Below are 121,896 nucleotides of genomic sequence, written 5' to 3' on the forward strand. Positions count from 1 at the left end.
GAATGAAGTATAGACTGCATGTATTTTAGTGCTTCCCAGTTACGTAGTTCATAGTCTGTTTGTTGAGACATGTTAGTTACCAGCTTTCAAATATTTTATGGCTAAAGCTCTTTAATTCTTAAAAATGTAAAAACTAAAAGCTTATATAAACATTTATAAAGGCTTGTTATAATTACCAAATGGGAAGATTTGAAAGTCTTAATTGGATTTATTGATACATGGGAAGTTTTATTTCTCTTTTAATCTAGGAGTGTTAATGTGATCTACATCTGATTGCTACATCTTGAGAAAAATGAGTCACATAGGGAGTTGGCATAAACAGGTTATTTAACTGGAATTTCAGTCACAACAAAAATATACTTTTGTTATTCAACTCAGTGATCTCTTACCTTTACACTTCGCGACCCTACACCCTTTCTCTTCCTTTGATCCCTGTCTTGTTTCTTCTACATTACTTTTCTAATTGAGTACAATTTCCCCAAACAACTCATTCATTGGAATCTTCAAACCAGATTGTTGTAACAGGGAGTCTTCGTTGCCAGGGATTTCACAACTCTGTTATCGCACCTACCTCCATTGGCTGTGACATTCCCTGCTTCCAAAGATGAGTTGCATATGATAATCAGGATTAAAACTGACAATAACAGTAAAATATATAAAATATATACGTTTTGGTTTTATGGTTTTTCATTTATTGTCTCCTTTAAAGTGTAGAACATTCCAAGAACCATCTCAATAGTGGGTGAATCTAAGCAGAGCTATCCTCTTGCTAGTGAATGCACCTATTTCCTATAATCTACCACCCTGTTCTATCTTGAAGCATTGTACAAATTCACGTTATTTTTGTTAAAATTTCCTAGTCAATGGATCTCTGGATGAATCAAGCTTGTCTATCCATTCTCTCTGAAAATCATCATGACATCCAAATGTATGCCTTGCTAGCCTTCATAATTCCTACACTTTAATTTTTTATATATCTATTCCCAAGTAATAATCCCTGTTGACTTCAGCAATGCATATATGGTTACAGTTTCAATTGTAATTTTGAGGAAGGTAGAAGCTTAGCAGCCTTTGCAAAAGACTGCACTTCTTCTTCAGGGATAGAAAAAGTCTCTTATTTCATCAATCTCATTTTTAATGCTTCTAGAAACCTTCCTGTAGTCTCACTGTGCCCCTTCTCATTCCATCTGGAGGGAAAGACAGCCAAAAACAGAGAAAGGTCTTATGCTTGAACATTCTGTTTTTAGCTTCCAGCAGGCATCAATGGCTCTCCACCATAGGAAACAACAACTCCAAAAATACACACAAAAATGTGATAGTAGAATGTAAGAACGGGCCAAAGTGAGAAGAACCAGGAGAAGCTGTTGCTTCTAAACAAAAACTGAAGTAAAGTTGTGAGTAGAAAAGAAGTTGCTATACTTTGCTTTACCCATTCCTGAGAGAGGTCTTTCCAGTCCATGTATTTTAAACCCTAAGTTCTATAGGGTTGGCATTCCTCTATGTTAATGTCTCCCATCTCTTTCTCATGAGAACCACCACTCCTCTTAATGTTGCACCAGCAACAGCAAGAGCATCCCTCTGGCAGCTAAATAGATGCCCTTCCCCCACGAGGGTCTGTCTCCAGGGCAAACCAAAGAATGGGCAACTTAGAAGCCCCCGTATAGACTCAGAAGTGGTGTTGGGAGATCAAAAGACAACCTGGTAAAATGGCACTACCTCTAAGAATCCTCCACCTTGTTTGACTGTGGAGCAGAACAAACAACTCAGCATCTGTATGCTTGTCCACAATGCCCTTCCTCATGCACAGAGGAAGAACTGTTTAAAGCTACAGATAGTGTGGTTGCTGTTGCCCGTTTTTGGTCTAAAATTATTAAGCTGCTTGTGTCTATTTTATCAGTTTTATACTTGTTTATTTATACATTCCTTTTGACATGAAGTAAAATAATCTTTCTCCAATCCACACCAGAAATCTCTATAATAGAAGCATACCTTGGTGCAGTCAGATTGATTATTACACTTATATTTCTTTTATATTGAAGAATAGTACCTCAAAGCTCTATCCCAAAAAGGAGACTCAGAAGGCTGTCGTGGTCAATAGTATTGTAAACTTCTGAAAGGTCCAGAAGAACAAACAGGGACTCACGAGCCCTGTCCATTTCTCTGCGTAGTTCATCCACCAAGGTGATCAAAGCTGCCTCTGTCCAGTAACCAGGCCTGAAACAAAACTGAAATGGATATAGATAATCCTCTTCATCCAGGAACCCTTGGAGTTGCAAAACCACCACACGCTTCGGTACCTTGCCTAAAAATGGGAGATTGGAGTCTAGTCTGTAGTTATCTAGTACAGTGGGGTCTAGGAAAGATTTTTTAAGTTGTCTTACCACAGCCTCCTCCATGCTCACAGGGGCCCTGCCCTAATGTAAGGAGGCATTAATAACTTCCCTGACCCACTCCATCACTCCCCCTCTGGCCTATTTTATGAGCCAGGAAGGGTGAGGGTATAGAGTGCACGTGGTAGCTCTCACCTCTCCAAGAATCCTCTCCACATATTCAGACTGCACAAATAGAAAAGTATCCATCAACATAAGACAAGTAGGAGCCAAAGTTACATCCAACAGAGCTGTATTAACCGTGGCAACTGAGTCCGAGTGAATCCAAGCAATCTGATCTGCAAAATGGTAGGCAGGTTCTTCACAGCATACTGTTGTATGAACAACACTCTGTTTTGGGCCAGGTTGGATTAGGCCTCTCACTACCTGGACCTTGCAGCAATAGTGTTTGTACAAAATGCTCTTTTTCTGCTTTTGTGTTGCCCCACCATAATTTTTTTTATTGCCACCATAGATTTTCAGATACATTTTGCTTGTTTTTGGTTGGGATCACTCAGAGTTCTCTGCTACTGTTGCTCTAGTCCTTGTCTCATGCATTCATTGCTGGCAGCTCCTTTGTGAACCAAGAAGCTGGTTTAGCTCAACTTCTTGAGAAGGGACACTTCGGAGCAATCATGTCTTGCCACCCTGGTCATTTCCCTATTCCAGAGATTTACCAGCGTGTCAACAGGATCACCTACCAGGGCAGCGGGATAATCCCCAAGAGCCATCAGGAATCCATCCGGATCCGTAAGCCTCCACCTGATTAGATAGTGATCTGTCTATGACAACGAAATCACAGAGAGCTCCTCCATTCCCGGATCATAATTGTCCCCATCCTCCATACAAAAATAAGTCTACAGTGTTTCCAGCAACATATATGGGGCCAGATACCAATTGGGCCAGACCCATGGTTGTTATGGCAGGCATGAAGTTCTGACCCACTTCTGATGGCTGCCTCGGCATGGCAGAGACCTAACCAATAGAGAATGTGTGACAGTTACAGTAATCCCTCTTCTTTGTGAGGCTAGGGGTGCAGGACCCTGCAAAAGTAAAAAAATGAACCACAAGGTCGTACATGCTAATATAATTTGCCCATGTTGCTATGTCATAACTGCAGTGTACTTCCACTGGGAAAATTAAATGAAGTAGCAAATTCAACAGAAGAAGAAAAAAAAATCTCAGGCATCAGTTGCTTCTAGATAACTATTCCCTGCCTCTATCTACATAACCTATTTTGCAGTCTTCTGGCATTGTAACATAACAAAATATGCCATGTAGCCTTCACAGTGTCATCTTGTTCCATTGGAAGAACCTCCTCAGCATCAGCTAACAATCTGTCCTGTTGCCAGCGCCAGTCTGGATCATCTGAAGTTCCTAAACATTCTTCAAGGGTAACCCCACGTAACTAAAAAGTAACTAAAACATGTGTCACCATGGCCAGAGCTAATGACTCCACAATCTTTGATGGTTCAAATGTACTCCTAGCCACAATGGAAACATGAACATCCAGGCTGGAAATTGAATTGAGGAGCACATCCAAACTGCAAATGTATGATCCAGCACAGACTGAATCCCTATGCCCTGATCTTCCTTTCTGCTGACCAGGAGCACTTTGTTTTGTGTGCATTAAGTTTAGATTCATTTGCCCTACAACATATCACTGATTACTGGTTTTGGAGCAAAAACGTTTCCTTCTAAACAGTTGGGGGCGGGGGGTCATTGTAGTCCTGATGGCACTGAACCTCCCCTAGCAGTTTCATGTAGCATGGAGATAGAATCAAGCTGTAAGGAACCCACAGACAAATGGCCAAGGAATCGAGTAGGAGTCCTCCAGCACTACCTTTTATATTTACTCCCTTAGGAAGGTATGAAGCCACTAAAACAGTCTCCCCAGGTCCCATCCAAGCAAGGCAACCCAGAAGGACATTATTGTCAATAATATTGATAATTGCTGAGAATCCAGCAGAATCAACAGAAACATCTGTTTAGCACAGTGGTTCTCAACCTGTGGGTCCCCAGGTGTTTTGGCCTACAACTCCCAGAAGTCCCAGCCAGTTTACCAGCTGCTTCTGGGAGTTGGAGGCCAAAACATCTGGGGACCCATAGGTTGAGAACCACTGGTCTAGCACTTGATGTAGGTCTTCCATTAAGGTGACCAAAGGTATTTTTGTTCTGTAACCATGTTTGAAAACAGAGGGAAATGGATCTTGATAATTTGTCTCATCCAAAGCCATCAGGCATCCTACTGTGGCAGACTGTTTTAATAAGTTCTCTATTCCTGCAGAGGTTCTATTTCCCAGCAAATCTGAAGCTCATCAGCTAGTTATCTTTCCATGACGGTGGGAGTATTAACAATTCTTTCATTCCCAGATAACATTTCACCCCACCCAGGGCTATAGCCAGGGAGGGGTAGGGGTACAATCCCCCTCCCAAATTTTTCAGGTTAAAAAAAAAACCCCAGTTTACTCATGACTTTTAACGGGTTAACCAAATTCCTATGCTAAATCTACGAGAAGTCTATATAAGTCTATATAAAATATAGAAATAACCATACTATTTAAATTATTTTGTGTTATGGAACTACTCTTCATGATTTGCTAAAACAAATTCTACCCCCCCCCTCATTTTTTGTGGCTATGGCCCTGATCCACACCCATATTACAAAAGACAAAGTCCAGAGTATACTCAGTTGGGTTGTTATAGGTTTTTCAGGTTGTATGGCCATGTTCTAGAAGCATTCTCTCCTGATGTTTCACCTGCATCTGTGGCAAGCATCCTCAGAGGTATGCTCAGTCACATGAGTAGAGCCAGATACTGCTTGGGTCAGGCCCATGGTTGTCATGGCAGGGATGAAGCCTTGAGCTGCTCCTGAAAGGCCAGTCTCATCATGGATGTTGAAATAACGGTTCGAGAAAGGGAAACTCCCAACAGCAACCCCGAGACCACCCTGCTAGCTCAAGAAGGGAGTTCAGCAGCAGGGTGAATGGAATATCAACAGAATACCTAATATGTCCTGGCTGCTCAGCTTCAAATAAACACACTAAAATGTGCCAAAAAGGATGCAGTTTCAATAAACTACTGCAACTCCAACTCCCAGAAGAACTCCCTCCAGGTTGCCTGTTGCTGAACAGAGAGCCCTGGAGTACAAACCTGAGAGAAGTTATTCTACACAGCCTCATCCAGTCAGGTCTCTGTGATAACATGCCAGGCTGACATAGTCATCGAAGATGAAGTCTTGACTAGTAGCAGTCTTCCCATCCACCCACCTGGCATTTATCAGCAGCATTTTCAACCCTGACTATAGTTTGGGGGAAAAAATCAAGGAATTCCTGTTTGCACTGCACATATCTTAATTGTAGTGGAGGGAAAATATGAAAAAACAATACAATATTTCAAATGGAGAACAATTTTAACCAATTCAAACCTATTAGTATTTCTTTTTTCAAAAGACGGAACTCAAAAACACGACTTTAGTTTTATTGGGAGCCGTTAAAAAGTAGATTAAAAAGCTACTGTTACAAGTCTCAAGGAAGTAAGTAGGATTGCAGTTCACTGTTTAAGTAAATATTACCAGCAACAATATTTCTGGCCTTGCAGGAATAGAACATAGTCAAAGGGGGAAATTTAAAGCTAGTTTTTTAAAAAAACAAACAGTAAGGCAATTTTGTGATCATAAAAAGATTCACAGTACAGTAGAGTCTTGCTTATCCAATATAAATGAGCTGGCAGAATGTTGGATAAGCAAAAATGTTGGATAATGAGGAGGGTTTAAGGAAAAGCCTATTAAACGTCAAATTATGTTATGATTACGTTGTGGTTTTACAAATTAAATTTAATACAGTATTAATTACTGTATTTACGAATTTTAGCACCAAAACAGACAAAGGTCCTTTCTTTCTCTCACCTTGGACTGCGCTGGATAATACAGAACGTTGGATAAGTGAGACTCTACTGTAGTTTAGTATGTGACATGACATATCGGCTTCTCCTTTTGGTGATCTTATTAATGGGAAACCTCCAAGAGATCTTGTTATTAATACTTTGCTCATTCTTGGAAACTTGTTGTCCCTTTGAGTTTGTTGACATGTAATATGGCCTTTCTACAATTTTGCCATGCACTGGTTTTTATTAATACCCTATAGAGAAGAAAGAAGGAAAAGATAAATTCCATTTTGCATAGAAGCAGCATTATACAGCTTCTGTATTTCTTATACACTAATACTTAAAAAAAGAGGCACTATCTGAAGCAAGGCAATAAACATTTTAAGCTTCTGGTCATAATCTATATTAAATGCTATTAAATATTATGAAAAACTACAAATAGAAGTTAGATTAAATCACGCCATAATGCATAACATTTATCTGCCTTTATCCTAATATTTATCAAAGCAAAATAAAACCTTAGCTGTAATCAGGAAACTTACAAGCTATGAAATCATAACAATGGACAAAAGACAAAGGAAAGAACTATAGTAAAAAAAGCCCAACGACTTTAATTGCTTTGTAATTTTAGAAATAGTGCTGATGAGTTTCAAGAATAAATGAGAGAGGACTTTGCAATATTAGTTAACATTCTCATTTAGAAATGAAATGTTTCAGAATATCACAATGCCTGCAGAGAAAATGAATTGAAAATAATCCATAGATGGTATGGACCAAAATAATTGAATTTTTTTCCCTAGAATCAAATATAATATGCTACTACTGTAGTAATGTGGTAGCAGCAAAGTACTGCCAGTGAAACATCTGACACATAACAGAATCTATTGCTTTATGATATACCCTTGGAACTGTATGTTTTCTTAGTGAGTTTACTAAATCCATATGTACTATTAGAACACCGTAGTTATAGCAACAAAAATTCAATAAATTAAAATTTTAAAAATCCATAATTCTAGGGTGGAAAAGAATTGACCACTGTGGATTTATGTTTCTATAGCTGTTTTGCATGCAATATTCATGTATAAACGGATATTGTAATATTTGAATGGGTGAGGGAAAATCTTGATTAAGGTATTTAAAGAAGCATTCTTCAGTCTTAGCATTCTAGAAAACCAAATGCCAAACAATTTTGTTGTATGCATTTTTGAGATGTGTTATGGATGGGAATAGGAATGATCCATAGCTCAAACCATTACACCACACTGGCTCACTAAAGTATTTCCATACCAGGATAAAAATATTCAATTTTTCTATGCATTTACAATTGCGTTTTATTTGCTTGTTTGATAGGGTGTCTTTTAGTAGAGTTGTTTGATGTATGTATTTTGCAGAGTGTGGTTTTGCATAATATATAAAAATATTTAATGTGACATCAAAAACCAAATGATGCCAGCGATCAAATTACTTTTCAAGGGTGAGAAGAAACTGAGTTATTAGATAGGATAGCATCGAGCATCTATTTTTACAGTTTAATTCAGACAGTGTTGTTACAATTATGACACCCAAACTGCTACCTGACGTGCTTCCCCCCCCCCCCCCCCCCCAAGATTTGGGATAGCATAGAATACCTGCCCTAGAAAGCAGGATAGATGCTTTTAACAATATGATATTAAGAAAAATGCATTTAAAAAGATGATTGTACCAGTAATACAATGCACATACATTGATAATTGAAAGCAGATAGAGCTGATGCAAAACAAATAGATCCTTAGTACTATTTATATTAATAATCTGTTCATTTTACTCTTTCCAGGGATATTATGATAACCTATTTTGAACCTTCCATCTCCTTTGAGGGACTGTGTAATGAAGTTCGAGATATGTGCGCCTTTGATAACGAGCAGCTCTTCACCATGAAATGGATAGATGAAGAAGGCAAGTTAATACAAGATGAAACTATTACATCAATTACTGGCGCCCTATACCCATGCACCTCCTTTCAGAGTAGAAATGAGTATTTTCTTTTCTGTTGTCCATATTTGCCAGTTTTTAAATGAATAATGGACCTGATACATTTGTTAGAACTGCTTTATGGTCAGCCATGTCCTTTTCTAGAAAACTGAAACTATAAACATGAAAAAGCTTGCGATATTTTGGTTGAAAGTTAGAACTGTTATAGTTTTTTTCTTTAAAAGGAATTCAGCAAGTTTTTTTTAAAAAAATGGGATAAATAAACCTCAGAAGATACCTTTCCTAAGCCTCATGGAAATGCTGATTTTGTTGTTTCTATGGTTATTTTTTTATAGTGAATTATTTATTTATTTATTTATTTCTTGCATTTATTAACCGCCGCTCTCAGCCCTAGGGCGACTCGTGGCGGTGTACAATACAAAAAAGACACTTTACAAAGAATCCGGACAACAAACTAACATCACTAATACATAACATCTAAATTAAACTAAAAATCCGCTCCGTCATATTATGGAATCATAGTCAAACTCGTAGTCGTAATTCATTCCGGTTGTCATTTCCAGTAGCATAGCACTCAGTTGAAAGCCTGCTCGAAGAGCCACGTCTTCAGGCCCTTACGAAAGGCCATGAGGGAGGGCGCCTGTCTGATGTCAGCAGGGAGGGAGTTCCACAGCCGGGGGGCCACCACCGAGAAGGCCCTCTCTCTCGTCCCCGCCAGACGAGCCTGTGAGGCAGGCGGGATCGAGAGAAGGGCCTCCCCAGATGATCTCAATTATATTGTATTTTGAACAAACAAAATGCCTTATGAAGTCATAGGTCATCTCTGCTTGTAACATGGAAATTTTGTAACTTTTTATCTCTAGAGTAGGAATGAGAACCCTGTGGCCTTCCAACTATTGTTGGATTCAAATTCCCACCAATGTAACCGGTTGTCTGGGATTATGGAAGTCAGGGTCCAACAATATCAGAGAGCAAAAGTTTAACATCAGTGCTGTAGAGAAAAAGTTGTTAGCTGGCCAGTAAGTCACATAAGGTAATTAACCCATACTGTTTCAGTATGTACCACAGTTACGTTTGAGCCAGCAAAAGTTATATAAGAATGAAATGGTGAACATAGATACAATTAAAGTTATTGGACTGGAAAGCAGTACGACAAGTTTCTCCTAGCGTGTCACTATAAATGACTCACAATGCAAACTTCCTGGAATTTAATCTCCTTTCACAGTTCTTGGTTTGGTAGGCAAATTATGTGACTTGAAAGTTCAGGGTGATGTTTTGCCTTCCTGAAGCAGGTATTCAGGGATGTGACTGAGACTCTACCAAGACTCATTGAATCAGCTGATTACAATTCTTTCTTGCTGATTCATGGGAACAAATGATGCAGTCATGGAAATGTTCATTGGATCTCCAAAGAGTATAAATGATAATGAGAGAATGTATAAAGACTACAAAGGTTAGTGGGTGAATAAATGATCTGTCCTATCTGTCAAAGGCAAGGCATTCATAGGGAAAGGATAATGTATGTAAAATTTGTGTAGCTGCTTATAAGTGGTCCTCAATGAAGGTTTGGTTTGATAGACCATGATGCAAATATGATGTACTCTTTGTAGATTAAGGATTGCATGTAATGGAATTGGAAAGAATATTTTAGCAGTAGTCTGATCATTATTTCCTTGGGTTGGAATGGTAAAACCCCAAGTTAACTACTGAATCCGACATGTGACACAAGAACACAAAGAAGCAAGAGTAAACATGGAGCCCAGTAACTTACAGGAAATTTTGTTGGACAACTCACACCAAATACAACAGGAATACAGCTTGAGGGGCAACCATTGGCCCACAGAAGGCCTCAGTTAATCCCACTCTACTCTGTCACATCCTCTGGCGTGAAGTGATTCCAATCTGTGATTTGTCTACCATTTAGGAGAATCAAAGGTATTCAGAGAATCCTGTTACCTTTTTTTTACCAACTATAGATCTCAATTACTCCCACACACCCTGTGTCATTTCTTCCCATCTGGGAAGGCCAGAGGCATGCAGGTGCATCACCACAATTATCAGAGATGATCTTAGATATACTTTGTGTGCTCTAAAATCTCCCTAAAGGGAGGAGTGGTGTGAATAAAACCATCCCAAATGAGGCACTTATAAATCTCCAACTTAAAGAGGAGAAAAATGGGAAACTACAGACCAGTTAGGTCACTATGACATAAAGATTGAATGAAATTATAGACCAAGTTATTAAGCAGTCGCTCTGTCAGCATCTGGAAAATAATTCATTACTTCCTCAGAGTGAACATAGATTTTTCAGGAAGAAATTAGACTAGCTACCCACATCTCTTTGGTAGAGTTACTGGTTTGATTCAGAATGAAAATGAGTCACCTCTGATTTGGGCAGAAAAAAAATTGACCAGGTTTCCCATGATGTTCTTCTTGACAAGATGGCAAAATGTGAAAATGTGCATGAACACTTCTTTAAGCAAATGTGTAGCAGGTTCAGCAATTGTACAGTGGGCTGTTTGGTAACTCGCTGTTCCTCTGTGTGAAGCCTTGCATGCAGTGCCTCAAAGCTATGTCTTAAGTCTTCCGTCCCTCAACATTTTTATAAATGTACTGGATCAGAGTGTAGAAATATTCACATCTGTGAAAGGAGAAGTAACTTACACTGTAGAACATGGGATCAAAGTCCCAAAGGAACTTGACATCATATTTATCAGTTTCGTGGCATCTTAAAGATTAAGTTTTATTTGGCATAATGCCGGAAAAAAATGGTAGTCTTTAAGATAGCTCCCACGCCCTTAGAAAGGTAAAATTAACAAGAATAAATGTTAAGGACAACAACCAAATAAGAACTAGTTTGAAAGCTGTATTTGAGTTGGATTGCTGCCATGCAAAAAAGTGGAACTATTTTAAAGTTAATCATGCAAAAAGTGGAATAGTCTTGTTATCTGTTGCTTCCAAGCACAGGACTATAAGCAATTTGTTTAAATTTCAGGTGGGCAGTAGTTGAAACTTCACAATTTAAAAAAATTGTCCTGTATTTGGATAGTTCTCAATCATTGGAGATATTTAAGCAAAGACTGGATGCTATCTTACATTCCAGAGCTTTCATTGGACAGGGTCTTGGTGTAGATCAGAGGTTCTCAAACTTTTAAAGCTGCAGAGCCCTTTTTATCATGGAGCTCCAAGAAACTTTTGGACTCATTGCATTTCAAATTTGACAGATAGGCCAGGCAAGTGGCAGATGGATGGAGAATGTTTGTGAGAATTGAAAAAGAATGAACAAATTCCTAAGCACACAGCACATATCTTGTTTGTAGTGCAAAAAGAAAGAAAGAACAATACAATATTTAATTCTGTGATTCTATATTTAAAATGAAGAACAATTTTAACCAACATAAACTTAACAGTATTTCAGTGGAAGACTCCAAGGGCCATTCAGTCCAACCCCCTTCCGCCATGCAAGAAAAGCACAGACAAAGCACCCCAAATAGGTGGTCATCCAGCCTTTGCAATAATAGGAGGAGGGGGAGGAAGAGGAGCAACCCAGGGGCCACCCAGTTCAACCTATTTCTGCCTTGCAGTAAAAGCACATTCAAAGCGGCAATGAGGAAACCTTGCAGGCCATGGCGGCGGCAGCTGGGAGACTTTGCAGGCCATGGCAGCAGAATGCTAGTCCAGGCCTGTAATTGTGACTGGGGCAGGGAAGAAGTATCTCCAGTAGTTACCAAGAAAAGTATACTTGAGTCCACTTTTGGTCCTATATGCATATTGCATATTGATGACTGTAAAATGAACCTATTGTGGGGTTTTCTCTCTGTATAATTTATGCAGAGAGAATTTACTGTTGCCTTCCTCTGAATCTGAGGGAGTTTGAGTTATCTAAGGTCACTCAGTGGGTTTCCATGGCCAAATGGAGATGTGAACCCTAACTCCCAGAGTTGTAGTCTAGTTCTCAAACCAGTACACCATGCAAGCTCTTCCTATATGCAAACAACGGGTACAATAATTTTATCCATGTTTTCAGATGCATGAACCAAAATTTTTAGTGTTTTAAAAAGCACAGCTTGGGTTATAGATCTGAAGAATCATAGTTTGTTAGACCTGCATTAGAAATGTCTTGGAGGCTCCATGCTGGATATTGTATATATTCCTACTGCATTTATGTAATATGTTTATAAATCCTGGTTTGTTATTGATATTTTCACATAGCATGAAGTATCCGATTTCAGCCTCTTTAACATCTTAGTACTCTCTCTGCTTTCTGTGTTCTGAAAGAAAGAGTTTTGTGGAGAGGATGGAATAAAGGAAATAGCTTATTAACTCTGGCACACCTAGAAGCATTGTTATAAAAACAAAACATGAATTCTTGTGCTTTTAATAGGGAAGAGGATTATAGACATTAAATTGCCTTCAGCACATTCAAGAGCACCTGCCCATGTTCATTTTGTCTTTTTGAAAAATGTCCTTCAATTGTTTTTGTGCTTGGATGAAGAAAAACTGGTTTGGTCTTTCAGCGTGGTTAAATGGTAGCATTCTTATTTAATGTCTGTGTGTTTTTTGCCCATTTTACCTGATCTTATTTAATATGTAAGTATATACGCACACAAACTAAAACCCTTGAACTTTAGGTGACAAATATGCTCAAATGGCCAAGATCAATACATTCCTAAGTAAATGGCGGGATGATGAGAAACAATTTTAAATGTAAAAATATTGTGAAACATTTCCACAGATAAGTAGGATCTTAACCTCAAAATGGTGTTTTCAAGTGTTGTGCAAACATAAGCCTGGTTTACTGCATAGTGTGCACTCAGTAAGAAGATGCAACTAATTCTAGCACTTTGACAAATATGTCCATTAAGTTTGTTTGATATTTTATATACATGTACACATTACACACACGTAAAATTACTGGAAAGAAGCTAGTAAGTCTCTGTTGGGTTATAGGAATTGATGATGATGTAGGAGGAATTATTCTGATTGATGATGATGTTTGGAGGTGTGTGTTTGCAGGCAACAACTGTTTTAGTAATTAAAGTAATGTAAATAAATTGTTTTAGTCACTAAGGGAATGGACATGAAGAGATTGCAATATTGCAGCCCCACATTCTTTGGCTGCCATTATTCTTTTAAGTTTGATGCCATTCATTGTACATAGTCTCCCCCATCTCCAAAGAAAACCCCCATGTATGTCTTGCATAATCTTAACAAAATCCCGCTTGGAATATCTTGTGTGCTACTCCTTTGCCAAAGAGCATGAGCTGAAATATCCAGATCCTGGTAACTATTCTGAATGTGTATTCAAAGAACCAGCACATTGGGTGAAAAAGGGAAGGTCCTCTATTTTCTCTTTGCTGCTAAATACCCAGTAGCTGTCCTGTTTTCCAAGAATGACTCCCTTCTTGGAATGTGTTGACTCAGGACAAAGTTGAAGGGATGAAACCTGATGTTGGGAGGTAGCTACAGTTGTCTATCAGCAAAGCCTCCCAGGTGATAAGAGACTGTAAGCTCTGGTAGAGGAGCTTTGTGGAATGCTGAAGGATGAGAGGGCATCCTATAATCATTGGCAGAGAGAGGTGTTTTATTGTTTTAGGTACAGTGACACTTCTTAATAAAACAAATATCTTCATAGGATTTTCAACATTCAAATCTGACATGATAACATGTAAATTTAGAGGCAAACTTGCTAACATTTAGTTCATTCAGTGTATGTCTGGGTGTTAATGCTCTAAAAGATTTTGTGTGCCGGACTTAAGTGAAAATACATTTCTGTGTATAGTTTGAAAAAGCAGTAAATAATCTCTTTCATCCAAAATCAAGAGCCATGAAGAGAATATTGTTTGTTAGAGAAGCATCTTAGCTTAGGCATAATCATTCACTCTGAATTAATTTGTTATTTCTTTTTAGGGGATCCGTGTACTGTTTCTTCTCAGCTGGAATTGGAAGAGGCCTTTCGTTTATATGAACTAAATAAGGATTCTGAACTTCTAATACATGGTAACCTGGTGTAATAGATGATAGTGTGTGTATGGGTCATTGTGTGGAGCAAAGGGTGTAAATTATTATAGTGAGATCTTGAGCCCAAGAGACAGAATACACATTTCAGAGCATTCATTCATAATCATTTGAAAAAGTCCCTGAAGGACCATTGGAAGCAGCCTAAAAGGAAAAGAGATGCTTTTGACTCCTGTCCCATCAGAACAGCAAGGTAGCCCTTATGGTGAACTGCATAGCTTTGGAGAAAAGCACCGGTGACAGACAACTCCTATGTTAAGACTCTGATGGTTCCTAGTATGAAGAAAATAATGTGTCCCTTTCCACTAGCTCATAAATACTTCATTAAAATAGGAAATGCCACTAGGTTGGCCATAAGAAAAATGGCATAATCTATCAGACTGAATCTGTAATAGATTTAACCCAGTCTGTAGGTTGCAAAATGAGGTGCAAGTTTCCCATTTCTATAGAACTTTTATTAAGCTAGATAGTTTTTAAAACAAGGAAATAAGAAAGGATACCGGAGAGAAAAAGGTTCAAGTCCTCAAACAGCCATGAAATTCACTGCTAGTCAAGCCCTACTCTCAGTAAATGTACCTCACAAGGTTATGATAGGGATACATTGAACTAGTTAGAAGGTAGGATCTAACTGTAGTAGTTAGTTAATAAGATTATTCTTCATGGTCTCTGTAACTCCCAGAAACATGCAGCCCACCTGTCAACTGCTTTGAAAATGATAAAATATTTGAATGTACTTATAAGAAAGAATATTCCACTGGATGTCTTTGCAAATGCAAGCATCATTTTAGTATACTTAAAGAACATTTCTATTTTGTTTTAATGTCTTTGTCAGCTAAATTTTAATAGATCTTCATATCAAAAATGGATTGGAAAGAGAAATATCATCTATATTTTGATTTTATTAGAATTGTCAATTACCTCTTTGTAGCCACTATATGATAATTCTTAGCTCAGAAATCTTTCCTGGCTGCTTAATTTATGGCCTAGTGCAGAAGATAGGTTTGTGTAGATCATATTGTATCAAAAACCTTACATTACATAAATACCTCAAATTACTATGTAACCAAGCTGTTTGATACTTTTTTCAAAACTATATCTAGAACTCTAAGACCCTAAGATCTTCGGGAGAGGCCCTTCTCTCTATCCCGCCTGCTTCACAGGTGCGGCTCGCGGGAACGAGAGACAGGGCCTTTTCTGTGGTGGCCCCGCGGCTTTGGAACGCCCTCCCTATAGAGATAAGATCAGCCACTTCGCTGATGGCATTTCGGAAAAAACTGAAAACATGGATGTTTGAGCAAGCATTCGGCTAATCCGATGCGATGAAGTTTTTGGATCACGGACTGGCAATCACAAACAACGAAATTGGATTATGATTTTAACTAAGAGATGCATTGGTCTGTATTGGTGGCCCAATACTGTGTACTGTACATGTATGTGTTTTATATTTTTAATCGGAATTATTGTTGTTTTTAAATGTTGTAAACCGCAATGAGTCGCCGTTTTAGGCTGAGATATTAGCGGTATACAAGTGTACCAAATAAATAAACTCTTCCATGTTGTTTCTTCTCATCTATCCTTGAAATAATATCTAATTTAGTATTATTGGTCCCCTCCCCAGTGTTTCCTTGTGTACCTGAGAGGCCTGGAATGCCCTGTCCTGGGGAAGACAGTAAGTGCAGTAACTTGAACGTTATATACACTGTAATTTAAATTGATGCTGTGATGAGTCTTTTGATTCTGAATTACAATTTGTATTTAAATAATGAATCTAAAAAAAGTTTTGTTTTTTTTTGTTTTGAATATCTGTGAATTTTTTCTTGACTTAATTCTACAATTAAAATTGTATGTATTGGCTTTAGGTACCATAAAATTATAAGGCACTTGTATTCAGTTAAAAAAGGTACCTGAATTTGTAGGCACTGATGTGGAATAAAACTCAAATCAACACAGTCAGAAGTTGATAAGGACTTAGTTTTGCAATTCCTGAAGTAATTTTTTGCTTGGCCTTTGAGATGTTTGGTTTGCCCTTTGTGTACAGTACTAAGAAGGTATCCAATGATTGAATCAGGATATGTTAAGATAAAAACTTTATCTGCCCTATACCTGTATGGCATTAATCTGGAATAAATATGTCCACATTTTCAGAGTGTTCACACTCTTTTCTCTCATCATTAAAACCTCTGTTTTGAAAGCTCCATGTTAATTTAACAAATACGTTGCAGGTTAAAATGGTTAGTAAAGATACAATGGGAGGGTACTTTAAAATAATAGGGTTTGCTAGCTTAAGATAATATTAAGATAATACCTGAATTAAAAGTATGTGCAGTGTTCAGGATTTAGGATTGGTGGACTACATTGTAATATACAACCTTTGATTCTCTCATGCTTTGACTTCCAGTTGTAGAAGCCTCAGCCATCATGACCAGTGATAAGGAATTATGAGACTTGTAGTCTCAAATATTCAGAGAGCCAGAGATTCCCTACCTTTGTAGTTATTGCCTGAATGAATTGTAGCCCAAATGAAGTTTTGGAGATAAAAAAGTGGGATATTATTATTAATAATAATAACAACTCCATCTTGAGGCAAGTAGTCATTGTCTTAACACATAAATATGCCTTCACTCCAGATATTTATAGTGTGGAGTTAAAAATACTAACTCATCTTTCCAAGGTAGTCCTTAAAGCTTATGTGAAAAGGAGGGTGGGGTTGTCTATATAAAGGCAGAGTACATGCTTGAAATTTGAATACCTCTCCATTTGAGATGTTTTATCTTTTATAGTATTTGATGCACATTACTCTTTTACATTGTCAACCTTTACCAAAATAAATGTATTTGGATATGCCAGATCTGTATAATCGTGAACTCAACGATTGCTAGGAATAAAGCATTCAGCATGCAGCTCTTCTATTACATACATGTTTGTTTAATATTTCTTTAGAGTCTATATATCGTCGGGGTGCGCGACGGTGGCGAAAGCTCTATTGTGCAAATGGTCATACTTTTCAAGCCAAGAGATTTAACAGAGTAAGATTTTAACCTGACTATTCTTTCATCTGTACTTACCCTCTAATATATGTCACTTTAACTTTTATTAATGTACCTTATCCTTTTGCTTTGTTCCTTTTATTTATGTTGCGATACTGACAAATAGGTATTTTACTTATCTACTTCCACTTCAATTAACATTTATTTACTTTTTAATGCAGTAAAACTTTGTAGAATGTGTTCTCACTGATAAGGCTTGTTTTCAACTGACTGCCTTTCAGAGATTATGCAAAAGACCTTAAAAAGCAGACAAAAACTTTATAAACGCTTATGTAGAATCAAAGAGTTGAGTACATATTAGATAAAAATGATGTCTTTAGTGGTTTGGCCATACAAGTGAGCCCCACAATAATAACAAATGAAGTTTTATGTCAAACAATGAATTGTTTGTGTTATGCTGTGGGGTGTTCACTTCAGATCCTGTGACTGCATTAAGATGAAAATATCTTGTCTTAATAAGGTGAGAAATGAACAAGGTGTTTGCCTTCTCTTTGCAGCTTAAGCAATCAAAGAAGGAACACTACAGTTTACAGTATAGTTAATTTCCTGAATTATTGGAACCAGGAAGCAGTAGTTAGCCATCTATTGGAGAATCCAAAATATTAGAACAGGATCAGACTGTTTAGAACTTATTTTTTAAAAAACCTTTAAATGGCCTCCATAAAAGTTTATGCCATAATACAGTTCTTGTTTTTAAGATACTTGTTTTTAAGGCAGCAGAATAACAGAGCAGCCCCTTTAGAAATTAAAATGATATATTTCTTATATATAATTAGGGGAGGTTGTAATGACACTGCAGAGGGACCAGTCAGTACTTTCCCCCAGTGATACATCCAATGTTCTGGATTTTCTCCAGTACTGGGCTGTCAAAGTTGGCAGATGGGTCATCTTTACCTTATGCTAAGCCGGCTTTACTAGCTGTAACCAATACAGTTGTAACTTTCCAAATTTCATACGTTCAACTGTAGTTCTTTATATTCAGAGTCATGCTCAGCTCTATCTTGCTGCTAGGGAGACAAATGATGCTTTGTAAAAAAAAAAAAAAAAAACCCTCACAATTTTTATTGTGTACTAAACAACTTCTGAACTTGCTGACCAAAACGTTGGCGGTTCGAATCCAGGGAGCAGGGTGAATTTCTGCTGTTAGCCCCAGCTTCTGCCAACCTAACAGTTTGAAAAGATGCAAATGTGAGTAGATCAATAGGTACTGCTTCTGTGGGAAGGTAATGACCCTCCATGCAGTCATGCTGACCACATGACCTTGGAGGTGTCTATGGACATCACCAGCTCTTTGGCCTAGAAATGGAGATGAGCACTACCTCCAGAGTTGGACACAACTAAACTTAGGGCCCTTCTACACAGCCAGAATATCAAGGGATAAAATCCCACAATATCTGTTTTGAACTGTGTTATCTGAGTCCACACCACCATATATTCCAGTTTAAAGCAGATCACGTGGGATTTAGTTCAGCTGTGTGGAAGAGGCCTAAATGTCAGGGGAAACCTTTACCTAGTAAACATTTGGATTTTTCCTTTTAGAGTATCAACAGCAAAGTGGAGAAGATGAGCTAGATGGAGCTACTTGGGTATATTACTTTTAGTATGAGATCTAGCTACTAATGCTCTCATCATTTCTCTGTCTGCTTTTCAGAGAGCTCACTGTGCCATTTGTACTGACCGAATATGGGGATTAGGACGTCAAGGATATAAATGTATCAACTGTAAACTTCTGGTTCACAAGAAGTGCCACAAACTTGTCAGCAGAGAATGTGGCCGACATGCACTACCACCAGTAAGTGATATTGAGAGCTTTAATTCTCTGAAAAGTGTCAGTGAGAATGTACCTGTATATGCATGCATAATCATATTATTACACTGTTGGAAACTCACCTGTCATTCATTTAATTAATATTTTTGCAGTCTGATTTTGTTGTTTACCTTTTAAAAAGAAGTATTCTATCACTGTTCTGTGTTGAAATCATCTGTAATGTTGAATAAACTATAAGAGAACCAGAACTTTTAAATTTCTCAAAAAGCTTACATTTCTAATCAGAGAACTCTTCAGTTTGATACTATTCATGCTTACCTGAAAGAAAACCTTATTAAGTTCAGTGGGATTGACACTGTTAAATGTATGGAGAATTGCAACCTTAGTCTGCCTCTTTCTGAGTGGTTTTCAACCCGTGGGTCCCCAGGTATTTTGACCTTCAAATCCCTGAATTCCTAACAACTGGTAAACTGGCTGGGATTTCTGGGAATTATAGGCCAAAAACCTGGGCACCCACAAGTTGAGAATTATTTCTGTATCTGCTTTGAAGGTTGAATCAATGTCATGATTCCTTGTGGAAAACTGAAAAGTTGTGATCTTATTCTTTAACTTTTTGTAGGAGTCTATGGATCATTCATCAGTACATCCTGATAACATAGAACCAGGTAAAAGCAGTTCTTTATTGATATTGCAAGGATCAGATGTGAAGCTGCAGCTCATGAAAGCACGAGACTTGTTTGTCCTTACTCTGTTAGGAAATCTACACGTATATATTCGGTTTCGTCTGTTGGGAAAAATAAAAGAATTCTAATATTTGCCACTAAACGAAACAACATCAAAATATGCCTGATCCTTTTTAAATTGTAGGATTGTTTATATCCATTGTCATCAATCTTCTTCCAGTCAAAGAATCATGCCCAGTGGACCTTCACATCTATTGCTACAGAATTATTTGGACTCCTTATATTTTTAATAATGAGTTAATTTATAGTTAGATGTTAGTGTTTAGTTATTACGATTTTTTTCTGTCCACATGTATGTTGGCATTGAATTTTTGCCATTAGTACGTTGTAAACTGCCTTGAGTCCCCACCTGGGGTGAGAAAAGCAGCATATGAATATAGGAAATAAATAAATAATATCAAATACAGAAATATATTTGTTTTTATTTGTGTTGACATTGTTTCCTTTACCACCATATTTTTGTAGCTCAGTGTAAGCGAGAAGTTAAAACGTATGCTCTTACTGCTTAAAGTAAGGAATTATTTGTACCCTCTGTACATAGTTATACATATTGTTGGGAAGAATAGCTCACTAGGATTTGATAGAGCCATATATTCACATTTGTAATCTGATGTAATCTACTGTTTAGTTCTTTATGAATGTGGAAAGATAACTTCATAGCATGTCCAGGTCAAATATAACCCAATGAAATTGCTTTATTTTCCTTTAAGAGAGGAAAACAGGATATAAATAAGTATAAAAATGATAATAGTAATAGTTATTTTATTCTTGCTTTCTTTACTTTAGTGATTCCATATCATCCTTCCAGTCATGAAAGCTTAGATCATGTTGGTGAAGAAAAAGAGGTATACTAACTCTATTCTGCTATGTGTTTTTCTAAGTTATTTGTGCATTTTGGGTTTTTAAAAACCTAAACTATACCTTCAATACCTTTAGTCTCATATTTTTCTTCATAATTGTTGGTAGTAGGAAAAATTCAAAGTTCTAACCATACTTTCAAGGATGAATTACTTAAATATTTTCATCTGTCTACAGGCAACAAGTATTAGAGAAAGTGGCAAAGTATCTTCCAGTCTCGGTCTCCAAGATTTTGATCTACTTCGAGTTATAGGGAGAGGAAGTTATGCAAAAGTACTTTTGGTTCGTTTAAAGAAGACAGAGCGCATATATGCAATGAAAGTTGTGAAAAAAGAACTAGTCAATGATGATGAGGTAAGCAGCATTTATTCTAACTTACTAATTTTTGAAATTCTGTATCTATTGCTTTATTCCATGTTAGGTGTTTTTTTTTTCTGTCTGACCTGCCCTCTATATTCTTTGTGACTGGGCTCCAGCCAGCCATTATGGAGCCATTTGTCCCATTGTCCAATTCCTTCTTGTCAGGCCTTTCATGCTTTCCAGACCAGGAGGCTGGAGAGTACTAGATGCATGCAATATTACATGTACTATTACTAATAATATTACAGTATAATGGTATAGTACAATATAGTAATATATAATACTAATATTGTACTAGGGTAATAATGTAATACATTGTATTTACATATTACTTGTAAGTCGCTCTGAGTCCCCCTCGGGGTGAGAAGGACAGCATATAAATGTCATAAATAAAATAAAATAAAAATGCTGTGGGGCTCCCAGCCTTTATGCCATCAGATGGGATCTGTTGCATTTACGATATTTATGCAGCTTCAATAATTAGGCACTAATCCATACACTGAGTCTTTGGGTTGCTAACCATTTTTGCTTACCAAGAGCCAAGAATGGAAGCTATTTGGCTGGTTAGCAGTTATATTTTGTAGTCAATTCAGTTCTTAAGGATCTTTGTGCACTCTTATCAAAGTATCTATGTGAAACACTTGGAACCTCCAAGTCACAGAGACCATGGAAAAAATAAAATTTAAAAACTGTGAACCATGAATGCTGTTCAATACTGGAATTCTCTGCCTTGGAGTGTGATGGAAGATCCTTCTTTGAAGGCTTTTAAGAAGAGACTGGATAGCTATCTTCACTTCACTTTATTTCTTTATTATATCTGTAGGGGATGCTTTGGTTATGTTTTTCCTGCATGGCAGAGAATTGAACTGGATGGTCCATATGGTCTCTTCCAACTCTATGATGGTCATCTACACTTTCCAAACTGTGTGTTGTGACATATTTGTGTGTTGGATGAAGTGTGTCAGTGTGTTGCATGAACATAAAAAGAAACCTCTGAAATAAGCAATAAATCACATATTTTTAGTAATATAAAGAAAAGATTTCCATGAGATACGTTGTGCCCCCACACATTTCATTATTACAATTTATGTATACAGTATGTCTGTATCTCTTATATGAGAAAGTCTAACCTCTGGTTTGCTAGTAGATCTGAAATACTGTGCCATGAAATAATGATTGTCTAAAAAGTTTGTCACTAATATTAAATGTTTGGGAAGCTCCGTTATTTGGCTCCTTTTACAAATTGTTACAGTTACCAAAAAGTATGAAGAGAGTACTATTTTTACTATGTATGTTCTCTTTTAGGATATTGATTGGGTTCAGACAGAAAAACATGTTTTTGAACAGGCGTCTAATCATCCCTTCCTTGTTGGTCTTCACTCCTGTTTCCAGACCGAAAGCAGGTAATTGTGCAGTAAGAGCTTTTCTTGTTATTCTTTTGAGTCTTTCATGGCAAATTGGGCGTGAGGCTGGGGCACATTGTAAATTATAATTAGTAAAATGCAGCACAAATGTATGCATCTTCTGGAAAATATTTTAATGGTTGGTTGGTTGGTTCCTTCCTGCCCTTGAAAAGATGCTCAAGATGAAATTTAATTGAAAACATAATTTTCAGAAGAAAAGCAATACTGAAAAAGGAAATAATCTGTGAATGTGGAAGGATGGGAGCAAAGTGTTGCGAAATCAGATCTTCAAGAGTTTTGAAAAATTGAATGCTAGAATGTACATGTTATTAAATAATTGAAAGTTAAGACATGCAAGAATTATTGTTTGACTGCTTGTTTATCATTTGTCTGGCAGTAAAGTTGTTTTACCCCAATAAGAATAAAAAAGGTGGAAAATATTTAAGGAGCAGTGATTTAAATGCCATTATTTTGTTGGTCACATGTCTTTTTGAAAACAAAATTTCAAGTATGAGGGAGATGAGGTATTTGATTTTAGATTAAGAACTTGATATAACTGATGGAAATGCTCGTAGGGAAGGAAAAGAAAATGATAAGCTTACTTTGAAGAATTTTCACAGGAATATAGCATTTGTTTAGTTCATTTTAGTACCATTGCTTGCCAGCCTCCTATGCAGTGTTTCTCAACCTGAGGGTCGAAACTCCTGGAGGGGGCGGTCGCGAGAAGATGTCAGAGGGGTCACCAAAGACAATCAGAAAACACAGTATTTTTGTTGGCCCTAGGGGTACTGTGTGGGAGGTTTGGCCCAATTCTATCATTAGTGGGGTTCAGAGTGCTTTTTGATTGTAGGTGAACTATAAATTCCAGCAGCTACTACTCCCAAATGTCAAGGCCTATTTTCCCTAAACCCCACCAGTGTTCACATTTGGGCATATTGTATTGTTGTAGTCCCCTTTTTCTCTCCCCATCTGGAATAAGTGAAAACATAATGAACAGAACATGATCACATAGAGAAGGTTTGCAAGGTTGGGACCAGTAAGCACATGTGAATATTGTTTGGGGTGGAGGCAGTAATTTTTGAAATAAAACAGGCAATAATAAAGTGGACCATGATTATAATTGGTTGTAACTTAAATCATTATATAATTTACTTTTATGTTTCAGGTTATTTTTTGTCATTGAATATGTAAATGGAGGGGATCTCATGTTTCATATGCAGCGCCAAAGAAAATTGCCAGAAGAACACTCTAGGTATGTTTTTCTCTAGTGTGGGTTTTATGTGCAGTAGTAGCTATGGAACTGTATGCAATGACTTTTGAAATGGCCCCAGATTACGATTGTGGATGGTGTGATTTTTAATAGTGATTGTAATGTTTTCTACGTTTTTAATGTGCATTTAATTTTAATTTTAAATCTTTAACTTAATTTATTTTAACTGTTTGTTGATCAAAGGCATTGAATAGTTGCCATATGTAAAGCCACCTTGAGTCCCCTTCAGGGTAGAGAAAGATGGGATACAAATAGAGTAAATAAATAATACAATAAAATGTGCAACTGTGAGTTCACAAAGGCAAAAGATGTCTCATTAGATGGAATATGTCCAACTTGTTTCATAGACGGAATATTACCTTGCTCACATAATTAAACTGATTTTTTCCTGTCTCTGAAAGTTAACATAACAAGAAATAGAGTAGTTTTGTTTTGGTTTTTCAAATCATCCATTTTAGAGATGTTAAAAATATGTTATAATTCATTTTTCTTACTTTTACACGCAAAAATGTATAATTTTCCCCACTGTTCACATGATGCTCATTTAGTCATTCCTTTCCAGAATGGCTGAGAAAGATAGATCTCTTCTATATTTGCGCATATGTTTATTTTCTAGATTCATTTCCCCTCCACCAACATTTCTAGGAATTGCCCTGCAGTTTGATATCTTTGGCATATATTTAAAATTTCCTGTCTGAATGTATAGGGCACAAATATCCTGCTGCTGTTTCTCATATATATATTTTGGCCTGACAATACTTGGAATTCCAGACTGAAGTTTGGGGGCATCAGGTTGTTGTCATTGAATATACTCTCTTAGCCGAGTGTATGTCCAAATTTAGTTGCTTAAGTTTTTATTGAGAGAATGCATATCTGAAAAGAGAATACAGAAGCTTAACATAGGAAAGTAACATGATGAATGGTAGAAATAACTCCTGAACAAAAGGTAGAAGGACCTAGCTTCTAGACTTCGGTTTGAGGCTTGAGATGGCTAGTAAGCTTAGAAGGGGGGCAAAATTTCATTTTGGTATATGTTGCTAGTTGGTACCATGATATTACTGAACATTTTAAATAAGATATTCAAATTTCATTCTAGGTTTTATTCTGCAGAAATCAGTTTAGCACTAAATTATCTTCATGAACGAGGAATAATTTATAGGGACCTGAAGCTGGACAATGTGCTCCTGGATTCTGAGGGACATATCAAACTGACTGACTATGGCATGTGTAAGGTGAGAGCCGAAAAACAAAAACAAGATTTATAGGCTTGGTATTCCTAACTGGATGTCTTTTTTAAAATGTGTGTGTTGGCTATATTATCATAGACTTTAGTTAACAGCTCTAAATTTGTTTTCTAGAAATAGCTCTGGCTTCTTCGTATTCTAGGTATACCAGATACATGTGCCTTGAAGGCAGGTTTGAGAAAGGACTTTTGTAAAATACTTAAGAAAAAAATAAATCAGGAAAATACTTCAAATTTTTCAAATCAAAGGAAATTGCTTCATGTGTAAAACCTCAATAGCCAAACCCATGCTGAAAAAAAAATCTATGGAAATAATTAGATCTTTAGTAGAGTAAGTAAATCAACAAAGGATGCTATGTTTCCCCTACACATCCGTAACTCCCTCTAGTGACGTTACTGCTAGACAGGAAGTGCTGTTTTGTACCTTCTAATTGTTTCCAACTTAGACTAAATTTAGGGTTACACTAACATGGGGTTTTCTTGCCAAGATTTGCTCAGAGTGCAGTTTATCTTTGCCATCCACTGAGGCTTGAGAGAGTATGATTTGCCCAAAATCAACCAGTGGAATTCCATGGCCAAGCTAATCTCAAACTGCAGCTATATTATACTGGCTCTGACAAGAAAGAGATATTGCATAATAGTGGCTGAACAAACTATGGAATGTATTTAGTGGTACATTTGGAGCCAGCTCTTGTCTTCTCTTTTCCTTCACAAACCAGGAAAATAACCTATGGTTTGTTGCAGGTTTACTTCTTTGGCTTCTTGGTGGTGAGGCTAGCCAGACAGGTCCTGACAGATTTGGCCACTTCTAGTAAAAGTGATCAGGCAAGTGGAGCCCAGCTTGTTGTAACAGGCAAATCCAACCAGTTTTAGTAAGTCAGATAGAGTTACTACTCATTTTAAGATGTTTTCCTCGTTCTGCCAGCTGTAATCGATTGAGCATTAAAAAACCCGTGTTTCTTATATATTGGGTGAAGCAGAACGGTGATGCTATCTATATAAGGTTTGTGCATTGCTTAAAATTGAAAATTTCTGTTCCTGGCTATCCTTTCAGTGGATAGTTTGATGCAAGAACAAGACCCTTCATGTGTCAGTATATCAGATGATACTTATGCTTTGCATCCAGCCCAGAATTAATAATCTTATGTTCCTCATCTAAACTACTCTGATATTTGTTGGAAAGCAAACTTTGCCAAGAGTATACAATCCAACAAATTCGTCACTTGCCTTGCAGACAGTTTTATTGTCCAGAAGGTAGAAAAGTCAATAAGGGAATCAGCAATTTTGGATTTGATCCTAACCAACACTGAGAACCTGGTTAATGGAGTGGAAGAGATAGGATCCTTAGGTGGAAGTGATCCTGTGCTCCTGGAGTTTGTGAAACAAAGGAAGGGTGAAACTAAGAGACGTCAAACATGCATTCTAGACTTTAGGAGAACTGACCTCAGGAAATTTAGGGAAATACTGATCATGATTCCATGGGCAGGAATATTAAAAGAAAGGGGAGTTAATGATGGATGGGAGTTTCTTGAAAGTGAGATACTGAAGGCACAATTACAAACAGTGCCAGCAAGGAGAAAAATAAGAGAAGTGTAAAGCAACAAGAATGGATGCCCAAAGAAGTTTTAACTGAGCTAAGATTTAAAAGAGGCATGCACAAGAAATGGAAGTTGGAGGAAATCACCAAAGAGGAATTCAAAAAAATAACCAACATGTTTCAGGAAAACGTTTGTAAGACTAAAGAACAAAATGAGCTTAGGCTTGCCAGAGAGATTAAAACCAATAAAAGGGGGTTATTTGGTTATGTCAGTAGAAAAAGGAAGAAAAGGGAACAGTAGGGCTTCTGTGTGAATAAGGTGGTGAAATGCTAACAGTGGATATGGAAAAGGCAGAGCTGCTCAATATCTACTGTGCCTCAGTCTCTCAAAAGAAGATTGGTGTTCAACCTGAGCAGTATGGAGCAGACAAGGTAATGGGGAAATGCAGCCCAAAAAAGGTAAAGAAGTAGTCTGGGGATACCTGGCTACTCTAAATGAATTCAAGTCTCCAGGGCCAGATGAACTACATCCAAGAGTATTGAAGGAACTAGCAGAAGCCATTTCAGAACCACTGATAATAATCTTTGAGAATTCTTGGAGAACAGAAGTCCCAGCAGACTAGAGGAGGGCAAATGTTATCCTTATCTTCAAGAAGGGGAAAAAGAGGACCCAAACAATTACCATCTGGGCAGCCTGACATTAATACCCGGAAAGATTCTGGAGCACATCATTAAAGAGGCAGTCTGCAGTCATTTAGAAAAGGAATATTGTGATTACTAAAAGTCAATATGGATTTCATAAAAACAAGTCATGCCAGACTAATCTTACCTCTTTTTTCGATAGAGTTGCAAGCGTGGTAGATGCAGGAAATGCTGTGAACGTAGCATATCTTGATTTCAGTAAGACCTTTTTGCAAACAAACTAGTCATATAATTTGTTAAAAGACCAAACTCAAGGGTGCTCACCAATGTTTTTTCTTCAACCTGGAAAGAAGTGACTAGTAGAGTGCTGCAGGGTTCGATCTGGGCCCAGTACTATTCAAAAACTTTATTAATAATTGGATGAAGGTTTAGAGGCATGCTGATCAAGTTTGCAGATGACATCAAATTAGAAGGGATGGCTAATACTCCAGAGGACAGAATCAGAATTCAAAACGACCTCAACAGATTAGAGAGCTGGGCCAAAACTAACAAAATGAATTTCAACAAGGACAAATGTAAGATACTACAGAAAAAATGAAATGAAATGATACAGAATTGGTGATGCCTGGCCTGACAGCAGTCCATGTGAGAAAGATCTTGGAGCTTTAGTGGACAACAAGTAGAAAATTAACCAACAATGTGATGCAGCAGCTTAAAAAGCCAGTGGGATTTTGGGCTGCATCAAAAGGGGTATAGTGTCTAGATCGAGGGAAGTCATAGTACCCTTCTGTTCTCCTTTGGTTAGACCTCATCTATATTGACAAGCTGGAAGGTGACCAGAGGAGGGCAACTAAAATGATGAAAGGTCCGGAGACCATGCCCTATAATGAGTCTCTTTAAAAACTGGTTATGTTTAGCTTTCAGAAAAGAAGGTTGGAAGGAGATATGATATCCATGTATAAATATGTGAAAGGGCGTTATAAGGAGGAGGCAGCAGGCTTGTTTTCTGCTGCCATGGAAACTAGGAGTCAGAGCAATGGGTTCAAATTACAGGAGAGGAGATTCCATATGAACATTAGAAAGAACTTCCTGATTGTGAGAGTTGTTTAGCAGTAGAACTCTCTGTCTTGGCGTGTGGTAGAAGCTCCTTCCTTGGAGACTTTTAAATAGAGCCTTGGATGCTTTTAAACAGGGGCTGAATGGCCATCTGTCGGGGGTGCTTTGATTGTGCGACCATATGCATCAAACAAGAAAGTACATTTTAATATCAGCTGTAACAACGAAAAGCAGAATAAATCTATGAATAGTATAAGGCATGCTTCTCTCTTTCTGTCCAATTCAAAAAGGAAGGACTAAGGCCTGGAGACACAACCAGCACTTTCTGTGGCACTCCCAATTACATTGCTCCAGAGATCTTACGTGGAGAAGATTATGGTAAGTAACAGTCATTGCAATGCCGTGTTGTAAAGACAACTTGGAATTCAACTTTGTGTTACTTCTTGTCATTGATGATCCCTGAGTAGAATTATTTCTAAATTTGAAGTGATATGCTAGTGATAAACCAAGCAAAATAATTTGTGAATAAAAACGTTTAGGGCTAGCCATCACTTGTCGGTATTCAGTCCTACCAGCACAAGGGTTTAACCCATTGCACCACCTTAGTACCAGTGATTGATATTATAATATGACCCTGACTGTTTTAAATGAGTATTTTTGCTCATGTGTGTCTTTTCAAAATGCTTTTACCACTAACAGAGAACATGTCATTCTGGTTAAAGTTCACAAACTCCAAATAATCACTATGGATTCCCCTTAATGATATTCTTTAGCATTTTTATGCTACTTACAAATGCCTGGAATTGGAGCGTAGTGTAAAATAGTTTATAGTGACCGATTCTTAATGTGATATCACAAGCCTACATGCCCCCGGATTGGTCGGAGTTTGCACTCAGATCTTTGTTTGATTCAGTTGAAGCAGATTTAGGAGCCTTATGCTGGGATATGTAAATACTTGGGGATCATTTGGCACTGAATTCCCACAACACTATTGCTCAGGCAAACATATACTCATACACAGTGACTCACAAAGGGTCTCAGATGTAGGCCGAGTTTTTACAGTATCAAGTGAGATAATAAAATGTTTTTCTTCCATTGCATTAGTTTAGATTGGAGGTGCCACATATGAAACACTTCAATACAAAAATAATAATTCCTGAAAACCAGTGTGTTTGGGAACGGGTTAGGCTTGATGAACCCTCATCACACCATCAATATATGTTAGATTTACATCTGCAAATCTTTTTCTTTGAAGGAGAAACAGCTTTAACATTGCATACATTGCTTCAACACAAATAGGCCGTAATGGTGATTTTTTTGTTCATGCAGATTAAGTTTAAATCTGTGCGTTTGTGATTGTTTTAAGTACTGTTTGTCTTCACGCTATATTTGTTTACATGCTAAATGTTTTATCATATCTAGAGGCTGATGGTATCAAATTCTGTAAGTGTTGTCCTGTCTTGTTCAAAATCATAGGGTTTAGTGTGGACTGGTGGGCTTTGGGTGTGCTGATGTTTGAAATGATGGCAGGAAGATCACCTTTTGATATTGTTGGAAGTTCCGATAATCCTGATCAAAACACAGAAGACTATCTTTTCCAAGGTAAGTAAATTTAAATTTTCACATTTTGATCATGTTCATTTGTATCAGGACTCAAGATAATTAAATAGCAAGACAGCGAGTAAATGCTGGAACATATAAAAAAAGCAAAAGTTACCTCCTGTCCTAACAAAAATATCCAATTAGATTCATGTTTGTTTGAGCAATTATTGTACAGAACTAGCCTAAGGACAGGCTTCTGTTGGGCTAATTTAATGCTGCCTTTAAGCAACAGAAAGCATCCTTGAGTCTCAATTTTTGGGGCATATGTTATGATCACATAAGCAATAAATGAGGAATATGCAGTCACTTCCTTACTTTAAATGTTTTGTAAGTTTTTTTAATGGCAGCTACCTAAAGCACCCAACAAGATGCAAATTAGAACAAAGGCTTTCTAGAAGAGTATATGTCATAGGGGCTTGCAGGAAATTTCTGAGAAAGCAATAGAAAAGTAGGATAAAAAATAAATAGATCCATTATTTACCCAGACATTTATTCTAGTATCTATGTGTCTTTAGATTTCTAAATCAAGATCTACCAAATGTGAATGCCGATTCTCATTTTTTTCTAGTTATTCTGGAGAAGCAAATCCGTATCCCACGATCCCTTTCTGTGAAGGCAGCAAGTGTTCTAAAAAGTTTTCTCAATAAGGTAAGAGCCTAAGCTTCAAACTTATTTTATTTCTGTATTCTGTTTATATTTTTCTGCTTCCCGGCATGGAACCCACAGTTGGTTACAGCAGTTTGAAACAAAGTGCAATTATCTTAATTTTAAAAAGATGAAATAAACATTTCTATTTTAAAAGTACATGATTTAAACTATTATTTATAAATATTTTAAAACTTAATTTAAAATATTTTTTCCATGTCAGGAGCGACTTGAGAAACTGCAAATTGCTTCTGGTATGAGAGAATTGGCTGTCTGCAAGGACATTGCCCAGGGGACACCTGGATATTTTACCATCCGCATGAGAAGCTGGAGCAGACAGACAGGAGCTCACCCTGTTTCCTGGATTTGAACCACCAACCTTTTGGTTGGCAGTCCTGCTGGCACAAGGGTTTAACCCATTGCACCATAGGGGGCTCCTAATTTAAAAGATAATAGCACACACATCACTTTCAGAACATTCATTTGCCACCTGATTTAAGAATTAAATGCCTGCCTAAATAGAAAAGCATTTGTCTGATTTTGAAAAGAGAGCAGAACACCAAGTCAAAACATTTTTTTAATTCTTTTAAAATTATTGCTATTTATTTTCTAAAATGTATTGTATATTTCTCAGAGATCTTCATATGTATGACATAAAAGTTTTAATAAATAAATATGAATATGGTCAAGAAGTGAAATGATTAAAACTGCAATAGGGCAATATTGATTTTGGATCTAACAATAGCCAAGCAAATAGGTCTTTTATCAACAATTGTTATTATTTATTTGGACATTTCTATGTCATGTTTATCTTCGTGAGTTCCATTAGAAAATAATACATAATACAAGTGTTTGTTCTTACACTAGTTTAGTGTGGTGGGCAACTCTGGAGGGGCCATTCCCCTCAAATCAGTTGCTCTTTGCTTGCCCCTGTTTTTCATAACAGTATGAAAAATAGATATATGACTAGCCCATTTACTATGTGACTCAATATCAACATTACTCTACATTAATAAAATCAATACTTTTTTTCTCCTAAAGGATCCAAAAGAACGTTTAGGGTGCCATCCGCAAACAGGATTTGCGGACATTCAGGGACATCCATTTTTCCGTAATGTTGATTGGGATCTGGTAAGTGTACATTGTTTTAAGATTTTTGTGTAGAATGTATTTCTGTAGTCTTGCCAGGATTAGCTAGCTTTTACCATTGCAAATAAAGCTAATACTTTTGAGTTTTCCCTAAAGACTCCCATATTTTTATGTGTGCCACTTATGAAATAGTAAGAATGTACACAAATCTTTTGGTTCAGGAAGATGTGCTTTTAAAGAAGTGCTACTTAAGTTATCGGATGTGGTGGGCTCGTATTTTCTCCCCCCCCCCCCCCAACATGTGCCAGGGACTAGCATCATATTTGTGTTGTATTATCATAAGTTGCAATGTCTTCAGGGCAGTCTACTTGTGACTCATTATGTTTTAATGTTTTACTCCTAGATGGAACAAAAACAAGTGGTTCCTCCATTTAAACCAAACATATCTGGAGAATTTGGTCTGGACAACTTTGATTCCCAGTTCACCAATGAACCTGTTCAACTCACTCCTGATGATGAGTAAGTCGAAGATATTTGAGTGGTATTAAATCGGGCAGTAGCTGTGGCGCCTGCTAACGTAATCTCTCTAAATAACAATATGCTAGAAGTGGAGATAAACAGCAAATGCTTTTGGCATGATGTTTTCTTAATAGGAAAACTTGGTAGAAACAAGATGCAAAGCTAAAATGGTCCTTTGTTTGATTGGTTTGAGTTCCTATGAAACCAGAAATAACTGCCACATTATGATGAGCAGTAGAACATTTGGTGGATTGCCCAGCAAGCTGTGGTTAATTTGGCTTCCAAGATTGTTTAAAAATATCCTTGGGGTGATGCTTGTGACTCCTTAGCCAGGATACTATAGGAGTTTCTTTTATACCTAAGTCAGTTTCCATTCTTCTAATCCACATTACATAGAAGCATTTCTTCATGGTCTCTGGCACATATCTTTTCTATTTGATCTAACTGGAGATAACCATAATTTGAATCTGGAGCCATGTTGCAGAAGTATCTGGCAGGAAAATGTGTCAAATCATGCAATATAGAATGGACAGGTTGTATCATTTGTTTCACTGTATTAGAGCCCTGTTATTGATAGTATTTTGGCATTTGTTGTTGTTAGTAGCGACTTCGTTTATCCAGAATTAGCTATGTTGGTCAAGCAGCAATAAATAACAAAATCCAAAATATATATGACAGTGATATTAAGGAAAGGTAAAGGTTTTGCCTTGGTATTAAGTCTAGTTGTGTCTGACTCTGGAGGGGGTTGGTGCTCATCTACATTTCTAAGCCAAAGAGGCAGTGTTGTCTGTAGACACCTCCAAGGTCATGTGGCCGGCATGACTACGTGGAGCGCCATTACCTTCTCATCGGAGTGGTACCTATTGATCTACTCACATTTGCATGTTTTTGAACTGCTAGGTTGGCAGAAGCTGGGGCTAACAATGGGAGCTCACCCCGCTCCCTGGATTCTAACCACAAACTTTCGGTCAGCAAATTCAGCAGCTCAGGGGTTTAACCCACTGCACCACGGGGGGGGGGGGGGGGGGGGGGGGCAAACAATGACATTAAACCAACCAAAAACTCTAAAAACATTATGCAAGCTTTCCAATATTATAGTTTTCTTTATCAGGAGAAAATGAATAAAAAAGGTTCTTGGCATGTGTATTTTTTGTAACTATGGCTGTGCATTTTTGTACCATTCATTTTATAATTACACTGTTCCTTTTATTTTCAGTGATATTGTGAAGAAGATCGATCAGTCTGAATTTGAAGGATTTGAATACATCAATCCCCTTCTGATGTCTGCTGAGGAGTGTGTCTGATCTCTCACATCTGAACTGTGCCACTTGTTACTGATGTTTTTTTAATGGATAAACAGTTTGCTGTTGGGATGCATTTTTAAATACATATGTGCTTTCATTATTTGCCATCTATATAAAATACTAATCTGCTATACGATGGATGCATTTCAGGAAATATAAGAAAATCCAAAACATTAAACCAATCTTGCCAAAATTAGAATAGAACACTGAGGCAACTATTTATTGGATGCCTAATGCTTTTGTCAACTAGTTTTGCTTGAAATTCAGTGCAGCTATATTGTCTTTCTGAAAGGACAATGGGCCTTCTGGATCCTTGGGCTTCCAATCCACAATTTCCACTGAGCACATATTGTCACGCCCCCATCTTATTAAATGGTGGAAACATGGACATGGAAACACTGAAGCCCAGTGTGTTCATGTTGGTGCCATTTAATAGCCTGAGCTATGATCATCCACTTTTTTTTGTATCCACTCGGGGTCCCAGACCCAAACCCTCGATACGGCAGGCCCACTGTATTCCTGATAGACTTTGGTGCGTTAAGTGAAGTTCAGCAAGCCATACATAAGCCCTAGTTTACAATTAAAGGCATAAAACAAGATTTAGGATTGAATCACTGGGTCATGCATGTCTTTCTTCCTCCTCGTTTTTGTTTCCTTACATATGATTGTCACCAGCACAGTTGAAAAAATGATCTCAAATTCTCAGGCCAGATCTGAGTGTGAACTTGAAATAATGACACTAACGTTATGTTGAAACCAGTTGAAAGGTGACAGAGGAAGTGCGTGCAAGACTGTGATACACCCCTAGTCTAAAAATCTTGGTTAAGCATTTGATGTGGACTGGACTTAAATTGTGATCCTCCACATTACAATATTTAGGTATCAATCCTTTGCATACTTGGAAGTGAGTCTCATTGAATTTAGTGATACTTCTGAATAAACATGCATAGGATTATGCTTGCAATTTCTGAATTTCACCTTCAAGCCTGCTTTTATGGATCTCTTCAGGATAACAGCTGGGTCTTTGTTATGTCCTGTGACTTGATGAAAGTAGTACAGCGTTCGCTTTAACCTTGATAGAGGCAAGGACAGCAGAAGGTTTCTTGGAAATGGGGATCATTGTTATTTTTTAAAAAGATTTTGCTATCAAGCACTGTATAGAAGACCTAACTTCAAACGTTCCATTGTTAACACATTGTTCACATCCTGACTATGTAAATTGAGTGCCTTCCTGAGTAGAAGGGGGAAGTATAGTTTGAGGTATAGTGACATGTTAAATTAAATACTTGGTGAGGGGATAAACTTATATTTAGCACAAATAGGCAGCTAATGTTCACACACAAGACCTCATGCCATCTTTTTTTTATACCGTATCTTCTGTTGAGGTGGATGAGAAATTATTTCTACAATAAATTTTAAAGGCTAGTAGTCTCATACTGCAGGTCAAAAATTGGACAGTATTACACTGCAAAAGCATCTTTAGTAATGTGGCTGGAGATGCGTGGCTACCACTTGAGATTGCGTGATGGTCCTAGACATTCAGCTGTAAGATGAATGCGAAGATTTTCATCCATTTACTATAGGGCAGAAATGAATAAAAACATCAACTGAAGATGCACATTTTAAATGTTCGCATAAGATGTAACATTTTTTATTGCTTTTGAAAAAGAACTGCTGGTTGGAGATACCAAATGTGTATTTTGCTTGTTTCTTCAAAGTGTTCTGCACAGTGTAGAAAAGATTGGTACAAAACTTTTTGTCCAAAACAAAGCACATCAGAGCTACCCTTCTATGATGTGAATGTCTGCTGTGGAGAATTTTATGGTACTCTTGTATATTATGACAAAAAAGGTTTATTGGAATAGTATGAATTGTCTTCGTTGTATTGTTTCCAAAATAAGGACATGTTGAAGAGGGGAAATTAATCTACCTTTTTTTATTTGCCTTTGTACTTGACCAATCTCCATGTCAGTTATGATGTACATTTGAAACACTAACTCTCCTGCTGTTACTAACTGATTAGTAATCTTTGAGTTCATATTCTTCAAAGATGGACAAAGATATTGAAGTGAAATAACTTAAATGCTTATCCTCGGCCCTTTAGACTGCTTTTCTAAAGTGAAATGAGACTCCAAACAGTGGTTTCATTTCCTAATATGCATGGTACAAAACAGCATTGTTAGAGGTACATTTTCTAAATCTCACAGCTGTAAGTGAATGGCATTCTGAATTTAAGATTTCCCTTCTTCCAAGCACAAAAACAATGAATGTACAGATATTACAATTATGTTCCTGGTCCCTGCCCTGTATATGTGTGTTATATATATTTCATGTGGTGGTGTCACCTTTAACATAGATTTCAGTGAGAAATTTAAAGCAGATGGCAAATTTTTGTGTTCTTTTCCATATTTGTTTCAGAGAAGTGCCATATAATTCATTTTAGAACATTTTGTTAAATGTGTAAAGGCTGTTTTAAAATATGGAACAGAGAATTCCGACATGGATAGCTAAAACAGCATGATGAGAAATATTTTTTTTCATATAAATAATGGACTGATGGGTACTGTTATCTGTATCTTGTAAGGTGTGTTTCCTTCATTTTGCAGTCTTGAGTATTAAATTGTATCGTCATCTCTTGTATTGCTAAACACTTTTTTAACTGTCCATTTTACGTTTTAAAATAAAACAGGGCTTTTTGTTTAAATCTCATGTTGTGCTTACTCCTTTATATTTTTTGTTTAAGTATTAAGGAAGTGGTCTGTAAACACTTAGAAACGAATAATAATAGTCAACATGGATTTATCAAAAACAAGTCATGCCAGACTAATCTGATACTTTTTTCGATACAGTTACAAGCTGGGTAGATGAAGTGGATACCATGGATGTAGCGTATCTGGATTTCAGTAAGGCCTTTGACAAGGTCCCCCATGACCACCTAGCAAACACACTAGTCAGATGTGGACTGGGCAAAACTACGGTTAGGTGGATCCGTAATTGGTTAAGTGAACAAACCCAATGAGCACTCACCAATGCTTCCTCTTCATCCTGGAAAGAAGTGACGAGTGGAGTGTCGCAGGGTTCCATCCTGGTCATTTTCAACATCTTTTTTATTGACTTAGATGAAGGGTTAGAAGGCATGATCATCCAGTTTGCAGACAACACCAAATTAGAAAGGATACCCCAGAAGAGAGGAGCAGAATTCAAAACTATCTTAACAGATTAGAGATGTGCCAAAACTAACAAAATGAAGTTTAACAGGGACAAATGCAAGATACTCCAATTCTTTGCCAACACTGGAAGCATATAGACCAGTGGTTCTCAACCTGGGGTCCCCAGATGTTTTTGGCCTACAACTCCCAGAAACCCCAGCCAGTTTACCAGCTGTTAGGATTTCTGGGAGTTGTAGGCCAAAAACATCTGGGGACCCCAGGTTGAGAACCACTGATATAGACTATTTGACCAATTAACACAGAATGGACTGTCTCTGAAGACAAATTTCAAAATCCCAATCCATCTTCTAAAGAGAAGATAGTCAATAGTATTTCACAAGAGGCATCATGTGTATCTCATTTCCTCTTCACAGCTTTCAAACTTTTTGAAAACAAAATATCTGTGCTGTTTGCCATCTTATCAGTATAAGACTGGTGGAAGTGAATCACTCCATTGTACCCAAACCAAACTTGTGCTGTACTTAACAGATTACTTCCCACTTAACAGATAAATTGGTAATGAAGGAGGGTCCTTTTTGGAAACACATTGTTGGCAAAAAATTATGTTGCTTAGACAGCAATATATTTATGTGGGTGGTGAATTGTGTTTCTTGTACAGTATCACATAATTCCATGTCTCCTAATTGCAAGGGGACAATACAAATTTATATTCATCCTGAACACAATGTGTTTCCTTCATTTTGCTGGGTACTTAATGTCTGGACACTTGAGATCCTGTTCTCTTGTCTTTTCTTGATATCTCTGCTATCTTTGTATATATGTAATTTAAAACCCGTGAAAGATAGGATGAATAGAGCACTGACCTTTGTACCTAATATCAGAAACTATGACACACAGGGCTAAATCCAACATTCCTCTAGCATTCCTGGAGAGGCAACAGAAAGATACTCAATGCAAATAACTAATTCAGAACTCCAGCAATGGTTCCCTGTGACATTGGCCCTAAAAAAGCATGAGAAAAAATTAGATTAATGATAAGAGTGAAGTGTGTGAATAAATGATAGCAACCTTATGTGAATGAGAGAAAAATAAGAGATCACTGCCTACATACAGGAGCAGATTGTATGGGGTGGGACAGGTTTGTTCCTTGTCCAAAGTCAACAGTTACAGCCTTTTTGCTCCAAAGACCCTATTCAGTTTGATTTGGAGTTGTATATTGTGGTATGTTGCACTGTGATTGAGTCTATTTTAATGCTACTCACCCCATCCTCTGCTTCATATCTGAACAAACAGACCTTCACTTCCACCTAGATTAAATTCCTCGAGGGCTAGCTGTGATTAGTTTGTAGCAATAACAATTGTCTTATGAAAACAAATAAGATAATTATAAAATAAGCAGCCATGGTTTGGAATCAACTGTTCATTATTTTGTTCAAATTAGTACATTGGAACTGGAGATTATTAGTCTTAGTTTATCTTGAGTTAATAATAACTAATATTAATGGGGGGGGGGGGAATTGCAATAGTATGCTTCAAGACAAACCCTCCATATTGGTTGTAGCAACTATGCGACTTGCTTAGTATTTTGTGGAAGTTTTCATGGAACTGTATGAGAAATTGCATAGTTTTTTTAATAGTGTGAACCTTCTTAAACGATTCACTGATTGACAATATTTGAGCCAAAACTAACAAAATGAAGTTCAGCAATGACAAATGCAAGATACTCCACTTAGGCAGAAAAAAATCCAAAATGCAAAGATACAGAAGGGATGCCTGGCGCAACGTGTAAAAATATCTTGGAGTCTTTGTTGTTGTTCATTCGTTCAGTCGTCTCCGACTCTTCATGACCTCATGGACCAGCCCACGCCAGAGCTCCCTGTCGGCCGTCACCACCCCCAGCTCCTTCAAGGTCAGTCCAGTCACTTCAAGGATGCCATCCATCCATCTTGCCCTTGGTCGGCCCCTCTTCCTTTTGCCTTCCACTTTCCCCAGCATAATTGTCTTCTCCAGGCTTTGCTGTCTCCTCATGATGTGGCCAAAGTACTTCAACTTTGTCTCTAGTATCCTTCCCTCCAATGAGTCTTAGTGGACAACAACTTGAACATGAGCCAACAGTGTGATGCAGCAGCAAAAAAAGCCAATGGGATTTTGGACTGCATCAAAAAGGAGTATAGAATCTAAATTGAGGGAAGTCATGATACCCCTCTGTTCTGCTTTGGTTAGACCTCCTCTGAGATATTTACTATCTGGAAGGTGCATAAATAGGAGTATAGTGTCTAGGTTCCGGGAAGTCATGCTAGCCCTTTATTCTGCCTTGGTCAGACCACACCTGGAATACTGTGTCCAATTCTGGGCACTGCAATTGAAGGGAGATGTTGACAAGCTGGATTGTGTCCAGAGGAGGGTGACTAAAATGATCAAGGTTCTTAAGAACAAGCCCTATGAGGAGTGGCTTAAAGAGCTGGGCATGTTAAGCCTGAAGAAGAAAAGGCTGAGATGGGACATGTTGGCCATGTATAAATATGTGAAGGGGAGTCGGGGAGGGGTGAGCAAGCTTGTTTTCTGCTGCCCTGGAGATTAGGACATAGAACAGTTTCAAACTACAGGAAAGGAGATTCCACCTGAACATTAGGAATAACTTCCTGACTATGAGAGCTGTTCAGCAGTAGAACTCTCTGCCCTGGAGTGTGTTGGAGGCTCATTTCTTGGAGGCTTTTAAACAGGCTGGATGACCGTCTGTCAGGGGTGCTTTGAACGTGATTTTCCTGCTTCTTGACAGGGGGTTAGACTGGGTGGTCCACAAGGTCTTTTCCAAATGTATGATTCTGTGATTTTATGATTTTGCCTGAATATAGGAGAAGATCACAGAGCATGGCTGGGATTGATCAAAGATCAGATACTTTAGCTGTGTTCTCATTTCACATTTCTACGACCAAAACTGTATAATAGAAAAGGCTAATTTTAATATACTTTACTCTGAAGGAATGTCATACATTTCTTGCTCTTATTATAATAATGCATTACAAGCATACCTTTATTGCTTTCTTTAAAAATCAATACAAAAACGGCTTCTGGTCTCACACAAATTATCTCCTCAAAACAACATTTAATAAGAACACAGAAATGTGACTCGTTTTACTTTTTAAAATAATGTCTCTACTAGCTATTACACTACTCAAAAGTAACAGTAGATGTAAAAAAAAACACCATGCAACAGGTCTTACCATTTAAAGTAAGGGGTTCTATTATTCAAATATGATGGACTCTGTATCAAACTGTTATATGAGTATTTGTCCATACCTGGGCTGGATAAATCCTATACCTTACCTGCCCTCAATGTTTGTCTTTGGGTCCTTCGTCCCTCCTGACTCACCAGTGGGCTTTTCTAGCACAAAAATAAAATGTGTATAGCACCGCCTCCATATCAGTGGATGATACATTCCTGAACTTACTGTGGAAACAGGAAACCATGAATAATACAGAACCCTATTGAAATGAACGACTGCCGATGGAAATCACCATAGATCAGTGGTTCTCAACCTATGGGTCCGCAGATGTCTTGGCCTTCAACTCCCAGAAATTCTAATAGCTGGTAAACTGGCTGGGATTTCTGGGAGTTGTATGCCAACACGTGCCAACCCACAGGTTAAGAACCACTGTCATAGATGTTAAATGGAGGACTTTGAAAACTTCTAGGAAGGACACATTTTGTTGGATGTGAGAAGATAAAACCACTGCTACTTCTCCTATGGGCATTACTGTATTGCCTCTCCTAGACACAGCAATTCACATTTTCAATGAGTTGCATCCCACTTCTGCACTTTTGAATTTCCAAACAGCAACAGTAACTTTTTTTCCAAAACAAATAGCCTTCAGTCACATGGGGTTTCTGACATTCTTGACAAGCAGAAATCTAGACCTATCATAGTTGTCCAACTGTAATCTATATGATCCAATTTTGAGGAAAGATTTTAGTTTCTGAAAGTTAAAATAAGTTCTTAGTAGAGGGAACAAGACTTGGGCATCTTCCTTGGCATTTTAAAAGCGTTGTACTTGTGTTAACATTTTTGGCTTGCTCTCAGTATGTGTTCCCTATAGAAAGCATTAATTTCAGTGTTCAAGCATATGGTTCAACTTAATATCTAAATGAGAGATGCAGGGTTCAACTTATCTTTCAGCATATGGTTAAAGACAGAATGCATGTCTAAGAGTATCTATGAACATATGTTTAAAGACAGAATTTATCTTTAAGCTTATCCCAGGAAGCTATGTCCCTGCTCCCTCACATGGAAGCACTCCCTCATCCCCCCCCCCCCTTTTTTAAGTTGCTTCTCAGAGGGGAGATTATGGCATTCCACAGATACAAAAAGACATTCAAGATGCTGATGTAAAACCAATCAACTCAATTATTAGTTGCCATTACCAGGAAAAACTGTTACTCTTTAGACGCCAAGAAATAGAATTGAATGGATTAGATCAGGTATGGGCAAACCCAGGGCCGGGGGCCGGATGCGGCCCCTTGGACTCTTTTCAGGTCCTCCCCTCTCTCACCATCATATCCTTCCTTCCTTCCTTCCTTCCTTCCTTCCTTCCTTCCTTCCTTCCTTCCTTCCTTCCTTCATCTCTTTCCTTCCTCCTTCCCTCCCTCCTTATCTTTCCCATCCACAATTTCATCTTTCTTCCTCTTTCCTTCCTCCTTCCCTCCCTCCCTTACTTCCCTTTTTCTTCCTCCCTCCTTCCTTCCCTTCCACCCTTTCATCCTTCCTTCTCTCTTCCTTTTCTCCTTCCATCCATCCATCCATTCTTCCCTCCCACCCTTTTGTCCTTCCTTCTCTCTTTCCACCCTCTCTCCCTTTTTCTCCTTCCTTCCCTTCCTTCCCTCCTTCCTTCCTTCCCTTTTGTCTTTCCTTCCTTCTCTTTCCTTTATCCTTCCTTTCCTTCGTCTCTCCCTTCCTTCCTTCTCTTTCCTTTATTTTCTTCCTTCCTTCCTCTTTCCCTTCCCTTCCCCCCTTTCATTCTTCCTTCTCTTTTGTCTTTGCTTCCTTCCCTCTTTCCTCTCTCCTTTCCTCTATCCCTCTTTGCTTCCTTCCCTCTATCCCTCTCCTTCCATCCTTCCCTTCCTCTCTTTCATCCATCCTTCCTTCCTTCTCTCTTTCCTTCCTTCCATCACCGAGCATTCCAGGGAGGACTAGCATGCAGCCCCTAATTAGAAAGTTTGCCCATGCCTGGATTAGATGGACTACAAGGGCCATCTAATACAATCCCTACCCTACAGAAACACACAAAGCACTCCTGACAGATAAGTATTCAGCCACTGTTTAAAAAGTTCCAGAGAAGGGTATTCCACTGCACTTCAAGAGAAAATATTCTACTGTTGTAAAATTTTAGAATCATAGAGTTGGAAGAGAAGAAGAGGCCACAATGGCCATCCAGTCCAACTCAATTCTGCCATGTAGCAACACACAATCAAAACACCTCTCAACAGATGGCCATCCACCTCTGCTTAAAAACCCTCAGAGAAGAAGACTCCACCACAGTCCCAGGTGGCATATTCCACTTCCAAACAGCTCTTACCACTAGGAAATTATTCTTAATGTTTACGTAGAATCTCTTTTCCTGAAATTTGAATCATTTGCTCTGCATTCTAGTCTTCAGAGCAGCAGACGCAGTCTTGCTTGCTGCCTCGTTGATATGACAGTCCTTCAAATCTTCAAAAATGGTTATCACATCCCCTCTCAGCTTTCTCTTCTGCAAGATAAACATAGCCAACTCCCTATGAGGAGCCAAGCTACTCCTCATAGGGCTTGGCTTCCAGATCTTTGATAATTTTGGTCACTCTTCTCTGGACACATTTTAGGTTGCCAATATCCTTCATGAATTGTACCCAAAACTGGACATAATAGTGTTCCAGGTGGGGTCTGATCAAGGCAGAATAGAGGGACTATGACTTCCCTCCCTCTCAACACTATACACCTATTGATATAGGCTAGAATTGCATTGGCTCTTTTAGCTGCTGCACCTCACTGTGGACCATGTTCAGCCTGTGGTCCACTAAAATGTCTAGTTCCTTTTCCGTGTACTGTTTTCAAGCCAGGTGTCTCCCATCCTATGAGCGTTACTCCTAAATGTAATGCATAACAACAAAAAATAACAAAAATTTAGTCGACATTTGTGCTATTTGCTGAGGGCTATTTCCTGGTTCTACTCCAATTTAAATTCAACCCACTCATTGTTATAGCACTCCAAGATGGCTTCTGTTTTAGGTAGCCATCAGAAGTATATCTATGCATTTCATTTGTATTGCCTAAGTGTAGTGCCTTACATTTCTCTCGGCTGAAATTAATTTTCTTAGTTTTGGCCCAGCTTTCTAATCTGTTAAAGTCATTTTGGATTCTGATATCATCCTCTGGAGTATTAGCTATCCCTCCCAATTTGTCATCATCTGCAGATTTGATAAGTGTGCTCTCCATTCCATCATCCAAATAAGTAGAATTGGAAAGCTTTTGTTCTACAGATTAGAAGGGGGAAAGTCTTGCAGAGACTGAAGCAAATACGTTTCAATTTCTTTTTTTAAAGTAACATTTCTACTGAGATACTACCTGTCGTTTCCAGTTCTTCATGACCTCATGGACCAGCCCATGCCAGAGCTTCCTGTTAGCCATTGCTACCCCCAGATCCTTCAAGGTCAAGCCTGTCACTTCAAGGATAACATCCATCCATCTTGCCCTTGGTCAGCCCCTCTTCCTTTTCCCTTCCATTTTCCCCAGCATCATTATCTTCTCCAAGCTTTCCTGTCTTCTCATTATGTGGCCAAAGCACTTCAGCTTTGCCTCTAATATCCTTCCTTCCAATGAGCAGTTGGGCTTTATTTCCTGGAGTATGGAATGGTTGGATCTTCTCGCAGTCCAAGGCACTCTCAGAATTTTCCTCCAACGCCACAGTTCAAAAGCATCTATCTTCCTTCACTCAGCCTTCCCTAAGGTCCAGCTCTCACATCCATAGGTTACTACGGGGAATACCATTGCTTTAACTATGCGGATCTTGGTTGCCAGTGCAATGAATCTACTCTTCACTGTTTTATCGAGATTGGTCATTGCTCTCCTCTCAAGAAGTAAACATTTTCTGATTTCCTGGCTGCAGTCTGCATCTGCAGTCATCTTCGTGTCTAGAAATAAAAGGTCTGTCACTGCCTCCATGTTTTCTCCCTCTATACTACCTATACTGGATGGTAATTGCCAGATGAAAATTACTGGGTGGAAGTTAGCTGAATGTGTGTCCTTCTTACCCTGAGACAAGTGAAACTGTTTCCTAGTAACCATGCTGTTATTAAATGCAAAATACCTTCCCCCTTCTTGTTGTAAACTATATTTTAGTTTTTATGGTATCTTGTCTAGCATTGCAAACAAAACAGAACACCTGGTATCAGACGGTCATCACAGATTTTGCAAGACAGTCAACTAAGCACTAACATCATGAGGGCATTCATATCTCAGAGTTTACGATCGTCAGGAGAGGCCCTGCTATTGATCCTGCCACTCTCGGAAGCGCAACCGGGTGGGATGAGGGACAGGGCCTTCTGGGTGGTGGCCCCCCATCTATGGAACACACTCCCTGTGAAATCAGGGTGATTCCCTTCTCTCCTTTAGAAAAAAGCTGAAACCATGGCTTTTAGAGCAAGCATTCAGGCAGCTGACTGAGCAGTAACTGCAATTGACCTGTGAGAACTAACAATGGATAGATTTTGAACTGGAACTCTGATTTGGATTTGGGACTTGGACCTGGTGCTGTCTTAATTTTTCAATATTTCAAGGTTTTAATTTTTAATGTATTCCTGTACTCTTGTGTTTATCTAATATTGATTTGCTTTGTAAGGTGGTTATTGTTTGTTGTTGCCATTTGTCAGCCACCCTGAATCCCCCCTCGGGGTTTGAGAAGGACAGGATATAAATGCTTGAAAATAAATAAATAAATAAATAAATAAATAAATAAATACACTTGCCATACAGCCATAAACAGCCACACAGGTACCAGCATGTTGTTGGACCACTATTCTTACAATATACTTACCACAATCACTTCAGCTTTTTAAATGCTTATTACATCAGAGCCACTTAACTCATTTGAATCAGTGTTTGGTTTGGTTGACTCCAAGTGATTCATACGTTGCTGAGATTAGTAAGAGCAACTGATGTAAATATTTTTTCCAAAGAGATAGTCTGTTTTGGTAAAAAAAAAGTAGGAAAGGAAAAGGGAGAAAAAGTGTCCTTTGACACTTTTAAAACACGTTTATTTTGTCATGAGTTTTGTGCATTACCTCCTACTTACTCAGATGTGTATAAATACGCAATTACAGAGATTTGGAGCAGAAATTTTTAATAGTTTTGCTTAAAATGGTAGCTTAATTCTATGGACAGTTTAATTGCCACTTTTAAAATAACATTTGAGTGCTTTACTTTCTGTCTCTATAGTCCTTTTATCTTTGTTTTAGGTTTTGTAAGCTGCCTGATTATGGATTTTGCAGAATAGATGGCACATAAATGAACGAATCACCATCATTTTCATAATCAAAGTGAAATGAGGAACAGAAATGGTATATTGTCAAATTGATCAAAAATCTTCAAAGAACCTAACAGTTCTGGCATCCATAGACAAATATACACATTTGCTAGCTACTTCAATATTAATTCCTTTCTGAGGTGGGAAAACAATACAGTCTGCTTTCAGGAGACGTGTTTCGTTTGAAGGTAGGGTCTTATCTCAAAACCCCTTTTATTATACACACTATTATAATAAACACTCACCTTTCACTGTATTTAGGTGTCAGAAATCCATTATCCTTGTTCAAACCTGTGCAAATAGGGCAGAATTTGTGAAGGTTTTTCATCTCATCTGGCATCCTTTCCAGTCTTGACATTCCTTTGTTCTATTGCAGTCATTTTGAGGTCGGTTGTTGAATGCTCTGTTGGATTGTTCATCCTCTTGCATGGAGAGTGTCCTTTTAAATATATTATATTCATAAATGCATGCATAACTGATAATACCAAAAACATACAACCACACATCAAAGCATGGGAAGACATAAAAAATGAAAATCAGAAAAGATATAAATAGTCCTGTCTATCAGAAAAGATGTAAATAGTTCTAACACAAGCCTAACCTCCCACTCCATTACAAAAATGACACTATTAAGCAGATCCCCCTGTATCTCTCCTTAACCCGCCTCCACCTAAATGAATACCAATTCCCCACCTTAAAAGGTTGACTTCTTATTTGTTCAGAAAACATATAATTTTGTCATTCATTTCATACCTTAGATCAGGGGTCCTCCAACTTTTTAAACAGAGGGCCAGGTCACAATCCCTCAAACTGTTGAAGGGCCGGATTATAATTTGAAAAAAAAAAACATGAATGAATTCCTATGCACACTGCACATATCTTATTTGTAGTGCATTTGTATGTGTGTGTGTGTATATATATATATAGCATTTAGGACTTTTTGCATTGATATATATACCGTATTTTCTGGTGTATAAGATGACTGGGCATATAAGATGACTCCCCCCCCCCAATTTTTCCAGTTAAAATATAATTTGGGATATACTCATTGTATAAGACTACCCCTCTTCCAATGTGCACCAAATTTTTAAAAAATCAGATTTGATTTCAATCTGGTAATTTTCCTATTACTGTACCTCCTTCTCTGCTTCTCAGATCTCGCACATGGGTGCCTGCGCCACTGCAGTCTTCAGGAGCGAGGTCTGAGAGGCAGAGATGGAGGTACGGTAGTAGTACACAAGGGCGGGCCAGACAGGCCACTCTATCTCTTTTTTCCATGTTCCGGGCATCCCAGACTCCTGCAGCTTGCTCCACTCTTCACTTACACCTTCCTGGTGAGGCGCCCCCTCACCTCGTCATCAGGACCGTGTTAAATCACTTCTTTCCACGAATCCTGGAAAGTGCTACCCTTGCTGCTTTCATATGGTAGCCGCATACGGCAGGGATGTGGCCGCTGCTATTTTTGAGCCCCCCCCCCCACCATATGCAGTGACCGCACATTCTCCAGTCTGGCTCGGAAATTTCCCACCCTGTAAGACGACACCTGGCATATAGGACAAACCCCTACTTTTGAGAAGATTTTCCTGTGTTTAAAAGTAGTCTTATATGCCAAAAATTACAGTGTATATGTGTGTGTATGGCTTTTTTCATTGATATATATTTCCATGCAAAAAGTCCTAGGCTCAGTCACTGGCATCTCCTGATACCAATAGAACAAACCCCAGTAATTAATTGCCTCGATAGTTAAAATAGAAATCAGTAGTTTTGAACAAGTGTTGGCCATTCCTGTGAATAAAATCAAACTATCCTTTCATAGCTCTAGCTTAAGTAATTATTATATGACTTTTTTCTCATTTCTGTTCTAATGCTTTAATTAGATTTTCAGCTAACATAAGAAATCACATTGTCTGCATGTGTTAAATATAATGAGAGATGCTCACAAACTGGAAAGAAAAATGTGAATTAATTCACAAAACAGTGTGACAAAATTCCATATACATATTAACAGTTTGAGAAACAGGTTTGGTGTGTATGCTAACCAGCTTGACAGGGAAGGTTATTTTTAATTTTTTTTACAATGCTAGTCAACACCTCTCTTTTAACGTGAAGCAGTTTGGAACAGCAATTTTCACTTGTGCATGAAAAATGCAGATCTGTTGTCTCACTTTTCTTTTCATGTGTGGGTGAGAGAGGCATCACCTTTCAGAAACTACATTAAAAGATGTGAAAGGTGAGCTATAACCAGATCTTAAAATTGCTTTTTGGAGTTGTTTTTTACACCATGCCACATACAAAGCTCTTTAAATGAACTTGCTGTCTTTATTTCATCTTACGTAGCAACAGAGAACTCTGATCTTTGTATCTTTGCTGAAGACACTGATGGTCATGTCTGCATCTTGTTAAATAAAAGCTTGGAAGTCAAGCATAGCTTTACTTAATATGCACATTTAAATGTGAATAAGCTGCTTTTCTGCTCAAAGTGTCTCAATGACTTGTACAATCACATTAAGCAGGAAAAGAGGCACTTGTTTTAACGTGATTTAAGTCACACGTTTTAAAACTGGCTTTAAGAACCGTGTCAATAGAAATAGAGGTTGAGCATTGCTTATCCAAAATTTTGAAATTTAAAATATACAGTACTCCAAAATCCAAACTTTTCCAATTGGGTTGCTGAGATAATAACACTTTTCCTTTGTGATGGTTTGGTTTACAAAAAGTTTGTTTGATGTACAAAATAATTAAAATATATATTTTGCATAACCTAGTTTAACTCAAGGATTGAAGTTTTAGGGCTTTCCTCATATTGCTCTTGATGTTTTCACCATTTGTTATGCTGATAGGGATGCTGGGAATTGCAGTTCAACAACATCTAGAGGTCTGGATTATTCCTATTTGTGGTCTTATCCATTAATACAGAGCTTTCCAAACATTTCATGTTGGTGAGACATTTTTTAGACATGCATCGTTTCGTGACACAGTTTTACATGTCATGACACACAGTTTTGAAAGCTCTGGTCTAACCTGTTAATCCTTGCTTCAGCTAACATATAAATGTCCCTCTCCTGTACAGTTACCAAGCCATGTGCAGATGCAGTAGGTTAGGACACTCTCTATAGCACAGTAGAAAGTCACCAGCAGTTTTTCATTCAGTTGTTGTTCTTTAGAAGTCTTGGGTAGTACAGTCTCTGCTGGGCCCTCTTAACCAATGCTGCCATATGGGTGCCACACGTCAGATCCTCCTTAACAATGACATCCAGGAACTTAAAATTGGCCACCTGCTTCACTTGCTCCCCGTTTATGACCAAGGGCTGGATTTCTGGTCTGTTCTTTTTATAGTCCACTATGAACTGCTTGGTCTTATTGATACTAAGAACCAGATTATTGTCCTTGCACCACAAGAACAATCAATTCACTTCATCCTGATAGGCAGACTCATCACCTTCAGACATAAGCCCCATCATGGTTGCATCATCTACACATTTGGCAATGACATTGCTATGGTGGATGGGGGTACAATTATGTGTGAACAAAGTGTAAAGTACTCAACACACAGCCCTGTGGTGTTCCAGTGTTGAAAGTGAGAGCTGTTGAGGTATGATCTAATCATCTGGGAACGTCCAGACAAGAAGTCAATAATCCAGGAACAGAATGAATATGACAGTCCAAGATCCATAAATTTAGACACCAGTCTATGTAGGAGGATTGAGTTAAGTGCAGAACTAAAGGCTGCAAAAAGCAGTCTTACATAGTTCCCCCATCGTTCCACATGAGTCAAAGAAGTGTGAAGCATGACGGCTATGGCCTCTTCTGTCCATTTGTTGGCTCTATATGCAAACTGATGTTTATCCAGCATATGTGGAAGGCAAGAAATGATATGCCTACAGACCAGTTTTTCAAGGCACTTCATGATGATGGAAGTGAGTGCCACTGGTCTGTAGTCCTGAAAACTACCAGTAAGGAACTTCGTTGGCACCAGAACAATGACTGAGGCTTTCAAACAAGAGGTTAACAATCACAGTAAAAACACCAGCCAGTTGGTCAACACAGTCTTTAAGCGCCCAGCCAGAAATGCCATCTGGTTCAGCAGACTTCCTAGGATTTGCAGCCCACAAAACACACCTTGCTTTATGTTCCTCCATAGTGAGGTAGGAACTGCAACTGCCCAGTGGCTGAATTCCTGTTACCACTTGTAAAGAAGCGTTAATCCCACCGCTTGTCACCAAAAATGTAAAGAAGCGTTAATCCCACCGCTTGTCAACAAAAATGTAAAGAAGCAGCGCTAATCTCACTAGATGCCACCCAAAATTATGTGAGGAAGTATTAATCTTCTTTAATGCCACCAATATTCTGTGAGGAACCTTCTTTTAAATATCAATTAAGCTGCCACCAATATGTTTAGAGACGCTGGTTTATGTCTCTGTTTATCTTTAGATGTGTTGTGAGGTGACTTTGGTAGTGTGGAATGCACCAAGCATAAAAGCAATGGAGGAGGCAGGTTTGAAATACAAAGAGAACAAGTTTTATTGTTAACAGAACGTAATTGTTGCAGTTTTGAGAATTTGAACTTGGCACAAGGCTTGATGTTACAAAATGGCTGGTTTGAGATACATGCTTCTGATGATACAATTCTACAAACTTCTTCTTTAGTGAAGTGCTTATACTACTTCAGAGTTCCCTATTGTGAATGTCCACACTGTTTGCCCTATACTCGGAACAAACCACTGATCACCAGTCTTTCCTTACTGGCAATCCTGAAAACCCCCTCTGTTAGATTCTTTTAACCTAAGCAATCTAACAAGGTAACACCTTCAGCTCTCTTGCTGAAGAAATATTCACAAATTCTAGGAACTACTGAATTCTCACAGCTTCACAACAGAGCCCTAACTGGCTCTGCTCTTCTCCGGGTCCCTTCCACCGGACTAAACTACTTTCCCCAGAGTCCTTTCTTGACTCTGCTATTTCCCAGAGCCCTTAACTGGCTCTGCTCTTCTCCGGGTCTCCTCCACCGGACTGGAGCTTAACTGCCACTTTCAAACCTTTTTCTCCTTAAGCTCCGCCCACCTCCTCTTCTGCCTTGTCTTGTCACCATGGCAACCTATCCCTCACAGCTAGGCCATGGCAATAAATGTAATACATAAATACAGATTCAACACAGTACATTAAACACTCTATAATAAACATTATAAATACAGTTTAAACACATTATAAATAACACTTTATAATGAACACATCTCTACACCACTGATGGGCTTTTTTCAAAGTGGGTGAAAAGTGATTCAACTCCTCTGCCAATGAGGTGTCCTCATCAGCAGGAATGTCATTGCTTGATTTACAGTTAGTAATTTGTTGGATCACCTGCCTCGTGTTGTTACTGTGGAAATAATCCTCAACCTTCCTCTTATATGCCATCTTGGCCTGCTGGATGCCTTTCCTGAGACTTTCTCTGGCAGCCCTGTATTTCACCTCATCACCAGACCTGAAAGCATTGTTTCTGTCATGCAAAAGTTACTGGACTTCCTTAGACATCCAGGGTTTTTGGTTAGGATAAATCTGGATGCATTTGTCCACAATGACATTATCTGTGGAGCATTTGCAGCTCAGAACAGCTGCCGTATGCCCTTCCAAGTCTGGATGATTAAAAAATGTCCCAGTTCGTCCTCTCAAAGAAATCCTGATGTTGTTGGGAAGCATCTTTAGGCCAGGATTTCACAGACTTTGTTTTAGGCAGGGCCTGTTTCCTGAGAGGAATATATGCTGGTGTCAAGAACAATGACAAATGATCTGATTGCCCCAAGTGTGGTAATTTTATGATCCTGTAGCTTTGTTTAATGTTGGTATACACTTTATCCAGCATGTTAGCTCCCCTGGTGCCACACTTAACATGCTGATAAAACTTAGGGAGCACTGCTTTCAAATCAGCATGGTTAAAATCCCCTGCTATAATGTGCACAGCATCAGGATACTTGTTCTGCTGTTTTTCATCAACATTATACAAAAATCCCAGTGCTGTGTTACTATTAGCATCAGGTGGAATATATACGGAAGTTATCATGACCATATTAAACTCTCATGGGAGATATAAGGGTCTGCATTTGACAGTCAAGTACTTCAGATCTCGAGAGCAATGAGAATCTTTAGTCCTTGAATTACAACACCAGCTTTGGTTCACATAACGACGAACTCTCCCCTCCCTTAGTCTTTACTTCTATCCTGCTGTTAGACTATGTATCCTTCCAGTTCAACAACTGCATCTGGAATGTGTTGGTTGAGCCAGGTTTCTGTAATTAGCAAAACACAGCAGTCCTTGAGAAACTTACTCTTTGCACTCCATAGCCTTAATTCATCCATTTTGTCAACAAGAGATTTTGCATTAGTAAGACAGAAACTTGGAATGGCAGGCTTGTATGGTGAATTTCTCAATCTTGTAAGAGTGCCGGTTCGGCTGGACAACCCCTCTTTCTTCTTCTGTCTCTCCATTTGCCTCCGCCTCCTACCTCCAGCAGGAATAGTAATCCAAGGCTCCCATGGAATCCTAGCAGCCTCCAATGGTATGTTATACAAATATATAAAATTGTCTGTAATAGCTTTTTCACATTCCAGTCCAATTTGTATCAGAACTCGCTGACTGTAGAAACTCCTTGCTTCACAAGAGTGCTCAAAAGAAGCAGGAACACACACAAAAAGACAGGAACACATACAAGACAAGGGGAGCAGCACCCAATTGCAGAAGCCACCAGTGCAGCTATTTTAAAAACAGCTCTCATGGTCAGGATGTTCTGCCTAATGATCAGGTGGAATCTCATTTCCTGACATTTGAACCCATTGCTCCGAGTCCTAGTTTCCAGGACAAAAAACAAGCTTGCTCCCTCTTCCTTATGCCATCCTTAGATGTCATTATCAGTGGTGCAACTGGAGCAAATGTTCTACGTCTCTGTGTCTGCGGGGTTGTAAGCTACTGCTGGTACAACATGTACACACACATATACATCTTGTATCATGATGCTGTGTGATCAAATCCATGCATAATCAAACCTGCAAATGTTGAGGAACAACTCTACTCTCAGGTTTGGCCCCATTTCTTGGCTGCAGAGCAAAACACAGCTGCCATGTTCAATGGCACATTAGTTGGAAAATGGTGAGGAAAGAATGTAAGTAACCACTTTCTCTTTGGTCCAGAGCAGGACTGGCTGTGGTTTACCTTTCCGCATTGGAAATCCAGAACTACAGAAGCAGAGATTGCAAACTGGCACACAGCAAGACCTGTTTTGGGAACTGAACTCGTGCCACCCTAATCTAATCTCAACCCTTATATTTAATTACGGGTATTTACTGCAAACCATGAAAGTGTATACCTTCAGCTACCTTCATGTAATAAACAAATGCAAAGCTACTGGTTGTATTACTCTATCAGTAAAAGAGTGAGCTTTGTATTTATTTATTTCATGTCAAAAGCATTGCATTAATAAACCAGTATAAAACTGATAAAGGGAGCATAAGCAGCTAAATAATTTTAGACCAAAGACAGGCAACTGTGACCGTATTGTATATAGCTAGAAACTTTTCTTCCTCTGTGCATGAGGCAGGGCATTGTGGGCAAGCATACAGATGCTGAGTTGTTTGTTCTGCTCCACAGTTGCACAGGGTGGAGGATTCTTTTAATTAGTATCATTTTGCCAGGTTGTCTTTTGATCTGCCCACTCCGCTTCCGAATCTGTTCAGGGACTTCCAAGTTTCCCATTCTTGGTTTGCCCCTGGAGGCAGACCATCGTGGGAGGCCATCCACTTGGGATTTCCTGGTTTAGCTGCCCAGAGGGATACTCTTGCTATTGCTGGGGGAACATTAAGAGAAGTGGTGGTCCTCATCAGGCCCGTAGCCAGGATTTTGATTCAGGGGGTGCTGAGTTTAATTCAGGGGGTGCTGAGGATCTACCCTAACAAACTTTTTGTATCATTATCCCAATACCCCCATGCATATGGGATATATTGAGCATGGTGATCAGATCATGATATGAATAAACACAACAGTTTAAATAATGTACCAATAAGGCCTTCTTGCGGACCACTCTGAGAATTTGGGGGGGGGGGGGCTGAAGCCCCCTGGCTACATGCCTGGTCCACCATTTTCCTTGACTTGAGTCTATTGGGAGGAGACTGATAGCCACACAGTGAGTGGCTTTAACATTGTTTAGCCTTATTCCTTTAGTGATTGGCAGCAACTTCTCCTTGCACATCGGGGGGTGGGTAATGCTAGCAAGCTTATACAGTCTATCAGCAGATGTAGGTCTAAGACACCCTGTGATTATTCTACATGTTTCATTCAGTGCTATATTCACCTGCAAGTACATGTAGGCAGTTAGGTTGTAAAAAAAGGAAAGGGTGAGAGGTATAACTGAATAAGGAACTGTTCTACCTTTAAGGAGCATGTATCACAGGTAGTTAAAGCGAGGTGAGAGGTAAGTAAGTACAAGTGGGTTAAGTGCTCAACTCAGTATGTGGCAAACTTCGGCCCACCAAGTGTTTTGGATTTGAACTCCCACAATTCCTAACTGCTGTAGTCCATCCCAATAGTCTCTGGTGTGACAATCAGAAGCAGAATCCCAATTTCTCTTCATCCTAGGACATTTTCCCACCTGCGTTACAGAACGGAGGCTGAACTCTGGGAAATGTAATTTAGGGAAGCTGAAGACCGCTCTGGCTGAGAATTCGAAAGGCTCTGCCCTGAACTACATTTCCCAGAAGTCTGTAGTAACAACTCCAATAACTGCCTCCATTCTATAACACTGGTGGTAAAACGTCCCTGGAGATTGCTGGAGGGAAAGGAGTAGAAATATCAGTATGCTACACCCCAGATCTCTATCCTTCACAGCAGTTGTACAACCAAGGGCTTGAATTATTGTGGCAATGATCCCACAAACACAGATTCATAGAGACTGTGGATATTACAGACATATAATTCTAGGTAATTCTAGGACTCCATAACTGAGATAGCGAACTCCAGCTTTTGTATGGCATTACTTACATGCTCTGAATTTCACCATCTAGTTATCTCTGAAGTCCATGCCAAGGGGATGTGCTTCTGACCACAACATACAAATCAACTTTCCTTCCTTCCTTCTGCCCCTCCTTGATACATACCTTCTTTTCATGCTCAGAAACACCTGTCCTTATGATAATATCAGAATCCACATCTTTCTCACAAGCCACTTTACGCCTCCCCCCATGCTCCCCTCCAGCTCTGAGCCAATAGTCCCAAGACTGGTGATTCATAGAGACTGTGCATATTATGGATGTGTTATGACTCCTTAACGGAGATGGTAAATTCTATTCTTTGAATGGTAGTACTCCTTACATGCCCTGAATTTCACCTAGTGGTCTCTGAAGTCCATGCCAAGGTGATGTGCTTCTGCCCACAACATATCTTCCTATTTATGTATCTATCTTCCTATCTATCTGTCTATCTTCCTATTTATCTATGTATCTATCTTCCTATGCATGCATGCATGCATGCATGCATCTATCTATCTATCTATCTATCTATCTATCTATCCTATGTATCTATCTATCTATGTATCTATCTTCCTATCTGCCTTCCTATTTATGTAACTATCTTCCTATCTGTCTACCTTCCTATGTATCTATCTTCCTATGTATCTGTCTTCCTATCTATATTCCTATTTGTTTTCCTATCTATCTGTCTTCCTATCTTCCTATCTACCTTCCTTTCTATTGATCTTAATATCTACCTTCTTATCTATCTGTCTGTCTATCTATCGATCTTCCTATCTATCTATTTATCGGTCTGTCGATCTTCCTTTCTATCTACCTTCCTATCTATCTATCTGTCAATCGATCTTCCTATCTATCTGTGTATCTTCCTATCTACCTTCTTATCTATTTATCTGTCTGTCGATCTTCCTTTCTATCTTCCTATCTACCTTCCTATCTATCTGTCTGTCTATCTATCAATCTTCCTATCTGTATTTTCCTATCTACCTACCTATATACCTTCCTATCTATCTTCATATCTACCTTCCTATCTATCTATCTATCTATATCTCTCTCTATCTATCGATCTTCCTATCTATCTGTGTATCTTCCTATCTACCTTCCTATCTATCGATCCGTCAATCTTCCTTTCTATCTTCCTATCTACCTTCCTTCCTATCTCTCTCTCTATCGATCTTCCTATCTTCCTAACTACCTTACTATCTTCCTATCTACTTTCCTATCTTTCTGTCTATCTATCTTCCTGTATATGTATCTATCCTCCTATCTATCTTCCTATCTATCCATCTATTTTTCCTTCCTTCCTTCCTTCCTTGATCCCAAGCTTCCCTCCACGCTCCAGCCAGGCAAGAGTGACTGCATTGCGTTTTCTGTTAAAACCACTATGGGGCAAACTTGGGCCCAGGCAGGCTGTTAGGAATTGTGGGAGGTGAGGTCCAACCCCCCCCCCCCGAAGTTTGCCCAGGCTTAGCCTAGGCCAGGCATGGGCAAACTTGGGCCCTCCTCCTTCCAGGTGTTTTGGACTTCAACTCCCACCATTCCTAACAGCCTCAGGCCCTTTCCTTTTCCCCCTCAGCCGCTTAAGCGGCTGAGGGGGAAAAGGAAGGGGCCTGAGGCTGTTAGGAATGGTGGGAGTTGGACTCCAAAACACCTGGAAGGAAGGCCCAAGTTTGCCCCTGCCTGGCCTAGGCCTAGCCCTTGGCTTCTAGACTCTGTCTCTGTGAAGGAAGGAGACGCATGACGTCACTCTCTCTCTCTCTCTCCCTGGGAGCCGGAGTCCAGACGGTGGGCGGGGCTTGGCGGCGGGGCGCGCGTGCGCGTTGCCGTGGCCGGGTTCGTGCCCGCGCGCCGCCTCGTCTCCGTCTCCATCACGTCCTCCTCCTCCTCCTCCTCCTCCTCTGTCTCTGTCTCCGCAGTGAGGTCACGGGGAGGCGGCGCGTCGTCAGACAGACGGAGACGGAGAGAGAGAGAGAGAGAGAGAGACGTCGGTCCCTCCGTTCGAGCTCTCTCGCCCAGGACAGGAGGGGGGACAGGTCACTCTGAGGTAAATCTGCGGGGAAAGGGAAGCCAGCCGGGTTTCAACCCCTGCCTGTGTGGATGATATTCTGTGTGTATCCCTGACTCGGAAAGGAGGAGAAAGGTCTCCTGTCTGCTGGGCTTGGCTGGCGGCGTGAAGGGGAGGAGGAGGAGGAGGAGGGATTGCTCCTTCGTGTGTGTGTCTTTTTCGGTGAGGAAGGCCTTGTTCGTGTGTGTATGAGGGGGTACAGCTTATGAATATGCATGAGGAGGGGGTACAGCTTATGAATATTCATGAGGGGTACAGCTTATGACTATTCATGAGGGGAAGAGGAGGCTGGGCTTGAGCCCCTTTCCCACAAGCAAGGGAGGCCAATATAGTGTTATATCTCTTTATTATTATTATATCTTATCATTACTATATTTATTACTATCTCTTATTGTGTCTTATTATTGTCTCTTATTATTACTATTAATATCTCTTATTATTATTATCTCTTATTATTGTTATATCTCTTTATTATTATTATTATAATATCTTATTACTATATTTATTATCTCTTATTATGTGTTATTATTATCTCTTATTATTACTGTCATTATTATCTCTTTATTATTATTATATCTTATTACTATATTTATTATCTCATATTATGTCTTATTATTATCTCTTATTATTACTGTTATTATCTCTTATTATTATCTCTTATCATTGTTATATCTCTTTATAATTATTATATCTTATTACTACTATATTTATTTATGATCTCATATTATTATTATGTCTTATTATTACTGTTGTTATCTCTTATTATTATTATCTCTTATTATTATTGTTATATCTCTTTATTATTATATCTTATTACTACTATATTTATTTATTATCTCATATTAATACATCTTATTATTACTGTTATTATCTCTTATTATTATTATCTCTTATTATTGTTATATCTCTTTATTATTATATCTTATTATTACTATATTTATTACTATCTCATTATGTCTTATTATTGTCTCTTCTATTACTATTAATATCTCTTATCTCTTATTCTTATTGCCATTATTATATTTATATATCTCTATCATGCTTTCTATTATCTCTTATTATTATTTCTTATTATCTCTTATTTATTACTTTTATTCTATTATTATTACTATTATTATTATTATTATTATATCTTTTTTATTATATCTTATTATTGCTATATTTATTATTATCTCTTATTGTGTCTTATTATTGTCTCTTATTACTATTAATATCTCTTATCTATTATCTCTTATTATTATTTATTATTATCTCTTATTATTTCTTACTTTTATTCTATTATTATTATATCTCTTTTTTATTATATCTTATTACTACATTTATTTATTATCTCTTATTATTTCTTTTATTCTTTTTATTCTGATTTCTTCTTATCTCTTCTTATCTCTTCTTATTATTATTACCATTATTATATTTATATATCTCTATCCCGCTTTCTATTATCTTTTATTATAATTTCTCTTATTATAATTTCTTTTATTTTCTCTTATTATTTAGTCTTACCTTTTATTACTATTCTCTTCTTATGTCTTATTCTTACATAGTTTTATTCTTGTTATTTCTTATTATTATATCTTATAATCTCTTATTCTTATTATCTATTAATATTATTATGACCATCATTATATTTATGTCTCTATCCCACTTTCTATATTATTATTTCTTACTATTCTTTTATTATAATTTATTATTATCTCTTTTATTCTCTTATTGTGTCTTATTCTTATCTTATTATTATATCTTATTATCTCTTATTCTTATGACCACTATTATTTATTTATATTTATATCTCTCTATCCCGCTTTCTATTATATCTGATTAGTATTATTATTTCTTACTATTGTCTTATTATAATTTCTTATTATATCTTATTATCTCTTATTCTTATGACCATTATTATATTTATATGTCTCTATCCCGCTTTCTATTATCTCTTATTATTATTATCTCTTATTATTTCTTACTATTATTCTCTTATGATTATAATTTCTTCTTACTTATCATTATTATTATTATCTTTTATTATTTCTTCCTATTACCTTATTATAATTTCTTCTTCTTACCTCTTATTATTATCTTTCCTTATTATTATGACCTTTATTATATTTATGTGTCTCTATCCCGCTTTTATCTCGATTGAGATTGGAAGGCGAGAGGAGGGGGGAAGGCAGGAAAGAGGGGATTGCGCCTTTAAAGCCCCCCTCCCCTTTAAAATCCTGGGGGGGGGGGTCGTTGCGTTGGAGGAAGCGTCTTTAAAGACCCCCCCCCCCCCTCCATCCAAGAAGATTGCTTGGATTGAATAGGAAGGCAAAGAGGGTTGTTTCTTAGGTCAGAAAGGAGAGAAAGGCTCCCCTTTAAAGCTTTAAAGGCCTTCCTCTCTCATGGGAGAGGGTCTCTTGGGTGGGACTGCGCCTTTAAAAACCCCCCTCCCTTCCCTCTTCTTCTTCCATCCAGGGTTTGGGTCGGAGGGCGCTTTTCAACCCACCCACCACCCCTTTATTTCCTCCTCCTTGTTCTGCTCTCCTCCTTCCTTCCTCCCTTCCTCCCTCCCTTGGCCTCCCTTGTGTCTGCTGCTGCTGCCTCTGCTAGACTTAACCTTCCTCACCTCCCTTTGGGGAGGGAGGAGCGTCTGTAGCACAGCAGGCCCGTCTGAGACGGCGGCGGCGGGGAGGAAGGGAAGGGAAGGGAAGGAGTTGAGTTCAGGGCAAAGAAGGGAAATTCCGGGGGAGGGAGGGGGGAGGAAGGAGGCCGCCGCCGGGCTCTGGCTTCTAGGGTTTCACTTCCCAAAAAAAGCCAAACACTCAGCCATTTGAAAGAGAGGCAGAGGAGCTTCCAGCGTCTGTCTGGAATTATTATTATTTGAGGTTTGATTTGGGTCCAGCTGATCATTCTCTGCAGAGCAGACTCAGTCCCATTGAGGAGGATCTAGTACAGAGACTTTAAGGAGATTCAAGGACAGAGAATGTGATGAGTCTACAAGGGAGGGTCTGGTACAGAGCCACTTTTGAAGGAGAAGGTGCCTCTGAGCATACATAGGATTGAAAGACAGAGAATGTGAGTCTACAAGGGAGGGTCTACAATGGAATGTGAGTCTACAAGGTGCCTCTGACCATACATAAAATTCAAAAACAGCGAATGTGACGAGTCTTCAAGGGAGGGTCTAGTACAGAGACTTTTGAAGGAGAGGGTGATTCTGAACATTCATAGGATTCAAAGACAGAGAATGTGATGAGTCTACAAGGGATGGTCTGGTAGTACAGAGCCACTTTTGAAGGAGAAGGTGCCTCTGAGCATACGCAGGATTCAAAGACGGTGAATGTGATGAGTCTTCAAGGCAGGGTCTAGTACAGAGCCACTTTTGAAGGAGAAGGTGCCTCTGAGCATACATAGAATTCAAGGACAGATAATGTGATGAGTCTGCAAGGGAGGGTCTAGTACAGGGACTTGAAGGAGAAGGTGCCTCTGAGCATACATAGGATTCAAAGACAGAGAATGCGATGGGTCTACAAGGGATGGTCTAGTACAGAGCCACTTTTGAAGGTGAAGGTGCCTCTGAGCATATGTAGGATTCAAAAACAGCGAATGTGATGAGTCTTCAAGGGAGGGTCTAGTACAGAACCACTTTTGAAGGAGAAGGTGCCTCTGAGCATACATAGGATTCAAAGACAGAGAATGTGATGAGTCTGCAAGGGGGGGGGGTCTAGTACAGACCCACTTTTGAAGGAGAAGGAGCCTCTGAGCATACATAGGATTCAAAGACAGAGAATGTGATGAGTCTGCAAGGGAGGGTCTAGTACAAAGACTTTTGAAGGAGAAGTGCCTCTGAGCACACATAGGATTCAAAGACAGTGTGTGATGAGTCTTCAAGGGAGAGTCTGGCACAGAGCCACTTTTGAAGGAGAAGGTGCCTCTGAGCATACATAGAATTCAAAGACAGAGAATGTGATGGGTCTGCAAGGGAGGGTGTAGTACAGAGCCACTTTTAAAGGAGAAGGTGCCTCTGAGCATACATAGGATTCAAAGACAGAGAATGTGATGAGTCTGCAAGGGAGAGTCTAGTACAGAGCCACTTTTGAAGGAGAAGGTGCCTTTGAGCATACATAGGATTCACAGACAGAGAATTCGATAAGTCTCTAAGGGAGTGTCTAGTACAGGGATCCTCAAACTTTTTAAACAGAGGGCCAGGTCACAGGTCCCGCAAACTGTTGGAGGGTCAGATTATAATTTGAAAAAACCATGAATGAATTCCTAAGCACACTGCACATATCTTGTTTGTAGTGCATTAACACTTAAAAAAACATGAAGAACAATTAAAAAATATAAACTTATTAGTATTTCAATGGGAAGTGTGGGCCTGATTTTGGCTGATGAGATAAGATTGTTGTTGTTATTGTTATTGTGTGCTTTCAAGTTGTTTCAGACTTAGGTTGACCCTGAGCGAGGGCCAGGTAAATGACCTTGGAGGGCCGTATCTGGCCTTCGGGCCTTAGTTTGAGGACTCCTGGCCTAGTACAAAGCCACTTTTGAAGGAGAAGGTGCATCTAAGAATACATAGGATTCAAAGATAGAGAATGTGAAGAGTCTGCAAGGGAGGATCTAGTACAGAGCCACTTTTGAAGGGGAAGGTGCCTCTGAGCATACATAGGATTCAAAGACAGAGAATATGATGAAGGATCTTTTACCACAGGCATGGGCCAACTTCAGCTTTCCCTCAAGGTATTTTGGACATCAACTCTCACAATTCCTAACAACCGGTAGGCTGTTAGGAATTGTGGGAGTTGAAGTCCAGAACATCTGGAGGGAGGGCCAAAGTTGGCCCATGCCCGTACTGGTACATTTAAAATATTTTCTGGTTTTCATTTACAGTAGAGTCTCGCTTATCCAACCTTCGCTCATCCAACCTTCTGTATTATCCAACACAGTCTGCCTCCTGCCCGGATCCACAGCTATTTCAATGCATTATGATGTTTTGGTGCTAAATTCGTAATTACTACATAACGTTATCATGTATTGAAAATACCATGTATTTTCTGTCAATTTGTTGTAAAACATGGTGGTTTTGTGCTTAATTTGTAAAATCATAATGTAATTTGACGTTTAATAGGCTTTTCCTTAATTCCTTCTTATTATCCGACCTTTTTGCTTATCCAACTTTCTGCTGGCCCATTTATGTTGGATAAGTGAGACTCTACTGTATCTCTTTTTCTCCCACTGTAGGGACTCAAGGTGGCTCACAAATAAATATGAAATAAATGCAAATTGCGTATATGTACTAAAACATAAATAGAGCTTTGAAAATATTAATCGTTTTTGTCATTAAAACTATTTAAAGGCATAAAAATTCCGCGCCCACTCCAAAAATCTCAATTGCACTGTCCCCAACAGCACACCTCTAGTCAGTTCCGAAATATCTGCAATCATGGATAGGGCCATCCGAGGGCCCTTCCACACAGCCCCTATATCACAGGATCTGTTTATCCCAGGTTATCAGGCAGTGGAGACATATATAATTCATTTTAAAGCAGGTAATATAGGATCAGATCCTAGGATACAGGGCAGTGTAGAAGGGGCCTTGGTCTCTCAGAGTTTCAGGGGCCCATTCCACACAGCTTTATAAAATCCACATTGAACTGGATTATATGATGGTGTGGATGCAGATAACCCAGTTCAAAGTAGATATTGTGGATTATCTTCCTTGATATTCTGAGTTTATATACCTTTTCCAAATTACTTTATGTGTGTATAAAACCAGGTATGCTTTTGCTTTATGGTAAACTCGGAAAAGTGTCCCCCAAGTACGCCTTCTGTCTCTGTGCTGTACAGAGAGGGAATTGTGGGGGTGAGCTTTCAGGGAAGTTTGTTTTCCAACTTCTAATTGAAAATCCCTCCTGTGTTTCAGGTTTTCCTGAAATACAGTTTTTGAACCACTGCTTTAAGAGAACAGGATCTGAGAGGGAGGCAATTAGACTGTCATAGGAAACCTTAGTTAGTAATTTGTATATAGGTGTGCAGCATAAGATAATTACTGTAAGGTGCAGTTTGAGGTAGAATTTTGTGAGATATTTTTGCACTGGAAGTTCTGCATCAAGGTCATTTGAGTAGGTAATAGTAAGGGAAATTATTAGTTATGAAGATCTGTGTAGATATAAATTAGATTTTTTTCTGTGGTTTTTCACAGCACTAGGAGGAGAATGTCAGTGTTAAAGGATATGGTTTCAGGAAGTGGAAAGATAGAATTGTCTTGTTTTGGTATGCAATTGAAGAAGGAGAATATGTTGAATTCATATTAGTAATGGGAAATGAAAGTTGAGTTTTGAAACCAGCTGCAGTAGAGCTTTTAGTGCCAAAGATGGATCCCCCCCCAAGAAATATTAACAGAAACCTTGAATGGATCAGTAAAGGAAAAGTGTAACTCTGGTGAAAAGCAATTCCAGTATTTTATAGTAGAGATGATGTGGGAAAAGGACTTATATAATTGGAATTTCATCTAACTCTTTATTTTTAACAGGAGATAGAAATTGCTGTTAATGTCAAATGAGTGTGGTTGGATTACAAATTCCTATTTGAATGTGGCAGGTTTGAAAGGATTACAGTACCTTTTGATTTTCTCAAATATCTCCTAATGAAGTGTAGGTTTGACTTCTTTATATTCTATAAATCTAAGATTACTTCCTGCATATGTAAATCAACAATTGATTTGCAAATAATGGACATTTTTGTCCATCAGTCATATTCTTTTCAAGCAACTTCCCTCACATGCAGATCAATAGGGTTCTTAAATGGCAATACAGAAAAAGGCAGAGATATGTCCCTGGTGATGAAGATTTCATGTGTGTGGCGTGTGAAACCATTAAGATTATGGATTTGAAGGAAATGGAGAAAGAAATATTGGATCACATAGATACAAGTAGTTTAGAGTAATACACTGGCAGAAGAAAAAGTGGGCATGACTTCTGCAGCATGTCATTGAGTAACAGGCTTACTTCATTCAGATTTTGCATACCTTCAGATTAGTATAAAGACTTATGGATTGTCCTATTAACAGGTGCATGTGGAGAGAAGTTCCTGAGCCACTTGAATTCTGTTTAGTGTTTAGCTAATCTCAGAAACTATATTTCATGAAAGTCAGACCCTCATAATATTAACTGAATAGTTGGCACATTAAAAGAGTTGAGATAGAAAATAATCAAAACAGAGGAATGTGCACAGATGGATAGATGAAGTAGACAGCATGGGGAACAGAAAGAAGTATAAATACACATCTCACTCACCCAAGGGCTAATCCTAGATGGGGTGGGTGTGTGGTTAGGAGGGAAAAATAGAATAGGAAAAATAATTTAAATATTTAAAATTGCCTCATTTTGTGCCACTATAGATATATATTAAGCTATTAATATCCGTGTATTTCTAACTGATAATTATTTCTTTGTTTTTCTTCCCCAATTTAGATTCTATGAAAGGATGAACAGAGAAATGAATTACTAGCCCAAGAAGTTTATTTTGCTGATGACTGGGATCGTGCTTTTATTAAAAGAACAATGGGATTCACAACGTCTGTGTTCATGCATATAATTGCAGCCAACACAGTGGGATCAGTTTCCAGTAACAAATTTATTGGTGAACAAATATTGATGCTGTTGGAGGTGGACATTTTTATGGCTCAATAAGTAGAGATTTTTACCTATGATATTAATAATAGCAGGAATCCTTTATAGAAACCTACATTTCCTTTATCGTCTAGAAGCATAATTTTGAAATATGTATGTCTCAGGCTGTAAGCACATTAGCACTTGCGTATTTTTATGTTCAGTTAAAAGAAAAATTGAAGAGCCTGCATGCCTGTAAAATAAAAATCTTTAGAGTTAGGCTTTGTATTTTTCGGTTGGATTAAATCATTCAGTTATTTTTGAGACCAGTGATTCAAAGGTTCAAGTAAAATCTTTTTTGTATATAAATCGAGTTTTACATTTTTAAAAAATTTGTCACACTGAAAAGTGTTCTTAAGTGACAAAAGTTCCTGCATGTAAGGGCTATGTTACTAAATGTAAAGTGGTGAAAATACCAGTAAGTGGTATTGCATGTTTACTGCAATGAAAGTAGCTATACTGAAAAAAAGTGAAATCGAGATTTGAACAAACTGTGAACAGATTTCATATTCACGTATTTTTAAAATAGCCATGGAAACTGCAAAGATAAATTACTCCTTGGGTCACTCAAAACAAAAGGGGAGCATAATACATGAAGATGACAGCCCTCCAACCAAAAAAGCAATGACAGAAACACATCTAAAGGATACAATGCAAGCCATGATGCATAAATTGTCAACAATAAAAAAGGAACAGTTGGATGAATGTGAAGAACATCTTATGGAGGACAATGAGGAATGTGCCAAACCAAACATTGCTGCAGTACCTGAGCCTTTGAACTTAAATCCTGGTTTGAAGCATACATTGGCACAGTTCCATTTAAGCAGCCAGAGTTCATTGGGTGGCCCAGCAGCATTTTCTGCTCGCCATTCTGAAGAAAGCACATCTTCCGTCTTCGTACCTCTTCCATCACCCCAGATCCTTCCTGGTCCATTGCTTGTTCCTTCAGACAGCTCTACAGAGTTGACTCAGACTTTACTGGAAGGGGAGTCTATATCTTGCTTTAAAGTTGGAGGAGAAAAAAGACTTTGTCTGCCTCAAGTCTTGAATTCTGTTCTCCGTGATTTTTCTCTACAGCAGATTAACACAGTGTGTGATGATCTTTATATCTACTGCTCTAGGTGCACTTCTGACCAACTTCACATTTTAAAGGTTTTGGGAATTCTTCCATTTAATGCTCCATCTTGTGGGCTGATAACACTGACTGATGCTCAGAGACTATGCAATGCTTTACTGCGCCCTCGCACTTTCCCTCAAAATGGCAGCCTGCTTCATGGTAAAGGTTCGCTGATCCAACTAAAAGAGACTGGAAGTGCCTTTGAAGTAGAGCATGAATGTTTGGGCAAGTGCCAGGGTTTATTTGCTCCACAGTTTTATCTTCAGCCAGATTCTCCTTGTATCCAGTGTTCCGAATGCTATGGGATGTTTTCACCCCAAACATTTGTGATGCATTCTCATCGCTCTCCTGACAAGAGGACCTGCCATTGGGGCTTTGAATCAGCCAAGTGGCATTGCTATCTCCATATTAACCAAAAATATCTTGGAACATCAGAGGAGAGAGATTTGAAGCTTCTCTTGGAAGAAATGAAAGAAAAATTTAGCACGAAAAGTCAGAAAATACACCAATCTAAAGTAAGTGTTTATGCTTGTAAAATATTCACATACAATTAATATTAGATACTGCTTTAAAGGCTAAGATCCTATTGATTGTCAGTGGTGTTGAAAACTCTATTAACATAGCATGTGCTTTATCTCCTTTATGTTTTATGCAAGTAGAAAATTTTTTGTAGTGCAAGCAGTTTAACTCACTAGAATGCTGGCTAAAATATTTTAAATGTACGCTTTATAAATGTATTCTTGTCCCTTTAAAGTTTTTTTTAATTAAGTGCTAGCAGGAAATCTTAGTAAATCAGAACAAACATGGAAAAAATAACACCTTAGTTCTGAAAAGCTGTTATAAGCAAATGGATATGGAGTTTTAAGTCCTGTTTTCTAGCCTCTTTATGACTATAGTACATCAGTTAATATGTAATGAGCTGGGTTTTTTTTTAAGCACACCTATTTAGTTTTGCTTTCGATATAATGATAATTAAATACCTATAATAAATAGCTACTGTGGGGACAGTAAAGATCCAGACCTGGCTGTTCTTTTCAGAGTGTAAGACTGAAGGTATGATAAAGGGAAGGACAAGGTGAAGGAAGAAAAGACTCTTGTCACAGAATATATGAATAAAAATTCTTGAAACACTTCTTAATAACATGACTGAAGGAATCATTGAAGTGCCACATGATATAGAGTTCCTTATGTAAGCCATGGCAAAGAAAAATAAAGATTAGGATGGAGAATAGGGCTTATTGCACCTAAACCTAAAGACCAAAGGAGAGATTCATATGATGTCTTTGCTATGTTATGATATTACTTATACAGCATTCATTAAAAGCCTATAATTGTCTTGTCTGCTATGATTAATATCATTATGGATTGCAAAAGCACAATATCCCATCATAGTCATAGACTATGATCTCTGGTTCTTTCCAAGCTTTCACTGCTTGATCCCCTTTAAACTGGGGATACCAGAGGTTTAAAGTGATCTTTTTGAATTTTATCATTGTTTCGTGGACCTTCTTCTTAAATTGATAGCTATTCTAACAATGACTGAATCTTAAATAATGGAATATTTTATTAAATTTTGAAGTATCTGTTGAATTGTGACCTTAAGTACACTGACTAGATAGTTGAGCTTCGTGCAGTACTTGTACCTTCAGCTCTTCAGTTCTAATTTGTATGGGTGTTTATTGCTGATCATCTGACAGGCTCACACTGGAACACTTACTTGAAATATTACGTAAGGCTATGTAGTTTTTCAAAATGCTGATTTGTGGTGGATATGTTCATGACAGGATGTGCATATACCATACTTTTTATCATTTTCCTTTCCTGCTTGCTGCATGTTGTTTTGCTGCATTATATGATATTCTGGAGGGTGCCCTCAAATGCTGTGTTTTGAAGGTCATAGACAGTTGCAGTGGGAATAAAATCTTATTCTTGAGTAGAATTCCTCAGGGAGAAATGACAAATACAAGGCACAATAAATGGTCTTGTAATACCTCCCCCCCCCCCCGCCCCAAATATGTAGCAAGATTTTGTGTGCTCTTGCACACTCTTTTTCATTGCTGCAGATCCTCATTACTACATTATAGGATATTTGTGTAATGCAGGGGTGGGTAGATTTAACAGGGCAGGGGACAAATGTTCATCTCCACTGACTGCTGCAGATTGCAGCAAGCAAACAGGAAGAAAAAGCAAAATAGATAAATCATAAATGGCTTGACATTTTTGTTCTGATTTTGATTTGTTGGGTTTCAACTTGTTCAAAGGCTTCCAGGAAGCCTCCTTTGAATTTTTCTCCTGTAGGACCACACTTGGGCCATACTTTGCCCACAATTAGTGTAATTTACCAGGTAAATGCTCCTATAATTACAAACATGCCCTACTAGATTTGGAATCTGTGTGACTTAGGAGGAGCTTGGACTGGAGAGAAGTTAGCAAGTTCTCTGTCATATGTGGATCTTATGAGAAACTGAGAGTTTATGAAATAAAACAAGATTAGAAAATGTAAGCAAGTTTGCATGAAAGCGTATGCAAATAAGGGCATGTGTTTATTTTTGATTAGTGATTAGGCTATATCAGTAATGGTAAAAGTTGAATATTTGGGGCAGTGGTTTGAATATGTGGTATGTTTTGAAAAAGATCACCAGATCATTCTATACATTGGTCAGTTGTAAAAATCTTAGCAGAGTGAGAAGATTCATAGCTAAACAGAGCTACAAGAGACGGTCTAATTTTGTTTATGGCAGCTTCACATGTTCATGTAATGAGAGTAGCTTCAGTCAATGAAACAAAGCCTATATTGAGATTTCAAAATGAAACCTCAACATATTTCAACCTTTGAAGAGCATGAGAATTCTCTCCACCCTACATTTATTTACATTCTTTCACATCCTGTGTTTGCTGTTCAGGTTGGAGAGAATAGGCTTTAAGATGTGCGTAATACTTTTGTGTTTCTTTACATGGGTCATGGCAAGTTCTCATTCATGGGAAATATCAATGAACAGTTTTTTGTTCACAATTTTCAGGTTTGTTTTCAGTTGTGGATACATATATAGTGAACTTTATACATGATGCATGTTTCTGGTATGTGTTGATTGAAAACTTCAAAATGAAATGAGCATTCATATTTTGTATATTTTGTTGAAAAGAGGCAGAAACTCAGAATACTTCATAACAGACAAAGGTTTAATTGACTGTTAAGGAAAAGGCATTAGCCTAATGATGTCCAATTATTCCATTGTTGAAATACTATTTAATTTTAAGATTTGAGAGAGAACACTGCCTAGTCACTACAGTCTTCATTTGTTGATGTATTGCTTTTCAGCCATTATAATTGTATACAAATGATGCAGAACAGATACCATGGTAATATTTTTCAAGTTCAACTTTTGAATTTAGAGATGGGCTATTTTTTACATTGTCTGTTCATTGCAGGATCGTAGCACAATAAAACAGTAAAAAAATAGAGATCATATGACGTCTGATCTTGAAGAGACGGCCCACCCATGGATTACTCATTTGCTATCAAAGATAAAGCTTTAAATTAGTGTTGGCCACATATCCGTGTTTGAGAGCTCACTTGTTTAGCTCCAGGTACACATCCCAGGAAGCAGCTGAACTTGTTACGGCAACAGTAGCAATAAATTTTCCCAGCTTAATCAGGTTTATGTACTCATTAATTATGTAGCCAATTTTCTTCCTATTCAGTCATAGTACATACTTGTTTAAAATAATATAGTTCTAGGAATGTAAACCAATAAACATTATTTTGGCTTCCCTAAAAGAAAACAATATATTGTTGCCTGAGGCTTATAAATGACCTCATTAACATCTCATTGCAGTCTTGCAGTGTGGCTTATGAAGGGCTATGTATTACCAAAATGTGCTGCTGCTTTTACATATTCCTGTATAAATACAGATGACCTTTTCAGAAGCCTTCACAATCTCAGTTTTAATGAATGATTTGTGGGAAGAGAAGGAAGTTAGATAAGTACGGGGAGACTGTTATGAGTCTGTGGTTTTGTTGATGCTCTAATATCATTATCCTCAATATTTTAAGAGTTTTGGCCTGACTTTCTAATGAGCCTCTTCAATTTTGTGAAAAATATATTAAATTACATTTTCAGATAATTGCATTCAAGTCTCATTTTACGCATGGAATGGTACTTGATTAGTAATGAGTGATGACCTCAAAATATGGGAGTAATTTAAAACTAAGGACCTTATCTATCTCTTGTCCACATATGCTATAGATCCTGAGAAAGGTCATATTCATTTACCTACTTCCCTCCTGTTTGCGGTTAGGGGTGGGGAGGTGAGTAGGCATGTGATCAACAATACAATCTCACTTTTTAAAGACCAGGAAAGGCCATGGTTAGCAGAAGTTTAGGTATGTGAAACTTCTTGAGCATCTTCCTAATGCCTGTTGTCTTCAATTATTTTCTTTATTTATTGCATTTGTATGTTGCCTTTCCCTCACAGTGGGACCAAGACAGCTTCCAAAACAATTAATAGAAATAAAAGAAGCTTTGTAGAGAGGCAATCACATTCAAATATGAATGGCATAATTCTTCCTCTTCCATGATAGATACGACTGAATATGTGCAAAATGCAAAGCAATGATGTTCTGATCTCTTGGGCATAATTATGAACCCGAAAATAATTATACATCTGATCACTTTAGTGTCTTCAAATGGTCCTTGCTTTGCCTGATTACCTTTTGAACTCTGGCTTCTTCAGAATCAGAAGTACTTATATTTTATGTTACCTCCTATCTACAGAATCCCACTCTTCCCTGTAGTGAGAAGTTCTAGAAATAAAATGTAAATTCTCTTTAAGCTTTTGTAACACACACACACACACACACACACATATAAAAAGGAACATCTCTGTTTTACATGCTAACTGCAGAAAGAGCCTGCTGTTTCAGCAGTGCTTCTAACACTTCTAAGATGTGAAAAGTGAAGTAGCAGGTGTACTTAAATCTTTTTGAGATTCTGGGGGTCTCCACATTTTGAAGAGGAAAATGACTAAATTGTGGTATGAGAAGTGAAGGGTTGTGAAGGAATGCTACGCTGAAATGAACTATTCCCGATTCTGGCTTTGGCTAAACGAGGAGGGAGAATTTTTTCAAAATTTAGTTGCTGAAGAAGTAAGAAAAGGGCACGCAAAAATAAGTTTGACAAGATGCAGAAGATTGTTGATTGCAACAGTAATGGCCTGCTGTGATTTGTATTTCTATCATTGACTGGTTGCAAGATACAAGGTTAATATATATAGGATTTAGTGTTATATCTTAGCTTGCTTGATTTGCAGAGTCTTATACAATTAAAATATTTTAATACTTCAAAGAAAATTACAATCAAAGACACAAAATGAACAACAACAACAACAACACCTGGATTTAAACCCATCAGTACATCTATGTAGTTATTTTTGATTGTACAATATTCTATCCAAAAGTGAACGAAGACAGAGTGATCTATTTCCTCTTTTTCATCTTGCTGGGTTCTCATTTTTCCAAGACCAGAATAGAAATGGCAGCTATTATATCCTTGGCAGGCCAGTATAATATTGACAGCAGCAGAAACAACAGTCACCTATGTGGGTTTATTTACAAGGATGTAGTTAGACATTACTGATAAAAGACAGATTTTACAAAAGAGCTTTACAATTCATTCAAAGCTTCTCAGTCAGTTGGGAGACTGCCAGGGAGCTCATTGCAGAATTATCAGAGATATACTCTACTCCTTTTACACACACATTAACCTACATAAACCTACATGCTTAGTTACTTGAACTGTTGCTGTCCATTTCTTCTGTTCAAACCTATCCACCTGTCTGCACATGAACACATTTTTCAATTGTGTTTACTTTTGTAGTTGGATAAGATATCCATAGTGTTCTCGTGAGGATGAGTGAGGTTGCAAATAGGAAGTATTAAGTACTAACTTTCTTTAAGTAGACTTAATACTTATTCGAACTAAACAAAGTACCTCACAAACAAAGAATATGCCAGCAATGTTATGATGTTATCCTATTTCACTGTTCTGTTGACAGACTCTGTCACACTACATTTGTTTCACAGTGAAAAAGCCACAGGATGTGTATTCCTGTATATAACTATTTTTTCATTGATTGGTAAAACTGAAGATGTGCGACTTTTTTCCTGTTGATGATGCGTTCTTGGTTTGTAATTTATTCTTTTCTCCTGTGGAATTTAATGAAGTCCAGGAAGTATAGCAGCATACTTCCTTCCAAACAGATTTCTTAAAGTTGAAATGGTATATAATAAAAGAAATATTCTTCTCCTTCTCCTCCAGGCTGATTCTCAATATAACCTAGACCTTCAACAGTGGTATCCAGTTATAAAGCAAGAGACCGATTCCATCAATCAGCCGCACTCATTCATGCATCCCAGGTAACCTGTCCAGATATCCGACCAGTTGTTGCACATCTTACCATTATGTTTTAATTGCTCGTCGATGTTAGCTAAATATTTGGGGGTGTATTTCTAAAAATGCATGTGTGGTTAATTGAAATGGTTGGGTTTGTTAGTATTATATTATAAGCCTCCTCTTGGTAATTGTAAACCTCTGTAACCCTCTAGAAAGGAATATCAGTGTCATGGTTGACTGATTCCCTAGAAGTTTCCATTACTCTTTGCACTCGCTAGACTGCTTTGACCACAACCCCAGCTTGATTAGAATCAGTTCCCACCCAAAACTAAGCTTTTAAGCTTTGCTAGAAGCTAGTGAAAGGAGGCATGGCTCAGAGACTGGCTTTTGGATGCCTTCCACCTTACATCTCTTGGAGGCGAACCAGCACTTGCATAAGCAGTACTCTCATCGGACACTTTGCACCTCCTGTGTCTTGCGCATGTCATTATTCAGCCCTTCTCTTAACTTTATAATGCGGCTTCAGTTCTGGAGCTTTGCATTTACTGTGGACACATCTATTGCTTTTCCTTTGCCTGATTTTTGTACTGCTGAGACATTGTCAAAACAAAACCATCCCATTTTTCTGTAGATTGATTATCCAGATGTATATGGCATGGATTCCTTAGTTGTTTTTCCCTCTGGTCTGCATAGTTCAATTTAGACTAGAGTAAACCTGGATAGGAGTGTTGCATCAGTGGTAGTTGTGTGATTAGGAAGAAGTCTTGTGTTAGCAGCTCAGGTAGTCACTTTCTTAGTCATTGGGTCTCTTATCAAGAGAGAAAAGCTGGGAATAATGCTGATGATGAATAGTCTGTTTTTGATCCAGAAGTGCCTAGCCTCAATTGTAGATATTATCATACTGAAAAACAATGGCTTGAATATTCAAAAATTGCTTCAAGAACAAAAATAAAATGGCTTGGAGTTTGTAGTTCTTTGTAAAACATAGTTGCCTGTCAGTGTCACAGCTGAAAGGTAGCTTTCTTTCAACCATGTGAACATTGACATGCTTCACAGCTTACTGAAACCATGTGAGGCTTCGCTTTGCTGATGAAATGTCTGTATAACGCTGATGTTGCAGTTGAATTATCACTTGCGCTGCTCCTCAGCTAATTTCACAAACTGAGCACATTGCCTCAGTATGGAAATGATCACGCCAGCCAAACAGATTCCCTTGCCCCACCCATCCCAACTATGTATAATAGCTTTCAAAATGGTTTTCACTCTCATCTCCAGAAGGAAACTTATTTGTCTCTGTTAGCAGATTTGAGTACAGTAACAGCATAAAACAAATCCCACAAACCCATGCACAAACAAGAATTGGGAGATAAAATCTTGAAATAGAGTAGTTTGGTTACTTCTGTGCTTCTTGTATTTGTATAGGATGTTTTAGAATCTTTCATCTCTTTCCTAATTATGAATATGAATCATTATATAATTGATACCGAGCTGCATTGTATAGGATAGCTGAGATTACAACTCTTCTTTGAAACCATCCTTTTAACATTTGTACACTTATGTTTAAAGCTCTTCATTTGCATGATTTCAGTTGCCTTTATTTATTCCAGTAACCCTGCAAGGCAAGTTAGTGGTGGTAATTAATTTCCATATGCAAATTTGGAGAAAAAGGAGTTTGAGAAAGAGAAACAGTTGAATATTGGCTAAGCCATATTTCACATATATGAATAACTCCCCCCCCCCCTATATATATATATGAATATGAGTCTTCCTAAGCCCTTCCATATTCATCAAAAGCTCTTCTCTGGGGTCTTCATACTGTGCGAAGTCTCGATTGGTTGTGATCAGTGAGAAGCCTTTTTCTGGGTAGTGACTCATATGTTGAAAGGTTTCTGTAAAGAATCTTTCTAAACTAGGTAGTTTTAGGTTGTGGTTTAATAGCCATCTGGATTTTATTGTGTTTGTATGGGTTTTATATTACTTTATGGTTTTACGTAGTTTTGTTTTATTTGTTTCATTAATCTGACAGCATTGGGGCCACTGTTAATATATCATTTTATAATTTATTAAATAAAAGAAAAAGGTCACTTCCAAAGTACACGGTGGATGGGAAATAGCATTGTCTTGCAGTTAAGGCTCTTAATCACTGCAGTTGTTTGCTATATAAGAAGGAACTCTGTAGTAGAGCTGTTTCATAATTTATGTTTTTCTATACATATCTTTATTTTGATCTGATAGCTCAGATATTGAATAACTGCTCCCTTGCCTCCCCCACTACCAACTTCATAATTCTGGAAGATGTAGAGATTTGTTCGCATCATCTAAATATTTGGTTAAAAGCTTCATGGATTTAGCCATTGCTGAAAGTTTGCATAAATTAGCTTGAATTAGCATTATAAAGTAATGTCATAATAACAATCATAGTATAATAAAACAGCAAATTTAAAAAAGACATAAATATGCACATGTTGAAAATAACAAGATTGCATAAGATTATAGGCCTTAGCATAACATCTGAAAACAACTTCTATTCATTCTTGCAGATAAGACATTTGAATCCCTGGTAGCATCTAGCCTTCCTCCTCTTTCTCTACTTTATTTGGTAGTTCTTATGTTACACTAAATAACGAATGTGCATAACTGCCGTGAAGCAGTCTGAGGATTAGAGAATTGACTTTCCCCTTTTAAAAATGTACTTGTATTGATGCAGGTTAGCTCAAGTTTTGGACATGTAAGTCCAAGATGTGTTAGTTCATATCTAGTATAGTCATTTATTTATTTTGTTAATTGTGCCATTATGTTTTTTTTTTACAGCTACTACTTTTATATGTGTGATAAAATGATCGCTCCCAATGTCTCCCTTACCTCTCCTGTATCTCACTGTAAAGAACCAACAAAAACAGTGGAGAAAAGTTCAGAGGTAGTTAAATCTGCATCTGGGCAGTCACTGAAGCACCATAGTGGTGGCAGACGCAAAAAAGCCGTGTACTATCAGGATCACTCTCTTGAAGTGCAAGAGAATATTGATTTGAAACGCAGCACAGATGTGTGTGCTGGTAAAGGTGAGTAGAAAAACGATACTTATGACTGATCCTTGTGTACATTCAGGTGCTTTTAATGTGGATTTTCATACATCACTCTCCCTATCTTTTTAATCCTATTCCTATAGGGCAACCTACAGCTCTTAAGACTCGAAACAAAAGGAAATCAGAGCAAGAGTCTTCCAAAGCGACTATGGAACAGAAGGTAGAAGTAAGCAAAGGTTCACAGTCATCATCTCAGATCCCTGTCAGTGGAATCCATTGTGATGATGACAAAGGAAAGACGATGGAAGAAGTAATGAAAACCTATATAAAGCAGCAAGAAAAACTACATACAATTTTGCAAAAGAAGCAGCATCTTCAAATGGTATGAACTTGTTTTGCTTTCCTTTTGCCTTTTGAAGACTGCTTGTTACTCAACCTTTTCATGATAGTTTTTGACATACAGTAAATACATAGCATAGATATTATAGACGGTGGATCATAAACGGTGTTAAGTTCTGCATTTCAGTGCAATGTATTATAAACTGATACAATCCTGAAATTGTTGCTTTGATTTCCCACATATACAGTTAAAGCAGTTTTCAGTAGGGATAATTTATTCTGTTCTCAGAGATTGAAATCATTCATTTTAATCCTGCAGTTTTTTAGCTGCATCTGTACTGGAGTGGGAATGAGGAGAAGCCAAGATCCGTGGAAATGTTTCTGCCCGACTGTTTCTGATGTAGGCTGTTTAAAAGTCATAAAAAGGATTACAACAAAAGAGGATCATGAGATTGGGTCCAGAAATTGGTTGTTATGAATTTCCATAAGAAACCAGGAGGGAAATTAAATAATATCTGGTGCTGCCCGTCTTTCCCTTTGTTGGAAACATAAATACGCAACAAGCATATTTGAACAAGTAACTGTAAACATGCACAACTTAATTGTACTAATGATTAGTTTTAGAAGTTTATTTATATGGCTTATTTAACTGAAGCCTCTTGCATTTCGATGGTTCCAAAAGACCACAACCCCCTTCCCATCAGCCTTTTAGTTACTGCTGTATTGCTTTCTTCAATGTTTGATAAAATCTCTTAGTATTTCACTTAGTATTAGTATTTAATACACAGCAACAACCTTGTGCAGAATTCATGCAATCTTGATAAGAAATGGGATGCAGGAATGAAAAGGGAATTGAAGAACCAGGGAAAAGTAATAAAGATGTAGTTGGAGATTAAAACAGATGAAAAGCATAGAATTGAGTCTAGATGAGGCTGTAGAAAGAGAATTATCCTGTGATAATAACATCCCTAGGTGTTTGCTCAATTTTATACTTATGTATTAAATTAGCATGTTAAATGAGAATGAAATTATTTCTGCTGCAAAGGATTAAGGGCTTAATTAGTGCTCTTATCTTTGTACAAGCTCTCATCAATGTTTGTATTTACTTTTGTATTGAACCTTTAACAAAGGAGCCTTTCCAATGCTTGAGTGCCTATTAAATATTATACTTTTTGGGAAATTGTGCACATTTCTCAATGTGTTTACTGCTTTTTAGCCATGAGAAATTTCTCTTAGATAAATATGATAAAAATTGAGCTCTTGGTAGTGCAGCGGGTTAAACTGCTGAGCTGCTGAACATGCTGACCAAAAGGTCGGCGGTTCAAATCTGGGGAACTATGTGAGCTTCTACTGCCAACCTAGCAGTTCGAAACATGCAAATGTGAATACCGTAGATCAATAGGTACCGCTCTAGCGGGAAGGTAATGGCACTCCATGCAGTCACGGCGGCCACATGACCTTGGAAGTATTTATGTACAACGCCAGCTCTCCAGCTTAGAAATGGAGATGAGCACCTCCCACAGTTGGACACGACTTGACTTAATGACAAGAGGAAACCTTTACCTTTTAAAAATGAATATGATTAATATGTTGAAAAAGCATTAAATGAAAACTACATAGGCTAAATCAGGATCCCAAACTGTGTCATGAACCAGGAGCAAAACCTGGATATAACAAGAGATGGTGCGGCCAGTGGGCAAAAACAAAGCATTCTTTAAAAATAGGCCAAAAATAATTTTAAAAATCGAAGTCATCATGAAACAACATAATTTTACTGCCTTTCAAAATCTCAGTGCAGATGGAGCCAACCAGACTTTCCTTGGCAGGGAGTTTCACAGTTGAGGGGCTGGTATAGGGGAAAATACATCTTGTGTAGCTAAAAGCCAAACCTTTCATGCTACTGAGACGTGCAGCAGGGCCTCTGATGAAGATCTCACTTAAGAGGCAGGTTCATACAAGTAAAAACATATTTGAGATACCTTGGCCTGAAGTTGTATGGTGTTATATAGGCCAAACTCAATGCCTTCAATTGATTTTGGAAACAAATTGGAAACCAATGGTGTTGGCTCAGAATAGATATTATATATTTTTACACACATCCCCACCCCCCCAAAGACAAACAAACAAATGATGGCCACATTTCCGTTATTGTAGATCTTGAATGTTTTCCAAGGGCAGTGCTTTGTTGCCCCCTCCCCCAATTGTCCCAGATTATAATGAAGAAACACCAATATGCTGTTAAAATATATTAGGTATGAAAATAATGCATATGGACTAAATGTATACAGAGATGTTTTAAAAGAACTCATTTCTGTGGAAGTAAATGTAGCAGTAGAGTTCTCTAGTGATTCAAGAAAGCATTTAAAGCCGATATGTAGCACCAGCTTTTCTTCATCGCAGTTTAGTTCATGGAATCATAGAGTTGGAAGAGGCCACAAGGGGTATCCAGTCTTAACTTGCTGCCATGTAAGATGGCCATCCAGGCACTGTTTACAAACCTCCAGCGAAGGAGACTCTGCCACACTTTGTGGCAGGATATTCCACTTCTGAACAGACATTCTTCATAATGTTTAGATGGAATATTTCTTTTCCTGCAAGTTATTTATTAATTTATTTACTATATTTATATATTGAAAGTCAGGAGGGAAGGGGCTGATCTAATATCACTGGGAAGGGAGTTCCACAGCTGAGGAGCCACCACTGAAAAGGCCCTGTTTCTCGTCCCCACCAACCGCTCTCTACGTGGGGTTGCCTTTGAAGACGGCCCGGAAGCTCCAACTAGTCCAACGTTCGGCAGCAATGATACTAACGGGAGTGGAGCGCAGGGAGCATACAACTCCTCTGCTGCACCAGCTCCACTGGCTGCCGATCTGCTACCGGGCTCAATTCAAAGTGCTGGCGTTGGCCTTTAAAGCCCTAAACGGTTCTGGCCCAATTTACCTATCCGAACGTATCTCGGCCTATCAGCCCGCCAGGACCCTAAGATCTTCTGGGAAGGCCCTGCTCTCTATCCCGCCTGCTTCACAGGTGCGGCTGGCGGGTACGAGAGACAGGGCCTTTTCTGTGGTGGCCCCGCGGCTATGGAACGCCCTGCCCTTGGAGGTAAGATCAGCCCCTTCATTGATGATATTCCGAAGAAGATTGAAGACCTGGATGTTTAAGCAGGCATTTGGTTAACCCAATGCAACGAATGGTAACTGACTAAAGGACTGGCAACATGGATGACGAACTGGATCACGTTTTTAGTTAAGAGTCGAACTGGATTGGTATTGATGTATGAATTGTGTTTTTATGTTTTTTATGTTTTTTATGCTTTTAACTTTTTTACTGTTGATTGTTATATTATGTTGTAAACCGCGTTGAGTCGCCGGCTAGGCTGAGAAACGGCGGTATATAAATATAGCAAATAAATAAAATAAAAACCGCACCTGCAAAGGGAGCGGGACCGAGAGTAGGGCCTCTCCAGATTATTCAATCCCCGAGATGGTTCATAGGGGAAGATACGTTTGGACAGGCTAGCTGGGCCGGAACCATTTAGGGCTTTATCGGCTTTATAGTTGAAACCATTGCTCCATGTTCTCCAGAGTAGCAGAAAACAAACTTGCAGCCTCCTCAATGTGACATCTTTTCAGATATTTAAACATGGCTCTCATGCCTCCTCTCATCTGCCTTTTCTCCAAGCTAAACACATCCATGTCCCACAGCTCTTCCTCATAGGGCTTGCTTTCAGCTTTCTGATTTTTGAGGACATGTAACTCTAAGAAACTGTGCTTAAATTTGCTTTTTATTAGTCCTTTATTCCAATTTTGTGCCATGGCTTTTATATGTCAGTAAGGGTAGAAATTGCCCTGTTCTTTTATTGATCTGTGAGATGCTCTGGATGGAGATGTAAAGGCTTAGGGATAGAACAGGAGGGAAATTAGGGTGGACATGTTTTTCAGTTTTTTTTCCTGAGTTTGAAAACCTTGGGAAACCTGTAAATCAATTGTAGTGAAATATTTTATCTTTTGAATTAACAAACAATTTTACTGGCTTAAAAGGCAAAGAATTGAATTGTGTAAAGATTTCTGTCTAGGTGTAGAGAATGGCAGTACAAGTGCAAACTGTAGTTACATCCATTTTTGTATTAGAGGGTGCTTCCAGCTTCAGGAAAGAAGTATGCAAAAGGGTTTGTGTGGGTGAAAATGTGTGTAGATGATGCCACTACTGAAGAATGGAGTATTTTCCATATGGAGTAAAACTTTATATCCAATTTTATTGGTACTTAGCAACTGTGACTATATGAGACTGTGGGTGGATCTATCCTACATTGTAAACTTAGTTTGACACCACTGTAACTACTACAGAAGGTATAGTATGGTGATTCACTATCACTATGTGTGAGAAAGGCTAAGACCTGGTAAAACTACAGCTCCTGTGTTTCCATAGCATAGAACCATGGCAGTTAAAGTGGTGACAAATTCCATTAACTCTACAATATAGATGCACCCTGTTTCTCACTAAATAATATATTTTCTTTTATTACAACATTTGTGACTATTTTGTTTGTCTTTACCCCACTTCTCAGATTACAAGTTTTAATGTTTATGGATGAAGCACACCATGCAGGGTAGCTTCTGCAAAATGTGTAAATTTACATTAGTTGGTGTGGAAAATGGCCTAAGTAGCTAATGGAGCCTTTTAATGCTGTATTTCTGAAATGTTCCACGCACTGAACAAATTGTACTTGTGTATGTTTGATATACTGTCGGCATAGAAGAAACTGAAGGTAGCCATTACAGTCTGTAATAGTGTCATATTTTCAATTTTTCTTCAATAAAAGCTTCAGGGCATACCAAATTTATCCATGTTTTCAAGGGATGTCACAGAATTTGCATTGTGAAAATGTTGGCAATCCTCAGGTTTTAGAATATGGATTTTTTTCATATTTGTCTAATATAGAAAATAATCTGTATAACTGTAATTTTTTTTACAGGAAGTAGAAATGTTAAGTAGTTCAAAAGCCATGAAGGAGTTAACAGAAGAGCAGCAGAATTTACAGAAAGAACTTGAGTCTTTGCAGACTGAGCATGCACAAAGAATGCAAGAGTTTTATGTTGAGCAAAGGGACTTGGAGAAGAAATTAGAGCAGGTAATAAAGCAAAAATGCACCTGCGATTCTAACTTGGAAAAGGACAAAGAAGCAGAATATGCAGCTCAGGTGAGCAGAAAATATTAATTTCAACTGAGTAGTGGAATGCCTTTTTTGTTAATCACCTATGAATTGTTGCTAAAATAAAATACATGGAATATGATATTATGTGCTTTCAAAGTACAGCTGAAGTTTTAAAACAGAGAAACAATTCATATTTTTAAAGCCAGCAAAGCTAAGCATGGCACAGGTGGATCTCCCTTATCTGAAATAACTGAAGTTTTTCGAAAAGTGGATTTTAAAAAGGATTTTCAAGTACCCATTTTTGCATATATGTACATAGTGAATGAGAGATTGGGGAAATGGGGGTTAGTCACACATCCAGTATCCACAAAGCACTCCTTCTAGGAGACCCCCTCCACTGCAGCCAGAAATCAATGGGGGAAAGGGAGGAGGACTCCACTTATGAAAAATATCCAAGATATTCCCTAGTTGTCATCACACATTCTGCCCTTTTTGCGAAGTATCCCGGAGGGGAGGGAAAAATCCTTCCCAACTCCTGTCCCCAGTAGTCTTTTTTTTATTCTTTGTGGGCTGTATAGAGCTGGTGGCAAATGAGTTTGTTCCATACTTGTCCTTGCAGCCTGTTTCAAAAGTGCCTGTTCCTGTGCTTGCCACCATTGGCCCCTTTCCCCAAAGGCATAAATGAATGGCCAGCAGCAAAACGTTTCTATTTTTGGAGCAATTTCCAATTTCCAGATCAGTGAGGCACGACCTTGTATTAACATAATTTTGTATAGGCAGTTGCATGGTTGCAAAGAATTGGCTTAATATTATTGGATTGTAGGTGACATAATGTGAGCAAACATACACTCACGCGCCAGGACTTCTTCTCTTCACTATGACACCATCTGCTCTAAAACAGTCCTCTGCATCTGTACTCAGATGTTAATCCTATGTCCAGTGACAATGCTCTCAAATCAGGGTAGGACTGCAGCATTGGAAATCCAGAAAATGTAATTTTGTACATTTAACAGAATCCCTGTTTTTCCTCCTGCACTGGCCAGTCTCAATATTTTTTTTGTGTTTTTAGTACCTTATGTAACACATTCATTGTGCCAGGTACTTTGCAATTCTTAATTCACTAATTCTTACTTCACCCCAAAAGAAGGAGAACTAAGGATGACAATCTTCTGGAAAAAAATAGTCAAATCCAGGATTTGAATAAGTTTTTAATCAGACCATAGTTATATCCATGGTTTACACAAAAAAGCTTACTTTAAAAAAAAAACCTGTGCTCTTTTTGACTGTAAGGTCAAATGAGGAAGTACATATTCATACTTTTTCTGGTGTCTGTCCATATTGTTCTTTTAGTGTAAGTGCCACACTACACTACACAGTTATAAAAAGAAGTTAAACCCATAGGCACAGTTTGATAATTATAATAATAATAGGCACTATCATCATGGCTGCATTTCATTTTAGTTAACTCCATATAATCTCAAGCACATTACTTGGAAGTAAGGGAGAGTTTACACAAAGGCTTAATCATATTAGTTGAGGGGCATGCAACAGTGGAAGACTAGGGGGTTGCTTTAGTCCTCCAGGAGACCTGAACCTCCAAGAAAACCCAACAATATTTTTGTCCCCAAAGCCATACTGGAAAGTATGTTTTGGGGGTTTCCCAGGTCTCTGGAGAATGTTTTCAGACATTTTGAATCAAGTTTTTAAATATACTTGTGTGTACACACACATACACAAAAAAAAGTATTTTTACCCCTGAGGTGTCCGCTAGGGTGGTGGAATTGTGGTGGAAATGCCTTCCACATCCTCTAAAGCAGAGCTTCGTAAACCTTTCTACTTCCAACCCCTTTTTGCCTGATAATTTTTTTATGTGACCCCAGGTATATAGGTATAAAAATATGTATAAAAATCAAACATTTACTGATAACAAATCAGCAAATTTCCAAGGCTTGCTAAACAAATTTTCTTAAACTGTGGGTTCCAACTGCAAATGGGGTCTCCTAGCTCAGTGTTGGGATCACAAAAATTGACAACAGTAAAAGATTTCTGAACGCCATCTAGACATTTACACAAACCTGTTAGCAACAACATGCAGTGTTTACGATGGACTCTGCAGAAAATCCTTCATCTGTACTTTATAGAAAGGAAGATCAGCCTGTTTAGCAAGCCTTGCAAATGCTGATACGTTATCAGTTAATGTTTGATTTTTATACTTATTTTATATACCTATATACCTGGGGTCACAAAATGTTGGGGTGAAAAGGGGTCGCGACTAGAAAAGGTTTTAGAAGCTGTGCCGTAGAGATAATTTTTGGCTGTTTCAGTGTACAGGGTTGGGCAAAGAGCAGGTTGCACTTCACCCACCTGTGTGTCATCTGAGGTGATTCCCTTCCCTGCCTTACTGAGAACAGGAATTTCCATGTATTAAATGCCTGTGTGACTGTTATCTGCTCTGCAGTAACGTATTCCTTCAGGACAGGTGGATTACAAAACTGGAGGTTTTTTTGTTGTTGCATTAAGCTCATTATATATAGGAAAAGGCTGTGTGTACTGTAGGGTCAGTCCAACACTGCTATGTGAGTGACCACACCATTTGGGCAGGCATATGCTGTCCTCTAGCCTATTAATTTCAATAAATTTTCTTTCAAATAAGTATACGTGTGATTACATCAGTAGCTTGTTACCCATCATTTAACAGTAAGTATAGGTATGCTATTACAGCCTGGCTTAGACAGTCTGTGTTTCTCCAGCCCTGTTTCACCATCCTCCCAATGCCAAGACTGCCAGACAGCCTCACAGCAGGATAAAGAAAAAAGGGGGGTTGAATAACCATAAAAAGGTTTTGCAAAAAGGAGCTCCTTTGTCATAAGTTTTGTTAATTGAGGTCTACAGTATTAGAAATACCTCCTAGCATACTAGTGAAATGTGCAATCCTTTCATATCTCTGCTAAAATCCTGTTCTATTTATACTGAAGCTCTCCACTAGATGGCTACAATAGCTCATTGATTCCAGAGGAATCTTGATTCACATATTTCTTTTTAAAGTAATTTTTTATTGATGGGGAAAAAAACACAAATGATTTTTAAAGGTATATAAATCTAAAAACTATAGAGCTACATACTGCCTAGTTCTACAAGACACAACTAAAGAATGAAAACAAATGCAGCTATAGTATGTAAAATTTCAATTAAAAACATATGACCCTAAAATTAACTAAATACAAGTTGCACATATGTGTGTGTGTGTGTGTATTTTAAAATTTACATATTCAGTTAAAAAAACAATGAAACAAAACTTTACACATGAATATATACCAGTGCAATACTACCTAAAATTTATACAATACAGATAGTCCCCAAGTTACTAACAAGATAGGTTTGTTCTTAAGATGAATTTGTTTCAACTTAAGATACATTTTTAAGAGTAACTCCAGCCATATAGATAGCTAGATAGCTAGATAGCTTTGGATATCATAGGGAAGGGTTAATACCCCTATGAGTTTGTTTTGCTGTCTGTACCTCTGCTTAGTTGCTTTCAACACATCCATTGTTTGTGATACTTTAGACCAGGCATGGGCAAACTTCAGCCCGCCAGGTGACTTTTCCTTCAAATCCCTCGGCTTATACTCGTGTATATATGGCAATTTCCGTAGAATGACATAACTGGAACTAAATGTGGACTTTATGATTCAGGGTTTCTTATCCTCTCAGAATTAGCAAGAGCTTTCAAATCAGGGATGTTGTTTTGGAACAAAATGTTTTTTGTGAATATCCCAAGTATATTGTTCCAACAACAAATATTTATGTTTTATTGAGTTGGATGGATGGATACACACATTTTGAAGTTTTAACTTTTCTTTTTAAAAATTCCAGTTGGCAGAGCTGAGACAGCGGCTGGATCATGCTGAAGCTGATAGGCAAGAGCTCCAGGATGAACTGAGACAGGAACGAGAAGCACGACAAAAGTTAGAGATGATGATAAAGGAGTTAAAGCTTCAGATTCAGAAGTCTTCAAAAAATGGCAAAGGGAAATAAAGTGCCAAGAAGAATGTATCTGCATTTTTTCAGCAGGGCTTATATATTACTTGTCAAGGAGAAGTCAAGCCATGGAAGAAAAGGTATTGGGGACAGCTGTGGAGAACCCTTCTTGTGCAAACAACATCAGTGAAGCAGTTATTCAGATCCCAGTCATTTCAATGATGTTTGCACAAGAGACATTTCCAGAGAACTGTGCCCAATGTGTGCTTATAAATCTGTAATAATACACATTTGTACAACTTCTAGACTTATAAAAACCTGTATTTGTGCTGCTTTTTAAACAGTTATGAGCAACATTTGAAACCTTATGTTTTAGAGTACTCAGTGTATGTTTTTACAAACTGTCTTGAGGGCTCTTTACCTTTTATTGAATTCAACTTTCATTCATAGATATGCAGAATCCACATACTTTCTTTTGCATGCAGTCATTTACACAAAATATTCCTTTTATTCAAAATCTTAAAAAAAGAAAAAAAATGAGAATGTGGAGAATATATTCTATTTGTTGCTTTACTCTTATAACTCCATTTGATAGTTAATGCTGCATCGAGGAAAGAACCGTTATTTGGAAATTATTACACAGTCTGTTATTTTTTTTCTAAATGCAGATTTCCACACAGTTAATTATCAGCTGTCGGATGCTAGTTATTGTCAAATACCAAGTGCCAATTCTTTCGGTAATATGTTGAATGCTATTATAAAAAGAAGTCTGAGGTGCTTCACTTTCCAAACGTACGAGTTCATCCCCAGACCTGACTGGAGATGCCATAATTGACACTATTTTTTTAGTATTCCCAAATACTAATGGAAATGTCAGCCTTATGTTGTAGAGTGATTATTTTAACCATCAAGCAAGTAGGATGCAATAAGGTTTTCCATGCATGGGTTGTCTTGGAGTGCATGGAAGTGGTTGGTGTTGACATGTACATAAGATGTCAAGAGGGAACAAATGAGTTCTGACATTGTCAAAGTAATGCTTCTATATGTTTTATATGCCAAGATAAATATTGCTATCATTTAAAAAAAAGCAATTTAGTTATTAAACTTCTATTAATTTTGAAATTGGTAAGGTCTTTATTGGGGCATCTGACATTTAATGTCCTGGTATTCTGGTGTTGACTAACAAGTAGTTCACTTCCATTGTATTTACTGATTAGACACCAAACAAATGAGGTATATTTGATCAAGGAACCAGTGGCTAAGATACAGTGATGTACTTAATAAAGGAAAGTTCCAATTCCGCTCATGCTGGATGCAAAAGTGGAATTGGGAATGCCTTTTTCAATGCTGTGTGGCACCAAGAGTGTTTCCTAATTCCCAGGAGGAGGTCTTTTGGATTCTTGAGGGGTTGCGGGTAATGTGGTCGTGCTGCTTTTGGTAGAAGCAGCATCCAGCAAAAGTAAGCCATTGGACCCTGGTCATTGGATTAAAGTAGTAATCTAAAATAACTTTCAGACAGAATCTCTTTTGTGAAAAGAACTGTAAAGATTTAAATATTCAAAACAGTTTATTTGGGAGGAGGAAAAGCAGGACTGATTATAAAAAAGGCAAGAAAATTTCCTTAAGTTGAGTATTTTGGTATGAATAGACAATAGTTTAAAACCTCATAATAGCAGTTGAAGGAAAATTGAAGTGTGTGTGTGTGAGAGAGAGAGCAGTGATTTCTAAAGCCAAGTTAAACTTGTAGAGGGGGAAATGCGAGTGATAATTCCACAAGTTACCATGCAGCCCACCATGTTCCTCAATGAAAACAAAATTCGCCTCCAAATGGAAAATCATGCCTTCACCTTTCTTTCTCTGCTCCCAAACTGCAAGTGATGATCTGGTTACTTGTAGTCTTGGAAAAGGTGCAAATATAGCCTGCAGACATCTGGAGGATGGCAGAAATTGGTGTCATTGTATCTCCAGATATCCTACCTCAGGCATTATATGTGACTAATAGCATAAGAACATGTGTGGGGAGGCACAGGTCAGTATAGATAGAAATGGGGATATCTATAAATGAGAAGCACTGCAGACAATAATGTTCATTTATATATTCATCACATGAGCACTTACATCCTGTGATTTCCATGTTGTGAATGCCTGCTATATATGCATGTTGTGGAAATTTTATGGTAAAATCGTCTTATACCCAACGTTTTCTGTTGTATAAGGACCATTTCATACAACCACATCTTTGTCCTTTTAATATATTAGTTATGCTAAGTTATATCATCAGTTTTTAACTATTCAGTTCTTATATCTGTCTACGTTAACAAAATAAATTAACAGTTTCATAATGTCTACAACATATGTACATAGAGAAAATAAAGCAATCGAGGCACCTTGCAAAACAAAAGTGTAACTGTAGGTCGAAAAATGTGTATAATATCTGCTGAGTTTCTCTTGTGGGAAATTCTACATGTCAAACTCCATCTTGTTTTGTGAATTTTTCATTTTGCTTTGGCAAGATCCGTAGTACCATCCCTTGCCAACTTCTGGTATGCATAGATGCTCATGTCCCTTCCAAAATCCTAGGTCTTGGTAGCTTAGGGCTTTCAAGGTCCAAATCAAGATTCTGGATTTTGCTTGGAAATAACTGGAAGCCAGTTGGACTCTTGCAACAGCAGTGGTATACTGTGTGTATTGGGCCTCAGTTAAGCTGCTTCAATCTTGAAACAATTTGACATTTTCAAGCAGTTTTCAAGGGCAGCCTTATCTAAAGCACATCATAGAAATCCATTCTGTACATTATCAGACCATGTAAGGCAGTACTGAGGACCTTCTCCTCCAGAAAGAGGTGCATCAATTGAAGCAGATGAGAGGCACTCTTACCAACTTGCTGCATGAAAAGTCCTACTACACATACTGATCAAGAAATATTTCCAAGTTTTAGCCTTCACATTCATGGAAAAGTATAACCCCTTTAAGAAATCTACAATCACCGGATTGTCTCAACCTTCTGGTGTAACTGTCAAACTATCTAGGTTGAGCTTGTTCCTTTCAACCAGTCTAGTATAAAGGAGAAGTAGAAGTCAGTGTCACCACTCTGAAACTTTTGCATGTAGATGATGGGTACCAGGCAGAATAGAATATAAAATTCACAAGACAACTACAATCGTGAAACCTTAATCTGATTACTTCTCAGTGCATCCATCGTGTTTATGTTACAATCATAAAATTTTTGGGTTGGAATAGCATATGCTAAAATCTTAGATGGTAGTCAGCAGTTGAAATAATTTCATTTACATTTCTTAAAATGTAGGTCTTCCACTACTCTTGATTAAAATGTCAAATGCTTTATGTATCCGGACTTCACGTGCTTCTTGTTAATGGGATGAACAAAAACAATTTTATATCCTTTTGGAATAACTTATAATTGTAGTATATTTGTCATCTCTGTCTCCTATTTCAATAACAGAACAGTTCTGTTGCCAGAACAGTTGCAGTTTATTGACCAAATATATTGCATACATGTTGGAAAGTTAATCGGTGTTTTGGCATCTTTAAATAGCACAGAATCCCAATTTCAAAAGTTTTCTTTTCCCATTGCAGCAAACATTACAATTTTGTTAATCGTTACATCTGAATCAAACAATCATCTTTCAGTGCTAGACCTGTCAGTTTCATTTGAAGTGCATATGAACAATAGCTACTTTTGAACTGTATGTATGTATGTTAAACATATGTTTTCTTCTTTAACACATGTGTAAATTAGAGAAGAAGCAGATTTGAGCATAATCCATACCTTTTTTTACATTGTTAGTTATCCATAGGTGAAGCATTGCATCTTCTGATATTTCTGTGTTCAAGGTATAACTCTGAAGCTGAACTGAACTGATGCTCATGGGTCATTGCATTTTATCCTAGAATTTATGAACAGGTGTTTAGAAACAAAAGCTATCATGGGTTGTCTTGATTGGTGAAGCTCGAAATTTCTGAAATCATAAACACAGGAATGTACTGTGTTGCAAACAGCCATGGTTCAAAAGAATTTGACATGTTGAAATCAGTAGGTGTTTAAACACCTTTCATTGTGTTGAATGACAGTTACTGTTTTTATTGGATATTACAGACAGACGGCAACTTTTTAATTAGAGGTTCTGAATCTGAAAATTTTGTAAAATTTGGTAGGAGGAATAGTACTTGGCTGAAGACAATATTTAGCTTCTCTTATGTATAGTTTTGATTATCTCAGGAGACATTCTCTGATGTCTGGCAAGTATTAACCAGATCCTTATCTTTATTGGCCAACAACCATTAGCTTATTGCAACAGTTGGGGAAATTACATTGCTAATAGCCACCCTGTAACCAGGTTGTCTGGCTCAGACCTTTTTAAAAGCAGTGAGTGTAATGTTTGAACTGGCTTTGAAAAGTGTGTGAGAACAGAAAACATTTTACAGTAATTCTGTCACAAGATACCAAAAATCATCAAAATTTTCACATTTAAATAGGAAATCCTTTCTCAATGTCATTGCAATGGAATGCTTTCTGCCCTGGTTTTTCATTGGTTCTGGAGAAATGGTTTCAAGTGGAGTATGTTTTGGAGTCCAGTTAGAATTTGTTAACTGTTTCCACATCCAAACCAGTAGCAGTAATTTTGGCTAAATTTTGGAAAAATAAGTTTGTGATTATAATGATATGTGAAAGAGCGAGTGTTATGTTCATATTTTATATCTCTAAAGAATTTATAGACTGAACCACATACCCACTTTTAATTAAAAGTCATAATTGTAATGCTTACCTATCAATCAATTCATTTCAGCCTCCTTTACACAATACTTATTAATACATAGAACTGTGCCATAGGTGTCCATTATCACCAAAAATAGTTTTCTAGTAAATTGTAAATATTCTATGTTTTACAGAAGTAGTTTCTTACATTGATCTCGTAACATGACGTATTTTATGGGTGATATACTCCACTGCCTATATAGCTTGAACTCCAAGACTTTGCCCATTTACAGAGGTTTATTACAAATTACCCTGTCCACCAACTTTACCCTTATAGCCTTAGCATGTTAATCCTGTATGTTAATTATTAGAGAATACTTTTAAAAATTAAAATTATCACCTATGTGTTCACCTTTTAGATGATAGATTTGTTTCTCTAATTATCCTCTCCATTAAAGAGTTCTTAAAACTGCAATTAAGGAATGCCTGGCAGAGAGACTGCCCTGAGCACTTTTAAAAAAGAACATCTGTTTCTTGACATCCCTGTTTTTAATTATTATTATTATTGTTAAAATGGTTTTGCCAGAGTGGAATTCAAGAAGAAAATACTTCCATCCCCTTCCCCCTAGCCTGAGGCCACTGCTGTCCATCAGCCATCATCCAGACTGATTCGGTGTGCCACAAGCACAAACAACTAGAACTATGTGCAGAGCAAAACAGCACATGACTCATCCCCACACTCAAATGATATACCTCACACCATGCACATAAATCATATAGAAATTGGTAACATTTTCTGACCTTTCTTTAGAAGACAAGCTAGAAATTATATTAAAGGGGCACACTAATGACATGAAGCTTTCTTTTCCCCCCAAATAAGTAGCTATGCTTAACTTTCCACATTAATTATTTCATGTACTGGAGCCCAATTGGACTTCAGCCCATCATACTCTAATATGCCACAAGGCTTTGCATTCAGTTTCTTAGTATTACAATTTCTTCCTGTTTACTGAACACAAGTAAAATGATAGATATTGAAACCGCGAAATGATAATAACGTGATGGTTTGCATTTGCCCTTTACAATGACTACATATATGCAAGGGGAAGGAGTTTAATTTCATGTCTGAGCTATGCAGAAGACAATAACTGAAGAAATTATTCAGCAACAAATGTGGAAATCAACTCTTACCATTGTGGTTAGCCCTAAGGACTTTCTTAAACATTCGATTAAGCAAGATCTCAAAGTGGGCTTTGGACGAGTTGTGCTGTTCTTTTTGTTAGGTCTTATATCACTTTGCTTGAATATTTGAAATAAAGATAGTAGTTATGGGGTATATTTTACATTCTTGGATTAATTTTATTATATATTTAATATATTGATAGTCGTAGACTCTTTTGTATATAGTCAAGGTATCACAATGCAGTCCTTGCCGTCAACCTATGCTATGGGGAGTGCTACTGCGAAGCAGTTTGTCTATTCCATGCTGCTTAGTCTCATGATCATGGAACCATTTGTACTATCTTCAATTTGAAATAGCAGCACATTCAGTGATGACAGCTATTGTGGATGGCTTAGTGCTACATCTTAGAGACATTTTCATAGGACTAGGTAGCTGAATTCAAGACGCTTTCCAAATCCACTCCTTAAATTTCTTTTAACCATTGGAAAAGCATAAATGTAGATTTCCCTCCACAGAAAAAAATGTTATTCTTTTTCTAAAGCTGATAATATAATGCAACAAAACACTTTAAAACGTGTTAATCTGTGCTTGAAATATTTCAATTTATGCTGCAGCTGTAAAATATCTGTCCAGGAAGAGGCAGCTTGATCTCTTAATTATACTTCCTACAACTTGTTCATTCAATACATCTGTGGTAATGCGAGGAAGTCCATACTGGATATATTTTGGTTTGTTGGGAGGGGGATCGCAGATGTCCTCAATTACAAAGCTAGAAGTCAAACTTTTTCCAGACTGCACAAATGTACTTTTAGTACATCCACAATTTAGAGGATAGTTTGGATTTTACAGTGCTGTGGCATCTTTAGGTTGTGAAATATATATTTTCCCAAAATGAATATCCAGTGAAGTAGAGCAATCCATATTATTACTTCAAATACCTCACTTTTATGAAAAGGGAAGCACAGTTGCAATGTATCTAAACCATTCTGTTGAATATACACAAATAACTGGTCTAAATGTTCTGATGCAGCTATGTTGCCTTCCAGAATAAATAGGCTTGTGACTGACATCATTCTATTTTGTGTGTATTCAGGATGTGTTTGAAAGTATTTGTTGATGCTGACATCTTAATATTTCCACAATCTAGAGGAACATATGACCATATTTTGTGTGCTCCGTTGAGATCTGCAACATGTTTGTTACACAGCATTTTCCTCATGCCATGTAGCAAATCATTCAAACATGTACGTCATACACAGAAGTCCGTGGACAACTTCAAAAAGTACATTTCTAGATTGTGACCAAAATCTTTAAAGACTAATTTATAAAGTAAAATTTATAAACACAAAGAAAGGTTTTACAAACAATCAAAGCAACAAGTGAGTAGAAAAAAACAACAACATATGCCTAAGACAAATAGTTTGGTGAAAACCAAAAGTATTCAGTTTTTTTGCCAATGATGTACAGTTCTACAGTTGGAGTTGCTGTGGTTGCATTACATGACACAAAACTGTCCTCTACCTCATATGATACAAAAACAGATATTTTGTATGGTTTTAGTAAAAACAAGATGCATTTATCTGGTCACTTAGTTTACAAATTTTGAATTCTATTTATTGAAACATGACATACTGTGCTCTTAGCTTATACCTCAATTGTATTTTGTGCAGTTTTCCATTTTTCATGCATTGTAAATATCCTGTATAGATTGTGGATCCACATTCAAATAAACAATTCTAATGTCAAGCACCTCACCTTTTTGTGTTTTGTACATGTATTCTTTGACTTGAATGTTTACTCAAAATATTTCTCAATGCCAGCTTTGTGCATTGCCAATGTACCATTCATTTGAGTATTGATATCACAGATCAGCTATTGTAAGGCTGGAGAAAGACAATAGCTCAAAGTCAGTTGGAAGTATTTGAGAAAGACATTGCATCCTACTATTCATGCACAATTGTCTTACCCTATATTTCCTTCCATTCAAATAGATATTTCAGGTTTTCAGAACATGGAATATTTGTTTAATGGGGGTAGGTTCTGAATTTCACCATTTAGCAGAAAATGGACAAGAGACTGTAACAATTTATAGGGGAAAGGGTTATTTAGGTTGATGGAGATATATGTAACTTTACCTAGCAATGACTAAGTGAATAGGGAAAAAGGAAATTAAGTTCAATCAATTATGCGAAATAGTGGGAGATTAAAAATAGATAGAAGGATGTACTGCAATACCCATTTCCATGCTTTTCATCTGCTTCTGGGCTTAGGCATGATGAAGCTGTTCCTACCTTTACTTCTTTCCACCTGGAGCCAGGACTGTAGCAATTGGGATGGTGGGAGGGCCTTTCATCTGCTTTTGGGCCTGGGTATAATGGAGTAGTGCCTACCTCTTACTGTCCCAAAGGCAGTTGGGATGGACTAAGGGCTTTTCATCTGCTTCTGGGCCTACAGATGATGGAGCGGTGTGTGCTTCTACTTCTCTCCCTCTGGAGCTAGGGCAAAGGCAGTTGGGCTGGTGGGAGGACTTTCATTAGCTTCTGGGCCTAGGTATGATGAAGCAGTGGCTATCTCTCCCTGTCTCCAAAGCCCAGGCAGTGCTAATTGGGTTGGAGTAAGGGCTTTTCATCTGCTTCTGAGTCTAGGAATAATGAAGTTATGCCTACCTCTACTTGTCTCCCTCTGGGGCCAGGACATTGGCAAGTAGGCTGATAGGAGGGCTTTCATTAGCTTCCGCTCCTAGGTATGATGGAGTGGTTGTTATGAACCCTAAAAGATTCCTGTTCTTTTGTGCAGAGTGTTCAAGGAATAGTAAGGTAGTTTAGACTAATAAGACACTTTAGAGGCCAAATTTGGTTTTAACACTATTCATGTAACATTTATTGAAATACAATCACCACAGAATCATATCAGAATCACATCAAGAGAGAGCTCTGGTGCACACACACACACACAGGCCTCCTCCAGCAAAGATTATCAGTCTTTACCGAGGAGGTGTGGACGCTCCATTGCCGCGGATCAGGAAGCGTGCATGTTCTTGGGGTCCCCTGCATTTATAGGCCAAAATCCATTTTTCTTAAACACGCTCTTCTGTTCTTTCAAGTCCGTTCCAGTTCAGGACATCTTCATTCCAGGCCATATGACTTATGGGGTACCTCCTGCACACTCCTTGCACTCCTTACATGCTTGGCCGCACACCTTATTGTCCATTGTTGTTCAGCTATGCCTTACTGCCTCCTCACTTTGACTGCCAAGTCTGGGCCATATCATGCTTTGCGCAAACTGTACGTTGATTCTTCTTCAGGCCTGTTTCTTCTGCTCTTCTGCATGCATTCAAACATTCCTTACATGATGCCTGTCTTGCCCTGTCTCCCAAGGCCTGGGCAGCAGCGGTTGGGATGCTTCTGGGCGTAGGCCTGCTTCTTCAGTCAGAGACAATGTAAATGGGAACATAAGCAGGATGGTGGGTGTTCATAGGTATCCTGCCTTGAAACTCAAATCTGGTTGGACAGATTGACCTTCACACTACCAAGTGACAAGTCATGTCAGGCAGTAGACTCCATATGTCTCAACTTATTTGGAAGATCTCCTGAAAACCTCTCAGAAAATACTATTCCAGTTAGTGTGGATGTTGAGACCCATCACACCACCAATATCTCTACCATGATGGACTGTAGGACACATAAAAAAACACTTCTTCACAGAGCACAGTTAAAATGTGGAATTAGCATGCATAAATTGTGTAGTATGGATGGCAACTAGGGATATATCTTTGATACTGCTTAAGTGCCATGGCTCCATCACAGAGAATCTTGGGATTTGTAGTTCTATGTTGCTGCTTAGACTTGTCTTCCAGAGGGTCCTTGTGCACTTCACTAAACTACAGAAAATTTTTGCATACATTGCTGAACTATAGATTCCAAGATTGTGTAGGTTGGAATACATAGCAATTAAAGTAATATAAATTGCTATATAGGCAGTCCCCGAGTTACAAAGATCTGACTTACAAATGACTTATAGTTACAAACAGGGATGAGACTTCAGGAAGTGGGGGAAATCTAGCCCTCAGAAGGGAAATTCACTCCTGAAAGAGTCGTCATGGGGAAGAGTTTTCTCAGCTGAAGCTTGATCACCAATTCTTGTTTTCACAACAAACCAAAATTTTAAAAATCCAGAGGGACAGAAAGTGAGGTGAAATCTCTGTTCAGACTTACAAACAAATTCAACTTAACAAACCTACAGAACCTATCTTTTTTGTAACTTGGAGACTGCCTTTAATTATATAGTGCAGATAAATTCATGAGCAGTTTAAAAAGGGATTATACAAATCATTGGAGATTAAGGTCATTAATGGCTACTGATTAGGTTATCTATGGCCTAAATCCCAGGTTTGTCACAGTAAAAACCTTCTGCATTTTCATTGTCTTCTGATTCCCACCCTTGCATTTGCTGGAATGTGTTGTTAACTTGTGAAAACTGACAATGTGATATTTTTTAATCTTCAAGGTGCCACAACAAACACAGCTCGCCTTTGGAAAATAAGCATGAACTTAAAATCAGGAACTTAAAATCATAGAATCATAGTCGGAAGGGACCTTGTGGGCCATCCAACCCCCTGCCAAGAAGCAGGAAAATCACATTCAAAGCACCCCTGACAGATGGCCATCCAGCCTCTGCTTAAGTCTCCAAAGCAGGAGCCTCCACCACACTCTAGGGCAGAGAATCCCACTGCTGAACAGCTCTCATCGTCAGGAAGTTCTTCCCAATGTTCAGGTGGAATCTCCTTTCCTGTAGTTTAAGCCATTGTTCCACGTCCTAGTCTCCAGGGCAGCAGAACACAAGCCTGCTCCCTCCTCCCTATGACTTCCCCATACATGGGCCTCATCATGTCTCCTCTCAGCCTTCTCTTCTGAAGGCTAAACAGCCCAGCTCTTTAAGCCTCTCCTCATAGGGCTTGTTCTTCAGACCCTTAATCATTTTAGTTGCCCTCCTCTGGACACATTCCAGCTTGCAAACATCTCCCTTAAATTGCAACTCCCAGAATTAGACACAGTAGTCCAGGTGTGGTCTGACCAAGGCAGATTAGAGGGGTAGCATGACTTCCCTGGATCTAGACACTAGACCCCTATTCATGCAGGCCAAATCCCATTGACTTTTTTTTGTCACCACATATTGTTGGCTCATGTTTAACTTGTTGTCCACGAGGACTCAAAGATCTTTTTCACAGGAAGACAGTGTGTTGCTGTTAAATCAATGCACACAACTACCTGCTTGTTTTCAAGTGTTGCCAACACAGTTATAAGGGATCAAATGATGAGCGGTTGTATGTTAACTACTTCTTTGCACAGCAGGCTTTGCTTAACCAGAAATATCTCCTTTGAGCTGTTCGGTATTATTCATCAGCTTTGAATGCAGTACTAAGAAAATTCCACTGGTGGTCACTAAAAGTACACTTTATGGATGGAAGGGTTTGCTGTGCTTTTGTTTGTTTGAAGATGGGATTTCTATGCAGTTTTGTTACTGAAACACAGAATTAAATTTAGTTTTCACAACTGATATTGGGCAACAAAGCATTCTTTATGATTTTTTAATAAAAATTTATTTATTTATTTATTTTCAGTATTTCTACTTGTAGTTTCTCGTGTCAGGAGCGACTTGAGAAACTGCAAGTTGCTTCTGGTGTGAGAGAATTGGCCATCTGCAAGGATGTTGCTCAGGGGACGCCCAGATATTTGATGTTTTACCATACTTGTGGGAGGCTTCTCTCATGTCCCCGCATGGGGAGCTGGAGGTGACAGAGGGAGCTCAACCTGCTGTCCCTGGATTCAAACCACTGACCTGTTTGTCAGCAGTCCTGCTGGCACAAGGGTTTAACCCATTGTACCACCAGGGGCTCCATTTTAAAAAGGTATGCATATGTTAAATGTGGACATGTTCCAGTGGTTTCAGCAGTCACTCAAAAATTCAGTTTCTGTGGAAGAAATATAGGGCATGTCTGTGATATGGACAAGGTTTTTGTAGTAGTAGAGATTGAGTATTCCTTCTCCAAAATGCCTAGGATCAGAAGTGTTTTGGATTTAGGAACCTCTTTGTTTACATATATAAGCATAAGATATCTTGGAGATGAAACCCCAGTTTAAACACAACATTCATTTATGTTTCAGATACACCTAATACGCATATGGGTGTAATTTTATGCAATATTTTTTATCATTTTGTGCATGAAATAAAGTTTGTGTAAATGGAACTATCAGAAAGCAGAAGTGTAATTATTATCTCAGCCATTTATGTGAATAATTTTGTATTTTCACCTGTAATAGTAGTGTGCCTTCAAACCAAGCATGATTTATGGCAACCCTATACAGAGAATATTTGCCATTGCATTGGCTTCAAACAATTGCGACTTGCCTAAAATCACTCAGAGAGTTTCCAGTGGCTACGTACAGATTCAACCTCCCTTTTTTTTCCTATTTTCCTATATGCATGGTCCAACATTCAAACCATTACACCACATTAGTTCAAAGCAATATCAATATAGGATAAGCATAAGATTGGGGTTTACCTCAAGAACATTCCAGCAAGCCCCTATTTCAACCATCAGAGTTTTGGAGAAACCAAAGTAAGAAGGGTTTCTGCAGCCAGGTCTTTGAATCCTTTTAATATCTAGCTCAAGCATAAGTCTCATGGCATATACAGCAATTTCATTTTCCTTCTTTCTCTGTCCAGTGAGGAGGAAGGGTGAGTCATCTGTGCTCATCATTTGTATCTTCCTGTGCTGGAATAGCTCTTCTCAAAACACATGTCATTATAATATAGGCTGAGCATCCCTTATCTGAAACACTTGGGACCATAGATGTTCTGTATTTCAGATTTCCCCCCAAAATTTTTGAATACATGCATATACATAATGAATATCATGGAAATGAGACCAATGTCTTTACATGAAATTTATTTATAGGTCATAAGCGGCTTATGCACATAGTCTGTGGGTAATTTTATACATATTTGTAATGATTTTTGCATGGAACGAATTGTGTGTACAATAGAACCACCAGAAAGGAAAAGTCTCACTATCTCAGAGGCCCTTGTGGACAATTTTGGGATATTTTAGATTTTGGAATTCCACTTAAAAGATGCTCAAGCTGTATTATACTTTTTTCGGTCATTTTGTCATATCTTTGCTTCAGAGTATTCACATGGATAGCTCTTGTTGATTGTCTTAGGGTGGCCTAAAGCCACCCTATTATGGGGGCTTCTTGGCAAAATTTGTTCAAAGGATACTTCCCATTGTCTTTCTCTGAGGCTGAGAGAGTGTGACTTTCCCAAACTCACCCAATGAGATTCCATCGCCAAGTGAGGATTCAAACTCTCATCTCCTCTAGCCCGATACAGCACTCAAGACACTATATCAGAGCAGCTCTCATTGACAACTACAGTTTGTTGTTATGTGTTGTCAAGTTAGGTTCAACCTGAGAGAATGGGAGACTTTTAAGACTCAAGGACATCAAGAATCCTTCTTATGTATCACAAGTTCAGGGCCATGTCCTCCTTTATTGAGTTAATCTATTTGAGATATAGCTTCCCTCTTTTTATAGTGCCTTCCATTTTACTAAGTATTATTGTCTTTTACAATGAGTCATGTTGTCTTGTGATGCATCTATAGTACAACAGCCTCATTTTAGTAGTTTTGGCTTCTAGTGACAATACAGGCTCATAGACCTATTTGTTTGCAGCTCTCCTTAAAGACATTTTAATGTCAAGATTGACAAAGGCGGGGTAGTTTTGACCAACATTTATCCCACAATGTATGGCATTATTGTTAAGTATGGTGTTGTTGTTTAGAGAATCCTAAGTACTAAGTACATCTAATGATGATTCATTTCATGCTCGCTCACTGTTTTGCAGAGAAAATTATTAGAGCCATCTTAGGGTCATTATACATCGGAAAGGTACATACCAATCACATCACTGATTGGAATCCATGCGGCCTGGTTTAACACAAACTGTATGCTCACATGTGCACAACAGACCTTGAACTAAATTAATCCCTTGTTTTTGGTTAGAAAATTATAAAAGGTTCAGATCTACTCATATTTGAGATGGAAAGCACATGAGACTGGGGGTGAAGAAGAATGCGAGAGAAACTGAAACTGGCAGACCCATTGTTCTAGTCTGAAGATGGTGCATGTTGAACCCTTAAAATTCTGGTGTAAATCCTGGTGTAGTCAACCATATTAGTGCTCTGTGAAGTTTGCCACATCATTTCCTCCTCTGAGTCACATTTTTGTAAAAATCCATGTGAAATTTGTGTATTGGGGTGTAGCTACAGGAAGGCAAAACGAGGGTAGTTCCTCCCATGTATAAGATTTCTGCACTCCAATGTTTCATCGGTCCTTGATTTGCAAACACTGTAGTAAATTAAAATGTCAGCTGAATATTAAAAACAACAATTTTATGCACAAAGTTGCCAGAAGAATACAACACAGAAAATATAATAATTCTAGGCATGAATGTTCAATGTCCCGTTCCCAGCAATGCTAGAAATTTGGGGGACGAGGAAAATTTCAATGGGAGGCAGGATTTTTATTTGAACCGGACAATGTCCTCATTTTGCTACTCATTTCAGTGGATATACCCCTATATGTAACATAGGGTACATCTACACTGAAAACGAATATAGTTTCACCCCATTTTAACTGCCATAGCTCAATGATTGGGAATCATGGGAGTGAAGGTTTGACAAGGTCTTGAGCCTTCTCTGCCAAATAGTGCTGGTGCCTCACCAGACTACAGACTCCCAATATTCCTTTGAATCGAGACTTAAAGTGGAGTCACTAAATTAATTCTACTGTGAGGTTGTACTCATAGTGTTCTCTATGCTTGCAATAACTATATTTTATGAATGGATCTGCTGTGCAGATGAGGGAGAATTTCCTTTCCATTCCGTTCTTCCTTTCCATTGGAAGAATTTGCCAACATTCGCAGCTTTCTTAAAATTTGGGATATAAAGAACTTACGGTTGTTTTTAAAAACTCAAATGAAAAAGAACAGTGAAACTGACAGATTTTACCATCTCTACTTACAAAAAGGTGTGCTCAAGGTTTAGCTCGTGACTACTACATCTTGGGATAAGGCCTTGCTGTATGACCGTGAAGAGACACAGCTTGCTTTTGCATTGTCTTATCTTCTTGTTGTTTGATGGAAGGGGGTATTGAAAAGAAGGAAAGAGAAAGAGAAGGAGGGAGGGAACAAATCTTGGCACATTTTGTGACACCTCCCCTCCATCTGTGTGGGACAGGGCTCCTCCCAGAGGCTGAATGAACTGGTGTGAGGCATCTCCGTACCAGTCAGCACATCAGTACGGCCAACTCCAACCCTCTTGGCTGCCAGCTCCAACACAGACTTTATCACTTGTTGCTGTTCACTCTCGAAGCTTGAACAATTCTTAGTTGCTCCTTCTCTTGCATACTCTCTCACACACACATTGCATCTTTTCCCCTTCACTTTACCTGGCTTTCCCTCTTGAGAGTGAAACATGGTTGCGGGCTTGCACATGACCGGATTTTTGGCTAGCTTTGTCGGCTGGATTGGCTTGATCGTAGCAACGGCCACCAATGACTGGGTGGTGACTTGCGGCTACACCATCCCCACTTGCCGAAAGATGGATGAGCTCGGATCCAAGGGACTGTGGGCAGACTGCGTCATGGCTACTGGGCTATACCACTGCAAGCCACTGGTGGACATCCTCATATTACCAGGTATGATGGGTTTCTGGAGTGGGTTTTTGTCCTGGTTTAGATCCAACAACTCCAAAGGGCTCCCCTGTACCCTGAGGGCAGATTTAAGTTGACAGCACAAGCTTTTATTATGGTTGGTAGTTTTTATAAACACAGAGTAGCAAGGCTCTGCCCCAATAAACTTATAGTTCTTGTGCTTCAAGAACTCTTAGTTGTACTTCAAGAACTGGGACAATAAGAGAGGGACTGTAGGAAAGGGCAAGGAGAGGGAGTAATGTAAGTGCAGTAAAATGCGTATTTAGTTACATGCATTTACAACTCCTATAAAATTGGATGCAAGATGCAGAGGTCAAGACAAAGAATATAGAAAAAGTGAATATTCCAGCTGCATTTGAACATTGGGGGAGACGGGGAGTACAGGGATAATTTTGTGGTAAGTCAGGAAACTGGCTCAAAACTATCTCCTAATTAATTTATACTTAAAATTGCCGGAGTTCAAATTTGCTTGGAAATTTATGTCTTTATTGGTGAAGCATTGCTCTTTAAATCTATTAAGTAAGCTTTGATGACTATTTTGGTGAAGGAATGCTGCTTAACTTAATCACAATGGGACAGAAAATGGTTTGGATTGAGATCTTAGTCTCTTACTTCCAATCTTGCAGTTCTGTCTGAAATGGACACAAGCTGGGATTCAGTTCCTCTGATAGCAGTGTGCTTAATATTTATTTGTTTGCTTGTTTACGGTATTTCTATCCCACCTTTTTTGAAACCGAAGGTGACTCAAGGCGGCTTACAACCAGGCAGCCATTCGATTGCCATTAACAATATACACTCAAAATATTTAAAACAAAGTTATAAAATTATAAAGACCATACAAAAAACTTTAAAAAACATATAAAAACCAATACATTTATTGATAATACCTTTACTGATATTCAAATAATATATTCCGCACTGGAATGTATCAAGTCTACAGCTACAGCATTTAATCGGGGCATGCAACTTTCACTTTTTTGAATTAGAATTGCCAATATCATCCAGCCCATATGATTTTACTGGCTCTGGGGATATGATGCTAGGTTTTTGGATGGACATTAGATAAGTGACCAAATCCTACCCCAACACCCTCACTCCAGCACCCACTCAGTCTCTCAGCCTCAGTTTACCACCTGTAAAATGGGATTAATATTGCCCTAGGAAGTTGGTCCTTGTGCATCCAGCTCAGTATAGGTTGCATTGAGTGGCTTCAGTGCTCCAATGTTTTCTGCTGGCATCATTCTCAGCCCTAGTTGGGAAGGTCAGAAACTGAACCGTGAACATTTGTGTGCAAAGCATGTACTCCACTGTTGAACCTATGGTTTTTACCCAAGAGGGGTCATCTATATCATTGTGGTGTTGTGAGAATAAAGATAAAAAGACTTACAAGTAGTATGTGGTAAAAACCTACATAAGCAGTAACATCTGAGCAGAGATGGAGAAAGTTACTTTTAACAGCAACAACTCCTAGCATATCTGGAGTCTCCAGGATTCCAAGAAGTAATTTTTCCAAACTCTTTGTTTGAGTTCTGCAATCCAACTTGCTTGAGAGTTTGAGTGGCATGGTTCCTAACAGCAGATACTTAGAACACAGTCTGAGAATACGTGTTTTAGGACTATTTTACACACACACACACACACACACACACAACCTTCATGTTTAGGTTATGCCTTAGAAATGTATTGCTGAACTTTATTATAACTCATTTTCTACACAAATTGTGTTTTTCTAATAAGTATAATTAAAATCCAGGAAAAAAGATAACAATTAGTGCTATTGTTTCTACTAACTATTGGGACCTACAACTAAATTTTGCAGTGTGAAGCACCTCTGATCAAGACTTTAGCTAGTTATGCCCTATTACTGGATATTCCATCCCATTCCCTTTTCAACCCATTTTTTAAATTTCCATCTCTAACAGCTGGTATTCTATGACCAGTAAGCACTCTGAGTCCTTATTGGAATGTTGTGTATAATGGTCTGACCATTGTACTACAACTTTGGAAACCAGGATCCAGTTCCCTGCTTGGCCATGGAAACCCACTGGACAACACTGGGAGAGTCACACACTCTCAGCTTCAGACATGATAGATCTGTACTAGGATCACCATGAGTCAGGAACTACTCAAAGGCACACAACATTCCTATAATTTTTCCTCTATGAATATTTTGTATTTCTGCACATATCTTCTTTCTTATATACAGGGGCATATTATTACAACATTTGCTCTGTTTATTAAAGTATTTGTATGCTGACATATAGTGTAAGATTTCTAGGCAGGATGCAGGCAAGATGCAATTTAAAATAGCTAAAGCATATAAAATAACGTAAGTTCGTGTACTTAACTCCCATGTGTGCAGTGATCCTTATAATATCTTTGCAAGGTTGGCCTATGGTGCTCTTCCCTTTATTGTATTGCACAAGCCAACAAAATCAAACTTTTTGTAATAATCAGAAATGAGAGTAACACAGTTTAAATAAATTTTTATGCTGATTTTAAGTATGTCTTTATTTTTCCCATCATGTCAACTTTCAAAAATATGACAGTGGTACATTACAGCAGACTATTGTAAAGTCTACACATTTCACATCGTATTTGTGTAACAAAAGCCAACAAGTATTTTTCATCAGATATAATTTTAGATCATTCTTATAGAGTTTTTTTTGTTCTAAATTCATATCTGTGTTCATTTTTTTTCTATCACATGTAGGTTTTCTGATGAAGCTAATTGAATAATTAATGCATTTATGCACTGATATCAATTGGCTTCTATTGATATCAGTATGCAAATGAATTAATCATTTGATTGGCCTCATTGCAAACACTACACGTGATAAAGAAAAAAATAAACACAGATCTGAATTCAGCGCAAAAAACTCTCTATAAGAATGACTTAAAATTATATCTGATGAAAAATACTTGTTGGCTTGCATTATTGCTTACTTAAGGTGCTTTGTATGTTCTTTCTTGACAAGAGAATTGATATGGACTTTGGAGCTAGGGGATATAATAGAAACTTTATAGTTAGTGGAAGGAATCTATTCCTTGTGTAGCAGGATTGATTCATGGAAGTGCCTACCACAAGGTGGTGGTGCTGTTCACTGCCTAAATGCCTTTAGAAGAGTATCAAAAAACTTAGAAGAAATTCATGGTAGAGATGTTGTATCAATGGCTTGCTACTAGTGAATAACTAGCAAATAACCACATTGAGTACGAAGTATCTGGGAGCTGCAGTTCAAGGCTGCATCCCATCTACACATTAATTAGAATTAATGCAGTTTAACACCAATGACTCAATGCTAAGGAATCATCAGAGTTGTAGATTTACGAGATCTTTACCTTTCTCTGCCAAAGAATGGTGATACCTCAACAAACTACAAATCCTAGGAGCATTGAGCCATGGCAATTAAAGTGGCGTCAAACTGCATTTGTTCTACAGTGTAGATGCATCCAAAAAGAGTTACTTACTGCAGCTTTGTTAATATGCAACCACTAGGTATAGATGTACAGTGCCACTGAATCCCAGGTATTGGTATGTAATAATAGCAGCACTTCCCCCAACATTTCACTGAGATATGTATGGCCAAAAAACAAACAAAAAACAAAACAAAAAAACCCCAGTGTGGTTAAGATTAGGCAAAAGTTGAGGAAAATGAGGAAAATCAGACATCAGGCCGTAGCAGTTTGCTTTTGCCTGAACCTACTGGGAAGTGCGAACTTTTGTTCCTTCTCTTCCTCCACAACTCATGGTGACCCTCACGCGAATCTGACAAGATTTTTTCAGAGTGGGATTTTTTCAGTGTGTTCCTTTAAGACAATGGTTCTCAACCTGTGGGTCCCCAGATGTTTTGGCCTTCCATTCCCAGAAATCTTAACAGCTGGAAAAACTGGCTAGGATTTTTGGGAGTTGTAGGCCAAAACACCTGGGGACCCACAGATTGAGAAGCACTAGTCTAAGGCTAGTTCAAGGTCTCCATGGTTCTCCAGAATCCTTAGTCCAACACTCACATCTATACACCATACACCATGCTGGCTCTTTCACTGCTGAGGTAATTGAGTGATAATGACTTTGACACTTTAAATGCTTTTGCATTAATAAATATTAGTCAAAGAGGAAAGTGCATAGATGAGTGTGAAACTGGGACATTTTAAAAACAGCTGGAAAAGTGGGACAACAGAGGATTAATTACTCTTGCCCTTCCTATCAGAACAGTCAGGGGGTAAGTTTGTGATGGCTTTACAAAATACTTCTTTCTGATTGAGCTGAAAAGTACTAGAAATGCTTTTAGCTTGACACAACCATCCTCGCAGAAATCTCTGTGTGGGTGTTATAGCCGTCTTAAAGGCCTACGCTTCAAATTTTACCACTATACCCCTAGTTGAATCAGCTTGAGAATTAACCACTGAGCGAAATGAGACGTGGATATTCCTAGCTTGACATTTTTATAAAGAGCATTATAGACTCACACTAGCTCTTAAGTTTGGACAGCTTAGATCCCTTATATGTGAGATGCATTGTGACTCATGAATTGCCAAAAAGGAGGAAATGCCCCATAAGGTATTAAGATGTATTTAAGCAAAGCATAGACACACATTTGTTAAAATTTAAAGAGAAATACATTTCACCTTAGGGGGCAAAACTATCACCAAGTGACCTATGGACCTGCTGTCCAGTTTTCCAGCGAAGGCCTACACACTTTTGCCACTCCCCAACTCAGTCAGACCCAATGAATCAATGAATAGTTGATTTATGAAGTTCTCATTGATCCAGTGGATCTATTCAAGTTGAGTTTAGTAACAGCATTGAGGCCTAGTTGTTATCTCACCATGGATTAGAAGATCAGGGTCAACCGCTGCCCTCCCTTTTTATGGTTCCCTGTCTTTGAACAGGACTTTGATCACATACCTCTTGAAGCAGAGAACCGTAAGTAGGACACATTGCCATTTTAGAATAATAGAATATTCTAGGTACATTTGTGCAGATTAGACAATCGCTGGATCAAGTCATAAGATACTACGAAGGCCATCTAGTCCAACTCCCTATCATATGGAAAGATACAACTACAACACTCCCAAATTATAACCATTCACAATCTGTCTAAATGTCTCCAAAGAAGAAGCACCCTTCATCTAATGAGGAAATGTATTTATTTATTTATTTATTTATTTATTATTTAGGGCTTTTATATCCCGTCCTTTCTCAACCTCCGCAGAGGGACTCAGGACAGCTAACAAAGTGGCACCCCATGGCGCCCACATCAAAACATAAATATGCAATTAACAGCAATGTAATAGTAACAACAATATAAAACAGTATAAACAGTATAAAACCGTATAAACAATATAAAAACAATATAAAAGCAGACAACAAATAGTCAGTGGTCACCGATTTAAATCATTATCAGTTCTAAATAAGTCAACACGTCAGTAGGTCAGCCTATTCTCCAAAGGCCTGATCTCATAGTCAGGATTTTACTTGTTTCCGGAAGGTCAAGAGGGATGCAACAGATCTAACTTCACTCAGGAGGGAATTCCATAGCCGGGGAGCCACTACAGAAAAGGCCCTGTCCCTTGTCCCCGCCAGACGCGATTGTGACAATGAGGGGACAATGAGCAGGGTCTCCTCAGATGATCTTAGTGCCCTAGGTGGATCGTAGCGGGAGATACATTTGGACAAGTAAACTGGGCCAGAACTGTTAAGGGCTTTATAGGCCAAAGCCAGTATATTCCACTGTTGAACAGCTCTTACCACCAAGAAGTTTAAGTAGAATCATTTTTTTAATTTGTATCCACTGGTTCATATCCTAGGAGAAAACAGGCTCACTCCAGCGACATGACATTAAAGATGGTTATCATACCGCAACTCAATTTTCTCTCAGATATACATAGCTATCCTTGTGTTTAAAACAGGATAGGAAATGTGTGGCTCTCAAAGCATTGTTGGATTACAATACCACCACCTCTCATCATTAGCTTTGCTGACCAGCGCTGATGGGAACTACAATCCAACAAAATATGGAGGGCTACACATGCCTTTGTGTTAGCTCCTATGTGTGTGCATACGAGCATCAGAATAGACTCACTGTCTCTTTTAGTTAAATTCAACACATTGTTTCTCACCCTGGCCAACCACAGGCATTTTCACACCACACAACCTTAGCTTTATGATTCCACTTTGATTGCCATGGCAGTGTCCTGTGGAATCCTGAGATGTGCAGTATGGGAGGAGTATGTTGAATTCTCAGCCACAGAACTCTAGTGCAGTCTAAACTACAAAGACTAGGATTCCATAGATGTTGCCATTACAGTTAAAGTGGAACTAAAGTGCTGCAGTTATGTAGTATGAAAGGACTCCAGATTCATGTGGGGGGCCTAAAGGCAGTAGTCTTCTCATGCTGTTTCTCCCCAATGTGGCAGCATATCTGAACCTAGACTTTTAGTCATCATGTCTAATACCCTCACTGCCTTCGATAAAATTGCATCCACTACGTTCCAGGTGACAGCAAGAACTTATTAGCAAAGATTCAGTCAGTCCAAATAATCTAAACCTCTGGCAGGAAGCAGCCAAGCCTTGAAGCTGCAAGGCTATTCAATGTTAATCAAGCTGATCAACTGCAGCATTCACACTTGCCTCAAACAGACAAAAGTTCTTTCTCCTACTCTGGACTTTCCACAGATTTATAAACCCTACTTGCCTTGTTTCTAACAAACCTCATAACTTTTGAGAATGCCTGTCATAGATGTGGGTGAAATATCAGGAGAGAATGCTTCTGGAACATGGTCATACAGCATGGAAAACTCATAGCAATCCAATCTAAACCTCTCATGAGAATGAGGAAAAATCACTTAAAAATCTTCTAATCACTTCCTGAATGTTCCCGTCATTGTCAATGTAAATAATTATGTTATGTAAATAATTGAGGGGACATTATTTTTTATCAGTGGGCACCTACTATTGATTTCACTGAAGCGTCAGGACAGAAAATGGGTTCATAGATGCATTTTTGTACTGCTTTTATCAGTGGTATTCTGCTTTCCTGGAAAGGTTCAAATATGTGTATCTGCCCCTCTTCTTTAGAACTGCTCCAAGGCCCCATGACCTTAATCTGGCATAGGCTGCCATTCCCAGCCCTGAGGGTCCTCCAGCCTTCAGATTTTGGGGAGCACAGGTGACTGCAAAGGGAGAATTGGACCATCAGTGTTCCACCAGGGAAAAACACCCACTGGACTACAGGGAGGGGGTAGATTTTCTGTCCACACTTCCAAGGCACGTGTGACCTTCTCACAACAAGACTTACCCTCAACTTTGCCCAGGCCCCATCACATCCTTTCAACTGTCATGTAATTTTTTTGGTAGTAGCAAAAATCACCCCAAAATGTGGAATGGTTGCTCCCGGAGCCATTCCAGGTCAACTGTTTTCATTCAGAATCCCTCCCTATTCGCAAATTCACAATAAACATTTAAATGTAATCAGGAACTGACTCCAGGTCACTTCCAGGTTGGATTTGGTGATGGGTTTAGAGTATTGTGGCCTGAAGGTGTATGTGAAAAATCATACTCTCCAGTGGACTTGATTAAAGGGACAGCCCGAATTCTATTTTTTTCAGCTATTTTCACAAAGTCCCAGTTTCTTTTTCTAACTTCCATTTCTGTCTTTGTTCCCAGTTTACTCCCAGTTGTTGCAAACTGAATTCAAAGTGAAAAAATAAAGTTGTTTTTACATCATTAATTCAGCTGAGGAAGAGGAAAGGGGAGGCAGAGTCTTATCCTTCCCTGTAGTCTCAGGCAAAAGCAAACTATGGCAGTCTCTGCTGCCTTGTGTATTCTTCTTCGCTGATACTTTTTGTCCTTTTGACCAGTTTCATATGCCCGGATTGTAATTTGTTAAGGGTTGGAGAGTATGAAAATTGGCCTCTAGGCCCATCAAAGTTGCCTACAGTTGAATGATGGGTAACAATGGCGGTTTTCAAAAAGCTATTCTGATACTATGTATTGTGCATTTATATCTCAGAATCCTGTATAAAAGGAAAGTTGGGATGTAAGTACAGAGTCTCACTTTTTAAAAACTTCAAACATGTGTCTAAGATAGTTTCCATCAAAGTTTTACAATGTGTTGTCACAATGTATTAAAATGGAGCTATTTGGAAAAAATGTACAGACTGAAAATAATATAATCCTCACAATCGTCCTATGAGGTATGTCACCTACAGACTCAACCTTTGGACTGACTGGGGGTTCAAACCCAGACCTCTTTCCTTTGAATCCAACATTGTAACCTCTACACTACACTGGGCCTTTCATTTCTATTCATAGGGCCATTCCATTGTTTCAACAATAGACACCCAGTGCCTAGAACTAGCGAGGTGCTGCCAACCAACTACGAACAACAACAGCAACAACAAATGTCCTAGCTGGTGCTGTTGCTTTCCAGCCGGTTGCCAGAATGACAAGGGAGCAAGATTATTGTGTTTGAAAAATGTACCCCATAGATGAACAGACAGCTTTTGTGATGGGTTCTGTCTCCCCATCAGTGGCAGCTGGTAGGTCCCAGGCCAATATGGCAGTGAATCCGCTCTGTGTTCTATTGTAAATCCCAGAGGATCTGTCCAAAGTGCTGAAATTATTTGTGGATAAGATTCACTTCCCCAAATAGTTTTTTCCCTGGAAAACCAAAGCAGACTCACTACCCCACTGATGTGAAGGCCACAACCTTTATTGCACCCAAAATGCATAGGTATCGCCCTGGAAGTGGGGCGGCCCCATCATAGTTGTTAGTAGCAGTGATATCTAGCATATCTATCTTTAGGGGAAATATACCACTGTATTCCAGTGACTGTAGCATTTGGATCCTTACTTATCTCCAACAGAATTCATCCAGTGTTACCTTTGCCTATCATAAGAACATCTCCATCAACTCATCACCTTTAAGATGGATGAGGCTACAATGCTCATCATCCCCAGCCACCAGAACTCATGGGATCTCACTGGCTGGGGGTTATGAATGCCTAGCCCATCAGTAGGATGCCAAGTTGAGGGAGGTTGCATTATTCCTAATTGTCCCCCTTTTTACAGGATATGTCCAGGCATGCCGGGCCCTGATGATTGCAGCTGCTGTTTTGGGACTTCCAGCTGTTTTACTTCTGGTGACAGTTCTGCCTTGCATTCGGATTGGCCATGAACCTGGAGTGGCCAAATACCGGAGGTCTCAACTGGGAGGAATCCTGCTGATCCTCGTGGGTAAGATACATACCCTCTTGACCCAATTATTTGCCTCTGATGTCAATTTAAGCAAGGTGTGCCCTAAAGTTATTGTTGGGTTGCAACTCTCAGTAGCCCTTGCCAACAGAGTCAGTGGTGAAGAATACTTGTAGCTGCAGTCCAACTACATCCAGAATTGGGCATTCCTCCCAGTTGCCCTAGCTAACAGTGAATACTGAAAAATGCTGGAAGCTGCACTTCAACAACTTCTGGAGGGCCAGATAATTCCTATTATTTACAATAATTGTAATAATCATTATAATAATAATTCTTACCGGCCTCTTCTTATCATCACTAAAAATGCACAATCATCTGAAAATATTCTATAAAATATACATATCCAAACATATTTATCCAAAATACATATTAAAATACAGAGAACAAAGATTAAACATAAGGCACAAGTTTAAAATTCTTGATTAAAACTGGCTGGGTAGGCCTGCCAGAAGAAAAAGGTCTTCAAATGTGTTTTAAATTCCGATGCTAAGTGAATAGCATCCCAGGTTTTCAACAACAACAACCACCACCACCACCACCAACACTGGAATAAGCAATGGTCACCCTAATGGTATTGGGAAGAAAAGAGTCTTCTGTGAGGAATTGCCCACTGAAAATGGGGTTGAAGCTACTTTCTCAGCATTGTATTTTTTTAAAATAGGAAAGTCAGCTATAGTGAGGAATTCTTTCCCAGTCTGGTACCATCCAGTTTTAAATGACAGATCCCACTAACTCCACCCAGCCAGACCAATAGTCATGTGATGATGAGAGCCCTCATTCAGTTTGTCTGCAGAGCACCCAGTTAGGGTCCGTCTGTATGTACTTTCAAATTGCTGTCAACTTCTGATGGCCCATTAATTTCATAGGGTTTTCTTAGGCAAGGAAATACTCAGAAGAGGTTTGCCAGTTCTTTCCTCTGAAATATAGCCTATTCATTTGTGGTCTCCCATCCAAGTACTAACCACAGCCGACCCTGCTTAGTTCAGATTAGATGGGATTTGCTGCTGCCCTTCTGGTCTTTAGTTAGGGTAGGCTGTGCCAGGAAAGGGGAGATTATCACCAGCTTTCCCCAACTGGACAGTCTTCAGATAGGCTGGACAACAAATCCCATCATCCTCCAGCCAGCATGGCCATGCGGAAGACACCAAGGTTGTGGACGTCTGCTTTGCAATGGAGATTGGTCTTGCCCAATATGGATAGTGGCTACTGTTTCACAGCTGGTGCACAGCTGTGGACCTTGTTGATGTGAAAATGTGGCGAGAGAGTCATGTCCCTGTGTGCCCTCCTCTTCCTCTCAGTTGTGGGTGGTGTGGGTGGGTGGTACCCTCCTATGGATCTGGAGCAATTCCCAGTTCAGTGTCTTTTCTTCCCGAATGGAGCAGAAGACCCAGTCAGTATCAGCCTGATAACAATGAGAGTTACAGTCTTCTTAACTGGCACCTGCATATTCTTGAGGCCTCCTCATCTGGCCACACAACAGGCCTCGGTGTCTTGTTTTCACCCATTTGTTTAGCTGAGGGGGAGGCGGGGGATGGCCGAGAGCAGACTGGCTTCTTTGTGCTGCTCGGCCCCGGGGTCAGCTCTCTCCCAGTGTTAGCCAGCAATGACATCATGCTTTATTGTAGTGGACACTAAGCACAGCGGTGGCAGAGACGTGTCCAGCTGCAGCAGAGAGACTCCGGACTGTCTGCCACTTGCACACAAAATGCAGGCAGAAAAGCCACTGCTGATAGCAATGGAGGCACCAGACAAAAATGGCAGTCTCTTTTCTCACTATATTTTGCAGAAAGGAACTTCAGAATGAAGCAAATCTTGGGAAGTTCCTTTTAAAATATATAGTTTATAGTTCTCCACATTTGCAGATTAAACTTTTGCAGATTTTATTTTTCATGGATTTGATTAATATTCTCTCTTGATGAGTCACAATGCTGGAAGACCTGGAGATTTCCAGAGAGAAGAAGGCATTTGTAGGCTCTCCACTGGTGAGATTTTAAAAGGATTTTGGGGATAGTTTTCAGCAATTCCTTCCTTGTTTGGACGAACAGCCTCGTCACACCAGAGCATAGATCCACTTTAAGGATCTCCTCACTCTGCCCTTTTGTGTTGTTGTTTTGCCGGCAGTCTTGCAGGCTGTGTTGTTTTGCGGGCTGTGTTGTTTTGCCGGCAGTCACCAGCAAAAGGGAAGGTGTGCGGGGTGGCTCGTGGTGCCCAGCGTGCCCTCCCTTTTTCTCCCATCAGATGGGAGAAAGGGCAGCAATGTGCATTACCCTGCCACCCTTTCCCCCATCATACGGGGGGAAAAGGGAGGAAAGTGTGAGTTGCTCTATCAGAGCTACCCAAAACACACTTTCCTCCCTGTGGTGGTGGAGGAAGCACCTTCTGGCATTTCCCCTCTACTTTGGGAGGAATGTGAGCAGGGCCTGCTGTGAGTTGTTTGATGGTGCTCGGCAGGCCCTATCCAAGCCACGAATATGAGTGTCAAAACGTGGCTATTTTGCCCCATGTGAAGAAGTGCTTTATCCAATTTCTGGCTCCTGCAGAATTCTGGGGTTTGTAGTTTAGTGAGGCCTAAGACCTACCAGGCTGAGCGGCTTAAAGACCCCTCCTTAAACTACAAGCTCCAGAATTCTGCAGGAGCCAGAAACTGGATTTAAAGTGTATCTATGCTCTAGTGTGATGAGATCCTTAAGCACTGAGTGGATTCATCCAATAAAGCTACAGTAGAGTCTCGCTTATCCAACCTTTGCTCATCCAATATTCCTTATTATCTAATGCAGATTGCTTCCCACCCGGATTAACAGCTGTTTCAATACATTGCGATGTTTTGAAAAATTGCTAGATTCATAAATACTGTAAATACTACATAACATTACAGTGTATTGAACTGCTTTTTTGTTGTTTTGTTTTAAAACATAATGCTTTGGTGCTTAATTTCTAAAATCATAACGTACTTTAATGTTTAATAGGCTTTTCCTTAATCCCTCCTTACTATCAAACATTTTCACTTATTCAACGTTCTGTTGACCCGTTTATCTTGGATAATTGAGAGTCTACTGTATTCAGAAAGCCTCTCCTGCCACACACACTTCCAAAGAACCGTGGATTGACACCAGAATTGCTCCCTGCTGCCGTCCCAATGTGGTTACACATCTGGGAGAAAAGTAGCAGATGTAACCCTTCAGATTACCAACATAACTACTCTATAAAGATTTATGCTGTGCCAGATAAGCGAAGTGAGAACTCGAGAGGGCTCCTTTAGTGGTTTTATAAAGTTCAGCAGAAATTGCTTGCTACCTAGTAAAATTATATGCAGATCATGCTGCCATCCCCTCTTCTGTCCCACTTAAAAGTTTTGTAGTTTTCAGTCCTAACCAACATCTAGTAGGACATTGGCCATTGTCAAGAGTATACAAGGGACAGATGGAGCTGCATCTTCAGCAATATTGATAAGTAATACAAGAATGATGCCTCATATCCTGTCTCAATTTTTGTCCAGCATTGTCTACTCTGCCAGAAATGTCCAAGTCTCAGGCAGAGTTCATCTGCATCTTATTCAATTTAGCTACAGATGCTGAAAGACTGAACCTCTAGAAAATATGCCGTCTAAGATATGGAGCTATAATAATTTCTTCCTTTCGCTGCTCAAAATAATCACCTTTTCGAACCACAACTCTCGGCATGCTCCTGCGTGGTCCTAATAGTTTTGGGGTTTTTTTAAACCCAGGTTTTTCAGCTTTTGCTCCCATGCAAGCACTGTGTTTTCCATGGAGACCAGTATATCCTTTTGTATCTGACACCATTGCTTTCAGGTTGTGAAACAGTGAATTCTCTTTCACACTTTAAAAACACTTTTGCAACTGATGATGATTTGTTTTCAGATTCTGTCTTCCCGTGAAACATATACATCAACTATATTGAATAGCTGGGAACTGTTTCTGCATAATTGACTTGGAAATATGTGTTTCCCTCCTTTGACAGGGGGGGAATCTGGTATTTTGATAACCCACAATAAATCAGTCAGTGGGAGTAATTTTGCTATCATGCTGAGAGTGATTCTGTCTCATCGTTTGCCCTTTGCATTCAACCTGAAACTGTTAGAAGGTGGACTTGCTTTTTGAAGTATTTTCTATTTGTAATTGTGCAAACAAGCCAAGCCAAGCAATACTTCTAAGGGAATACCTTGGAGGATATTCTTCGTTTTACAGCTTAAAAGGTGGCCTGTAGAGTGAATATAGCCCCCTCTAAGGCAAACAAGTATTTCTGTTTATTTTAAAGGCTTAATTGTGATTTACTCTAATATTTTGGAGGGCAATGCTGTTTAGGGTGCCATGAAAAATTTGTAGTGTTGCATAAGGATGTGTGGCATGCTGCAGGCTTGGAAGAAGCAAGAATGGGTCAACATTGTCCATTCCAGCAAGACCTTTGTATTTTATTTAATAGAAGGTCTTCTGGTAACAAGACCCAGCATGGATTACAATTGTGGGCACCAGGATTTGATGCTTACTTGGCCATGGAAACCTAATGAGTAACCTTGGGCAAATCACACACTTTTCTTCCCAGAAAACCCCATGATAGGGTTAAGGTGGCCATAAGTCGGAGATGACTTGAAGGCACACAATAAAACACCTTCTCTTCACTCTTAACTTTTAGAAAAATATTATAACAATAGAAGGTTTACAGGGTCATTAGCATTCTCTGCAAAAGAGTGCTGGTGCCTTGCCAACTTACAAAAATTCTATACCATTGAGCCATTGTAGTTTAATGGTGATAAATTGCATTCATTCTACAGTGTAGATGCACTCTGGGAATTGGGTAGCCATGAGGGAACTATGCAAGATCCTGAAGTGTCAAGATATATCACTGAATATAAAAGTTATCATTGCCCATACAAATTATATTCCCAAATTCTATGTATGGATGTGAATGCTAGACAGTGAAGAAAATTGATAGGAAGAAATTCAATTCATGCTGGAGAAGAGTCCTACAGATACCATAAATTCCTAAAAAGACAAATAAATGTGTCCTGGAGCAAATCCAACCTTAACTCTCTTTAGAAGCTAAGATGATTAAATGTAGACTGGCATATTTTGGACAAATCGTGAGACGATAGTAGAAAAGACAAAAATGCTTGGTAAAGTAAAAGGCAGTACAAAAAGAGGAAAACCCCATTACAAATGAAGACTCAATCAAGGAAACCACGCCCCTGAGTCTGCTAGGCTTCACCAGAGCAATTGAGGATAGTGGGACTTGGAGATCTCATCATAAGTTGAAGTCAACGTGATGGTAGTTAACAACAAATCCAAGCTAAATCATCACAGTAGAAGCATAACCACTGTCATGGATACAGGTCATTGTTCAGAAGTATTCAAAGAGATAGCTGTGTTAGGATGAAGAATTTTGCAAGGTATTTGGCATTCTCTGTCAAAGAGTCCTGGTGCCTCAGTAAACTACAACTCCCAGAATAGCATAGCATCGAGCCATTGCAGTTCAAGTGGTGTAAAGCCTACAGTGTAGATACACCATTTTTCTGTTATAGCATGCAATGAAATAAAGGAATCCAGCCGCAGACTTGATCTCAACGATGGAAAAGAAACATCTGGCACAGGCTTTCATGGACTACAGGCCACTTCACAAGCCTGTGATGAAGTATCACAAAACCTTATGCTAGGAATTCATTCATTGTCTCAATTAGTCTAAACGTGCTCTTTGGATCATTTATCTAATTTGCTGGGTGAAAACTCTACAGGGAACAGTGAATGGCTCAGGAAAAAAATGAGTCTTACATATTGACAGATGATGTTGCATACCATTGTCCTTCATTGTCATCCGAAAAAGAGGATATTTACTTAAACTCTGTTATCTAGATATGATAAATGACTGGAAGGGAGAATTGCCATTTGGCACACTAGCCCTGGCACTGCTGTCTACTCATTATCAGACTTTGTGTAAAATACTGTATGTACAGTAGGGTTGTGCATTTGGGGTGAACCCTGATGTGCTTTGTGTCCCAGCTATCAGTGGGCACCCAATCCCTTTTTTGGGAGCCTCTCTCAAAATTGGGGGGGGGGGGATATCTGTTTTGGCTCTCCGATGCCAAAAGATCTGTTTTCTATCGGCCTGCTATGGGGGGGGGGGGGGGGAGCTTCCTACCCAGACTCTCCTTCATGGCACACATTTTAAGGAGCTTCTTTTTACCTGCTGTTTCAACTCTAGAGAAGACACTTGGCTGCAGGCAGGTACGGGTGCTCCTGCATTCCACAAACACACTCTCCTTGGAAAGAGAATGTGTGTTTGTGGTGTGCTTGGCTGCAGGCCCTAACAGGTGTCAGTTTTCTGGGTCTGCAGACCACACACACACACTCTCTTTCCAACAAGGGTGCACGTGTGGTGTGCAGGATTGCCCACACCTGCTAGGTCCTGCAGCTGAGCACCTCTTACTTTGTGATGCCAAAAAAGCAGGCCAGAAACCAGGACCTACTCCTGTCTGCTTTTGTGTCGAGCTGATTTCCATAGTAGGAGGGGCCTTCCTATTCTGTGCTCCCAAAGACATGAAAGACACAAAAGAAGCAAAGAAAACAGGAGAAACGAATTCCGTGTACAACTCTAATGTACAGCCTCCATAAGCATGCCTGAATATGCATAGGCTTTTGCAATGTGAAACAAGACTTAGGAAAATGGAGAAACCAAGAATATAAGTCCATTTGGAGGTATGTGATGTGTGCATATGCTTCATTCATATCAACCCCATCCCACAAAAATCAACAACATGAAAATGAAAAACCTGAAAGAGCTGAAAATCTGAACAGAAACCCCCCAGTCACTGCAAAATGTTGTCACAAAGCTCCATGTGTTGTGCTCTTATTCAATATTCCTTTCCGCTATTCTGCCCAGCAGATAGCGGAAAGGATAGCTTATGTCCTGTATCTTAATGGAGGACACACAAAATACCTGAATTAAGCATCCTCCACTTGCTTTTCTCTTACACAACCCAATCTCTCATTGTAAAATGTATAGCCATTCTGTGTTGCATTCTCTCCGTGGCCGGAGGCTCCATATAGTGTTTATTGCTTTTAAGCCATGCATTTCATCCCTGTTTCCTTTGCCTTGTGTTTTCCTTCCTCTTGCAACCACAGCACTTTGACACTGCCTTAAGACATCTTTCACTGTGGTCTCTGGAAGAACATTGTTGGTCCTACCGAGGTTTTGTTATTCTTTGATTGATCCCCAAATATCTCTGGAGACTGAATCCTGCGCAGTTCTGCCCTGCAGGAAATAAAATATTGGCCAATTTGATGGTTCTCAGATGTGGAGACGTTTTCATTCCTTTGTCTTCCTTTCTTTTTTAGGAAAATCAGTTTGTAGGGTTTTATCTTTCCAGAACCTTGTTGCCTTTGATACCTGTGGATTTATTGAGATGTGAACGTAATTGAATTTCTGTTTGCAAGCCAAGGGGGACTTTATTTTAAGAGAGAGTTTTGTGAATTGTTACATGAGAGATGTGTCAGTTGTAGAACATTGTGCACAACTGAGATTAGCCTTTTCAGAAATAATGGCAAAAGCTAAAAGCATATTCATGGACAGTGTTGTTACCAGAAAAAAAGACAGTGAGATGAGTTCAGAAGGTACAAAGTATATTTCAATTTGGAATCGGCTGCCTGAAGTCTAGAGCTATAAAATGTTAATTTTTTGGATTACAATGCCCATAATTACAGTCAGCATAACTATGATGGTTTGAGGATTCTGGGAGCTGTAGCACCACCAAGTAGCACTTAGAAGCTCAGCAGAATAGATTGCTCAAAGATAACAAAGAGCCCTTCCATACAGTCATATAACCCAGAATATCAAGGCAGAAAATCCCACAATACCTGCTTTGCACTGGGTTATCTGAGTCCTCACTGCCATATATTCCAGTTCAAAGCAGATAATGTGGGATTTTATTTAGCTGTGTGGAAGGGCCCTAAGACATAGGGATTAGTAGTTTCATAAAGCACCATCATTCTTTGGCATTGGCGTTTAAAGACCTTGTAAAACCACACCTCCCATGACAGTTAAAGTGATTATTTTTTGTTGGAGTAGCTTTCCCAACTAAGTTTGTTTAGGATTTCAAGCTTATGTTACTTTCCAGTTAAGAGTCTGTTGTAGCTTTCATACAACTTTCATACAAAGGGTCCTTTCCAGCAAAGTTACTCATAGAAGCCCAACAGTAGGGAGATTTTGTCTGAATGGGGACACAATTCTAAGTATCACTATGGGAAAAGGACATAGAAAGATTAATAATGTTATGAATGACCTGCAAAGATTGGAAATAGGACAATTTTTATTCTTCCCATGGTTTCCTTTGGTGAGCTGACCAACAAGCATTGAGGACTAAGGAGGTTCACAAATAATTATCAGTTAAGATAATGAGCCAGAACCAGCACTCCTTCTCTCCAGTTCAATTCATCAGCTTCTAGCTTCCGACTTCCATGGATTCACAAACTTTGAATGTTAAGTTGCAGGAAAAAGAAATAAGAGAGCAACTACCTTGGTGACGTCTCCTTCACTACAGATTTTAAAGAGTGAATCTACTTTATATTTTAGTGAAGACTTTAAAAGCCCTATTAAAAGAACTGAACTCCTTTGGGGATAGGGTCTAGCAGCTTGGATGTATGTGCATTCAAGTTTGCTTGTTGACTTATGGTGACACTATTAATTTAATAGGCGTTTCTTAGTCAAATAATACTTAGAGGTGGTTTTGCTATTTGCTTCCTCTGCAGCAGCTGGCATTCTTTGGTGGTCTCCCTATCTAGTTCCTTGCTTAGCTTGCAAGATCATACAGGATCTGGTGCCTTTAGGGTATTAAGGTTCTCTTTTAAAGTTCAATTCCCAGAGCGGATTTAACTTTGTACTCTCTCTCTCTCTCTCACACACACACACCTATGGACACCAATTTTAATAGGGGATGATCCTAATAATGTAAGCCCCACCACCACTACCAACTACAACCATCCTATTTATTTATTTATTTATTTATTTATTTATCTATCACATTTGTATACTGCCTTTCTCAGCTCGGATGTAACTCGGGGTGGTTCACAGGTGGCAACAATTTGATGCAAATAACAATTATAAGCAAATAAAACAATCATAAAATACTGTTAAAAACATTTAGCAAAAAAAATATATAAAGATATAAAAAAACATACAAAGCCATAAAAACTTTTTCGTGAGCGTCTCCTTGTCAAAGTCATTATTCAATTGCATCGTCAATTATGCTGCATTTGTGAAGGCCTTCTCAAAAAGCCAGGTTTTCACCTTTCTTTGAAAAGTCAGAAGGGAGGGAGCTGATCTTATATCCCTAGGCAGGGCATTCCACAGTCAAGGGGCCACCACTGCGAAGGCCCTGTCTCTTATCCCTGCCAAACGCATCTGCGAAGAAGGCAGAACCAAGAGCAGGGCCTCCCCAGAAGATCTTAATGTCTTGGATGGTTCATAAGGAGAGATACGTTCGGATAGGTAAGCTGGGCCAAAACCATTTAGGGCTTTATACGCTAAAGCCAGGACTTTGAATTGTGCCCAGAAACAAACTGGCAACCAGTGGATTTGGCGCAACAGAGGAGTTGTGTGCTCTCTGGGTGCCCCTCCTGTTAGCAACCTGTCTGCCACCCGTTGGACCATTTGCAGCTTCCGGTCTTCAAAGGCAACCCCACGTAGAGCACCTTGCAGTACTCTATATGGGGTAGACAATGTTGAGGTGGACTTGAAGGTCAGTAACATCTGCAGAGGTTCCCCAGCCTTCACATATACTGTATGACAAAACATCAAGTGGTGTGTGCAGTTGGGAAAACTGCTTTGTACTTCTCATTAGAGAATTAACTATATTCAGATCATGTTGGTACACCCCAATAAGAATGTTAAGAAAGCTACATAGCATCCATGTCACAAATTTTGTCTATAGATGCTCCCTTCTGTGTTGGCTTTTATGATGTCCAAATTCGGGAATGGACATTAATATGGAATTCTGTGCCGCCTGTCCAACAATGACCTTTTGCAAAATCGTGTTTCCTCAGGTCTGTGTGGCATTGTAGCTACAATTTGGTTCCCAGTGAGCGCTCACCGCGAAACCACGATCATGAGCTTTGGATACTCCCTGTACACAGGATGGATCGGAGCTGCCCTCGCACTCCTTGGTGGCTGCATCATCGTTTGCTGCTCAGGAGACGCTCAGTCGTTTGGTGAGAACCGGTACTATGCCTCAGGATCCAGCTCGCCCACCCATGCGAAAAGCGCCCACGTATAAAGGATCCGGAGACTTCCTTACATATTCATAAAATGTTTTTGAAACGGGTGGAGGGGGGAATTGTGGGGGTGGGTGGTGGGGGTGGTCTTGCATTGGCTTGTATCTTCGCACACAAGTTGGGCACATGCCTTGCAGAAGATTTAAAGAAACAGATCACGGTTTTTAAAAAGAATAAATGTCACATGTTTGCCTTAATAGAAGCCTGTAACATAAATAAATTGGGCCCATTCTTCACTCAATACTCATAATAATATTGAAACATTAAGCCCAGTTCCTCTCTTTCCCTTCTCTTCCCTTCCCCATTCACTCTGTCTTTGTCTCTTTCATTCTCCTTCCCTCTCTTCTCTATCTTTCTCTGTCCCGTGTTTCATCCTCTTCTTCTATGTCTCTTTCTTCCACTATCTGCCCCTTTCCTTTCCTTTCCTTTCCTTTCCTTTCCTTTCCTTTCCTTTCCTTTCCTTTCCTTTCCTTTTTGTAAGTTCTCATCTCCCTCATCACATCAAGGCCATCTTTTTGGCAAAGTTACAAAGACAGGGAAAGGAAGATGCTGTACTTTTCTGTCTGCACAAATGTTTTCTTTTCCATGAAATTAAGGGGTATCTTTTTTTTCTTTGTTTGCAAAAAGGCAAGAACAAAAACTGTAAGGAACTTGATCATTTTAGTAACAGTATTTTTTTGTTTAAATGCATCAGTATGAAGGAGACAAAGCCAAGAGTTTCTAATTACAAGATAAATAACAGAACACTTGTACATAGCCTTCAGTACATGCGTGGGGGCCAATTCCCACAACTCGCCCTCTCTGTTTTGTTTTGTACAGTTTTTGTTGCGCTAAATGTACTTTGATTTCCCTTTTCTTTCCCCCTGCGTTCTGATTAATTTGTAATCTGACATGCACTATTGATGTGGAACTTTATCTAATCGGATGCCAATTCAGTAAGATCCAATGAGTACTGATGATGCTTTTCATCTTTAAAAGAAATACTGTACAATATAGAGAAATAAAGGTTGAAATTACTAGTTTACTTTCTTCTCATTGTGCCAATCAATATACATTCTCTTTTGGTTTTGCATTTTCAGAGCTGCGATTCTGAACAATTTGGGTTAGGTACAGTAGAGTCTCGCCTATCCAACATAAACAGGCGGGCAGAACGTGGATAATCCAAAAAATGTTGGATAATAAAGAGGGATTAAGGAAAAGCCTATTGTCGAAGGCTTTCATGGCTGGAGTCACTGGGTTGTTGTAGGTCACAACCTCACAACCTCTGAGGATGCTTGCCATAGATGCAGGCGAAACATCAGGAGAGAATGCCTCTAGAACATGACCATATAGCCCAAAAAAAGCTACAACCACCCAGAAAAGCCTATTAAACGTCAAATTACATTATGATTTCACAAATTAAGTACCAAAATATCATGTTTTACCACAAATCAACAGAAAAAGCAGTTCAATACACAGTAGCATTATGTAGTAATTACTGTATCTACAAATTTAGCACCAAAACATCGCAGTGTATTGAAACAGCTGTGGATCTGGTTGGGAGTTAGACTGCATTGGATAATACAGAATGTTAGATGAGTGAATGTTGGATAAGCGAGACTCTACTGTATTATTTTTATTGTTGTCACCATTCTTATTACTATTAAGAGTGAACCAAAGAGTCTGCTCTATTTTGTAGTTTTTAAAAAAATGAATACAATTGGTATATACATATATTTTGTTTGTTTGGTTGAAATTCCACTATGGTTCCTCCTACTCGTGTTCTGTGCATACCACACTTGGCAGGCAGACTTGTTTTTTGTGTTGTTTGTAAGCTCGTTACAGTAGCTCCACTTACTAGATGAGCTCATTGAGTATGGTTTGTGATACGTGAAGAGCTTTGAATGCCATCTAATCACACCTCCAATGTGCTTCAGTGGTCAAATTCTGCTGGAAAGCTTAGATATAGGCATTTCTCAGTCCTTCAGTATGATTTTATGTTATGCTTTGGCTGAAAGATGAAGACATCATTCATTTCAGGTAAGAGAAATAGAGAAATAGAGTTCCAGTTTTGAGTCTCCTTTGTGGAGATAAAAAATGGGCTATACATAAACATAAACAACAACAACAATATTATGCAATGGGCCCTGGAATAGATTCCTCACACAATATGCACACTTCCTGTATTGGCAAAGCTGCAAACAAATAACATGAATATAATACTGGTTTCTCATTTAACAAAAAATCAGAAAGGACAAAAAAACTCACTTTGCAGATATGAAAACTTTAAAGAATGTGAAATGTATGTCAACACCCTCATACCTTGCTGATGTGTTGAACTATCATTCCCATCACATCATTTCTTCAGTTGTGTGCCATGTTGATTCCACATAAGTATTTTATTAGTTTGATAAGGTTGTTCCATTTCTCAATATATAGCTGGGGATACTGAGAATCGGGGTGACTTGTAGAGTTTATGCCACCCAACAAAGCATATATGACTCAGTTTCAGCTTATATGAAGGACTATGGTCTCATATATGAACCTGACGTGTTTCGAGATCTTCTGGGGAGGCATTTCTGTGGCAGTGTACACTCATATAATCCAGTTTGATGTATTTAATCTGTGTTCTGAAGTAGATTCACCTCCAGATTATGTAACCAAAGCACATATACATCTTTGCAGTTTGCTTGGTTACTCACTTCTGTACTCAACCTTTGTTTTTTGGAATGTAAAATTCATTTATGGGATTCCTCAATGGTTAACTGTATAAGGTGGGTCCAGGCAGTTACCAGCTTGGGTTTACCAAGGAGTCTTCTCACTATACCTCAAGTTATTTTAATGAAGTGAACGCTAGCAGATGACACAATAATGCTTTTACTGCAAACGCTAAAAAAAGAAGTCACTCTCTTACTGGAATTTGCAGCTAAAT

General features: G+C 38.6%; 3 protein-coding genes across 3 annotated transcripts in view; all 3 read left to right on the forward strand.

The window, feature by feature from the left end:
• The window catches only part of PRKCI (protein kinase C iota), a 48,451-nt gene extending 12,418 nt beyond the window's left edge, over positions 1-36,033 (forward strand). Inside the window, 17 exon segments of the mRNA XM_060767535.2 lie at positions 8,068-8,189; positions 14,136-14,225; positions 15,862-15,912; positions 17,184-17,269; positions 18,942-19,082; positions 19,678-19,723; positions 20,588-20,646; positions 20,837-21,013; positions 22,325-22,422; positions 23,588-23,674; positions 24,789-24,924; positions 28,461-28,548; positions 29,647-29,772; positions 30,341-30,420; positions 31,459-31,548; positions 31,910-32,025; positions 33,242-36,033. Of these exon segments, the coding sequence (XP_060623518.2) occupies positions 8,068-8,189; positions 14,136-14,225; positions 15,862-15,912; positions 17,184-17,269; positions 18,942-19,082; positions 19,678-19,723; positions 20,588-20,646; positions 20,837-21,013; positions 22,325-22,422; positions 23,588-23,674; positions 24,789-24,924; positions 28,461-28,548; positions 29,647-29,772; positions 30,341-30,420; positions 31,459-31,548; positions 31,910-32,025; positions 33,242-33,329 (1,681 nt within the window). The 3' untranslated portion in view covers positions 33,330-36,033.
• A 19,853-nt stretch (positions 36,034-55,886) lies between these two features.
• Positions 55,887-91,422, forward strand: SKIL (SKI like proto-oncogene). Its single transcript, XM_060767534.2, has 7 exons — positions 55,887-56,105; positions 63,575-65,404; positions 71,207-71,304; positions 74,093-74,340; positions 74,448-74,686; positions 79,619-79,843; positions 83,672-91,422. The coding sequence occupies exons 2-7, from the start codon at positions 64,304-64,306 to the stop codon at positions 83,831-83,833; spliced, it is 2,073 nt and encodes a 690-aa protein (XP_060623517.2). The 5' UTR covers positions 55,887-56,105; positions 63,575-64,303; the 3' UTR covers positions 83,834-91,422.
• Positions 91,423-98,979: 7,557 nt separating this feature from the next.
• Positions 98,980-120,009, forward strand: CLDN11 (claudin 11). The gene is made up of 3 exons (XM_060767533.2): positions 98,980-99,434; positions 108,526-108,690; positions 118,758-120,009. Exons 1-3 carry the CDS (start codon positions 99,212-99,214, stop codon positions 118,985-118,987), a joined length of 618 nt encoding a protein of 205 aa, XP_060623516.1. The 5' UTR covers positions 98,980-99,211; the 3' UTR covers positions 118,988-120,009.
• The last annotated feature ends 1,887 nt before the right edge of the window (positions 120,010-121,896 follow it).

This window comes from Anolis sagrei, chromosome 3, assembly GCF_037176765.1.
Source record: "Anolis sagrei isolate rAnoSag1 chromosome 3, rAnoSag1.mat, whole genome shotgun sequence".
Classification (NCBI taxonomy): domain Eukaryota; kingdom Metazoa; phylum Chordata; class Lepidosauria; order Squamata; family Dactyloidae; genus Anolis; species Anolis sagrei.

Excerpts from the sequence above, each read along its gene's own strand:
- SKIL (XM_060767534.2), top strand. The coding sequence starts at position 64,304 with ATGGAAACTGCAAAGATAAATTACTCCTTGGGTCACTCAAAACAAAAG. Across the intron at positions 71,305-74,092 it reads CACTCATTCATGCATCCCAG|CTACTACTTTTATATGTGTG; the intron begins GTAACCTGTCCA and ends TTTTTTTTACAG. Across the intron at positions 74,687-79,618 it reads AGAAGCAGCATCTTCAAATG|GAAGTAGAAATGTTAAGTAG; the intron begins GTATGAACTTGT and ends TTTTTTTTACAG.
- CLDN11 (XM_060767533.2), top strand. The coding sequence starts at position 99,212 with ATGGTTGCGGGCTTGCACATGACCGGATTTTTGGCTAGCTTTGTCGGC. Across the intron at positions 99,435-108,525 it reads GGACATCCTCATATTACCAG|GATATGTCCAGGCATGCCGG; the intron begins GTATGATGGGTT and ends CCCTTTTTACAG. Across the intron at positions 108,691-118,757 it reads AATCCTGCTGATCCTCGTGG|GTCTGTGTGGCATTGTAGCT; the intron begins GTAAGATACATA and ends GTGTTTCCTCAG.